Consider the following 143,322-nt stretch of genomic DNA (forward strand, 5'->3'; position numbering starts at 1 on the left):
ACTCACTAGCTTGAGTGCATGATCACTGGTTTGAGCCCAAGGTTGCTGGCTTGAGCCCAAGGAAACTGTCTCAGCTGGAAACCCCCCAGTCAAGGCACATATGAGAAAGCAGTCAATGAACAACTAAGGAGCTGCAATGAATTGATGCTTCTCATCTCTCTCCCTTCCTGTCTGTCTGTCCCTATCTGTCCCTCTCTCTGTCTTTCTTGCTAAAAAAAAAAATGTCCGTGCTTACAAGTGTGTATTGCTATAGTCATCTAAATGACTAGGATTGTTGCTAAACTTGGGAAAATCTCTATCAGTTTCTTTGTATGTAGGCGAGAGGAATTAAGGGCATTTCATGGTTTCTTATTCAAATCAGCCAGAAATTTAAACACAAAATTCTGATAAATTCTATTTCAGGGGATTGCTACTTTTGAAAAAAAGTATGATGTGTGTATATTACATTAAAAATGTTTATTCATGCTGCATTGTTGTACAGATGGTTACAAAGACTTTATTCAAGGGGGTTGCTAGGGCTTTTAGTAGGGTAGAGAGATAAAGCTTAACACAAGGGAAAGTGGGAATTTGTCAGAGCAGGGCTGGGGCTGGTGGGTGGAAAATTGCTAAGAGGAGACATCAGGAGGAAGGGGGGTTCTGGTTCAGCTGACCTACAGGCTTCTAACCAGAGGCAGACCAAGGTGATCAGACATCAGCCGAGGGGAGCGGCAGGTGAAGGATGAGAGTGGTCAGATATGGAGGGTGGGGGATTCTGGCTAAACTGACTTAGTAGGTTTCTTGCTAAAACTGTACAATGAAGAGCCACAGAAGCCCAAAAGTGAGGGCCTGGTTGAGAACAGAACTCAGAGGAGTCTGGCTAGAGTTTGGTCAAGGAGAGAATCTTTGTCAACTGCAGGATTGCATTTTCTTTTTGCATAGAGATTGATGAGAACCAGAATTTCTGGTTTTATGCATTTGATGGTCAGACTAACGCTCTCCAGACTAGCTTCTGGCTCCATCATTTCAACTTCATTTTTCCCACAACACCCACGGGCCCCATAGTCCCGCCTCCGAGGACACACAACATGCTGGTTTCTCTTAGCAACCACCGAACACATTTCTTTCTGCCTCCTTGACTTTACCTCTGGATACACAAATTTAGAGTTAAAAGGAACCAGAGCAGAGCAAGAAATCTTCAGTAACATTCCAAGAAGAACGTGACAAAGAGCCAGCTTCTGCTTGAATGCTCCCGATGAGTGGGAAGCCCTCCCTCCCGGGCAGCCGGTCCCAGGAGTGAGCGGAACTACTTCCTGGAAGGCTCTGTAATTCTCAGGGAGCTGCGACCGGCCTCTGGAAGTCTCTGTGGTCTAGCCGTGCCCTCTTGAACAGTACAGATTAGCCTATGACACTTCTCCACCGTTTGTCATGTCTTCAAAGACTGACCCAGCATGAACTGTTTTCTAGGTTCAACAAGCCTGAACCACCATCTGAAATATCACCCGAATTCCCATCTGACCATCATTCTCCTTGGCCAGGCTATTCAACCATGCCATTCAAGGGACACACAGGAGGCTTTTAGTTACTTCTTTATGAGCTTCTATATTTTCCATATTTCTACCATAAGCTTATATTACTCCATTAGAAAAAAAATAATTACACGTATAATATTCCTACTCTGCTATTCTGCTATTAATTACAGAGAGGTGCAAAAGTGGTTATACAGTTGTGAGTATGCAAACGTTTATACTAGTTTAATTATTTATTAATTATTGTGTTATTTTCCATATTAACTGTCAACTGACTTTTGCCCCAGCCTTTATTTTTTGCTCTCAATTGGCTAAGTCTGTAAGTGCCAATGACATACTCTATTGTGCCATCTCTCCCCACCGTGAGTTTTCTCCGGCTCTTCACTGACGGACTGGGCCCCGTGGCCTGCCACCAGGGACAGCTGTTCCCGGTTAATAGGGGTTCACTCATCCAGTTCTTGGGGGGAGACTGTTCATACTGTTGCAGACCTCCCCAGCCTGCACGTCGCCTGCTCATGCGGCTCTCCCCTGTCCGCGCAGAGAGCGTGGGCAGCTTCATTCAGCGCATTACCAAGATGCCCTTTGCTTTCCAACCATGCTGATAATAAATATGTTAAATGGGAAAAAAAATCCTCTGCTAATGAAAGTCACCGTTTGGTTTGACATGATTTAATGAATTCATTCTGGGACAAGCATGGCTCTCTGTAACGTGCTCCCGACCATCTGTTTAATAATTCTAGAATGCTGCTGAGTGACATTCAGCTTACATCCCAGGAACCATATTCTCTTTTTGAAAATCAGGACATTTTGCTCCCTCTGGCTGGTTAGTCCTTCCTTTCGTCTCTAACCCATCCTACAGGTCCTGTCTCCTCGGGCCATTCGGGATCGGTGGGTGGCTTTGCCCTTTCTTGAACTCCTGTAATCATTCACAGCCAGAATGAAACAGCAGCCATGGAATAGCTACCACTTGTTAGCTTGCTCTGCACCAGATACTTCACTAAAGGCCTCTGCATCCTTTACCACACGTGTCACCTAATTATCACTGCATCACACTGTGGAATACATAGAATTAAAGTTTTAATCACCTGAATAACAGGTGCTGTTATCATCCCCATTTAGCAGACTAGGAAATTGAGATTCAGAGAGGTTCAGGTTCTTGCATTGCTCCCTATCCCTCAGCTGGTGAACATCCCTGGTTTGTTTGGGTCCAAAGCCCAAGCTTTACCCCCAGGTATTAGCATCTGGGTGTCACAATTCAGCCCTTCACTTTGTGCCATTCTCCTGACGTTTCTGGGGCTTTCGTCGTAATATCTCTGGCACTTCCGGGGAGCATCTAACACAGACATAGGTACACAGTGAGCGGGTCCTTCGCGGCTAACTGGCTTTTCTTGAGCACTGCACGGTCCCAGTCTTCACCGGGTGCTGGCAGCAAACATCAGCGCCCCCAGCAGGTGCTGGGAGAAGCTGTCATGGAGGGGGCTGGGCAGGGTGCACAGAGGGCCCGGCCCAGGTATCTCCACTCCTCACTGCAGGATGAAGGACAGACCACATCCCTGAGACACAGGGAGGATGACACTGTGAGAATGTTCTGCCCCACTGAACCCCCAGGGGCTGAGGCCCCAGCTGATAATTCTGATAATCTAATTCTCAACTGAGGCCTTCCTGGCTGCTAATTAAATTCTGTGTTTTCTTCCCAGCCCAGCCAGGAGGATTTACCCCCCCCCCCCACACACACACACACACTTGTTTTGCAAATTACTGGGCCCCCTCGAAGCTTGGGAGAGGCTGAGGGGCTGGGGGGTTGAGGCTGGACGCCCTCCCCAGCCTGCAGGTACTTACATTTCTTCTGCCACAGCGACAGGGCTTATCCTAGAACCGAGTGGCACAGCCATAAGGGCATTCCTTTCCAGGACAATCACTGTGATCAGGAGGGCTTCAAGGAGGTGAGCCCTGGAGTGTTTGTGGGGGAGGGGGATGGACTGAGAGCAGGATTCTGAGAGATGAGGGGGGAAAGCGGAGGCATGGACAAGCCTGGAGACAGGAAGATGCATCCCACATTCAAGTGACAAGACTTGAGCCTGAGTAATGGGCCTTCACTGCTTTCAGCTGAAGGAAATGTTTAACTCATGTTCTTTTCTTCAACTAATTCCCAACTCCCTTCATTTGGGTTCCTCCGACCAGGGAGTAGAGTGAGAAGTAACTAACTTGCTTACCAATCCGCCAGCCCCTTTGTCTGGTCATCTGGTTGTTTCGACCATTCCCCAACCCCCTTACTGAGTTAATGATATCCCCATCTCTCCCTTCCACCTTGGTGCAGCCATTTAAACTAGCCCATAGAGAAAAAATAAGATTGTACGGCCGACACTCAGCCAATGGAGCAAAACCCAGCATCGTAGGGCCTGCATTAGGGATAAGAAACAGAATTTGCCCTCTGTCCACATGCGTGCTGGACTGGCTTTCAATAGCAGCAGTATGTCCTTCTGCAGAAGTTGCCTTGCCGAGGTGTTTTGTCTCTATGAGTCTTGTTTAATTCCATTCATCTCTGACACAACCAAGGAATGACTCCAAAATACTCAAACAGTTCCTGGGAAGTAGGTTTGCAGGGGAGGGGGGTCCACTCTCGCCAGGCCTGTCGCGGGCCTCTGTCTACAGAACGAAGAGGAACCGGGGCCTGGATGTAGAGGGGTGCGTGCGCCCCAACTCAGGACACAGACTGCCTGGTCTGTGCGGCTCAGAAACGGGGCATTTCCTCAGGACACAGACTGCCTGGTCTGGGCAGCTCAGAAACGGGGCATTTCCTCAGGACACAGACTGCCTGGTCTGTGCGGCTCAGAAACGGGGCATTTCTTCAGGACACAGACTGCCTGGTTTGTGCAGCTCAGAAACGGGGCATTTCCTCATCTCCAAGTCCTGCCCATTTCGCCCTTCTATCACCCCTCTGCCATCACATCTGACCTATCCTGTGGCAAGGAGCCTCTCCCTGACCACTCTTCTCCAGCCCTGTTGCTTTCTTTTCTTTTCTTTTTTTTTGTATTTTTCTGAAGCTGGAAACGGGGAGGGACAGTCAGACAGACTCCCGCATGTGCCCGACTGGGATCCACCCAGCACGCCCACCAGGGGCAACGCTCTGCCCACCAGGGGGCGATGCTCTGCCTCTCCGGGGCGTCGCTCTGCTGCGACCAGAGCCACTCTAGCGCCTGGGGCAGAGGCCAAGGAGCCATCCCCAGTGCCCAGGCCATCCTTGCTCCAATGGAGCCTTGGCTGCGGGAGGGGAAGAGAGAGACAGAGAGGAAGGAGAGGGGGAGGGGTGGAGAAGCAGATGGGCGCTTCTCCTGTGTGCCCTGGCTGGGAATCAAACCTGGGACTCCCGCATGCCAGGCCGACGCTCTACCACTGAGCCAACCGGCCAGGGCCCCTGTTGCTTTCTAGTACATTCTCCACACACATCTGCACATGGCTGCCCCACACCTGGCTCTCCAGCGGTTTCCCAGAGCCTTTACATCCAGAGCGTGGTGAGAAAGCCCTCTGTGACCCTGTTGCCCATCTCTCCAGTGTCATCCTCTTGACACATTCAGCTCAGGTCAGCTCAGCTGTCACAGTTTCCTGGCTCATCTCTGGGCCTTTAGCTCAATTTCTAATTACAACCCCACCCCAACAGTAATAAACAGTATTTCTTATATGTACTTAATCTTCATGGGAACCTGGCGTCTAAGAGGAACGAAGAGGTTAAGGGACTTGCCTCTGGTTACACCATGTGCAAGGGCGCAGCAGAATTCGCACCCGGCAGGACCAGCAGGATTCGCACCTGGCAGGACCGGCTCCAGAGCCCAGCCTCTTCAACACTAGATCGCAGTCCCCTTCAACTTCCTAGGGCGCCAGCAGCCCCCGCACTCCTCCCCTTTCCCCCGCACCCTCTGTTCACCGCAAGCCCCCAGCGCATTTAACGTTTCTGCCTCCATGACAACCTCTCCAGGAAGCTTTCTCAGTGCCCCACATCCTGGGTTTGGGTTGGGGCAGGGGGTCCCCTACTTTGCTGCACGTTGAAATCACCTTTGAACCTCTTTTAAAAAAATACTGATGCTTGTGTCCCGCTCCCAGACACTGTGATTAAATTGATACTGGGTGCCCCAGATGATGTAAAGCTCAGCAGTCTGGTAACCACTGGCAACCATTCTCAAATTGGAGTGGGCTTCAACATCACTGGGAGGGCTTGCTAAAGCAGAGAGCTGGGTCCCTCCTGGAGTTTCTGATCCTGTACATTAGAGTTAAAGCCACTGAGCTAAGGAGTCTTCCAGGTGCCCATGTGTTCCCAGAACAGCCAGTGATCGTCACCTTCACCAGACCACATCCGCTGTCGCCATCTGTGAGCTCCTCGGCCACCTCAGCCCCCTGGGTCAGGCCCAGGTCAGTTATCTTTGGTAACAGGTGTCAACACATACTGATCACTGAATCCACGAGACCCCAGGCAGGCTTTCACTGTGACTAGTACTCTGCAGCAATCCTTGTTTCTGAACGGAAAGGAGTTGTTATAACCAGTGCTGTCCTTTACTGAGCAAAGGGGTGGAGTGAGTCGCCCAGGCCACAGATGGAGAAAAAGGCAGAGCCTGGATTCCATGCCACAGACTGGATCCCAAGCCCACACTTCTAACCTCTGTACCGAGAAGCCCTTTCCTAGCTGACCCCAAATTCCATGCCCCACTTCACCAGCTTAGACTCCAAAGGGTTTCTGAGTACAGGTCTCCATCTATTGGTGAGTGTGAGCAGCATTTTTAAAATCATCAAAAGTTGGACAGAACTGAACAGACTAGAAAAAGATCAGACTGCATCCATGTAGTAAGGGTGCATACTGCTTAACTAAACACACATGTGCATAAACCTACACTGATGTACAATGCAGGTCTAACTGTGGGTCATGGTCAAAAGAGCCTGCCAAACCCTAGGGTAGAGAAAGCCTCCACCAAATCTGCGCAGCTCTGAGACGCAGACGGAGAAGAGCGAGGCCGCCCCCTTCTGGGCACCACCAGTACTGCACCAGGAACCCTCCGCAGTCCTGATTGGGTGTATGGGTCTGGGGAAGCTGGTACCAACTTTCCCATGGGACTAGATGAAAATACGAATAATAAAAATAAACAAATGTTAGATTTTTTTTCTTTTCTGAACAAAGTGTTAATTATAATCTCCAAAATAATCACTGCCCTGGCGATCAGTCCCACACTGTCTTCACTTTGTCAAATCATGTCATCTCCCCAGGGAGAGTTGAAACTCTTGAGGGCAAATCGGGTTCTTCTCTCTCCAGCTGAGACCACTATGTGAGGAACAGTGTGGGTGTTCGGCCCTCACTTGCCGCCTGATTGACCAACAGTGAAGAAGGAAATTACCTAGAGTCACCAAATGATTCTGAGCACCCAGGCAAGAAACTTTGAGTCTCAGGTCTTTTTCTTATTTCATAAGCAGAGGGGACTGTGCCATCTGGCACGTATTAAGTAGCTACTATGAGGCAGGTATTCACAGACCCTGATACATTAAATCTTTTTTCCTCCCTTGACATCCCGACTGCCTTCAATTCAAGTGTCATCCTTGAGCTTGGGGCAGGGCGGGGGCTGAGTATTTTATAAGCGATTCCATCATTCTATTAGATCCATTGCTTCCAGCGATTTGGTACCCACCAGAGCAGTGCATCCCGTGGTCACACACCCATTGTTGTGCCTCCTTTGCCATAAAATGAATCTTAGTCTGAGGCATCATATGTAGATCAATCAGGCACCCTGTAAACCAGGGGTCGGGAACCTTTTTGGCTAAGAGAGCCATGAACACCACATATTTTAAAATGTAATTACATGAAAGCCCAACGACCCGTGTACGTTACGCATTATCCAATAAAAATTTGGTGTTGTCCCGGAGGACAGCTGTGATTGGCTCCAGCCACCCGCAGCCATGAACATGAGCGGTAGGAAATGAATGGATTGTAATACATGAGAATGTTTTATATTTTTAACGTTATTATTTTTTTTATTAAAGATTTGTCTGCGAGCCAGATGGAGCCATCAAAAGCCATTAAAAGAGCCACATCTGGCTCACAAGCCATAGGTTCCCGACCCCTGCTGTGAACCGTTGGGGTAACACTAGAGTAGGACTCAGTCCCAGGAAGAGGATTCGCTGCTCTTTCCAAGATGGAAGGGAGCCTGAGATGCTGGGCCCATGCCCAGCCTCCATCCCTCACCTGCCTACCCTATTCGTCGGTTCATCATGCAGATCTTGGGATGGCTATGGACAAGGCTGACCTCCACAGGGTGCCACGTCACCCACCTGGTTGTTTAAAACCTCCCCTGTGGTGGGTGCTGACAAGCTCTAGCGTGAACACGAAGACCCACACACGCTGTGCCCACTCCCACAGGGTCATCCACAGGCCCCTCCCCCAGACCTCTTTATTTTCCTTCTCATCTTTTCTTTTCAGGCCCGATGTCACTCCCAAGGTATGTACCCTTATAGAACACATAGCATTTCTCCCCACAGACCACGCTGATGGACAGGTACACTGCTTGAAGCTCTGCCACTGGGAGGGGTTCCATTTCCCACTGTCTTTCAAGGCTACGCTGACTGCGCCTTTCGTGAAACTGTCAGTCCGCTTTGGCTAACACCAACACATTGAACCAGGCCTAAGGTCTTCTTTCCCTCCATCAGGTTGGTGTCAGCTGAGGGGGTCACTGATGCACTAGGAGGTGTGCCTTGGAGGTCTGGGGAAGAGGCATGCGCAGCTAGTCCTTTTGTGCCCTCTGGCCCTCCTCACTCCAAGCCTAGATGTACCACCTCCATCTTAGGACAAAGTGCTGTTGGGCCTGCCTGAACTTATAAGGTGAATGGTACAAAACCCAGTTCTGATGCCTCAGTCAACTGATGTCCCATGCTTAGGGCCCAAGAGCATGATGAGAGCTGCTTTTCAAATGGTAAACAGTTCTCTGCTGCACAAGCCGTGGCCTTGCTCCAAAACCCACAGGGTTCGTGACATAGTTCTCCTACTGAGACTTGTCAGACTCCACACTGCATCCTTATCCACCGTGAATACCTCCAGCAGCACTGGACTGCTGGGTCACATGGTCCAAGCCGCAGGGCAGCTGGCCTTGTAGCCTGGGCTTGCTGCAGAGCCCTCTCTGGCTCCAAGTCACTCGATGAATGGGCGGGAGCAGTATTTCCAAATAGGACATGTACTGTGTCCCAATGCCAACGAGGCCCAGCAAGCGCTCTGTCTCCTTATTAACGGCAGAGGGTACAAAAGGCAATCACCTGTCCTCATCTTAGAGGGGGGTGACATGGGACACCAAAAGCCTCTACTTTCTCCAAACATGATCCACTTTCTGCATTTCGTACTCAGTGGATGCAATACTGGGAGCCTCTCTTCCAGACTCCTCCTTCCTCACTCACATGCTTTGCACCCTCCAGCCCCCCAACACTTTGCCACCAAGTCCTGAAGATTCTGTTTCTTCATTCTGACCCCCCTGCTCTCTTTCCCACCCCCCGGATTCAGCCTTCTTCATTTATCTGTTCAATTCCTGCAGAAGCTTCATCAAACTCCCCACTTCCAACCTCAGTTCTCCTCTAAACCATGCCCCATTTGACTGCCGGGAAGAGCTGCTCTTGTCCTGCCCCTCCATACAGTCCCTCCCTGCTCTCATTATTTTGGAGGTACACCTTTATTGCATTTAGGTACTTAGATTTCATTTTCTGCCTCTAAACGCAGGCTTTTTGAGGGTAAACGTGTTCTCTGGGTGCAGAGTGCCTGGGGATGTTGGTGAGGCATTCAAGGCCCTCAATATAACACCATCTACACACCACATGGCTCCCAACTGTATCCCCAACTTACTCCCCGCCACTAACCCTTTCCCCCAAAGAGCAGTACGTCTATGAGCCATGCTCTTTCTCACCCTACATGCTTCGCCTGAATTTTGTCCCTGGAATGACACCCTCCCGCACCCCCCACTACATCTTTGACCTCCTAGTTTCTTCCCATCCCACATTCAGACTAACTAACCATCACCATTTGCTCACTCCACTCCAACACTGGCTTATGGAGCCTTCTCTCCCCCCTCCCTGCACTGAGCTGTCTTAATGCTTGTCAGGCTTTGACAATGGTTTGTTACACCAGACAGAGCAAGTCACTTGAGGGTGAGGACACAGCAAGTGTTTACTAAGTGCTTGCTGAACCGGTGAAATTTGCATGGTACAGAGATAGCCAACAGGCAGTCTTCAGGCTAAATCAGGACTGCAGAGTTCTGTTTGGCCCACACACTTCCTGGCTGAGCTAGGCAAATAGGATTGGTCGGGTTTCAGGCCTGGCAAGATGGATGACACAGAACTGGCCTTCATTCAGTTTGGTTAACTGTCTAACCAACCAGAGAGATGTACTCAGGCATTTCACCAGGCCGAGGATTCAAGTGACCGCAGCTCCCTGGGGTGCACTCTGACCCTTAGAGCAAGGCTGGCCAGCAGCTCTAGTCTGCAGCCCACACAGAGCAGGGTGGGAGCACCCGAATGCCCAGGCCCTCTGCCTTCTCCCCCATGCCGGAAGGACCCGGAGGTGGGGTGGGGTAGGGAGAAAGCGGATACTACAGGTGCACCTAATTTTTTGTTTTAATTTATTGTGCTGACATGGTTTCAAGTGTCCCACTCAATATAACACCATCTCATACCACATCGTGCCCCCATGCCCCATGCAGTCTCTTTCCACACATTTCCCCCTTTGCCCCTCCCCCTCCATTTCCCTCTAGCTATTGCTACCCTGTTGTCTGTATATATGTGTTATGAGTATATGTTTATTGACTAATCCCTTTAGGTACACACTATTTTTAGTTCCTCCTGTACCAAAATGTCTATTCAAACTGCACATTTAGCAGATCTGACCCTGGCCACATAAAAATGTCTACAAATCAGAGATTTCACACTTATGTTTTAAAAATCCAAATCTCCATTTTCTGTTGGAAAATCCATAGATCTGGCAGCCTCATGGCAAAGGAATTAGCTTTCCCATGGACAAAACATAAGCTCTCTCTAGCTTGCTCTCCTACCCTCTTGTCTGGCCCAAGGCATGATTGTTGTAAAGTACCAAAAAGCTGAAAAATTAATATTGATATTCTAGAAGGAAAGGTTAGGCTTTCCTGTCCCATCCTTCCTGTGGGGAGTGGAGGGAGAAGAATGTAGAAGTTTCTAGCTTGCAAGAACAATGAATGGATCATTTAGTTTTAAATCTAAACTAAAGGTTAACCGAGAAACTTCTTCTTTTTCAATGGGAGACAGAATTTACATACCACCTTACATTGATTGTAGTTCCTCCCCCTTCCTGGAATCTTGAGAGTAAAATACCTCTAGGCTAGTGAGGGAAGATGAACCCTAAAAGATTTGTAAACATCTTTGATTGTATTACCTTGAAAGTCTTAATGTTTCTGTGTATCCCCTAAACAAATGTCAGCTTGTGCCATGATGTCATGCTCTCCCCGCTCGTGTGTGATCAAGGGTAAACAGCCCCTGAAATATTTTTGGCTCGCACACATTTTGGGCCTGATGCCCCGTGTCAGCCATATGCGGCCGTCATATTCAATAAATCTCCTCCTTCAATAAAACTCTTTAAAATTCATCTGGACTGGGTGTCTCTATGTGAACCTGATGGAGTGAGGTACGGTGCCTTTCAGCATCTGAGATGCAGTACTTTACATGACTTCCACTACCGGCCTTGCTCCTGTAGTCACTTGAGTCCCTAACTTCTACAGGGCTTTGAATCATCCTATGCTACTCCTTATGTGAGCCCTGTGCTCCCACGCTGGTGGTAGGCCTGAAAATATGGCCCCTTCATAGATGAAAAGGTGAGATCCAGATCTGGCTAGCAGTGACACAGAACTCGAATCCAGATCTTGGGACTTTTGCTACCCCAGGCCAGTTATCACATATCCAAACGGTTGCCTGCTTGCTTTAAAGCCCTCACGTGTTTCCAGAATGCTGCTGTGAAACTGTCAGCAGCCTACAGACAAATTTTATTTGGTCTTCACGCTGCCTGGTTGAGCTAGCCAAACAAGGGTTGGTGCAGGGCTGGCGAAATGGACAACATGGGCTTGGCCTCATTCATTTCCCCTTACAGTAATCCCATAGGGCAGGTCCTGCCATCCCCGCTTTATGGGTGTGGAACCCCAGGCACCAGAAAGGCCAGGTGAATGCAAGACTGATGTTCTGCTGGCGCACACGAGTTTGGTGCTACTAGTTGTTCAAATGACATACAGCACTTTTACTGCAGTTGTCACAGGCTCTGCCCTGCACCTTCCCCACCTACTCTGGTGGCACTCTAGGACCCACAGTCCAGCAATGACTGCCAGCCACAGTCTCAGTGCTCGTGCTGACTGGTTGGTGTCTGTGCTGAAAGGGTATTAAATATTTCACCCGAGTAGTCAAGTTCATTTTTTTTTTTTCCTGTATTTTTCTGAAGCCAGAAACGGGGAGAGACAGTCAGACAGACTCCCGCATGTGCCCGACCGGGATCCACCCGGCACGCCCACCAGGGGGCAACGCTCTGCCCACCAGGGGGTGATGCTCTGCTCCTCCGGGGCGTCACTCTGTTGCGACCAGAGCCACTCTAGCACCTGGGGCAGAGGCCGAGGAGCCATCCCCAGCGCCCGGGCCATCTTTGCTCCAATGGAGCCTCGGCTGCGGGAGGGGAAGAGAGAGACAGAGAGGAAGGAGAGGGGGAAGGGTGGAGAAGCAGATGGGTGCTTCTCCTGTGTGCCCTGGCCGGGAATCGAACCCAGGACTTCCGCACGCCAGGCCGACACTCTACCACTGAGCCAACCGGCCAGGGCGTTAAGTTCACTTTTAACGGTACACGTTTTTAATGTCACAGCAAATGAATGTACTCTGCCAAAAGCCCCAACAGCCTATCAGAATGTGGCCCTCAGTACTGCCTAAAGCCAAGGTCCCAACACATTCTCTGCCTCAGCATGTCTGAGCGAACTCTCGGCTGAAACAGTGACAGTGACTTTTGGCAACTTGCAGCACCATCTCAGGGGAAAGGGGCCTGTATAGTAAGAGATTCCCCCACCCCCATCCAGTGTGACTCACTGCCTGAAGGATGCAGTTAGAGCCCCTTGGCAGGATGCCAGGGGTCAGAACCGTTCCCTCAGGGAAAGTGCAAACTTCCCTGGGCAAAAGCCAAGGGCAGGCCCCAGGAGCTCACAGGCTAGGGACCTACCCTGCCCTGAGGGCAAGTGCTCACATGTCAGGCTGGCAATGGGTTGGTTTTTTTCTGAATAATCTTCCCCCTTTGGTGGCAGGTTTGAACAGCACGGAAACCTCAGCAAGTCACATCTCTCTGTGTAGGGGGTAGGTCCCCTCCTAAAGTTGCATCTCAGGGTCAGGGCAGTCTGTGCTCAGTGAGGAAGCTGGTCATTCTTACCTTCAATCACCAGGTCTCCTGGGTCCCTTTTCATAGCTGGGTCACAACTTCCTACTCTTTACACCCCATTTCCTGCAGATTAACAGCTTAAAGCATGGGTACCCTCAATTCCAAAGGTAACTGGCATTTTTTTTAAACAGCTTTATTGATATAAAATTCACATACCATAAAACTCACCCTTTTAAAGTGCACAAATCCAGTGGGTTTTAGTATGTTCAGAATGGTGTACCATCACCCTATGAAATTCTAGAATATTTTCGTCACCCCCAAAAAGCCTCTTACCCATTAGCAATCACTCCCTATTTTCCACCTCCCCCCAGCCCGTGGCATCCATGAATCTACTTTATTTCTATAGATTTGTCTATTCTGGACATTTCTTATAAATGAAAAAAATAAGTTGTTTTTTGTAATTGACTTCTTTAACATGTTTCGAGGTTCATCCATGCTGTAGTGTCAGTACTTTATTCTTATTTATGGACAAATAACACTCAATTGTAGGGTTATAAGACATGCAAGTGGTTGCCACCTTTTGACTGTTATGAGTAGTGCTGTGTAAACATCTGTGGACATACGTTTTCATGTCTTTTGGGTGTATACCTTGGAGTGGAATGGCTGAGACACATGGTAATGATGTTTAACCATTTGAGAAAGTCAAAACTGTTTCCCAAACTGGCTGCACCATTTTACATTCCCACCAGTGATGCATGAGGGTCCTGATTTCTCTACTTCATCACAATCTGTGGTTTGACTTTTTTATTCTCTCTACATCTCATTGTAGTTTTGATCTGCATCTCCCAGATGACTAATGATGTTGAGCATAGTGTATTATTGACCAACTGTATATTTTCCTTGGAGACGTTTATTCAGATCCTTTGTCCATTTTTTTTATTGTTTAATTGTAAGAGTTCTTTGTATATTTTAATACAAGGACCTTATCAGATATAAGATTTCCAAATATTTTTTTCCACTCTGTGGGTTATCTTTTCACTTTCTGGATGGACAGTATTCTCTGAAGAACAAAGTTAATTTTGACACAGTACAATTTATCAAATTTGTTTTGTGTTGTTGCCTGTGCTTTGGGTGATACACAGTAAGTGCTGAGGCACCTAAAAGGCATCAGCTTCAGATCTTACTCATTCCCACTAACGCCACCTGAAAAGTCATAAAGAGCTTTTAGTCTTTCTGAGAGAAAAAAAAATTTTATTATGAAATATTTAAAATATATGTAAAGATACAAAGAATAACATGCATCTGTGTCCCCACTACCTAACTTGAGAAATTTTACCAATAAAGTCCCTGTGTCCCCTCCCTACCTCCACTCTGGAGGTTAACTATCATCCTAGATTTGGTGCTGACTGTTCTCATGTATTTCTTTATACTCTTATTGCATGCATCCTTTACAGTAAGTAGAACCGTCTTTTTAAACTTCATATAAACAACAGCATGTAGTCCATATTCTGCAACTTGCTCTCCTCCATACTAAGATTTAGCCATGTTGATATAACTGGTGTTAAATATAGCCCTAGTTCATTAACTTCCAGAGTGACTGAACACTGTATAATTGTATTGTTTACCCACCTCTAGGTGGATATCCATGTTGAAATAGCCAAAAACTGAGGAAAATGACACTAAACATTTTGAGTATATAAACTATAATTTCCCTAGAACCATGGCTTTCCAGAGCCCACAGCCCACAGTTAAAAAATACATTTTAGGCCTGACCTGTGGTGGCGCAGTAGATAAAGTATCGACCTGGAAATGATGAGGTCGCCGGTTCGAAACCCTGGGCTTGCCTGGTCAAGGCACATATGGGAGTTGATGCTTCCAGCTCCTCCCCCCCTTCTCTCTCTCTGTCTCTCCTCTCTCTCTCTCTCTGTCTCCCTCTCTTCTCTAAAAAATAATGAATAAATAAATTAAAAAAAAATACATTTTATATCTCAACTCTATGTACACATACATGTATTTGTGTACAGATGTCTATCAGTAACACAAGTTTTTTTGTTTGTTTGTGTTTTTTTTGTATTTTTCTGAAGTTGGAAATGGGGAGGCAGGCAGACAGACTCGCGCATAGGCCCGACCGGATCCACCCAGCATGCCCACCAGGGGGCGATGCTCTGTCCATCTGGGGTGCTGCTCTGTTGCATCCAGAGCCATTCTAGCGCCTGAGGCAGAGGCCACAGAGCCATCCTCAGCGCCCGGGCCTTTTGCTCAGAGAGGAAGGAGAGGGGGAGGGGTGGAGAAGCAGATGGGCGCTTCTCCTGTGTGCCCTGGCCGGGAATCAAACCCGGGACTCCTGCATACCAGGCTGACGCTCTACCACTGAGCCAACCGGCCAGGGCCTCAGTAACACAAGTTTTACGTAACATTGTCTCCTATTATGTTTTTATTTGCTGTATTTCCTTAAATATATAAACAAAAGGATGGTTTATAGACACTCAATTGATTTCATGAGTTCCCTATACAGGCTATCATCAGTTTAAAAGCTGTTGAAGGGTGTTATTCCCAGGAGTGGAAATGCTGGGTTATGGGGTGTCTTAGCTCGGGACACCATGAGATTTTCCTCTCAGTTCTAGAGGCTAGCAGCCTGAGCTCGGGTGGCACGTCTGGGTTCAGAGGAGAGCCCTCTTCCTGTCTCACACGCCTTCTTCCTGTGTCCTCCCATGTGAGCACTCATCTCATCATGGGGCTCGCCCTCATGATCCCCATAAATGTGATTACCAATGAGGGCCCCACCTCTCACTACACCCCACTGGGAAGAAGGGCTTTTGAACATATGAATTTGGGGGGGACACATTTAGTCTATAGGTTGAGGTATAGTTAGCTTTACTAGACAATTCCACTCTTTTCCAAAATAGTTGAAAAAAATTATGCTCACATGAGAAGACAAGCAAGTTGTAACTGTTCTGCCTCCTTGAGGGGTTTACACATACTGAGTCTGCCTCTGTGAAGTGGCGTCCTATAGTGTCACTACGCAGTTCCGTAATTAGTAGTGAGCCTGAGTATCATTCCTACGCTTATTGGACTTTTTTTAAAATTTTTTTATTTATTCATTCATTTTTAGAGAGGGAGAGAGAGGAGAGAGAGACAGAGAGAGAAGGGGGGAGGAGCTGGAAGCATCAACTCTCATATGTGCCTTGACCAGGCAAGCCCAGGGTTTCAAACTGGCAACCTCAGCATTTCCAGGTCGACGCTTTATCCACTGCGCCACCACAGGTCAGGCCCCTACGTTTATTGGACTTTTTATTTTCTTGTTCCATAAACTATGAGACAGGGAAACAGAAAAAGTTTCCATGGCTATTCCAGAGCTTGAGCTGGAACGCACTCAGGTGTGCGGCTCTGGTGTTTACATCTGTGACTGTTTGCCAAAGAGAAAAGGGACCCAAACATTACCTTCTCAAGAAGACTCTCTTCTCAGGCTAGAGCAAGAAGAACAAGCAGGAAAAAAAAAAAAGAATAAAAGAAGGAGGAGGAGGAGGAGGAGGAGGAGGAGGAGGAGAAGGAGGAGGAGGAGGAGGAGGAGGAAAGAGGAAGGAGGGAGGAGGAGAAAAACCAGGTGAAGAAAAGAGGTTTTGTTTTTCTTAGAGCCCTACTTTGGAACACAGTGAAAAAGGCTTTTGCCAAGTCAGCTCTATAAATCTGGGTAAGCTGTTATTCTTCTGTTCTCAGGCTTCCAATCTGCAAAATTAGGCTAACAATCTGTACCACTTCTCAGCCCCATGTGGAAATTTTGAAATAAACATTCTTTTAAATTTTTTAAAATAAAAGTTTATAAAAAGTCAAGGTTCAGTGAGCGTTCATCAGCCAATGCCTTCCAAAGGCTTAAGTGAGATCCAGTATTGTAGTCCTCTGAACAGCTTTCTGGGGTAAGCAGTTCTGCTGACTTCCTGCCCCCAAATCCCAGTGGCTCTGGAGAACAAATGATCTCCTAGACAATTATATCTTCTCCACAGCCCTACCCTTCGTTCTCAGAATCCATTTTACCTGACAGGTGGCCTTTCTAGAGTCTCCTGTTCTGGTTCAGGCTTTTATTACATTAGCAACCCCACCCCACCCTCTGGGTCTGACCCCCCTCATGCTGCAGGTGCCAAGATCCATCCTAAAGTCAGACTCACTTGCTTTAGAGTCAGTCACAAGAGTGAGGGCTCAACAGTCCACAACTTCACCTTCCCACGCTTAGGAAGAAGCAATCATGGAAAGGAAACAGAAAGGACTGCTCTGAGTTATCAATTACCAAATCTCAAAGGAAAAAGCTGGTACCAAATAGCTTCCTTTACCAAAGAATAAAATTTACAACCAAGGGGTGTTCCCAACCAGCAGGCCAGGATCTGGAGCAGATGACCAGACACTGACGCCGCCACACCTCCTCTCTGGGGCTTGCCTTCTCCGTCAGCGGGTGCTCTCACACCCACCCCACCAAGGAGGATCTCGGGGCTTGGCAGAGATTCCTGCTGCCTGACACCATTTCCAGCTAGAAGGCTTGCCACCTGCACAACAGCAGCTGAACTGAACCAATACTAGCACAACTTCTGTGTGGCCAATGGGTGCTCTTCCTACATCTCTATGAGGTCTGTGATCATCACTTGTCACTTGTCTTTTTTACTGAGCTCATTGCTCCTTCCATGTTTACTACTGCCTTTTTCTCGTTCAGGCAGAACTCCCAGCTAAAGCTCTACTGTAGCCCAAGACCTTCTCTAATTCTGTTCATCAGTGCTCTCAAACATGGAGTCAAGCAAGTGCAGAAAGTCATACCTACCTGTGACCTAAGAGCATCACTCCATTGATCAGTAACATGGCTAAAATAAAACCTAGAAGAAATACACTTTGGTTGCAAACTGGAACTGAAGAGGGATTTATATATTTTGTAAAGATTTATCTATAATTTTTCTCTGGGCTGAAGTTATAAATACCTGTCATCTACTGTGAAAAGCATACAAATGAGGGAAGGCAAAGCCAAAGCCAGCAGAGACAGAAGGAGGAAGCCAGAATGAGATTAAGAGTACTTTACTTACTACCTTGTCTGGTCTTCAAAAGCATAGCATCCAAGGGCAAAAGGGTTTAAAAGTAAAGCCTTAGGTAAACAATTTTCTTTTCAAGCCCATGAAAAGTAGTGTCTCATAGCACTAATATGTCTATGTCTCTGATACAAGATAGAAGACATAATAAAACATTTCCTAATTGTTAACAGATCTCTTTCTAGTGCAAGTAGAACTAAAAATTCTTGAGGAACATTAAGAGTGTATGTTTTAATAAATATAGGTTTCACTCTCCCTGACTCTTCATTCTCCCTATGTGAAGTTACAAAAGTCACACAATGTTAATATGGCAGTCCCTATCATTTTGATAATCAAATTTAAAAATGTGACAATGGAGCCAAATTAGTGCAGAGAGTTGGGTTAGGTTATTTTTGAAACACGCTTTGTTGGCTTCAATGTTCAACCACATGCAAAATGTGTGCAGTCACTGCATCTTACCCTGATGCGCTAACCTCTGGGAAGTAAGTGCCTGTCAGCTGAATGCTACTCCCGGGAACAAAGGTGTCTAGCACTATGAAGACAAGGCCCTGGCCGGAAAGGGAGAGGTGTGTGTGTTTGTGTGGGTACAGGAAAGCTAAGGCAGTTATTTTTATCTAGTTCTAACACCAAAGGCCACTTGCAAAATATTTTGGAAGTAGAATACAGCTATTGCTTGGAAAAATCAGGCATCCTGTAATAAGCTGTTAAAATAGAATCACTTTCACATCCAAAAGCTACGCTGGGAGCTGCTCCAGCTACCACCTAATTAACTGAGGCAGACAGAAAGAAAAATCTTCAGAAATTATCATTGTTTAAATACACTCTATTTTATTTTTATCTTAAAATAGTTTAACCTTTATGCTACAGACTTATTTCAAAAAACAGAAAATCTTATCTTGCACCAAAAAATATATATATAACACTCTGTTTTATTATTTTTTTTCTCCAAAGACCATTAAATACTAAATGGAAACAAAAACTAAACAATGAATGTAAAGAAGAACCAAATTTTGTTTTAGAAACTAAGTTGCACATTTTAAAACGTAAGCAATGATTTGTCGTCACTGCATCAAGTCCACGCTCACTCCAGCACAGCAGATTGGAAACCACCAAGTGCATCGACCCCTAGCCATACAATGGCTGACATTTCACCTGCACGGTAAGAGGAGCAAAAGGCTTCAAGGACCTTTGTACTCTTAAAAAAATAAAATAAAATAAAATAAAAAACAAAAATATTTCCTAGTTATCCAGTGATTTTTTTAAGATCACTACCCTTTAAAGTCTGTTAAAAGAACAGGTACATAGTGTTTTAAATAAAATGAAAAAAATACAACAGCATTGGACTAAAATACGTGATTATTTTAAACAGTGCACAATCTGAGGAAGGTTGGTTAGGGCGCAATCATTTTTATATACATGGAAGTCACACCATACACATACTGGAAAACAAGGGTTAGGGGCTCTTTGCCTTTAAAAAAAAAGAAAAAGTTAAAACTAAAAGACAAAACTGTGTCCCCAGCTTTTTCAAAAATCTGTGACAGTACAAAAGAGCCAGCAACAAATTCATTATTAAATTACCTATGGTGCTGCTGATCTGCTAAAAGTAACAATGAACAACTGACTAAATTAGCAAATCAGAAGGTTCATAGTCACACTCAATGATAATAAAAACAGAGCTTATGGGATGCTCAGTTGTAAAGAATAATGGGAGTCCATTCAGTCTGGCCCCTTCCACCAAAATGAAAAGAAAACTACTGGTGAGCACAGTTACATGTTACAGGGCAGTCATGATGATTTAAGAGCTGGTTACTGCTCTGTGGTTTCAAATTGGGTGGAGGGGAGACTTAACCCAATGAATGCCATAAACCAGTCTGTGACCTACGTGCATCACTTAGCAGAGACTTTGAATGGACAATGTCTTATGAAGCATAAAGAAGTATTTATACTACCAAATGCAAAATTTTAGTTTAAAAAAATCCCCTAACGAGAAATTTCAAATGTCACAGGAGTTGTTTACCACAAAATTGTATCATTAATACCTCACCAGAAACCACATTCCCACTCCACTGGATCTGGCAATGAAAGAAGAGCTGGAGCATAGTCTCTCTGCAGTTAGCAGGTGGGAAGTCCCAATCTATTAGGGGGGAAGGCTGACCATCCTTTCCCCTCCCCTTTTACATTTTAATTTCTAAATCTCTGTTCTGGTGCATCAACTCAGGTAGGCAGGGTACTGGAAGAGGGACAGGTTGAGGGCAAAGTGCAACCTGCTATAAAAGCAAAAGGCCAGAACAGACCCTGGTTACAACTTCACTCTGTTCCCAATCTGCAGGGCACACAGTACACCAAAAGAATTCTCTTTAGAGGATAACTATTAAGGGCAAAAGAAAATGTTATGGGAAATCACCTGCTGTATGGAACTGGACAAACACACTGTTAACGTAAGAGTACATAATGCAAAAAACATCCTTTAAAACGGGGCTCTGCCCTAACACTGGGGACAAAATAAGCTGCAAAAACTTCAAGTCATATAATCCATTCTATTCTTTTCCCAATGATTTCCTGGAACACACAGATCAGAAATTGTACATTTCTGCTTTGTCTAGCATTTTAATTCAAGTCAAAAACAAAATGTAACAGTAAAATTTAATAAATTAATTCTAAAGTAAAATGTGACGGTCCAATGATACACCAGTAGTGAATCTGCAGAAGGTCCTACTTCGCACTGGCTTCTGGGTCTTTGGTTTTCGCCTAGAATTGTGGCCATGTAAGAGACTTGAGATATGAGGTGCTAAAACTGGAGGTTAATGATCTTTTGAAGGCCTGATCTATTAAAAGTAGATGGACAGAAAAATACAAAGTTGATGAGGAATAGAGGGCAAATCAAATGAGATTATCATCGGAGAAGCTCAAAGACCACATGCTTACATACCCTCCCAGGGAAGAGGTATATAGAAGAAGAAAAGCAGCAGGAAGCAGGGTAAAGAACAACTGAGTCTTTCCAAAACACAGAAGAAAAGGCCAGGCAGGTGGAGCCAGGAGGACTGTGATACATGCGCTTGTTAGGGGTGTCTCAGTCATTTCAGTGGCCACACAGCACCCACCCCGCACAGTGCTTTATGCGGAACAGGCACTTAGTAAATGAGTGTCCACTGAATGAAGCTAAGAAATGGTAGTTCTCATGCTCTTATGATAAGGAAGAGCCAACAAGGTATTTGGGGAGAGAGGCAAAGGGCTTTAGTAACATTCCACGGTAAAAATAGAACCAAAAAGAACAAACAAAAGAACAACAACAAAAACTGTAGAAAACAAAAGGTGAGGTCTTCTAAGACAGTATTACTTCACTCCTCCTTGTGCACAGTACATAGTGTTTTAACTCTAGGTATTGCTTGTAAAAATAAGTCACTAGTAACTACAACATGTCATAGGAAAAAAAGGTAGTAACTAATGCCACAAACGCCAACACTGGCATTTCCTGAATTCCCTAAGTCCCTACTACCCTTTGCTATACCTTTTAGGTACTATAAAACCTACAGTGCCATTAGTGAATGTGCTTTGCAGCTGGTTTCTTATGGTGTATTTTGGTTTTTCGAATTTTAGAAGGGAGAGGAGAAAAAACTCCACATACAGAACCAGGTCAATTTAAGCTCCAGTGTGAACAGTTGCTGTGCATCCTTTATGGAGAGACCAGCTATGAAAGAAGGCACTTTCCTTTCAGACTGCAAGTGCCCATAGCTTTAGAAGCCACACAGCTCTTTATATTCTACCTAAGTAACAGGTTTCTATGTTCTCCCATTATTTGAATAAACCAAAAAAAAAAAAAAAAAGTTGAGGGAGAGAAATTTTCCTACTGATTTCTCAATACTCCCTTCAGAAAAATCTCGTGGTATCTATCCGAAATGCCTCAGTCACAAAGGAGACATTTTCCAAAGAGTTAATGAATTATTGCAACAAAGAGACCAATTAAGTCATCTTAGCAATATTTATGAACACAAAGGGGCATGTCAATTAACTGTGTTGTGTGAGTCAGTCAGGAGCAAAGTCAGGAAAGAAGTCAGAAGACTTAAGCTAAAAGAAAAGTAATACTTCTGTCTTCTATTTTTAAGGACAAGTTTCCAAATGCACATGCCCTACTAGGTGCCGTAAGGACCTGACTAATACGGGTGCAAATGCCCTAAGCTGGGAGTGCCAATGGGGGGGAGGGGGGCTGACAGTGGTCAAGTCTAGATATTAATTTTATTACACAGAAAAATAAATACAAGATTCAAACACTGAAACGCATTTCACCTGGTAATTAAAATATTATTCTAAAAGGAAGGCAGAGTTCCCTAAGAAAAAAGTCACCAAGTAAAATGAAGTTGTCTAATAGTCATCATTCTCATATTCCTACTGATGGAAATAAGAAATTCTTTTCTCTGCATTAAGTTATTTTTCTAAGTGACCTCTTTTAATTTACAAAAAGAAAAAGGAAAATAAAGGGGGTCAATTTTTCATAATTTTTGATTATACAAATGCCACAAACAGCTTCTGAGGCTGAAGCTATGACAATGAACTTCCATGTCACAAAGAGGAGGAGGAGGTGGAAGGGAACAGTGCAGAGGAAACACAGTGACATTGTATTACAGAAGGTATTTACGTCTGCTATCCTCATCCAAGGTGAGGTCGACAACTTCTGCGGGTGAAGCCCACGTCTGCTGGGGAGTCACAGCAGTCCACGACTGTGTTTGCCGGCTGCTCACGTATGGCGTGCCCGAGCCATGCTTCCATGAAGAAACACTCTGAATCACACCTCCTCGAGGATGGACACACCTGTAATTGAGACAAAGAGCAAAAGCATGGCTAACAGTGCCACGGGACAGATAGAAGGCAGTCTAGCAATAGTACTGATTAATACTTTCACCAAGATCAACCTAAACGTAAATCCATGAGCCCACAACCAATATCCTTTCCTTTTTCCTCCCTCCCTTCCCTCTCAGTTTAGCCTAAAAAAGGTCAAGAGTTCTGTCTCAGTCAGAAACACCTGAGCTATATCTAAGTATGTTACTGACAACAGCAAAGATGTTTCTTTGAACTCATTTAAACCTCTGGATCATAAGGACAGGGAACCATATAAATCTAGAGCAAAATGAATATGCCCAATCTTAGTCTGCACAACTGGAACAGTAACAAATATAGTGAAACTGTTCTTAAGTAAGTTCTCTGCCATATTTGGTAGTAGCACCTTCATCCCTTTACAGATTAGGTTTCTAAAAGTCTCTAAGTACTACATCATGCATAAAGGACCAATTTCTCTCATTCTGAAGGTCACAAAAGAAACATGGCTCCCTTCATCAGGACATCTTTTGCTTTAGTTCAGTGTAAGTAATAAGGCTCCATTGAGATTCTCTAAAAGTTACAAGTACTCAGTTTAGATTCTCTAAAAGTACTCTATCAGAGGGACAAAACTGCCTCACCAAGAGTTCACTGGAAGAAAATTGTTTCAGAAGCACCAATATATTGAATTTCACATTCTGGTCAAATGACAGGACTGTGACCCTCCAGTTTAAACCACTGAGTAAGTTTTGATTCAAAGGAGAAGAAGGCAGGCAGCTCAAGTTATCATTGCTATTACATCCTCACATTTAAGTCACTGACAAGTCCCTATGTAGCATGTAAGAGGTAACGAGTAGCATGACTCTAGTCATAACCTACCACAGTGGATCTTGAACAGCTGTTTCTCACAACCAATATTCAGTGAGTGATGCTAGATCACTTAAGAATTCCAGCTTTGATTTAATGCTACCTGTATAACCAAGTTCAGGACAACATTAGGGTAACCATAGATACTGTTCAGTTGCAGAACTGTCCAAGAACCTTAAGCTTCTCCAAAGAGGCCCTATCCTACAAAGGCTAGGCTAAAAACAACTTCCTTACCAAGAAAGGGGCTGAAAAACAGATCCAATGGGTCAATGTATATCTATTACAGTACCAGAAACCTGTCATATGTTCAGAAATGAGCTAAGGGGCTACTAACCCAGAGATTACTCACTACAATTTTAAAGATTCACTAGGAAAAAGCATTAAATTAAGGTACAAAAGTCCAAAGTCTAATCCAAATTTGTCCAACCCAGTAAATATAATCAGATTAAGTGATTGCGTAGTCACAGAAGACTATCAGCCAAAGGAATCCATTTAACATTTATAGAAATGGTTTTGATGACTAATGGCAATGGAATACTAACTTTATTGAGCATTTTCACCTCATTTGATACACCAAACAGACTTATGAGGTAGATGTGGAAGTTACTATCCATATTCTACAGACAGGGAAACTGAGGACCGAAGAGGCTACATGATTTACCCCGGGTCACATTGCTTGAAAGTGGTAGGCCAAAGAACTTCAAGTCAGGTCTGATTTTGCATCCAATGCTTTTCACAATGTCATATTAAATTATGTAAGGCAAACAGTGACAATCAGCAGAGTGCAAAATAGGCCCAGACTAACAATTTAAAAATATAAAGTTCTTCAACAGTTCAAAACATCATCTGTACAAGTACTAACTGAAGTAAAGCTGGCTACAAACAGGAGGAATTCAGGGAATGAGTGGCAACAAAAAGGGCCAATGTAATCTTTGGCAGAATTCCTGGAAATATCTCTGAAATAAAAGAGGTATTTATTCCCAATAAAGTAATCACACAATGTAACATTAGGTCGTTGATCCAACTGCTTATTTTATAGACGAGAAAAGACAACTAACTCCCCAGGGTCTTAGGCAAGTTAAGCATAAGGATAAAGTCAGGTCTCCACTGTAGAGTTTATTTTCCACTAAATAACTATGCTTTCCTCAGACTACACCTGAAATACTTACTGTACTGTGTTTGACTGTAAGCACTACCTCTTCCTTGCGGGTCATGTGATAAATAGCAATGCAGATTCCACAAAGGGTCCAGAATAGGAGACTGAGAGGTTTAGAAATGGTATTTACTACTGAGGAATGGCTAAAGTACAGAGAATAAGGAAATGAGACACTTCTCTAAGTTGGATCACTTTTGTGTAGTTTTACGTTACATATAGTTCCAGTTACCAGAAACCAACTTCGGCTACTTTAAGCAAAAAGAAGAATTTGTTGGAAAGGTACTGGTTAACCTCAAAGAACATGAGGGTGATGGAACAATTACGCTTCATTCATTTGACTAAAGCCCCAACCCTCTCAGTCTGTTTCCTTTGGTTCAAATTTTTAGATTCTCTGGAGAAGATGATCCCATCTTTGGTCAAAAGCTTTCCAGGCCCCTATTAACTACAACTGAAAGGGCAGTCCCAAAGAAAGGAAAATCAACATAGAAGGTGGCTACTCCACCTCGTACAGAGATCTACAGAGCAGAATAAGAACCATGAATCAGTTTCTGGAAGACAAATTTTAGATGATCATTTCTACACAACAATTACAACCACTACCAAATAAAGTAAACTGTCTTTTAAATGGTCTAGCAATTGCTGGGCCACCTGTCAGGACTGTTAAAGGGGATTCCAAGATGACTTCTAAGGTCATCAGTGACTTTAAGATTTTGAACAATACAGGCAAAACTTCCCCATTAGATGTTAGAATAGTATTTATGGTACTTACGGGGAAGGGACGGTTATGACCGAAAGGTGGTAAAAGGGAGACTTCTGTTCTATTTCTTTTATTTATTTGTATGTGTGTGTGCGTTCAGTGAGAGGCGGGAAGGCAGGGAGGTAGAGAAACAGACTCCCACATGTGCCCTGATCAGGATCCACCCAGCAAGCCCCCTACAGGGCAATGCTCTGCCCATCTGGAACTGCTGCTCTGTTGCTCAGCAACTGAGCTATTTCAGCACCTGAGGCAAGGCCATGGAGCCTCAGCACCTGGGGCCAATTTGCTTGAACCATTCAACCCATGGCTGTGGGAGGGAAAGAGGAAAAGAGAAAGAGAAAGGGGAGGAGGAGGAGTGGAAAACCAGATGGTTGCTTCTCCTGTGTGCCCTGACTGGGAATCAAACCCAGGAAATCCACATGCCGGGCCGACACTCCACTGCTGAGCCAACCAGCCAGGACCTGTTCTATTTCTTGATCTGAGTGCTAAGTTACCTGGGTCTGAGCAACTGGCAAAAACTAAAACGTACACCTATGATCTTGCTGTGTGTGTTATAAGCCAATAAAACACTAAAAAAATTTATAATTTAATAACTTCAAACATCTTAAATAAATGGTAGCTAGGAACTAGATCAGCGGTTCTCAACCTGTGGGTCGTGACCCCAGCGGGGGTTGAACGACCAAAACACAAGGATCGCCTAAAGCCATCGGAAATACATATAAAATATATATAAAACATATATAACACATATATCTGGATCATCTTCTCCAAGGAATCTAAAAATTTGAACCAAAGGAAACAGACTGAGTGAGAGGGTTGGGGCTTTAGTCAAATGAGTGAAGCATAATTGTTCCGTCACCCTCATGTTCTTTGAGGTTAACCAGTACCTTTCCAACAAATTCTTCTTTTTGCTTAAAGTAGCAACTAGTCTAAGATGCAAATACATATAAAATATATATATATATAAAATATGTATTTCCGATGGCTTTAGGCGACCCCTGTGTTTTGGTCGTTCGACCCCCACCGGGGTTGCGACCCACAGGTTGAGAACCGCTGAACTAGATGAAGACAGCAAGACATTTTTAAGTATAAGAAAAAAAGGTCAAGCCAGCAAACAAAAGCGTGTCGGAGTGGACATTTCAATCATTTTATAATATGGTGTACATTACAGAATAACTTATACCAGATAAAGAAGAAAACCATTTCAGGAGAAAACAGAACCACAATTGTTATAAGCCCTATAGAGAAGAAAATGTGAGAGGCTCAAAATATCATAAGGCAGCCAAGTTAAAGCCCAGGTTTTCATGTATTATCCCATATTCTTTTTTCCTCCTACATTACAAAAGACACGGGGTGGGAGCACACTCAGCTATTTTTTGGTTGGTCCAATCCAATTCTAGTGCAGATACAGGCTTTGTTCTCATATCTGCATATGACTGGCAATGGTATAAAACACTTATCCAGTCATATTTTGAGTCTTATAACCAAAGAAATGCTTAGGTCTTACTTAAAAAAAAAGCACTTAATAAACAATAATAACTTTTGATAGACTAATTTCCTGTTCTTTATACACTGAAACAAATAAAGAAGAGACTTAAGAGTAGAAAAGAAGAGAAAAACACAGAAAGAGGGCAAGCTCTGATGCTCAGCTTTTGATAGTTAATTTACTATTCTAAGAAAACAACATTAAAAATTAATCATTTTTGCTCTCATTTACAGAGCCTGAAGGTGACCTCTTAGATAACACTCCTACTTATTTTTCCTAATTGAGGATGAAATGAATCCTGTGGCTTTAGGAAAATACTCATCTGCCTGCCTCACTTGCTTTTTGAGAATTAATGTTAGCAACTGGTTCTAAGAAAGCAACTAGTCTAAAATGCAAAACTTTCCCACATCACTTCTTTTGCTGAGGGATGACCCAACATTAACACCTGGGACCACAGTATCAAAGACCAAAGACTATAGTGCAACGAGGCAAGGGTCTGGTAATCACAAAAGCTTCAGAGAATACATTCTGACAGAACTGTTCCAACACAGTTCCATGACAGAAAGATCTGCACTACATGGATCCAATTTCCTAGGGCAATTACTAAGGAGGCTGGTAGAAGGAAAAAGGACCAAGAATCAAGAAAAATATTGGCATGGGGGTCATGAATTAAAACAGCTGGAAAAATGTCTCTTGCTGGCAAAGGACATCTTGTGAAACTGGACTGTCTAATAATTAACACCTGGAAATGACAACATTTAGGTCAGGAGTTCATCACAGCAATATGAAGCATCCATAAAAGACGCAGTCATTAGTTCAGAAAGCATGCTTTCCAGTCTATGACTAGAAGAAACACAGAAGTTAAGGAAACACATCAAAAATTAAAGTAAAAGATCAGGAAAAATCTTAACATGCAAGAAAACAAAAACGTGTGTGTGTGTGTGTGTGTGTGTGTGTGTGTGTGTGTGTGAAGGAAAGCACATCACAACTAGAATTACTAAGTACAAAAGGTCAAACAAAATGCACCCAAAGCAAGTCAGAGCAACCACAATCCCAAAGAGAACTCAAGGACCAAGTATGAGTTTTTTAAAAAGCTCTCTGGAAGCCCACAAGGTAGAATATTGTAAGAAAAAATAAGAACAGGACAACTAAATCCAAACAAAACATCTATGCATGCAAATCAAATTAGAACAAAAAGATGTTGATCAAAACCTAAAACCTTTTTCCAAGCGATAACCCTGCCAGAAGCCCATCAATACTTCATAACTGCAACCCTAGACCTGTAAAAGAAATAAATTCCAGATGAGATACAGGCAACCAAAGGGGCAATTCTAAAGCAACCAAGAAAGCTTCTCCCCACCTGCTTCTCAGCTATTTAATCTCAATGCTTGAAAGCTTATCAGGCTTCTTCTAAAGAAACTGCTGAAAAAATGTTCAGAAGGGCAGAAGAGTCAGAGACTCTACTCAGTCTAGACACAAAGACCAACATAAAAGCCCCAAAATGATACAAGAGTCAGTTCAAAGTACTCCCAACAGGATCTGTCAACTCTACCTTCCATTGTATGGACAATATAACCACTAAGATTTCAGAATGGATTTGTCACCTGCAAGATATGATTACCCAGGATTCAAACCAAAGAGTCAGAATAAAACACATCTTTAATATTTCAGATCTGTAAGAAAATGTCCTTGAAAGCAATGTTATAGCACATCATTTAAAATGTTAGTCAAAGCACTTGACTTAGTACAAGTGTAGAACAAACATGTCTATAGAATAAATGACAACTTGGTTAAAAGACCTAACAAGTTCAGAGAAGGGTGTACTAAAGATGATTTGTGTGTATGTTGGAGCTGAAGAGGAACTTAGAATTTAAATTCCCAAGTTTTAATAGAAATATAATAATTTTAACTCCAGATACCAATAATATTGGTAGAAAAAACTGCAAATTTCATAATGAAAGAAACTGGACAAAGAAGCTGAAAAGAAAGAAGACCTGGCAGGAGTTACTAGAGAAGAGAACCAAGTGATGTCTTAGCAGAGTAAGAGATTAGATAAACACAGATTATTACCTACTCTTTCCTACTTAACTAGGAACACATGAGTAACAATGAATTAAAATTTGAAATGTAACTCAAGAGGAAGTTGGTGAACAGCTAACATGATCCTATCATAACTGAAGATAATTTACCTACATCAATCTATCAACAGGCAGGGAAGTTTTATAGTAGGGAGTCTGAAATAAAAAAAAAAAATACTATAATACTCTATAAAGAGCCTGACATGAGGCTTAAAAGGAAAAGTCTTCTATATTATTAAAAATAATGGTGAAATGAATTAATGGCAGACATAAGCTAAAGTAGAGGAATAAGTCAGTTCTACTTCCTCATCTAATAGGTAAGTCAGCTTGAAGGAAATAGATACAAAAATGGAAGCTAATAAAAACTTTTTTGAATAGGCAGCAAAAGAGGAAAATATAAGATAAAGAAAAGATTAAAGGCCTGACCTGTGGTGGCGCAGTGGATAAAGCGTCGACCTGGAAATGCTGAGGTCGCCGGTTCGAAACCCTGGGCTTGCCTGGTCAAGGCACATATGGGAGTTGATGCTTCTAGCTCCTCCCCACCTTCTCTGTCTCTTTCTCCTCTCTCTCTCCCTCTCTCTCTCCCTCTCTCTCTCCCTCTCTGTCTCTCTCCCTTTCTCGCTCCACTCTAAAATGAATTTTTAAAAAAAAATTAAAAAAAAAAAGAAAAGATTAAAGAATGAAAATCCTTTCCCATCAGAATAGGAGAAATAACCATTAAAGAATGGAAAGAAAAAAGTAAGCAGCTCTGCAGGAATATTAATGACAAATTAGAATAGAGAAAGTGCTAGGATAACATTAGTTCTTTTTTTTTTTTTTTAATACTAGTTCTGATAAAGAGAACTGGCCCCTTTTGAGGAGATGGCACATTAAACTATGACTTAACTCTATATCCTTAAAGTTCCAATTGTTTAACTGAAAAATGCTCTCCGAGTTTAATTAGTTTTCATTAGGAAAAAAGGCACCTTCAATTTATGTGCATGTGTATTTTGCCCCCACTTTCCACTCCTAAATTCACTTTTATAACAAGACAAGAAATGCTGTTGAGTGTTTTATTGCTAACCAAAGTAAAATCAGATCTAAGGACAAGGTAAGTAGATAATGGGGAAATCAGGGAACCACAACTTAACTCTTGTGGCACAGGAGAAGAGCTGTTTGCTCTATAGAATACAGACTTTCCAAAGTCTACACTTTTGTCTTATATCTATGTATGTGTGTTAAATGCTCCTCAAGAATACCTCTGAGAGGGGTGCAACCAATCTTTATTTTAAAGCAAGAGTCAGTAAATTTTTTCTGAAAGAGCTACAGAAGTAAGTATCTTAGGCTTTTGAGGGCTATAAGGTACCTGCTGAAACTTCTCAACATTGCCACTGGAGTGCAAAAACACCCACAGATGATATGTAAATGAACAAGCATGGCTATGTCCCAATAAAACTTAATCCATAAATACATTTTACTTAAATTTCATATAATTTTCACATGTCACAAAACATTTTTCTTTTGATTCCTCCCTTCCAACCATTTAAAAATATAAAAGCCGTTCTTAGTTCGAGACCCATACAAAACCAGGCAGCAGACCAGATTTGGCCAGTGGGCTATAGTTTGATGATCTCTACCTTAAAATGCCAAACTTCATAAGTTACTTTCATTAACATGACAAATTAATGGGATGTCTTGTAGGTTTTTTGTTTTTATTTTTAATCTTAAAGAAAAGGACTCCGGGTCACATAAACATCACTAGACATACTCTGTTACATACAAACCAAAGTCACTTGTAAGTTTTAATGAAAGACAAGAAAAGGTACTCTAAGAAAGCAGCAAAAGAGATATGACATCAATTGTTTGCTCCCAATATATTTCAAGATAAAGTGAAAGGCAAGAAAACATGAATAAGAGGGGAGACAGTTATAGTTCACATACACATATAGTCATGATGTTCTTGATATGACACAATTATGTAACACATTCTGAAGCTCATATCATGTCTAATCAAAAAGTGTTTCTTAACAAGTTCAAAGGTAGCTCCCACCATTCATTCATACCAGCCATACCGTGATGCTTACCATTTTCTCCTCATTGTTTTCTAGTTAAAATAAAATTCACAATTTAAAATATCAGAATACTCCAATTAATATCCTACCTTGCATGTTCCTGAACTCCCACAATCTCTACTTCACTATCTGAAGAGGCAATATTAATTTCTTCATTGAGTGGTGCATTGCCAGCAGAGGTCTTGTCACTTGCTAGGAATCCTGGATCCAAATGACCTGAGAGAGAAGGGGGAAAAAGTAAGTACTACATTTTGACTTCTTACACCAGCAGAAAAAATCATTGACAGACTTCTCATCCAGGTTCAATCATAGAAACAGAATGGTCATATGAGATCTTGCCACAGCAAAAGTTGCCTATGTCAAATAAGCCAGGGCAGGTCTATTTAAATTAAAAATAAGTAAGTAAGTAAATAAATAAATAAAGACCCCACATTCATGGCTAAAAGAATGTTCAAACAAGATGCAAATACATAAAAGAACTTGTATTCCTTAGAAGAAAAAATTTGGAGTACTTTGGTAAGTAAGTATGGATTATCTACATACAGGTAAATATAAACTGTAATAACCCTCCATGTATTATTCCTTAATGCTTTTTGCATTCAACTTCAGTCTGTCTTTAAATGACCCACATAACAATTTTGTCATGATGTAGGAGGCAACGGAGTGCTCTACTGCTTATCATTTTAACAGAAAATCATTCTACCAGAAAAGCTCAAAGGCATAAATGGAATACATAGAAGTGATAATTAATATCATGTTTATATTATAATGCTTTATGAAAGATTTAATAATTTTCTCTAAATTTTAAACAAATTTAACAATTTTCTCTGGGAAAAAAAATCAGACTTCACAAAGTCTGAGCCAAAACCACATATAAAAGGGAAGATCACAATTTTTAATCTGAGCAACTAAAACATAACCTGTATGATGTTGTTGACAGTTCTTATTAAACAGACACAAACCACGTAACTCTGGAAAAGCACAACAGTTTGTGGCACTGGGGCATGAAAGGACTTTGTCACAAGGGTCTTCTTACAGCATCCACTACACAGTGCGATGAAGCACACTCTCCAACATCACAGAAAGCAGGAGCTTCCACAGAATTCTCTCAAGAAAGGCTAAGGACATACTATCAAAGTACACAACTCTATAAACAATTCTAGCAAGAAGTTAAAATTCAGCCTATGTTCCCAATTTTTTAATGTTCTGACTTAAAAGGATTAATTTTAGAATATCTAAGAACTAGCATGGAATAAACAGTTACAAGAAGTACAAATTTGCATTTACTCTTTAAAGGGTATTTTTATTTAAATATATTGTCATCTGATACTAAATTATTTCTACATATTTTTTAAAAATCTTTTAACACCTTATATAAACTAAACCACCAGTAATATTTTCACACATACAACTTTCCCTTCCGGTCCTCTCACTCATTCCAATGCTTCAAAGGTCACTGAGAAACTCTGTACTTTTATATCCCTGCCAACTTTTAGTGTAATGTAACTCTTCTGAAAGTTGTAAGTAGTCCTAAGGCAAAAACTTTACAATTTTTATACCCTTTGACCCTGTAATCGCACCCGTGACAATTCAGCCTAAGGGAAAAAAAAACTTTAAACGCAATGTTATACTGTCCAAAGATAATCACTGCAGTGCCTTGTAGAAACCTGGGAAATGTATAAACATGTAAGTATCACACATAACACTATAAAAATATGCAGGTGCTGGGTAAAAGCTGTGAAAAGTAAACAAGTTTAAACATGATTGTGGGTCTTTTTTACAATTCTTTAATATTATTTTTATTTTTTTCAATTTGAATGATGTATATATGAGCAAACAATACAAAAAATGCTGGTGATTGAGATATATACATGGGCTTGTTAACCTTCTGTATTAAAATAATCTAGATAGAATTCTATGTGGTGTTGGCAATGTACAGTGATCTTTGAACCCTACCAAGCATACAAAAGGTGGCATTTAAAAAAAAAGTGGCATTCACCAGACAAAACCCAGTTTTGTTAAAGCTAGGGTAGCTGCTTAAATGGTGTTTAGTTCAGTCTAGATTTGGTAAACCTAGATTCCTGCTCTGACTCCAAAACCTTGCTTGTGGCCAATCTTTTATCCATTTTCTACCTCAGTGTTATAGTTATCATTATTGTCATGTACATTATTCCCATTGCGACTCTAGGGTGGAATACAAATTGACAAGTCCCTCTTTTTCCAAACCTTCATTTTGTCCATATTCAATTCTTTTGAGCAACCTTGCTTTGTACAGCTGTAACAGTTGACTTCATCTACTTGTTCTTACAATAAATACTTATTCATAACATGCTATGCATTGTGCTAAAATGCTAGGAATACTATGGGGAACAAGGCAACTCTCTACCCTCAACAAGCTTACAATATATTCAGGAATAATAAAAAGGAGTCGGCCCTGGCCGGTTGGCTCAGCGGTAGAGCGTCGGCCTGGCGTGCGGAGGACCCGGGTTCAATTCCTGGCCAGGGCACATAGGAGAAGCGCCCTTCTGCTTCTCCACCCCTCCCCCTCTCCTTCCTCTCTGTCTCTCTTCCCCTCCCACAGCCAAGGCTCCATTGGAGCAAAGATGGCCTGGGCACTGGGGATGGCTCCTTGGCCTCTGCCCCAGGCGCTAGAGTGGCTCTGGTCTCGGCAGAGCGATGCCCCGGAGGGGCAGAGCATCGCCCCCTGGTGGGCAGAGCATTACCCCTGGTGGGCGTGCCAGGTGGATCCCGGTCAGGCGCATACGGGAGTCTGTCTGTCTCTCCCCATTTCCAGCTTCAGGAAAAAAAGAAAAGAAAAAAAAAAGGAGTCCATTATACGATGGAGTCCTTGAAAACTGCTCTGACAGGGAGGTGGAGAGTGCCCTGGAAGCACACAGAAAAGAAACATTTCCCAGACTTGAGGACTATCAAGGAAGCTGAGCTCTTGGGGAAAACTAAACACAGGTGAGGGAGGGGAAGCAGCTTAAGAAACATTATACTGCCTTGGCCCGTAGCTCAGTTGGTTTGAGCACCATCCTGATACACCAAGGGTGTGGGTTTGATCCCTGGTCAAGCCACATACAAGAATCAACCAAGGAATGCATAAATAAGTGGAACAACAAATCAATGTTTCTCTCTCTCCTTTGAAGTAACAGTAGTAAAATGAGAAACGAGGCTGGCAAAGTCGGCAGAAGTCAGATCATTTTAAGTAGATCAGATCATTAAAAAGTAGAAAGCCATGGAAGGATTTAAGAAGAGAAGTGGCATAGCCTGGTTTTCCACTTTAAAAAATTCCTTTTGGAGTGTAAAATGGAGGTGACAGGAGGGCAAGGAATACTACAGGCTAGGAACAGACTACTGTAGTTTTCTGGGTGAGAAATGATTATGGCTGAACTAGGGAAGAAACAAAATGGCGAATATTCTATGAGCACATATGTACAGGTGAGTAATGTTGGAAATCAGACAAAGGAAAGAACACAATAAAAATGATGTCTAGGTTTCTAATGAAAGTAACTGGATAGTTACAATGCCATTCAGTGCACTAGTGAATAGCCTGGGACATGATGATGTTCCTCTAAGATGTTCAGCAGGCAACTGAAGGTACTGTTGTTCTAAGTCTCAGATCAGAGGTTTAGAGAGAAACTACAGGTTTGTTTAATCCTCAGCAATAGCTGGGAAGTTAAAGGTCATCTGGGGGGGGGGGGGGGCTAGAGAAGAACAGTGACAAACGCCAATAATTAAGGGATGGAGAGAGGAAGGGGAGCTCACCAAGGGATGTGAAGTAACAAGAAATTCAAAAGATATAAAACCAGGACACCAGAGAAAGAACATTTCTAGGAAGAAGTGCTTACCAATGCCCAAAAGAACAGGCTGGTAAGAGGAGGAACTAAGTAGAGCCCACTAGAATCAGTGATAAAATGACCATGACCTTGTCAAGAGGAGCTTCCAAGGGACTAATGGAACTGAAGCCAACGCAAATCCAGACCAAGAAAGGGCACAGCAGACACATTTTTAAGAAGTCTGGCTATGGAGAAAAAGGTGCTAGGATGGGACTGAAAGGGGAAGATGGGTTTGAGAGAGGGAATGTGTACATACATAGTTTTTAAAAACGGGAGAGATCTGGCCATATTTAGAAAAAAGGCAGAGAACAAACAGGTTTGTTGGCAGAAAGCTGAAGTAATTTTGACCTGTGAAGAATGTGGCAAGGCCATCTGCAAGCACAGGTGTGGGTAGGGTAGTCACTATGAAGAATGCTGCCTTCGGAAAAGCAGGAGCTGCTTTTCAGTGGACAGCACTGAGCCAGGATGAGGTTGCAGATTAGGAAGTTAATGCAACCCTGAACTCTGCAACTATGTGATTTTCTCCAGCTGTGCTTGGCAGTATGGATATGGACTCCAAATGTTAAGTCCAGGGATCATGCTTTGCCAGCGGGGCACAATAAGCAAGCCACAAATATAAGGAACTGAGGGTATTGGCAAAGGAGAAATAGGCTTACATATGACAACCAGTAAAAGAAGTGAGGCTAGGAAGGGACTAGGAAAGAACTGGCTGATGGGTTCAATAAGGTAAGAGAATAGTGTAGTAGTGACAACAGTAAGAACGGACAGAAAAGCCCCAGTGGGCACAGAGAAAGTATTAATACGAGGAAGGAGGAAAACCCATGTGTATGAGAAGTAAAACACTATGTACTACTCTCTTGGCCACTCACAAAATACAAGGCCTTGGAACTATCCGTTTTTATGCCACCTTATTATCCTCCACTCTGGCGTCATTCTCCTTTGCCCCGGCCACCCACTACTCACCTTCCTTCAACTTTTCCTCTGCCCTCTGGAATGCCAGCTCCATGGAAAACTGCACTGAACCTTTTCTTTACCTCCCCATGGAAACCTGACTCTCCTAAAAATGTCACCTCCCCTGCAGTCCTCTGAAGCTGCTTTTATACCTCAGGATCACTGACAAATTACTGTCCCCATCCTCATGCAGCCCGTATCTTCCAGGATATTTCCCTTTCACAGACATATATTGATTCCAGGACAGTTTCACTCATTCATTAAATAATATCGGCCCATCATTTTGTCTCTCTCTCTCTCTCCCTCCCCACACTTTAAGTCCTGCCATCATTATTATATGAATACTCATTGTTTATGTGTACAAGCTCCCAAAAATTTTCCATGCCTCCTAAGAAGCAAGGAGCTGAGCCCCAAGAGACACTTAAAGCCCCCTGTGGTAGACTCACAGCAAAGGGCTCAACCCTTACCATATTAAAAATAAACAAGCTAACTAAATTAAACAAAACTACAAAGACAGACTGTAGGAGTCATGGTTGCTATAACCAAATTCTTCCTCCTTAATTACCGTATTTTATTAAATGTTTTAATACACCATTTGGTTCAGAATATATTTTTCTTATTTTTCTCCTTAAAACCCTAGGTGTGTCTTATGGTCAGGCATGTCTTATGGAGCAAAAAATATGGTATTCAATGTTTTTAGACAGTAATTAAGAAAACACAACAGAATAAGTTAATTCTCAGTATCTCTGTGCCCAGTTCCATCTCCATAGTTCTAATTTATAATTCCGACTTGGGGGAACATTCTGTAAAATGTCTTAGTCATTAATATTTCTGAATAACCAGTCATCACTAACCAGGCCCCTCATCCTGACTCTACCACCTATACAGCCTCATTTCAGGTCTGAAAATACCATTACTCTGCCTTTTTTTTTTTTTTAAGAAGGGGCAGAAATGAAAAATTACTAGGCTACTTTTGCTCATAATTTAAAAATTCCTTAAGAAGAGCAAGGTAACCATCAGCAATATTTAAGATTCTTCTATCTTTATTCGTCCAATATGGATCCCCAAAACTAATAATTTACATATTGCTTTCACATTATTAGGTCAATCCAAACCATTCTGGCAGTGCTATTTTGGTAAAAAAAAAAATCCTAATCCAGCCCTGCTGGCGATTAGTATTTTTACAGAGCTTGTATAACTCGGTAAAATTGCTCTGTAGCCAATATTCTTCATTAGTTTATGTAAAAATCAGTACAAGATAAAATAAGGCACATGAGGTTAAGTGGTAAGGACTAAATACCAATTTCCTGGTAAATGTTAACTCTAGACTAATAGTGTGAGAGTTTTGCCACAATTCCTGACAGAGCCATTAGATGAAACATGCCACTCAGAAAACAAGTCAACTGAGACCCCCATCAAGACTGTGAGATGCCATGTCCTTAAGAGATACCAATAAACAGGAATGTATCCCCGCTTCAGTCTATTTCAGAGTCAGGACAATTAGTCCTTTTCTCTTAATGTAACCCTCCTTAGCATGTCACACGTTCCTTTGGGAGCTCCTGTGCAGAGTGGACACTCTCTGGCCTTTCGGCCTTTCCCCACTGCCGCCCCACCCCGTGACCTCCCAGGTATCCAATGGCAGAACCCTGACTAAAAAGCGAGACAAAAATGCTGAGATTCTTCAAATACTGTCAGTGGTTGTAATCTATTCCCGTTCTAGGTCAAGAATGAGCCCTGTAGAAAAAGAGTAAATACCACAATTACCATATATTAAACTGAAAATAAATTGGAGGACTTATATTTAGCTATGTGGTAGCTGGCTATCTCTGCATCGGTCTTTGCCTGTAGAGCTCTTGGGGAAGATAAGTTCTTTCACTCTATGAAAAAATTCTAAATTTTGTCCTCCCACTATAGACTTTTCAACACATAAACCAGAAAGAAGCTCAGAAAACGTAGTAACCAAATTATCATGGCAAAAAAAATCTTTTTGTCTTCAAAAGAAATAATGTAGCTACTTTTTAAATCATAAATCTACTGGGTAAGAATGAACGAACCCTGGGCCTCTTTGCAGCCCATTAAAGGAAATTATTACACACTGGAAGGCAGCAGCATGTTAGCTATAAAACACGTTAATATCTTAAGTCACTACTTATTTAACTTTAAAACAAACAAATTATTACCTTGTGTTTAGTTTGTTCAACAAGAATGTTAAAAACAACTTTGAGAAGTAGAAGAGGTCAGAAATCCAAAATCTTATGGTCCATATTAAGCCAGTAAACAAGAAGAACCTGACCAAATCTGATCTCCTTCACAAGACTAATATATTGACGTTAAAGTGCTAATAACAGAAACATGGCCATTTTGGTCTGATTATAAAAAGCCTAACACTAAGAACAAGAAACCCAAGATTTGTTTCTTTGCACTATAATCTTGTGTAATGAACAAATCAAGATTACCATCCCTATTTTAAGAATGGGAAAATGCTCATAGCCTACCTACCTTCTTGATGGAAAAAAATGAGATCACTTGTTTAAAAATTTTAATTTCCCGGGGGGGAAAAACACTAAATAAATTGAGTTTGCCACAATTATAAGGATTCCACACCAAGAAAACTTCAGACTTCTTAGCCTCATCTACATTTGTTTACAGTGAGCTATTACTAGCAATAAAAATTAAGCCATTTTCAGATATACTGATAGTTTCCTAAACATGTCCAATGAAAGAGTTATGTGGGGATGTTTACTAAAAACAGTTTCCCAGACTCCATTTCGTATCTACTTACAACACCTTCAGGAAGAAACCTAGGAGTCTGAACTTTTATAAGCACCCAGATAATCTCTATGATCAAAGTTTAGGAAATACTGCAGCAAGAACAACTCATTCCAGGGCAGGGAAAGGCAAAAAATTAGAAATCTGGCCATGGCCAGTGGTTCAGTGGATAGAGAGTTGGCTGAGCATATGGACATCCCGGGTTCGATTCCCAGTCAGGGCAAACAGCAGAAGCGACCATCTGCTTCCCCCCTCCCACCTTCTTCCCCTGTTCCCTTCCTGTAGCCAGTGGCCCAATTGGTTCAAGCATGGCCCCAGACACTGAGGATAGCTCAGTTTGTTTAAGCATCAGCCTCAGGCACTAAAAAGAGCTCAGTACTTGAGCATCGGCCCCAGACGGGGTTGCTGGGTGGATCTCAGTCAGGGCGCATGTGGGGGGAGTCTGCTTCACTATCTCCTCTCCTCTCGCCTAAAAAATAAATAAATACATAAATAAAATAAATAAATTAGAAATCCATTGATTGACTCCATTAATTATTTCCTTATTAGGTCTTTTCAGCATAAATATATTAACATAATGCTAGTTAGCATTCCTTAGGGCCTATTGGGTGCTATATCCTAAACTAAGCACATTATACATATTAATTACTTCACTTAATGGTAACTAACCTTTTGGGGTGGACACTAGTTTCAGAAATAGGGAAAACTCAGGCTTCACATAAGTTACCTGAGGACACACAGTTTCTAAGTGGCTGCTGGTTCAAAATCAGGCTGTTTATTGCCACCTACTATATTGTTCAATTCTAGCATCAAGCAAGAAAAAAGAAAACAGTTGAAATGGAAAGTGTGAGTCTTTTACTGAACAGAGACTTTCCTAATTTCAACTCTTTTGGCTTGGTTAAAGTTAAAACTAAACAGTAAAAACTATTTTGCATACAAGAATATGATCTAACTGCTTGGGGAGAGAGACAAACTACACTTCACTGATTACCTTATGTAATCCTAAACAGAGTAGGTAGGGCTGCAGACCTTGGTCTGAGATGCTGCTATTAATTCCTGAACAGTCTGTTCAATGATTGGATTTTTACTTGGTTGGAAGGGAGAGATTAACCTTCAGAACATTTATCTTAAACTCAAACCACAAGAATGATCATCCAATTGATACTAATAGTTAAAGTCTCAAAACTATAAACTGGCCACTGAGGATAAATTTTTTTAACATTTTGTTTTAAGTACATTTAAATTCACAAAATGAGTCTCTATAATGACAATTACATTAAAACCCTAGTGTGTTAAATTTTATTACTCACATACCTGCACTGCCATATTTAGGAGGAAAAAAGACTGTGCGCCAATAAATGGCTTCATAGAAAATGTCATAGGGATCTGCTTATGACTATGTCCTATGATATACAAAAGTCTACATAAAATTTATGGAATGACACAAACATACGTTCTCCCTATATATTACAGCCCAGAAGAATGATCACACACATGTACCAAGGGACACATATAAGAAATGTTAATGGCAGTATCATTTGGAATAGCACCTTAAATGTCCAACAAGTGAGTAAGTCAACTGTGATATATTCATACAGTGGAATACTAAATAGCAGTAAAAAATAAATAAACTAAGCCACATTTATTAACAAGAATACTCACAAAATGTTGAACTAAAAAAAGCAAGTTGCAAGTGATTACTTTTAATGTAATACCAATTAGTATTAAAACATGTTTGTTTAGAGATATGAAACAAATGCAACAAAAATATAAAGAAATACAGAGTAATACCAAACATCAAAAACCAAATTCAGGATAGCTTTAGAGCAGAAAGGGGAAACAGAGGCGAATCAAGTTGAAGCCATGATCTTTCCCTCCTCGCATTTTTTGCATTGTTTTATTTCTTAAGAATGGTGGTAGATACCTGAGTGACATTGTCTTTATAACTTTGTGTGACTGACAGTCATAAGAACAATCAAAATAGAATTAAGTACACAAAGGCTAGTGACGTTTTGAATAATCATGCTAACAATTACTTGAATTTGAAAACGCGATGAAGGCCCTGGCCAGTGGCTCAGAGGTAGAGCATCGACCTTGCGTATGGATGTCCTGGGTTTAATTCCTGGTCAGGGCACACAGGAGAAGTACCCATCTGTTTCTCCACCCCTACCCCTCCCACTTCTCTCTCTCTCTCTCTCTCTCTCTCTCCCCTTCTCTCTCTCTCTTTTCCCCTCCTGAAGCCATGGCTCAACTGGAGCAAGTTGGCCCCAGGCGCTGAGGATGGCTCCACAGCCTTTGCCTCAGGCACTAAAAAAAGCTCTGTTGCTGAGCAATGGAGCAATGCCCCAGATGGACAGAGTATCACCCCCTAGTGGGCTTGCTGAGTGGATCCCAGTCAGGGAACATGCAGGAGTCTATTCCTCTGCCTCCCCTCCTCTCACTGAATAAAAAAGTAAAAAAAGTAAAAAAGAAAAGCAAATGCAATGCTATCCCCAATGCTGGTACCTTTAATGATACAAGATCCCAAGCCTTGTATATTAGGCTCAATCATATGAAAATGCTGTGTTTGTTGGTCAAAAGTTAAACATTAACAATTCCATATGGCTCATACTAACATTAAAATTCTCCATTTGAAAAGCAAAAACAGAAAAATTGTTCACATTTTTCTCAAGAATTTACAACAAAATGGTAAGACTAAAAACAAAAGGGAAATAAAACTAAAGGAGAATGGACTACTGAATTCTCAATGGATTAAAAATGAATATAAACTACCCAATATACAAAACAAATTATAAATCTTAGAAACATATATTGCACAAAATGTGGTTAAACTATTCTCCTTTGGCATAAAATATTATTAATTATTTTAAAAGGACTTATACATATTAATAAACCCATAAAAGTCCCTTTTTGGGCAAAGCAAGTATTTACAAATATAAAAAATTAAAGCCCAGAGGAGAAACAGCTTATCCAAGGTCAAATGGGCAGTTAGCAGTTAAAATGAAATCTAGGTCCTGCTCCAAAATTAGTCAAAATAAAATTAATTAGAAGCTCAACAGTAAGAGATTTTTATTTGCTTCCATCATAAAGTATGAAAGGAAGAATTAAGGACAAAGATCTGTAGAATTGTCTTTTTTATTTCCTAACAATTTCAACATAAACTGTTCTACACTAAAACCATTGTTATTTGTGTAATACAAAACTCATTTCCCGTGAACATATTAGGTAGTGATTAAGTTACTAGATTTGCTCATAAAAGCCAATGCAATTTATAAGTTAACTAGAAAACTATAATCTTCCATAACACAAAAGAAAATATGTACTACAAAAACATAAATGATCTGTTAAAAGCTTCCCCCTCCTTTCTGAAATTTAAGTACTAATACTTTTAGAAAATGTTTAAATTAGAATGTTGAGTGAGTTTTAAGAAACACGTTGAAAGAAAGTTGGAGACACCTGTGAGAGGCTTCAAAGGTAACAGCAATATCACTCTTAAGAATAATCACAGAACCAAGATAGGTAATGAAAGACAGGGAGAGAGATTTTCTTGAGATATTAGGCAGAACTGAAAGGGTTGGAAAAGAAAATATGAGAACTACAGCAGAAATTAACAGGAACACACCGAGAGGCGGAAGAAACAGTACAGCACTGTATAGGAACAGCCCCTCCCCAAGCTGCAAGGCTGCTCTGCAGCTAAGTGAGGGAAACCATTGAGAAGTGTGGATGGAATGAGGGAAGAGGGTTGGAGGAGAGTATTAGGGCATCTAGGTAGTTTTTACAAGTCAGGCATTTTTAACCCAAGAAATATGTATACTAAAATCTACCTATTAATGTCTTATGTATTGGTGTTTTTGCTTCTTCCTCATTAGGAAAGATAAGTGACATGTTACCCAAATCTCCTTTTCAGTTAGTTACAAATGGCACCCTGGATGATCACAATCACCTGTCAGATGCCTCTGGTTCGCCTGCTCACCTCAGCAGGGCCCACGATAAGGAACACAGCTACGAGGACACATGCACATTACATTATCAGAGAAGGGGGAGGGGAGGGAGACCAACCTGCCTCCGCATTCAGCTCCTCTAGAAGCCCGCTGGTCCTCCAGGTAGCTCCTGTATCCTGGCCTCCTACAGAATTACTGTGCTCTTGAACTACTGCAGCCACCAATAAAGTGTCCACATTTACCACTTCTGGGTCAGAGCTGGTGTCAGACATATCATAATGAGCTACAACTGGAGGTCCATCTAGGGAGGAAAGAAAATGTATACTTGTATCTAACTTGTGGGGTGAAAAATACTGAAATTAAGAGCCCTCTAAATGCCGATTGCCTTTATCTTACTACTCTAGTCTAGCTGACCAGAAAAGCTGTACTTTATATACCTAGTATTTTGTACATGACGTGAAAGTGGAAAAGATAACCCAAGCTTACGATGATGAGGGACACATTTGGGAAGGAGAAAAAGGAGTGTTATGAAGAACAGAAGACAAGACTATACTGAACAATGTTACAATGAATTGGCATCATACTCTTAAAGAGCAAAAGATTAAGGGAAGACTCCACAGAGAAAGTAAAACTGATTTTTAAAGGAAAAAACAGATGCAAACTATTAAAACTCAATTTATATTTTTTAAGAGAATGAATCTAGTTCTTTCTCTTAGTAGTTAATACTAAAACTCCCCAGTAAATTCAGAGAAGAAAATCAAATACACATTTTTCTACTTTCTAAAGAAATAAGGTTAACCAACACTAAGAGCTCTTCCCGACTGACTTATCTATTTCCAGGGAAGCCCTTTTATAACATCAGGAATGTTACGCATTTTACAACATTCTAAAAGACAATGCAAAATCGATCTTCGTGATTTTGCTTTGGCTGTCTTGTGAGGGATATTTATATTTTCTTTTCCATTGAAAAACACAACCAGCTCACACCCCAAGGAACTGATATGCAATCTTATGGGTTATTTTAGAGGAAGATATTAAAGTTACTGGAAAAATTAAGAGATCCCTTCTACCTCCAAATCATCCTAAGTAGCTAAAAATTAAGGCAGCTGGGTTCCAAAGTAATTACACTTCAACAATTCATGCTAAAATAACTCAATATTCATGCTTGTAGAATAGATACATGCTTTAAAATGGAAATGTTACCCTTTTTCTAATATAACAGCAAAAAGCAAAAGTTTTCATTCAAATATGAAACATATCCCTTACTACTACCTCCAATTTAGAAGAAAGCAGAAATAACAGAATGCTATTTCTTCCCCCAACAACTATTTATGAAGTGCAGGCAAATCATTTATTTCCATAGATGTTTTAATATCATCCAACAAATTAACATTAAACACGCCTATTTATGAGACTCTTGAATGTAAAGGAATACATATGCCAGTGAGTCATTAAACTAAAACACAATGAAAGATTACTGTTCTAATGCAAACATCCATTGTGCAAATTGTCACTGAACAAAACATGGAACACACTTGGGGTATTTATCCCTTAAAACTAAGTTCCCAAACCATAGGTTATATATAGCAACATTAAAAAAAATGACCAAACATAAAGGCAAATGAGTTGTTAAGTGCCAAAATAACAGACATGTCACAATATGAAATTCTGACGATTGTAACAACTTGTTGACTACTTAAAAATAATTTCTAATTCCCCCAAAAGGGTGATTCAAGGTCATAAAAATCAAGTGTGGCCTCAGTATCAGTTGGCACTGGATTTTAGTTCAAATAGCAAAAATATTGACTCATGTTTTAGGTTTTTCTTTTCTAAAAAAGAAAGCTGTATTAAATAATGGAGTTCTTGTCAGAGTTCAAAATGATTATTATGGAATAAAGATACTACGTGATGTCCAAATACTTATTAAGTGCAGAAGATATGAAGGTCAAGTACAATATTGACTATTTGACCAAACGTCTATTTTTAATGAGAATTTTATTTTTTAAGAGTTTGTTTACAAAAAATTAATGATTTAATTTAAAATTTATATCACTAATATTATACACAGTCACTTGCCCAACATTCCCTGCCACAATCACCAAATTGAAGAAACAGGTCAACAGTCAAGTCAAAATTGTACCACTCCTACAGGTATAATCATGCATAAAGTATTAAGTGTGTATGTACATGCAGAGTGATATCACCTACCCATGGAAATAACTGGTCTGAAAGTCTTCTTCAGTAGGAAATACAAGCATAAACTTGTTATCTGGCTCCATTCTTGCATCTTCCATATTTCCAAACAGCACACCTTATAGCTTAGCTTAAATTTAGTATTCATCATAAACAAAGACAGTAATATTTTATATTTTAATTACACTTAACAGTCAAAACAAATGATTATCACTGTCATTTTTTCATTTCCAGGATACTCAAATGATGGCAAGTCAGCACTACACAAACTTTAATAAAGTAAAGGAGTAGTTGCCTTTCCAACTTTGTCCTTCAACGAAAAAACACAATTAAGGATTTTGTATTCGAAGGTCATCTTACACTTATCATTAGCAAACCAAGATTAACTAAGATATGTTTGATGCACTTAGCATCAGGGCTTGGACTTTGAACCACTAAATCAGGGATCAGGAACCTATGGCTCGTGAGCCAGATGTGGCTCTTTTGATGGCTGCATCTGGCTCCCAGACAAATCTTTAATTAAAAAAATAATGTTAAAAATATAAAACATTCTCATGTCATTTCCTACCGCTCGTGTTCATGGTGCGGGTGGCTGGAGCCAATCACAGCTGTCCTCCAGGACACCACCAAATTTTTATTGGATAATGCATAACGTACACGGATCATTGTATGGCTCTCACGAAATCACATTTTAAAATACCTGGCTTTTATGGCTCTCTTAGCCAAAAAGGTTCCCGACCCCTGCACTAAATGAATATTAGCTAACTGATGGTGACACTTTGTAATACTTTTTTAAAATGTGACTCTTGGCCTGACCCATGGTAGCGCAGTGGATAAAGCTCCGACCTAGAATGATGAGGTCACCAGTTCAAATCCCCGGGCTTGCCTGGTCAAGGCACACATGGGAGTTGATGCTTCCTGCTCCTCTCCCCTTCTCTTTTTCTCTCTCTCTTCTCTAAAATGAATACAGTCTTTTTAAAAAAAATAAGAAAAATATAAATGTGACTCTTGCTGCATAGTAGAATTAAGAAACGTGTAAGATCCTATAGTGGTATTACCTGCCTTTTAAAAGTATCTTTTTTTTTTTTTAATTTTTAAAATCCATTTTGGAGAGGCAGAGGGGAAGGAGGAAGGTGGGGGCAGGAAGCATCAACTTCCATATGTGCCTGGACCAGGCAAGCCCAGAGTTTTGAACCAGCGACCTCAGCCTTCCAGGTCGATGACATTTTATCCACTGCACCACCATAGGTCAAGCTAAAAGTATCTCTTGATAAAAAAAATCAAACCACCAAGGAGGAACTAGGATAACTCGGCCATTAATACAGAAGCAATGATCTATGCTTCCAATATGACTCTCATCAATTCATCAGGATGGAATAAACATGGAGATACTGTCCTTCCCCTCACTTGATTATTCCTCTATGCCAGGGGTCTCAAACACGCGGCCCACGGGCCGCATGCGGCCCGCCGAACAATTTTGTGCGGCCCGCAGACTAATCCACGAAGTTCAAAATATTTTGGATAAAATTAAGTAAGCCTAGGGGCCTACTTGTATTTTTCATTTCTCTAGCATCCTAGCTAGATATTAGCTTAGTTAACAGCAGTTGTGATGCGAACTACAGTTTCTGGTCGTTTTGTGACACTGAGTAAACTGCATGTACGATTGTGCTTGTTGTACAGATTTTTTTTTTGTTTTCAACTGCAGTGAGAAAAGTGTTGCGTAACAGTTGCCTTTTGTAGACCTAGTGCGGCCTGCCAAATGGCTGTGATCTTGCTCTGCGGCTCACATGCTGAGTTGAGTTTGAGACCCCTGCTCTATACTGTTAAAACAATAGCACTCTACTAAGATCTTGACTTTCAGAGACATCCAAATAGTCACTTCAAATAAAGTTACACATGGAAACATTTCCAATTTAAAATTGTCATTAATGTAAGTACATTCCATGTTATTCAAACTCCACATTCTTCTAACTCTGCCACAATCTTAAAACAAAAGTTTGTAATAATGAACTCAGTAGTTTTCCTATAATCATTAAAAGCACCTCTCTATAAAGGTAAAAAAAATTTTTTTTTTGTATTTTTCTGAAGCTGGCAACGGGGAGAGACAGTCAGACAGACTCCCGCATGCGCCCGACCGGGATTTACCTGGCATGGCCACCAGAGGCGAGGCTCTGCCCACCAGGGGGCGATGCTCTGCCGGGACCAGAGCCACTCTAGCGCCTGGGGCAGAGGCCAAGGAGCCATCCCCATCGCCTGGGCCATCTTTGCTCCAATGGAGCCTTGGCTGCGGGAGGGGAAGAGAGAGACAGAGAGGAAGGGGGGGGGGGTGGAGAAGCAAATGGGCGCTTCTCCTATGTGCCCTGGCCGGGAATCGAACCCGGGTCCTCCGCACGCCAGGCCGACGCTCTACCGCTGAGCCAACCAGCCAGGGCCTCTATAAAGGTAAATTTAACACAATTAGTTAAGAACTATTTGGTCTGCGGTTAATCCAAATCCTATTTTTCCTTCTGAATGGGATATTTTGAAATTTTGATGCTCATTACAATTATAAGGCCAGAAAAATAACAGGTTGAGCAATCCACCAACTACTTTTTTATTTAAGAACATCAACTCGTCCCTTTTATGCTAGAAATAGGATTGTACCCTCGCTGACCTCCTAGCCTATAAATAGGTCCTAACTTCTCAAATACCAAAATGCAGATGTATCTGTGTCATCACACATTCCTGACACAGTGAGGTTTACCCTTTTATGACTTTAAACCTTCTCTATTATTGTCATCAAATGTTTAATTTTATGAATTAGTTTTCTTTCAAATGTTCTCTTCTTAATCTCATGGGAACAATCTGAATCACAAAAACCTAAAAACAGCAAAATAAAACCTAACATCCTTTATTACATTTATCCTTGACAAATCCCTCTTTTCAAATTTGATAGTCAAAAGGCACAGAATTTTGAAACTGTACAAGGTAATTCCATAATTTACCACTATCACTTTACAGATGAGAACTCTGAATCCTAGTTAGGTGGAACCAGAATAGATTAGTTGTTTTTCTTGTTAAGGGAATAAGGAACATACCAGATGAGGCTGAGAGTAAGTAGCATAGGAAGTACACAAATTTTTGGCAGCAAAGACTTAGGATGAAGTCCTGCCCACTACTTCCTTGTCGTATGACTCAGTTTCTTCACAGGGTTATGGTGATGGTTAAAGAAGATTTAACATAGAATAGTGAGTGGTTCTCAAACTTTTTGAAGTCAGGCGCATTTAAAATCCTACAAATAACTGTAGGCGCACTATATACAAATTTCTGAGAAATGTTACAATAATTAAGTCAAATATTAAAGAAAAATATATAAAGTCCAAGCGTGCTTTTATGTAATTAAATGAAATAAATATGACAAAATTAAATCTATTGACATTAAAAAACATTTTTATGTTACATTTTTTGTTATGCTTTGTAGAATTTGTAAAAAAGAGGGGTTAAAAAATTTAAAAAATGACAAAAATGCTGTTTTTTATATATATAGATACATTCTTAGTAAAATTTACTAAATTCGGCAGGTCCCAGCATGAATGTGTTTTTTCATTCTTGTGTTTATGAGACACATGAGCCTGATGTGTCCTAACAATTTTTTCAATGTTTGGGTATATATATATATATTTTTTTTTTTTTTTGGGGGGGGGGTATATATTTGAAAGGCAATCTCTCATTTTCTCATCAATACATTGAAGAATTCCTCTCTTTTTACTCTTAATTGTGTTGAATACAGAAAACCCCCACCATACACATCATCTTAACTTTACACCAAACAAAGGATAGAAGAAACTTGCCTCCAGTCTTTCCGGAGAACATGGGGGGTAGTGTAAACAATCCAGCACCACAGCTTAACAGCCTTTTGCAACCTAATCAGGCAAGTGAGGTGGGATATTGGACAGAATGTCAGCTACAGCCAATTCCCCACACCTCTGTCCCCCAAAAATCCTGTTGGTTTTTTGGTCCCCAACAGGCACATATTTCTCTGGAATACCATAGGGCGCACCTGGAAATCTTTTAGGGTGCACCAGTGCGCCCTGGCATACACTTTGAGAACCACTGACCTAGAACATGATAGGGGCCCACCTTTCCATTACAACTTCATTATTTGTTTGCTTATCTGTGTATGTAAGCCTGCTCTGGAAAACATCACTGCCTGGGCTGGTGCCTTATATTGGTCATAAATTAACCCAACTTGTTAAGCAAATTCTTTGCTAGAATTAATGAGGCCATCACAAATGTGGCTTTTCTATTTTTATTTTTAAGTGAAATGTCAGCTTGAATGTTTAGTGTTTCAAAACCAAATGGAGATTATTTTGGATTAGTTCATATTTGGTATCATCCTTGCCTACAGAGCCTTTTCACTAACACAAGTGTTGTCAGTCTCCCAGTATGAAGTCTAATTAGATCTAGGAAATAGAAATTCCTCTAGTGTCTCCAAGGTACCTTCTCTCTCTATTGCTAAATCTTAGTACCAAGGAAGGGTGGGGTAATGAACCAATATATGATTTTCCCCTTTGACTCTCACTTCTATGGCTATAGTAACATACAATAAAGCCCAGAGAAAACTCCTTGTCTCCTCCCTACTACAGCCAACCTCCCAAACCCCTCACTAGGAGAGGAAAAAAATCTATCTTGTTGCTGCCAAAGGACCTCATTCAGGCTCAGTCAACACAGTCACTAAAGGGCCTAGATCCAGTGCCATTATCTAAAACATCAAGAGAAGGGTGGGGTGCCTGACCAGGCGGTGGCACAGTGGATAGAGAGTCGGACTGGGATGTGGAGGACCCAGGTTCGAGATCCCGAGGTCGCCAGCTTGAGTGCAGGCTCTTCTGGCGTGAGCAAAAAAAAAAGCTCACCAGCTTGAACCCAAGGTTGCTGGCTCAAGCAAGGGGTTACTTGGTGTGCTGAAGACCCATGGTCAAGGCACATATGAGCAAGCAATCAGTGAACAACTAAGGTGTCGCAACGAAAAACTGATGATTGATGCTTCTCATCTCTCTCCATTCCTGTCTGTCTGTCCCTATCTATCCCTCTGACTCTCTGTCCCTATAAAAAAAAAAAGAGAGAGAGAGAAGGGTGGGGTGAAAATCACACTCAGCTTCAATCCAGAGAGTGAGGTTCCAAAAAAACAGTTACACCTGAAAGAAGAGTTCTTAGCACTTTACCCTAGCCCAAGAGACTAACACGGAGGACTGTGTGTGTGGCCAAGTGAGGGGAAAGGAGAGGCTGAATGAGGTATGTGCATTTGGGATTGTGAAAAAAGGGCAACTTCAAGAGTTGCAGAAGAGAAGCTGCATTTTAGGAAACTCCATCCAAGAAAAAACAGCTTATGAAGCCACACCAAATATTCACCACAATGAAAACTTACATTTGCAAATGAGAATACTTACAAGAATACTTATGCTGTATTTTTACTACTATCAAAAAATAAAAAATATATACATAGAACAATTTGAAAAAATTAAAAGCTGTCATTTTCAAAGTATCTTCTAGAAAAGGTGATTCAACCAGAAAAGACAAAAATCTATATAGAAATGTGCCATCTCTATAAAAACAGCTTTAAACACAAAACCAAACTGCACTGCATATATTTTCTTCAGAATAATATCATAAAGCTATTTTAGTAAAAGAAAAATGTCAAGACAGGGCTAAATAAAAAAGAAATGTAGCAATGGGCACTGAAACTTTGGGAGTTAAGTCATTTTTAAAATAAAACGATGTCGACTTTGTACTTTTTTCTCTATACTCAACTACTAAAAATTTAGATGTTACAAAGTTTCCAAGTCAGAAAATAAAATGTTAAGGATTGTATCTGTCCTTACAACATCCTGGTAAATAACAGTTTACTTTGTCCACTCAAAAAAGTTACATATGATAATGATAAAGAGTTAATTTTGAAAGAATCAAAGAAAAAGTAAAAGCAAATATTTAAGATGACCATGGTAATCAAAAAGTTGATCACAAGAAAGAAAAACAATTTAAATTTAACCCTTTACCACTAACTATGTACTGTACTTGCAAACACTGAATCAAGAGGTTAAAAGGTCACTCAGGTAATCTATCATGATATTCAAGAGACTATAAATACAGAAAACAGAGCACTGTAAGAGGTCACCATCTTTCAAAATATCTATTTCAGGGACAGACCCATGACCAGCTGCTGCTTTGAGGATTTGGATTTATAGAGAACAAAACTAAAATATTCACACTACATACACGAAGGAAAAATATTTTTAAAAGTTTTAATGATTTTAGCCATATCCAAATATCTGATGTACCCTAACAATTCATCCATTCTAGCTTTCTGATTACTCCACAAAGAAGTCTAAATTTTATTTTCCAAATATTCTTCAGTTTTTTAATAGGATAACCTGTAGGAATATAAAGCAAAAGAATCTTGACCTTTAATGTTAACATTGGTATTGTTATTTCCTTTTTCAATACACCAGTTACCAAAAAAATGAAAAATTATCCCAAATACATGTAAAATCTATTATTAATTATACTAATAATAAACTAATACCATTCATTTCATTATGGAAAAGCAGATCTCTTGATTCAGGAATTAACTCTGAATCAAGAGTTAACTGATTCTCAATTAACTCTCAAATAACAGATTATCCTCAATTGAGTAACAAGAAACATTTCCTTTTTAAATTTTTTATTTATCTAGGTTAGCTATTACACTTCAAATGCACAGTTATATAAAAGGTATTTTAAAAATACAATAAAATAAAAATCATAGTAATCTGACAACATTCTTCCCAAAACTTAAAGTTATAATATGAATAAGACTTTGTTACCAAAGAATACACTTGCTCATGGTTTATTATTCCTTCATTCTTTAGGATATATTATAGTCTATGCTGTGCTAATATTATAAGATCAACTCAACATAGTAAATTAAAATTAATTTCAACTCCTACTTACTTTCCTAAACTTCAGGATTTAAAAACATAAATAAAAAAAATAAAAATACACATAGAAACACAGAATTCATGCTGTTTACAATTCATATACCCATATAACTGTTCCAGACATTTAAAACACAAGCCTATCTATATAATGATTGAGGCCACAAATGCTACTTTTAGAGAGGATTTTGAGAAGAATTTTTCTTTGGGAACAATTTTTATATAACAAATTTAATAATAAATTAATTTTAACAAATTTGCTAAAGTTTTCTTGATAGTGTTTTCTGCCATATAGCATTCCACAAATCTTTTTCATTGTGCCCTCACTGTACCACTTAAATAATACAAACGAGAGAGGGAAATCAATATACACTAACAAAATATAACAGGTACAATTACTTAAAAGGTCACTTACTATAATTTGTTATTCTAAACAAATGAGGACAGCACAAAGCCTGTATATACTATCTGTCCTATAACTTTAATGTAACTGTGCCTTAGGCAAATTCAGTTGACATTAACAATGAAAATTATCAGAAACATCAATTTTGGGATGCTTTGTTTGCTTAACAAAAAAATTCCTATAGCATTTCTTTCATTAACAAGCAGGTTTAAATTATTTCATTTCTAATATTCTGACTTACACACACATTTTGGTAATAAATCTTGTGTAAACTGAGATATACTTATATTCAGAGACCCTTGCTGTTAACAGGATATTTAAATCTACATACAGTACGGAATGACAAAAGCAATGGAACAAAAGAAATTCTTGTATATTCTTCTACTCAGTCTGCTAGTGAAACAAGAGGTACAAAACACTTTAATGACAATTTTTAAAGAAAAAAATGATGGTTCCTCCCTCCCACTAATTTATTCACCCTAACTAGCTTTATCTGTGAGCAATATTTGTTTCTTACATATATTTAGGAAGCCATGAATGGATATTATATTAATTACCTAAATCCATTAAAATCCAACTGATGTATAGTTAACCTGTTTCCAGCAACTTGTTAACTATAGAGCTAATAAATATACATAATTAATTATTACAGAACTCTAAAAGAGATCCACAAACACTACCTTTGAAACTAGGCTCATTCCTCTGAATTGGTAACAACAACAACAAAAAGGCTCAATTTTAATAATATACGAAAATATGCATGAATATAATTAAGAGTTATTTATTACCTAATAAGTGGCTTAAACAACCAGGTCGTTCTAACCTACTGGTAAATTCTCTTAAAACGATTAGGTATGAGCCCTGGCCGGTTAGGTCAGTGGTGTGTGGATGTCCTGGGTTCAATTCCTGGTCAGGGCACACAAGAGAAGTGACCATCTGCTTCTCCCCTCCACCCCTACCCTTCTCTCTCTTCCTCTCCTGCAGCCATGGCTTGAATGAGCAAGTTGGTCCCAGGGCTCAGATGGCTCCATAGCCTCACCTCAGACACTAAAATAGGTCAGTTGCCAAGCAGTGGCCCCAGATGGGCAGAGCACCCCTCATAGGGGTTTGCCGAATAGATCCCAGTTGGGGCACATGCAGGAGTTTGTCTCTCTGCCTCCCCTCCTCTCACTGAGTTAAAAAAAAAAAAAAAAAAAATGAATGGATTGTCCTAGAACACTCAATTAGTACAAACTAGGCAGGAAGCAGTCTGCAGACAGATTATTAAAAAACAAGGGAAAATGCCTTCTTTTAAATACCAGCAACTAAATTCCATATGCATTTATTAGAGAAAAAGAATAATCCAGATGAAATTTTATTCTTAAATAAACAGCATTTCAACCATATCTAGATTGTTATACGCTGAGAGAAGTTTCTTTCCAGCATTAGCCCTTCATATAATACACAAGAGTCCAAACAGGATATACTTCTTATCCTTCTTACAATTCTAGAAAAATTATGGGAATTCAAGAGAAATTAAGAGAAGAACACTAGGCACTTCTAAAACATCACCTTAAATAAAAATGCCACCACACAATGCAAAAGTAATTCTCACTTCTTAGTATTAGTATGTATAAGTACTTATAATTTTAGGAATAAAGACTTTGCTTTGGTGAAAGAGAATTCAATAATACCTAACAGCAAACATGTAAGAAGAGAAAGAAATAAAGAGAAAGAAAGAAAGAAAGAAAGAAAGAAAGAAAGAAAGAAAGAAAGAAAGAAAGAAAGAAAGAAAGAAAATTAAAATACTTTAGATACCTGATGCTTCTTTAACTGTCCATAATACAGAAACAAATATTTTTGAAAGAGAAATTTTTAAACTGTGCAATCTGAAAGAGGTATAATCATTTTAAAGCACAACTCAAAAAACATTGTTTTTCAAAATAATGCTCCTGAAGACAGCAACAGTTTTTCAAAGTCCTCTGAAAAACTACAAATTAAGATAAAATTTGTATATGTTTCTGCTATAACGTTAAGGTTAAATTCCCCAAACATAAAATATCAATTTGTACTTTAAAATAAATTTTAATATTTTGGCACATATTCTATTAATTAAACCAATGTATTCTAGTATTGTTTCTTTTTACAGAAACTTCTTTCAACAATATCTTTATCCAAAATTATGTAAAGGCTTCCCAAAATAATTAGTGTTTAATATCTTCTAAATATTCAAAATGTTATTCTTACCTTAAATATCAATTATTAAAACCTACGTTTGAACCTTTGTGTACTGTAGGTGGAAATGTAAATTGGTGCAGACACCAGGGAAAACAGTATGGAGGTGACTCAAAAATTAAAAATAGAACTACTATATGATCCAGCAATTCCAGTTCTGGGTATAGTTCTGAAGAAAATGAAAACATTAACTGGAAAAAGATATATGCACCCTCATGTTCATTATAGCATTATTTACAATGGATAAGACATAGAAATAGGCCTCCATCAATGGACCACTGGGTAAATAAAATGGAATGGGTTCATTCATATATGTGTGTGAATAAAATATATATAAAATTAAATATTATTCAGCCATAAAAAAGAATGAATTATCATTTGCAAAACATGGATGAATTTTGAGGGCATTATGCTAAGACAGAAAAAGACAAATGCCATATGATCTCGCTTATATGTGGAATCTAAACAAACAAAATCACAACCAAGCTCATAGATTGGTAATTTCCAGAGGCAGGAAAAAGAGGGAGAGTGATATGGGTAAAGAGAGTCAAAAGACAAACTTTAACTTATAAATAAGTCATGGGGATATAACATACAGCATGATGACTACAGTTAATATTTTATTGTACATCTGAACATTGCTAAAAGAGTAAATCTTAAAAGTTCTCATCATACAAAAAATAATTCTGTAACTGTGTTGTGACAGGTGCCTAGACTTATTGGCAATATATACAAATACTGAATCATTATGTTGTACATCTTAAAATAATGTTGTATATCAATTTTACCTCAATAAAATAAAATAAAATATAACCTTTGATAATTCCATTCCATTGTAATTTTTCATTTTTCTCTTAATGTCAAAAAAAGAACCTCAAGACCTCTTAATTACCTAACAAAAATTAGACCATATCCAGTCAATTCTAGAAATAAGTTGTCTATATAGTATTCTTTTAAAAATGAATTCATAATTCATATATTCTATTGTAAAAATAAGCACTTCAGAGCATGCTTAATATACCAATTATTAAATTACAAAACAAACAAAAACCTGTTAAGTGCTTTAAGTAGTTTATACATGCAATTGAAAAGTAATCAGGTTAACATGCTAAAATTAGTATTTTCTTTTGTCTAAAATTCCACGTCTAATAAAATCTGTGACCCCAGGAAAAAGCTGAAGACAGAGCAAACTTCCCTAAAAACATCTCAACTTCAAGTAAAGGTTATGGAATTAGTTAAAATTTGGTCAGACGTCCAAAACTAATATGCTCTTCCTGTTGATATAAAGCTTAATTTTAAAAAAAATAGCTAGGCCCTGGCCGGTTGGTTCAGTGGCAGAGCGTCCGCCTGGCGTGCAGAGGTCCTGGGTTCGATTCCCGGCCAGGGCACACAGGAGAAGCGCCCATCTGCTTCTCCACCCCTCCCCCTCTCCTTCCTCTCTGTCTCTCTCTCCTCCTCCCGCAGCTAGGCTCCATTGGAGCAAAGATGGCCCAGGCGCTGGGGATGGCTCCTTGGCCTCTGCCCCAGGCACTAGAGTGGCTCTGGTCTCGGCAGAGCGACGCCCCGGAGGAGCAGAGCGTCGCCCCCTGGTGGGCGTGCCGGGTGGATCCCGGTCGGGCGTATGCGGGAGTCTGTCTGACTGTCTCTCCCCGTTTCCAGCTTCAGAAAAAAACAAACAAACAAACAAAAAAAAATAGCTAAAGTAGTTTACAAGTATGTTTCACTAGCATTTCTGGGGAAAATCCACTGCTTCTAATAAACTATATACTTTAAGGTGAAAGTCATACTAACATTATACAAGGGCTTAGTATATTATATTAAGAAATTTATTTTAAGTTGCATTGGTGTTCAAACCTTACCCCTACTTGTCAAATTTTACATATAGGATATCTGACAATTATTACACAGTAAAGAAACTTCTAGTCTTTTTCATCAATTCATACATATATTCTTAAATGAGAACTGACACATTCACAAGCCTTCCCTAAAATTAACTCCCAATTTTCATATATCAAGTTCTAAAAAGAAAATACCAAATCATCATTTTCTAGTTTAAAACTAGAAAAAGAAAAAAAAGAGGGGGGGGCCTCAGTCTATTACAGTTAATTTACAAGTTGCAAATATTTGGATACAGAACTGAATAAAGCCTGACCCTGTGGTGGCACAGTGGATAAAGCATGGACCTGGAACACAGAGCTCATCAGTTCAAATCCCTGGGCTTGCCCATTCAAGGCACATACAGGAAGCAACTACTAGGAACAGATGTTTCCTGCTTCTCCTCCTCTTTTTCACTCTCTCTTTCTCTCTCTCTTCCTTCTCTCTAAAAATCAATAAATAAAATCTAAATAAAAAGAAAAAGTTTTTTAAAAACTGAATAAAGTGGTAACAGTTTTTCGTAGTCAAGTTGCTGACAAATTAAAATAAATTAAAGGTCTTGATTGTTTATATATGAAACTCCAAATATACTACCTATTCTTCCTCTCATTATGCACAGAACAGGATATTTTCCAAAGTTGCAAGTTCATTAAACAGTAAAATAATTAAACTTTTTTTATATTGAGAAATGAGTTATAAATCTGAAAGGAAAAGACTAGTAAAATTTTATTACAAGTAAATCCAGTAGGAAGCACAATTTTTTAAAAACGAGTTAGTGTCAGCTAAGTTACATATTCCTATTGAAATTTTTCATCCTATTTTAACTGTTTCTCACAGTACTCCTACCAATGCAGAAAAGACAAAACACCAGTATTTCCCAATCCTAGACTAGACATACAAACAGATACCATGGGGCAAGACTTCCCTGTGATATTTTTTTCCCTCTGACATATGCCCTTTAACATGCTGAATGCCATTTATTTTCAGTCCATTGATTGAAAACAAAATTAAATTGGTAGTACATTAGCTAATACACTAGCAACTTAAAAACCAATTCAATACATACCCTTAATAGAGTGACCATGTCATCTGTCTCCTCTAGAGGAACCTTTTATATCAGGGTAGCAGACAATTTCACTGGATGATGTCTGCCAGGCTATTGCCTCAGGCACTGAGCTTTAAATTAAAACTCAAGATATAATTTTACCTATGTGCAATGGAACATACTATTTTTCTTATGCATGATACCAAACAGCAGTCTAATCAGTTCTCCCTTCAGTGTTTTGCATAGTAGGTACAGGGTATACATATATTTGCTCAAGAATTAATTTATTCTTCCTGCATACAGATGCTACTTAATATAATTTTTTAAAGAATAGGAACAAACTACTAGAGTTCATTAAATGCTGTATGGAAGAATGATATATAAAAACATTCACGCAGTACATTCATTCATAATCTTTGGAGTGGAATTAATTACGTGATTCCCTGCCATTGCAATCAGAATTGAGTCAACAGTGTTTGTAGAAAACAAATGCCAAAAGAAATTAACTACTTACCTATTTGTATTCACTAAGATTCCTTATTTTATATCTTATTTATATTTTTGGCATGAAAAAGCATAAAATAAGAATCATTATTATTATTGTATAAACCATGTTTCTATGTTTCAACCATATGTAACTCAAGCTAAAATTTGTCAAACTTTGTTTTATATATTTAATTTTTTAAGAAATTCTTTACTATTATAACATTTAAAGCATCATCAAAACAAACTTATAATGGGCAAAAGCATATTCTTTCTTACACAATCCAAAAAGCAGATAGTTAATTAATTTTGTGACAGATTCAAGGGTTGTTCCGAAATATTCCCATTTTCAGCAAAGTTCACTGAAAAACTGTTACAAGTCTTTGGGAATTCTAATGTACTGTCAACATCTGGGCAAGTCACATAAGAATCAAAAGGCTGCTGTGGCAGTTCTTGGGAACCAGGCATTTGCATAAAAGCACCTGATGGGGTAACAGGGGAAATGCTTTGGCCAACTAGCTGCATTTTTAGTTCCCTGGGTTCCAATGGCAGCTTGTTCTCTTCACCAGTGTCAAGGTGAGTTAATTTTTCCATCCACACACGGAACTTTTCCTCTGTCTGCCTCTGCATTTCGGAAAAACAGCTCACGGCTTCTTCTAGGACATTGCCTATGCAGTTCCTATCACACACAGCACCCCTGTCAAATAATCCTGGAAATTCCCTGGAAGTTCCTTCAGATCCTCTAGCACGACAGAAGTCAGCTTTGAAGACATTGAGTCCATTTGATAAAATATCATTAACTTAGAAAATTGTATTTTTATTAAGACATGCTCATTCAGGAAAATAGCATAAGCATTCCTAAGAACAGCCATATAAATAAAGCACTGATAAGCAGCACTTATGGTAACCATGCAAAAGTAATTCCACAAAACATAAAATAATACTGTTTTTCATAGCTTCAATACATCTGCCTCGGAACACATACTCTATAACTATACAAATAATTACTAAATCTGTAACAAGGTTTTCAACCTTGGCTAAACACATAAAAACTAGAAGGGTTTAACAAATATCAAAACTAGGTGGACTCCAAGGCATTGTAGGTTTGTTTTGCTTTTGTTTTAAGCGCCCAAGTCATTTGAATGTATAGCCTTGGCCCTGGCTGGTTGGCTCAGCGGTAGAGCATCAGCCTGGCGTGCAGGAGTCCCGAGTTCGATTCCCGGCCAGGGCACACAGGAGAAGCGCCCATCTGCTTCTCCACCCCTCCCCCTCTCCTTCCTCTCTGTCTCTCTCTTCCCCTCCCGCAGCCGAGGCTCCATTGGAGCAAAGATGGCCTGGGCGCTGAGGATGGCTCTGTGGCCTCTGCCTCAGGCGCTGGAATGGCTCTGGATGCAGCAGAGCAACGCCCCAGAGGGGCAGAACATTGCCCCCTGGTGGGCATGCCGGGTGGATCCCGGTCGGGCGCATGCAGGAGTCTGTCTGACTGCCTCCTCGTTTCCAGCTTCGGAAAAATGAAACAAACAAACAAACAAAACAAAACAAAACAAAAAAAGAATGTACAGCCTTGATTGAGAAAGAACCACTGGATCCTTGAATATTTTATTGCTTTGACTTTAAAATTCTAAGTCCCTTTGGCAGTTGACCCATAATAAATCACTATACAATAATTCTTAGCTGATAGTCTTATCAAATGCTCTTGCTTTAAGTTTAAAAAATTCCTTATGGCCTGACCAGGCAGTGGCGCAGTGGATAGAGAGTCGGACTGGGACGCAGAGGACCCAGGTTCGAGACCCCGAGGTCGCCAGCTTGAGCGCAGGCTCATCTGGTTTGAGCAAAAGCCCACCAGCTTGAACCCAAGGTCACTGGCTCCAGCAAGGGGCTACTTGGTCTGCTGAAGGCCCGCGGTCAAGGCACATATGAGAGAGCAATCAATGAACAACTAAGGTGTTGCAATGAGCAATGAAAAACTGATTATTGATGCTTCTCATCTCTCTCCGTTCCTGTCTGTCTATCCCTCTCTCTGACTCTCTCTGTCTCTGTAAAAAAAAAAAAATAATAAAATAAATAAAAATTCCTTATGGAAAACCACATAAAGAATATACACAATCCATGTATATCTCTGAGTCAGCTTTTAACAAACCTGGTCTGTGCAAGGTATGCTCCCCCCCCCAAAACAAAACCAAACAAAATTTTGTTCGGGATGTACTACAAATCATACCTTCCCCTCTGGAGAGCACATTACACAAACCTGTTTCCATACGATCTAGCACTTCTCAAATGAGTGCACCATGTACAACTATTAATACCCAGTAGAATTGTGGTTTCATAGGGCTTCTGTTTAGGACAGGGGTCCCCAAACTTTTTACACAGGGGGCCAGTTCACTGTCCCTCAGACCGCTGGAGGGCCAGACTATAAAAAAAAAACTATGAACAAATCCCTATGCACACTGCACATATCTTTTTTTTTTTTTTTTTTTTTTTTTTTTTCCATTTTTCTGAAGCTGGAAACAGGGAGAGACAGTCAGACAGACTCCCGCATGCGCCCGACCGGGATCCACCCGGCACGCCCACCATGGGGCGACGCTCTGCCCACCAGGGGGCGATGCTCTGCCCATCCTGGGCGTCGCCATATTGCGACCAGAGCCACTCTAGCACCTGAGGCAGAGGCCACAGAGCCATCCCCAGCGCCCGGGCCATCTTTGCTCTAATGGAGCCTTGGCTGCAGGAGGGGAAGAGAGAGACAGAGAGGAAAGCGCGGCGGAGGGGTGGAGAAGCAAATGGGCGCTTCTCCTGTGTGCCCTGGCCGGGAATCGAACCCGGGTCCTCCGCACGCTAGGCCGACGCTCTACCGCTGAGCCAACCGGCCAGGGCTGCACATATCTTATTTTAAAGTAAAAAACCAAAACAGGAACAAATACAATATTTAAAATAAAGAACAAGTAAATTTAAATCAACAAACTGACCAGTATTTCAATGAGAACTATGGGCCTGCTTTTGGCTAATGAGATGGTCAATGTGCTCCTCTCACTGACCACCAGTGAAAGAGGTGCCCCTTCGGAAGTGCGGCGGGGGCCGGATAAGTGGCCTCAGGAGGCCGCACGCGGCACGCGGGCCTTAGTTTGGGGACCCCTGGTTTAGGATATGCTCCTCTACATATACTGTTTATCATTGAACTAGGCCAGATCATTTCTGGTTTGGGTCTCTCTTAAAAATTAACTCTTCATTTCTTCAGGGAGCTATTAAAAATGTTACCTCCTCAGACCACTTGACTACACTAAAATGGCTTTTCCACCCCATTCCTAGTTAATATTTATCTCTTATATTCTGCTTTATTATTCATAGTGTATATTCCTACCTGAAAGAATATGCTAAATGCATTTATGGTCTTGTCTCCTCAAAAAAATTAAGTTCCATGAAGGCAGGGACTTGACATTCACTGTTGCATTCCCAATGCTGCATAGGAGTTGCTCAGATATTTGCTGAATAAATGACTGATGGATTCACTCAATCTTGGCCTTATATCATCTACTTGTATCATGAACTCTTATAAGGAACAGCCTTATGAAAGGCTCTATTGCAATTAATCCCAGATATTTCTGAAAATATAGTTCACTTTATTTCATAGTGGCTTTTCATAAAAATGCAAAAGAAAACTTTACCAGCTCTCAGTACTGTTTCTCTTAAAACAATGAGAACTGTTTAATCCGTTATTTTCTGACCACTGGTCCACAAAAGAGTTAACCTGATATTGTGTGAAGACCACAGAGTCTAATCATTGGGTCTATAATCTTCATACATCAGAGTGGTTAACTCTTTTTGGGGAACAGCACAAAATTTCTGGTGGACCAGTGGTTGGAAAACACTGACTGAATCTATCATGCCACTTCATTTCAATGCCTAAAGAGCCATAGGACAAATATTTCGCCCCATTCTACCTAGCAAATAAAAACCTCACGAAGATTGTTACCAACCATAAAACCTCATGAAGATTGTTACCAACCATTCCAATAACTTCATCTTATTCATTTTCCTCTGATTATTCCATCCCCTTTCCTCATGTTTTTAAAAAAATACATCTTGTTTATACATAAACTTCCTCAAGAAGGATGTACACTTTCCCTAGAGAGTTATATACTTAGCTTATAGAAAGAGTAAGTGGAATTTAAAGAAAAATATTAAGCTTTCTTTAAACAGGTTATTTCCATTTTAAATGCTGGATAAATCTAATTAAATGGACAGAAAATCAGATCGCTACTTCAATCTATTATAGATTCTGGCATTTCTTATTTTTTAACAAACAATGAAAAATGGTATTTAAAAGCTGAATTCAGAAGATGTGAAAATACTCATGCTGGATAAGATGCAGCCTCATAAAAATGACTACCAGCAATAAACACTGATAAGCAAGATATGTCCAGATCTTAAAAACAGGGATCATTTGCCAAAACACACATAATGTACACCAGGAGTGAACCCTAATATAAACTAGGACTGGGAGTGACAATGATGTATCAATGTAGGTCCACTGAGCGCAACAAATGTACCACTCTGACAGGAATGTTGATAGTGGGGGAGGCTGTGCATGTGTGGGGGCAGGAAGTATATGTGAAATCTTTGCACCATCTGCTCAGTTTTGCTGTGAACCTAAAATTATTCTGAAAAATAGTCTATTAAAAAACAAACAAACCAGGGACCAGATTTTCACCTTAAACACATATATATTTTTTTATTAATACTAAGATATATCCTACTTTGAGAAAAAAATATTGAAAGCAAATTTTATCCTTTTGCATATACAAAGTCAACACAGGCACTCTAGAAAATAAGTTAGGAAAAGCAGGCCAAAAATAATACTTTGGTGCTTTAACATTGAGATTGCCAAAGGATAGCCACCAGAAATATACCAAAGCTTCTAAATTTAAAGTAACATCATCCAGACATTGTAGCATAGAGAAAACCATATTTAAATAACCCATGCTTTTAAAATTATCACCTAAATCGAGTAAAAGTAAAATGGCTTATCATTGTTAACTAATATAGAACTGTTCTGTGGTTTTTATAAGTTTTTTAAAAACTAAGCTCCACTGTTCAGAATCTGATACCCATTAGCAGTAACAGAACTTAACTGAACCAGACTATCAGTTTCACAATTGATGGTTAGCTATGACTAAAATACCATTGCTCAACTGAGTTCTCAGCTCTGTCTGCTGTCATCACTGGGGAACTTTAAAAATGTTGATGCCTTATGAAGTGCTAAGTGAAATCAGTCAAACAGAAAAAAGACAAATACTGTATAATTTCATTTATATTGGAATTTTAAAAAACTGAACTCAAAGAAATAGAGAAGATTGATGGTTGGGGGAGGGGAAATGAAGGTGAGCAAAGAATATAAAATTACAGTTTATAAGATAATAAGTTCTAGGGATGTAATGTACAGCATAGTGACTCTAACAAAACTCACTGTACGGTATATTTGAAAGTTGCTATGAAAGCAGATCTTAAAGTTCTCGATACACACACATAAATTATGACTATGAGAAGTGATAGATGTGTTAACTGACCTTGCTATGGTAATCATTTTACAATATAAGCATTTATTAAATATTCATGTTGTGCACCTTAAACTTACACAATGTTTGTGTATGTGTGTGTGTGTCAATTATAATGCCAAAAAGCTGGGGTGGGGGTGGTTGTACTGATACCTGGGTCAGACCTAGAAATTCTCATTTAATTGGTCTGGAGTGCACCTAGACATACTAAATTTTAAGTGCTCTCCAAGTAATTCTAATTTATAGCCAGAGTGAAAACTGCATGGATTGTACCTCATTTGCATTTACTAAACAGATTAGGCAGTTATCATCTGATTACTCAGTGTTTTGTTATCAATGTATTTAGTGAGTCTCTTAAAACACAACCAGACCATAAAAGGCTTCATGTGGAGATGTGGGGCTTTTATCCACTTCATACTCAATCTAGGAAAAAGGTCATGGTACTCCCAGTGTGAGTTTGTGGTCTAATCTTCTACCACGAGCCCCCACTGCTTAAATTAATATGAATTTTTTCCCAAGTAATACAATTCCCAAAAGGTTAAGAACCCTCACAGATCATAAGAAAAACAAATGATGTGGCAGGAGGAAAATGTGCAAAGAATGTAAATAGACTGTTTATCAAAAGAATACAAATGGCCAAACATGATTTTTCAATTTCACTAGTGATCAAAGAAATGCAAATTAATACTAAGATACAATTCCTCCATCAAATCAGTTTTTTAAAAACACTCAATAGCAAGAATGTAATGTAACAAATATTTAAGCTCCTAGCTGTTTGAATAAACTTCATATATTCTCAAAAAGCAGTATGGCAGTACGTGTTGAGAGCCTTAAAGTGTTCATACCCCTTTTAATATGAGCAAAAACTAAAAACGGCCCAAAGAATCAATGTTAGGGAAATTTTTTTAGCTAAAAAAACTTCTAATACATTTTAGAGCAAATATTGTGTTTTGGTTAAATGCTCAAAATGCAATTAAGAGGAAAAGGAAAATAGAAGTATGTATTCATAATATAAATTTTGTTAAATGTTATGTAAGACAACATACTCAATCTTAACAAGAGCAGGATTACAAGTGATTTTAATCTTCTACTTTACATTTTTCTATTTTCAAAATTTTCTACAAAGGATTTACTACTTCAAATATTTTATTTTTAAATTTCTAAGCAACAGGGATTAAGCCTAAGTCTCTACCTCAGAAAACTATGAGGTAAATGATAGCTTATCATGATGCATTTCAAAGCAAATATGTGCATGGTGAGTAATGGATGGTGAGATCCTGGCTTCAATGGGGTAAGCTGTTCTGTCCTGGCCAAAGTTGAAGAATTCAGGTGATTTCAGAGAGCTGTCCTCAACAGTCTCCCTGATATTCTCCAAAATAGACCAATTACATTTTCCAAATGCAAACCAGCTAAGAAAACTGACCCTTATTTACCAACGTGGGTACTATTTTTAGAACCTCAATCTGAGTGGGCATGTATATGGTGATTATTAAACCACACAAAATCAGGTCATTTTAACCAACACAAGATGAAGTGACCCTAAGGTTTTATTTAACAGATACTGAAAAAACTTTTCCCTACTGCCCATGTACAATGATGCACATACATCAGTCTGTTCAGAGAATTTCTTGAGTTGAATGAACTCTGATGTTTATTATTCATATTCACTAAAATCAAATTTTCCTGTAAGAGCAGACTGAACAGATCTAGTCTCAAAGTGATTTTTACAGAGAACCCTCCACCAAGAAAAAAATGTTCTACTCATAAAAATGTCAATGATTAACAGTACAAAAAGATCTATAAAGATAAACGAGATGTGATAGAAGTCTTGAACACTCAAGGCCACCTCAAACTCTTTTTGTATTAATGCTCACCACAAAACACTCTATTTTTGCTCATCTCCAAGTCTCCAACTGAAAGAACTGCCAGAATTATCTTGGTAGGATACCTCCAGATTCTTTAAACAGTAATATACACTGCTTATAAAAATTAGGGGATATTTTATCACTTCATATTCATTTTGAAATATGCCCTAATTTTCGTAAGCAGTATATTTTCAAAAACTTCAATAAGAGAATGATCTAGAGTGCATACTAAGCTGCCTGCCAGTTAACTGTGAACTAAAAAAGTCTTCATAAACACCTGTTGCCCAGACATCAAATGCATTTATTAAGCATTATCATGCACTATATAAGCCTGCATCATTACTTATTTTCATTCTTAAAAGAAAACATATTAGTTGTTATTTGGCATAAGAGAATATTTAGCATAGTTCTTTCAACGTTTAAGCTGCTACCAAACAAAAGCTTCTAAATAAAGCATTTTCTGAATTATTAGATTACCTTGATTAAAGATTATAGCAAGAATCTCAGTTTTTACTTTTCCTCTTGGTTTCCTTTCTATGTAAACAGCTGGATTTAAATTTCAACATCCAAAAAAAAAATAAAATAAAATAAAATAAATTTCAACATCCAAGAGATTCTGTTAGGCACATCCAGTTTAATGTTCACCTGAATGTCCACATTGTTGCACTCAAATCGGTTCATATTTTATGCCATCTTTACAATTTACACAACTTTTTTTTTTTTTTTTCAATTTACACAACTTTTAACTGTCTTTAATGTTGAATGTATCCTCCTTCTCCACAGTCATGTGACTCAGGAAAACTGAAGTACAAATTATTATATCAAAAATGCACAATGTCACAACTTTTCTAGGGTAACAATATGGACAGCTGAGATGAACTTCCTCCTATTTAAACTTAGGCTGTTCTATCTTCGCTACCTTGTATCATTCTAGGAAAGACCATTCATATCTGTCATGTGAACAGCACCTCCTGCAGCTGTGCAGGGACAGCCCAGGCAGTCACATACAGCAACCCTGCCTCTTACGCACCACTTAATTCTTCATGATTACCTTAGAAAACTCAACATATTTTCTAAAGCCACAAACTTACTAAATGGCGTAAACAACAGAAACTACTTTATAGATCTAGATAATTTACTTTGACGTTTTAGTTATACAATTCAGAATAGGAAAGAAACAAACCAATGGTGTTTTAGTTTTAAACACTGGTCAAGGTAGTCAAATAGCAAAAAGGTTTAGAAAATACAAACAAAGCACACCTAACCTTGCAGGCCAGAGAGAGTGCCCATAAAGACATTTTTCATGTTACCTCTACACAGGGTCTATTTTCAAAGAAAATTTTGTTCACCCACCTTCTTCTAACTTCCCATAAAAAGGCAAAGTACTGGACTGGTTACATAAAAAATTTGTTTAGTGAGTGAAATTAAGCACTGTATCAAGCAATCGATCATGATCTTGATTAATAGATTAGAACAGAACATAAGAATGCATGAACAATTTTACAAATATAAAAAGCTTTGTTAAAAATATTAAGTGCAAAACAAATACACCTAGAACCTGCGTCAGAACAACCTCAAAGTCTGCTTCTCTCATGCATTCAACTGATGAGCTTCAATTAAATCCTCTCCCCATTAATTTTAACACAAGGAATTACCATAATAGTAATTTGATATTAAAACTGTAAGCATTTCTAGTGACTATAAAACTCTAACATACCATATAGATGAGGTTTTTATTATAAGCTAAGATCTATAAAGTGCTTTAAAACTAATTATTTTTGTTATTGAGTTTATATAAGTTTAGTTAGCTATAGGTTTAATTAACCAATATTTTTTTCTTCAAATACCTTTTGTATATCAACAATATGTTGTCTTTACGTGTAGAAACAAAAGAAAATTTTTTTCAGAAAACCAGGAGGAAAAATCACTCATAAAACTTTGAAAACCAAAACTTCCCCCTTTAATGTAGTAATAAACAATGCTACAGTGCTCTATTAAGTGCCATGTAGTTTACAAAATGTTCCTAATTACAAGAGTCTCTTCAATGAGAACTAACCAATTAAGAACCATTCAGACCTCCTCTTTCTTTATGAAATCTCAAGACCGCCTTTGTAATGCATAATACAGAGAAAGCAGTATGTCAAACATGTAATAAATTACACCCTTATGCCAGTGAGAGCTGGAACAAGCAGATCTCTATCAAACTCTTTTAAACTTCAGAAAGTAAAGGGGAAATTTTACAAAAAAAAAAAAATTACTTTCAATGAGTGACAACTTAGAAACATGTGCAATAAGGATAACTAGCTTATCATGCACTGAAGGAGGAAAACACAAAAATACCGTTTTAGGAGGAACGGTTATTAGAAAATGTTAACCAAAGATAGGACAGGTTATTTCAGACACCATAAGCTCGAGTGCAGTGGCTATATAATAAAGCAAGGTGCCTATTCCTGAGGATCATGTACTTAGTAATAATGCTGAGCAGTGAGTATTAAATCTAAACAATGATGGGAATTCAGGTAATGTATTACAGAGAAAGAGATGCGAGAAATTCCATTACTTAAAAATAATCTTGTCCCTATAGTTAACCATTTAAATTATTTTTTTTGCTAATGTGCTAAAGTGCACTAGAAACCTCAAAACAGGTTTTTTAAATTGGCCACGTCTTGTTAATACACTGCAGTCTTCAAATTTACAGAGCTGCAGGTCTCCTGCATTTTTTCAAGTGTCACTCATCTAACTGAGCCTGACAGCTGAGAAATGCCATCAGGTGCTCTACAGTCAGTTTAAAAAACATCCTCTACCTGGTATCTCTGCAGTGATTGTCTTGCTGCTCCCTGAAACCTCTTCATCATCATCTGATGAGCTCGTGCTTGAGTCACAAGTCAGGTCACTATCACTGGTACTACTGTCTTGCAACAGGTTATATTTCTTACGCGCAGCAGCCTCCCGTTTCTGCCTCAGTAGCCTAATTCTCTCCTTGTGCTTTTGGCTCCGGTGACCTTTAACCTTGGCGACTCGGCCATTCTGTTTATCACTGGATTGCCGGTTTTTCTTGGCAGCCATAGTGGATGTTTCACTTTCAGATCGGGACCGCCGAGACTTTCGCCCAACTGGGGCACCAGACACTCCAGAAGGGTCCCCTTCTACAGCTGTTTCTGCCTGGGAGGGTTCATTCTCTTCTGCAGAAGACAACGTATCTGAATCAGCCAAGTGACCACTAGAGGAAGGGGAAAGCATGCAGTGATTAGAGGAGTCACTCTCATAAACTCGGCCAGTTGTCGGCTTGTCACTCTCTGTGGATGCTAACTGAGACTCAGAAGAGTCTCTTCTCAGTTCCATCAATAAGCAGGGCATTGAAGAAAGAACTGTAGAATCCACCACACCATCTTTCTGAACTTGAGATTCCAGTTCTACAGATCCATCTTCCTCCTTAGCTGTCTCTTGTTTGGATGTTTTTGGTGGGACTTCAGACTCAATGAGTTCTTCGACTTTTCCCACTGCCTCCTCCATCTTCATTTCAGACTTCTGTGGTAATCATGGAGCAGGGTCTAGGAAACTATGTCAAAGATGCAACAGGAAAGCAACCTGGACAAAAATACACAAAATCAATAAACAGAAATGGCAAATTATTCAATTAACACAATATGCCTACCTTTCTAAGTAGGTAGCAAAAGATATCATCATACAGGCCTTTTAATAGCATATGTATCTTCATATAGTATATTCATCTACAGTTAAATTCAAAGGACTTAGTACTATCAAAATACTAGCATACTCAGCTATCAAAAATGGCACAATATTAATCCTCTACTCCTAAACAGACGACAAGGCCAGCAAGCAAAAAAACAAGGACTTTCAAGTTTAAAACTTAATTTAATGTGTTTTAGAAAGGGATCCTCAAAATTCTGACAGTTAATATGTACATTTTGACTTTGATATAAATGAAAAAGAATGCTTTAAAAACTGGTCTAGAAAACAAGCTAATTGAAATGATTACTTTTACATTAAAATATTCATGGGCACTTATGTTTAAAAAAAAGCCTTCAACCAGGTGCATTTGGCAAATGCACAACCAAAGTAATTACATGCATCAAACCTGTGTGCTACTCCTCTCAATAGGAGTTACTCTAGAGGGTTTTAAGATGAAAGCCCTGACTCTGCTGTTTCCTCAGTACTCCTAGTTTCCATGGACCTCTCATTATGCTGAAAGTGAGTCCAGCATTTAAACATGTTTTATTTCATAGACAAAAACCACCCAAGAACCCATAAAACTTAGTGCACTCTATTCCAAGAATGACTGAAGGGGTTTAAGAGAATACACCCTACACATATTTTCCACTTTATGAGTTGACTTTAGAACCTAATAGCCCTAACCCACTGTGTATTGCTACAATTCCACTTAATCATGGAGAAACAGGACATAATCTTTAACCCCAAGAGTTGTGACCTATACAATGTAACCTTCATTAACTGACAGTTTTAAAGAGGATGGTAAGGATGTACAAAGCCAATACCTCATCCTGTATATATAATGCTAAAGAAGGCAATTCACATGATGTCCCGTAAGTCACAGACACAAATATTAAACTAGATGGTATGCCATTCACGTATAATAAGACATCTCCATCATTTCACTCTGAGTCACTTGACAGTTAAATATATGGAAGGCAGCAACTAGAAAGTATCTGAAAAATCCTTTTATTAATCTAACATGCCAAGCCTAGTTTGTGCTTAGTGTAAACACAAATTTTCTATATACTTGTTGTTTTTGCATGGCCCTCTTCTCAGCTGCTGATTAAATAGGTATTTGGATGAAGTTTTCTTAACATACTCATAGCCATTAGAAACAATTATTAATTTAATACAAACCCATGTGTAGCCTATTTCATAAGGATATCTGCATTATCACTATCACTGAATTAAATTAAGCATAAATGTTATTCCTAACACATTACAAAAGGAATGTTACATCTCTGAACGCCAACAAAGGGAGTAAAAGCTAAACCAACAAACTGTCAGGGTCATAAATAAAGCATGTTGGCAACACAAACAGGAAATAAAATACTCATAGACATAAAACACCCCGTAGTATGAAGAATGAACCAAGATCTTCTAACTGAATGAGAGTTGAGTCTTCTGTAGAGAATGAAGTTATATATTCTGGAATAAAGCTTTTTCTTAAAGCTGAAATATATAAGAAATATAATGATATGAAATTAAGTCAGCCACAAGCCCAAGCATCAAAAGTCTCAAAATAACTTCAAAGCAGAAGGCTCTGGACCTTTTCAAACTATAAAATTTAACAATGGGTTGAAAGTAAATGTATTAAAATGACCATAAAACTATTGTTTCTTGTGTAAATAGTGTATGTAGCACAAATCAATTTGGACTGTTTTTCCTTGTAAGAAAACAACTATATCATTGTCTTTCAATGACACACCAATCAAATAATTACCTTTCAAGTTCCTTAAATTTAAGTTTATTAACATTTTTTAAAATATTTTATTTATTGATTTTAGAGAGGGAGAAAGGAAGTGAACTCATAGTTGCTTCACTTTTAGTTGTTCATCAATTGCTTCTCATATGTGCCTTGACCAGGCAAACTTGGTATTTCAAACTGGCGACCTCAGCATTCCAGGTCGACGCTCTAGCCACTGTGCCATCACAGGCCAGGCTTATTAAGATTTATAATAACTCCTGCTGCCTTGAAAAACAACTAGCATTGCAGTCAAAACCACTTAAAGATGTCCAAATCAACCATAAATACTGGCATCAACTATAATAGGACACAAATACAGGTTATGACAATCTCGACATACAATGTTTTAAGTTTACAATGCTCATTCCCATAAAAACTTCAAAAAAATTGAGACGTCAGTGTTTCAGCTTACGCCATTAATGTCATATTTACAGACTACATGCCGAGCTAATTTGGTTGCGCACAGTGGAAGAATACACAGTAAGGTGGCATATGAGTGAGGGAGATGGCATCCCCCAGTTTGCTTACCTATACCATTCTGGATTGTTAAAAGCATAAGTGTTCCATTTGTGTTGCTTGGTTTGGCAACTTTTTGGCCCTTATTATGGCTCCTAAACGGAAGAGTCTCCGGATGGTAGTGCTTCAAAGAAGAGGAAAGCCATCATGATGGATATCACAGAGCTACTGGCATCACATGGAGAAATGTTGTGTGCCTAGAACCTCATTCAGCTGAAGAAGTGATTGAAGAGGAAGAACTAGAAACCCCAGAACCCAAGAGAATTACTACCAAGGGTTTGACAGGTTTTTCTATGGTAGAGGATGGGTTGGCAAAATTTCAGGCTGAGGACCCCAGTGATGACAGACTCAGTAAGGTCTACAGCAGGGGTCCCCAAACTTTTTACACAGGGGGCCAGTTCACTGTCCCTCAGACTGTTGGAGGGCCGGAGTATAAAAAAAACTATGAACAAATCCCTGTGCACACTGCACATATCTTATTTTAAAGTAAAAAAAAACAAAACGGGAACAAATACAATATTTAAAATAAAGAACAAGTAAATTTAAATCAACAAACTGACCAGTATTTCAATGGGAACTATGCTCCTCTCACTGACCACCAATGAAAGAGGTGGCCCTTCCAGAAGTGCAGCGGGGGCCAGATAAATGGCCTCAGGGGGCTGCATGAGGCCCGCGGGCCGTAGTTTGGGGACCCCTGGTCTACAGAGCTGTGTTGGATGCCTTGTAGTGCTATAGGCAGATTTTGGAAGGGAAGAAGTCATCCACCTTCCAGGCTAGCCTCGAACAATTCTTTAAGAGGGCAGAGAGGCCACAAAAGATCCTGTAACTTCTACATCAGCTGCTTCTTAAGGTGAAACACCTGTAATACAGGTAGAATCATCTCCAACGTCTCCTGCATATTCCTTAGGCAATCCTGATTCACCTGACCCAGTATCTCCAGCACCTTCAGCAGGTTCTCCTACCTCTCCAGTTTCCTCCATCCAATAGGTCACTCTCTTCCACCTTGCAATGCCTTTCCAGTGTGCAAGCCAACCACAGGAATAAAGGTAAATAATTTTTTACACTCATTTTTTTGTTACTACAGTACAGTGTACAGTATGGTATACTTATGTCCTTTTCCTTTTCCTGTGGCTTAAGTTGTGTTTTTATGTTCTAGATTGTGATTTTACAACTGTGTTAGGATAGGTAAGTGACTTAGGCTGGGGTGTGTTTCAAGTTACACCAAAGCTCGGATTACGTCACTGTTATTGTAGGAATGAACTGTGTTGTAATCCGAAGACCGCTTGTAATTAGCTTATTATGGTATGTCCATACAATGTGGCCACAAGAATGAAAAGATTCTTCTTATACTAATATAGGGCAATTTTCAATATATAATGTTAAATGAATAAAAAAGGTACATTATATGACTTGTGTAAATAAGGACCGAAATTATATGTAAGTATGTCTGTAGATGCACAGACTTTCTGGGAGGATACTTAAGAAAATGCTGGCTAACACCAGCTGTCTTGGCAACAAAGGAGAATAAATGAGGAAAGAGGAGTCAAAGGCTTCTTACTGTATGTAGTTTTGTACCTCTTGAATTTTGTATCACGTCCAAGCATTATCCAAAAATACACTCTAACAAAAGTCCACTAAAAAATCTTCTGAAGAAAAAGGAGTTATGTTTCCGTTCATGACACCAACTATTCAGGTCAAATTTGTTCAGTGAATTCTACTGGAATTTCCCCCTATAGTAGAATTTTGTTATAATTCAAAAAACACAAGGAAAAAAAATCACAGTAAGTGGAAATACAAGCTCTGACATAACTCCTTGCAGTAGAATAAAAAGAAAGTACCCTAAACACAGAGGGAAAAGATGTCGTATGTACAGCTTAACCTTCCCAAACAACCATATATTGTTTTTGGTCAGGGGGAAAAGTGGTTTTTCTAGTAGAGGCAGTCAAAAGTAGACGGCAGTAAAAATGATAAAATTATTTAAAAAATGGTATAAAAGGCTCCCAACCCTCTGGTTTACTGCTCAGAGAAAATTTACAATGAAATAGGATTAGAACACCATTTCCCCCATGCTGTTCTTCTGTCCAATCTAAAGGCAATCCTCTTCTATATGGGTATTATATATTACATTATATTTATTATATCACACCATACTTATCACGTTATATTCCCCCTCTCATCTACCTAGAACCTTACATTAATGATTATTCCTTGGCACTCATCAACATCTTACAACTCAACTGGCCACCCATCCATTCATTTGTCCATTTTACTCATTTTTTAAAATCCCCCTTCTGCCTACTATCTATCTCCTTCTGCCATCTTCCCTTTCTAGGTACAACTCTTCTTTGAAAGACAGCCTTATTAAGAGATTCTAAACACTCCCTCTCCAATCAAGTCCACTCTGATATCTGCTTCTATAAAACCAGTGGAACAGTTCTTACCAGGGTCATTGAAGACCCTCATATCTCTAAATTCAACAGGCAGTTTGGACCACAACTTACTTAACCCTTTGAGTAGTACAGACATTCATGTATGTCCTCACTCAAAGGGTTAACAAAAAACTTACTACTCAAAGGGTTAATGTCTAAGCAGCATCCTATGCTTAACTGCTCCCACTCCTCAAGCTAACGTCTTTCTTTGGCTCCCAGGTCTATTCTTCTTGCTGCTCCTTCTCATCCTACTTGTAGGCTTAACTCCTACTACCAAACCTCAGTAGTTAGTTCTAGGGCTAGGTCCTTTACTCACCCACCCAAGTGACCTCTGCCACACCTACAGTTTCCAACAACATCCCTATATTAGTAATTTTGTTACTCCATCTCAGCTGTGTTAGTAAGTACAAGGGCAAAGGAGGTAGAAATTGGATTTAACCAGAACTTGGATTTTGCCAAGCTAGTAGAACAAAGCAAGGAAATTGTGTGTGTGTGTGTGTGTGTGATTTTAATGATCACATAGGAAGGTAAAAGGCAGTGAAAAATGTGGTAGGAACAATGAAATAGACAATCCAGTGGAGTAGGGTACAATAGAGAGTAAACTGGAAAGATAGAAAGTGGTAATCCAAGAATGTTTGAGTGATACTGAGATGAAGAAAGGTTGCATTTATTTATAACTGACAGTATCTAAAATAGTGTTACTCAGAGTGTTCTCCTCAATGACTGTGTAATGAAAGAAGTATAAAAATTAGAGTAACTGATTAGAAATTTATAGCAACTTGGTATTGACATGACAACCAAACAGCATTTCAATTTCCTAGTAATTGGTTTTTGACTGTATTTTAACAAAAAAGCCTACCAATGACAAATTAGAAATAAATATATACCAGTCCTTCGCAACAAACAGTCCAAGAAGTACTGATTAAATTATGACTATGGAATTATGTTGGCTGATGTAGGGTAGAGAATAAAATCATTATGGGAAAATTTACAAAATGAATGGGCAGTGTCAGAAGGATCATCTATGTATATATTAAAGTCACCAAGAATTAACATAAAAGTAATATGGACAAAATGATCCAATGAACAATGTGAACTGAGGAACAGAAGAGAGGCAGAGAAGGGGTCAAAGGGTCCAGAGGGAAAGCGGGCAGAGGGAATGGGGATGAGAGGAGGGGACCAAAGAAAGGAAAGCCATATACACATAACACAGAGAGATAGAGGGCAGGATAGTAAATCATAGAGGGATGGGGGGAAAGTGGTGGGGGGAGGGGGCAAAAGGGGTATCAAGGAGAACATGGAGGGGAGGGAGATATATTCTGGGGAACACCTGTAACTGTGTAAACACAACAAATTAAAATCAATTAAAAAAAGTAATATGGACAAAATGATATTAACTAAAGAACATAAACTGTCACAATACAAGGGGTTCAGTGGTAAAAAGCAATACAGCAATATGGGGACAAACTGAAGGAAAAAATCTGAAAAGTGGCTATGAGGAACAAGGAAATCATTTGCCCTTCTTCAATTCAGAGGGACAAGGGGAGAGTATCAACTAAGAATTCTATATCCAACAATACTCTCAAAATAAAGGGGGAAAAGTACAAAGAGAATCTCCAGCTAAACAAAGACTAACAGATTTCATTGGTAGCAGACCTGCTTTACAACGAATAAAAAAAAATTTCTTTAGGCTGAAAAGAAATGACCCCATACTGTGACTCAAATTCATAAAACAAATGAAGACAACAAAATGTGGTAAATGTGTATGTTAACACAAAAGACCCTACAGATAATTTTTTCTTGTCTTACCTTTTTTATTTTTTATTTATTTATTTTTGTATTTTTCTGAAGTGAGAAGTGGGGAGGCAGAGAGACAGATTCCCCGCATGTGCCCAACTGGGATCCACTCGGCATGCCTACTAGGGGGCAATGCTCTGCCCATCTGGGGCATTGCTCCGTTGCAACCGGAGCCATTCTAGCGCTTGAGGTGGAGGCCATGGAGCCATCCTCAGCACCTGGGCCAACTCTGCTGCAATGAAGTCTTGGCTGCGGGAGGGGAAGAGAAAGAGAGAGAGAGAGAGAGAGAGAAAGAAGGGGAAGAATGGAGAAGCAGATGGGCGCTTCTCCTGTGTTCTCTGGCCAGGAATCGAACCCAGGATTTCCACATGCCAGGCCGATGCTCTACCACTGAGCCAATAGGCCAGGGCCCTCTTACCTTTTTAAAAAAATATGTAAGATTGCACAAAGCAATACTTAGAACAATATATTGCTAGGTTTGTAACATACACAGATGCTATCTATATTAAAATAATAGCATAAAAGAAAGGAGATCAAGCTCTCTCATACTTGAGCAAGGTTTCTAATTTTATTGGAATTAAAAGTCAGTATTAATTTAAAGAAGACTGTGATAACTAAGGATACAGATGCAATCGCTCAAGCAACCTCTAAGAAAATAACTGGCCTGTGGTGGTGCAGTGGCTAGAGATTGTTGACCTGGAATGCTGAGGTCACCAGTTTGAAACACAGGGCTTGCTTGGTCAAAGTAAGTTAAGACAAACAACCAATGAACAACTAAGGTGAGGCAACTACTATATGAGTTGATACTTCTCACTGCTTCCACCCTCTCCTTCCTCTTTGAAATCAGTAAATCTTAAAAAAAAAAAAAAGAAACCTACCCTTCAAAAGGCAGTAAAGGAGATACAGAGGAATAACAACAAAAAAGAGACAAAAGGAGAAAGAGAGAGAGAGAGAGAGAGATTAAAAAATAAGAAACAATGCCTAACATGTGGTGGCACAGTGGATAAAGCATCGGCCTGGAATGCTGAGGTCACCTGTTCAAAAGCTCAGGCTTGCCAGATCAAGGTACCATACAAGAAGTAACTACCTCAAGTTGATGCTTCCTGCACCCCCCTTCTCTCTCTCTCTCTCTCCCCTCCTCCCAAAAATCAACAATTAAAATCTTTTTAAAAACTAAAAAAACAAAATGACAATTGTAAATCCAACCATGTTAATAATTACATTAAATGTAGGTGGCCAAAACACTACAATCAAAAGGAAGAGACTATCAGGATGTATAAACAAAATCCAACTGTAGGCACTCCACAACAGACATATCTTAAATTCAAAGATATACTAGGTTGAAAGAAAAGTCATGGAAAAAGATACACTATGCAAAGAGCTGCTAAAGGAGAGCTGAAATGTCTGTATCAACATCAGATAATACTGATATAAAGAGGAACACTTCATAATGATATACAAGGGTTAGTAAATAGATCAGGGAAATATAAAAATTAAACATGTATACAAACATTGAGATATATGCACTTAGTAGGCTCAGAATACATGAAACAAAAACAGAAAAGACAGGTAATTTAACACTAATAGATTTCAATTCCTCATTTGACGTGCAAACAACTAAATAGATAATCAGCAATAATATAGAAGACTTGAACATTATCAACCAATTCAACCCATACAAATTATATATAGAACACTCCATTCCTTGGATGGTTACTGGCATATGCAACTGGACACAGGCTAACCTCAATTAAGATGTGGACTACAAAAAGGGGGAAAAAAATAATCAACTTGGTTTGAATTATATGATGCTCACAGGAAAACAGGTCTTAAAGAAGGAAATACAGAAATACAGATTCAGACATCTCTATACAATATAGAGATGGTAGCTGAATATAACAGTTCATCCTGGAAGAAAGCACAGAATGAACAGAAAAGACTAACAGACTTTAAAGTAAAACAAAAACAAAAACAAAAAATAATAAAAAGAAAAAAAACCCAAATGCTTTATTGTATAAACTGGTTGATAAGAAGTTATCTTGGAGTCTGATCAGTGGTGGCAGAGAGAGAGTTCTGACCTGGGATGCTGAGGTTCCAGGTTCGAAACCCCAAGGTTGCCAGCTTGAACGCAGCTTACAGCTTGAATGATCATAGACATGATGCCATATTAAATGGCTTTTCTCCTTTCCTGTCTCTCTCTTGCTTAAAGAAAAGAAAAAAAAGCCTGACCAGGCGGTGGCGCAGTGGATAGACCGTCAGGCTGGGATGCAGAGGACCCAGGTTCGCGACCCTGAGGTCGCCAGCTTGAGCACAGGCTCATCTGGTTTGAGGAAAAGCCCACCAGCTTGAACCAAAGGTCGCTGGCTCCAGCAAGGGGTTACTCAGTCTGCTGAAGGCCTGTGGTCAAGGCATGTATGAGAGAGCAATCAATGAACAACTAAGGTGTTGCAATGCGCAATGAAAAACTAATGACTGATGCTTCTCATCTCCCTCCGTTCCTGTCTGTCTGTCCCTGTCTATCCCTCTCTCTGACTCTCTCTCTGTCTCTGTAAAAAAAAATAATAATAAATAAATAGAAATTAAAATTTAAAAAAATTTTAAAAAAAGAAAAAAATTATCTTGGAGGAAAAAAGATATAAAGATATCTATAAATCCCACACACAGAACTAAGTCTTCCTTCTTGCAATATATTGTCAGATGTTTAACAACTTCCTATAGACTCAGAGCTGTGAAAAGGACCATGATTAATGGGGGGTCTTATCTAAGACCAACCATACAGGAAACCCTCCTGAGGGTTTTGACATAGCAATATATAAAATCACTACGCATTCAACATAAGAAAGGCTAGACTTATATATCTCTCAATTTTATCCCTTTCAGTTTTACTCCTTCTGAGCAACAACTCTCACTAACCATCCTTTAACACAGGGGTCCCCAAACTACAGCCCGCGGGCCTCATGCAGCCCCCTGAGGCCATTTATCCGGCCCCCGCCGCACTTCCTGAAGGGGCACCTCTTTCATTGGTGGTCAGTGAGAGGAGCATAGTTCCCATTGAAATACGGGTCAGTTTGTTGATTTAAATTTACTTGTTCTTTATTTTAAATATTGTATTTGTTCCCGTTTTGTTTTTTTACTTTAAAATAAGATATGTGCATTGTGCACAGGGATTTGTTCATAGTTTTTTTTATACTCCGGCCCTCCAACGGTCTGAGGGACAGTGAACTGGCCCCCTATGTAAAAAGTTTGGGAACCCCTGCTTTAACACCACTATACTGACTCAAAAATGAATGAATAAACTGAAACTATATTGTCCTTCCTGATGTGACAAATGCAAACTGAAGTCATTTGCTGTTACAAGTTTACTGTTGCTACAGGCACTTTCCGTTGAAACCACAAGCTGACACAAGCACAGCACACTAATTTAAACTGCTTCTAGGCAAGAATTTGCTGTACAGTCATGTAAAATGGGGCATTCTAAATGCTAGCATTATTTCATCTGTTTATTTTATATCATCACCCTAGAACTGTAAGAAATACAACCAGCTAATGCCTCAAACATGATCTATATGAACCAGTTAATGACACCGATTCTTCACATGTACAATCCATAGTCATAGATAATTCATGAATTCCAACTTTGCTCTGCTGCACAGACTACTCTGAACTAATATTTAGACAAAAAAGTAACTTTGATGAGGTAGGTTCAGTGTTTTACTGACAAAATAAGAATGCTTTTCCCACTAGAGTAGAGGCTATAACATTTCCCCATAACAAGAGTAAAAGGGGCTACTATAGAATCAATACTCCATAACAAGAGATGTGAGAAAAATCAAAAGAAACAAGAAAGGTCATAAGTACTAAACTCAAAATCCAAGAAGGGATTTCAAAGTTTTGTTTGAGTTCACTTAAAGATGATTAGATTTAGATGAGTGGTCTAGTTTGACAAAGACAACTAGCCTGCAAAGACAAAACTGATGTCACTCTCAACACTCACACAATGTAGTAATAGCCCTAATACAATACAGCAGTGGCCATAAAATACAGTGACCCAACATCTTTTAAAAATGAAAATAAAAGTTCATAAAAACCAGTCCTAAAGCTAGAAGAAAATTTAAAGAGTTGCTATGGGCCCGCTGACAAATTGTTGATGTTCTCTACGCCTTGACTTCCTTGTTTGTAAAACTTCAATCCTTGGTAGAATGAAATGAGTGACACATTGAAAGCACCTAGTGCATAACAAGCACAAAGTCAAATATCAAAAAAATATTTTTAACTCTTTATAAGCCACTTCCCTATAATCAAAGTCATTCTATATATTCAACACATATTTAGTAGGGTCAGCACTGGGAAATATATACTACCTTTCCAACAGAACTTAACAGTTTTTCAAGTTTTATTTTTTAAGTAATTTTTAGAAAGGGAGAGGAAAGGAGAGAAAAACATCAATTCATTGTTCCACTTATTCATTCATTGGTTGATTTTTCTGTATGCCCTGACCAGGGATCAAACCCGAAAACTTGGAACATCAGGATGATGCTCTAACGGTAACCAACTGAGCTACCTGGACATGAGACCATCAATTAACCACACAGTTTAGACACCAAATCACAAGACCAGTCTTTTCTTTGGCTATCAATTTTGGCTCAATAAAACCTTACTTATGGAGAAGACAAGATGGTGAAGGAGTAGGCAGACGTACCAACTTCCACCTCCCAAAAACCAAAGTGGATTACAAACTAATTTTAAGAACCATCATCTGGAAAAACCAACTTTGGACTAAACTAAGAGGACTCTTCAACCAAGGAACACTGAAGAAACCACACCGAGACTGGTAGGAAAAGCGGAAACGCGGAGAGGGCTGTACAGCTCCCCAGAGCAAACAACAGCTCGGAGAGGCTCGCGTGGCGGGAAGTGAGTTTAGCAGAGAGGGAAGGGTCCTGAGTCCCAGGAACAAAGCCCCAGCCTACATAAGAGGTGTATGGACAGTATTTAGCTGGAAACAAGACAGGATACTGTTTGTGAGAAAGAGACTGATTTCTCAGACCCAGGATTCTTAAAGAGACCGCACAGAAAACCTCTCTCACAACCACTCACCCGGGGCTCCAGGGAACGGGGAAAGAGGAGAGGACCGGAGTAGCAGGAAAAGAGTGTAATCTAGGAGGCACAGGGAGAAACATTTAGAGACAGCCACCCTAACCCCAGAGACGAGTCACTCCCCAAATCTGAAGTGAATATTTCCCCTGGAAACAGCAATACCAGCAAAGGGAAGCAGGACACCAGCCAAACAAGCTCACCCGCGGCACTAGGGCAGAGTCGCTTAGAAGGAGGGAGCTTCCAGGACTACAGTAGTGAGTCTTAGGGTCTGAGCTGCAGCACCCCCACCCACACGGCTGAGGGCTTGCCCACGGCCGGAGGGCAGCGGCAGTGGGACACGGAAGAGCGGTTCTGTCAGCAAGGGCAGAAGCCGGCTGGCCACCATGGAGGCCCAGGTGTGAGCTCAGTCTTGCCTGGCTGGGGAGGAGGGGACGTGCAAAATGGGTCAAGCCCAGCTCCAGGCCTCCTGCAATCCAGCCTGCAGGGGAAGGGCAGGAGCCTTGAAAGGGGTGCAGACACCCCCCTTGAGCAAAGGTGCAGGAGCACAAGCCTTGCCCCGCTCGCAGAACCAAGGGGGTGGTCAGATTTGGGATCCAGCTCCTCCCACAGGGGTGAAGCCAAAAGCCCAGAACAGGCAGAGTCCCACTACTGAGAGTAGGCATGCAGTCCCCCCACTTGTGGAGCCAAGGCTTGCAGCTGGCCCACGAACAGGCTCCTCCTGCAGGGGTGGGATGAAAGCCTGGAATCAGGATTGTGACCCGCAGCTGAGCAAAGGTGCTCACCTCTGCCCTCAGGGCCGAGCATAACACCACCTGCCAGGACAGGGCAAAGGCCAAGGCGACGCAGGCTTATACACCCGAGCATGTGATCACAGCCACTCCCGTGAAGGAGAGACGGAAACCACAGCCACAGCCCCAGTGGGCAGGCACCTGCAAGCCCATACCCGAATGCCCTAGGCAGCAACAACAGAGGGGGTGGCGGGCCTGCAGACAGACTACATTTAGGGAACACAGAGGCCACACCCAGTGGACTCTAGTAGCCAAAACCTTCTTTTACACAGACAAAATGAGACGGCAGAGAATGCAACACAAATGAATTAAATCCCCAGAAAAGGACCTGAATGAGTCAGATATAACCAAATTACCAGATGCAGTTTAAAATAATGATTGTTAGGATGCTCAAAGATATTAGAACAATAGATGGTCATTATGAACACCTAAATAAAGAGATAGCAAATAAAAAAAAGGACATTGAAATAATAAAAAAGAATCAGTCAGAAAAGACAAATACAATATCAGAAATGAAGAACACAATGGAAGGAATTAAAAGCAGGATAGATGAAGCTGAGAATCGAATCAGCGAGTTAAGAGGACAAGATAAATGAAGGCACAGAAGCAGAGCAGAAAAAAGAGACTCAAAAAGTCTGAGGAAACTCTAAGAGAGCTCTGTGACAACATGAAGAGAAATAATATCCACATCATAGGGGTTCCTGAAGAAGAGAACATGGGATAGAGACTTTGTTCAAACATATCATAGCTGAAAACTTCATGCAATTAAGGCAGGGAAACGTCTCACAAGTTCAAGAAGCACAGAGAACTCCATTAAAGAGAAATCTACACCAAGACACATCATAATTAAAATACCAAAGCTAAGTGATAAACAAAAAATATTAAAAGCTGCTAGAGAAAAAAAGACTATCACCTACAAAGGAGTCCCCATAAGGATGACTTCCAACTTCTCAACAGAAACACTTGAGGCCAGAAGGGAATGGCAAGAAATATTCAAAGTAATGCAGAACAAGAGCCTACAACCAAGACTACTTTAGCCAGCAAGGCTATCGTTTAAAATTGAAGGAGAAATAAAAGCTTTCCAGGCAAAAAAAAAACAAAAAACTCAAGGAATTCACTACAACCAAACCAAGGCTGCAAGAAATGCTAAGGGGCCTGTTGTGAACAGATCAAAGGAGAAAAAGAATATAGCAAAAGAGGAATACAGTTTTAAAGAATAAAATGGCAATAAACAACTACATATCAATAATAACCATAAATGTAAATGGATTAAATGATCCAATCAAAAGACAATGAATAGCTGCATGGATAAGAAAATAGGACCCATACATATGCTGTCTACAAGAGACACACCTTAAAACAAAAGATGCACATAGACTGAAGATAAAAGGATGGAAAGAAATATTTAATGCAAATGGAAATTAAAAAAAAAGCTGGGCCTGACCTGTGGTGGTGCAGTGAATAATGTGTCGACCTGGAAATGCTGAGGTCGCCGGTTCGAAACCCTGGGCTTGTCTGGTCAAGGCACATATGGGAGTTGATTCTTCCAGCTCCTCCCCCCTTCTCTCTCTCTCTCTCTCTCCCTCCCCCTCTCTCCTCTCTAAAAATGAATAAAGAAAAAGAGAAAAGAAAAATTAAAAAAAAAAAAAAAAAAAGCTGGGGTAGCAATACTTATATCAGACAAAATGGACTTTAAAACAAAAGCTATAGTAAGAGATAAAGAAGGTCACTACATAATGATAAAGGGAGCATCCAACAGGAAGATATAATAACTATTATAAATATCTATGCACCTAATATAGGAGCACCTAAATATATAAAGCAGACTTTGATGGATTTAAAGGGCGAGATCAACAACAATACTATAATAGTAGGGGATTTCAATACCCCATTAACTTCACTAGATAGATCCTCAAGAGAGAAAATTAACAAAGAAACAGCAGACTTAAAGGACATACTAGATCAACTCGATTTAATAGATATCTTTAGAACCTTTCACCCTAAAGCAGCAGAATATACATTCTTTTCAAGTGCTCATGGTACATTCTCTAGGACAGACCACATGTTAGGGCACAAAAGCGGTCTCAACAAATTTAAGAAGATTGAAATCATATCGAGCACTTTCTCTGATCACAATGGCAAGAAACTAAAAACCACTGAAAAATACTCAAATACTTGGAAACTAAATAGCATGTTATTAAATAACGAATGGGTTAACAATGAGATCAAAGAAGAAATTAAAATATTCCTAGAAACAAACGATAACGAGTATACATCAACTCAAAATTTATGGGACACAGCAAAAGCAATCCTGAGAAGGAAGTTCATAGTATTACAGGCATAACTCAAGAAGCTAGAAAAAGCTCAAATAAACAACTTGACCCTGCATCTAAAAGAACTAGAAAAAGAACAGCAAGTAAAGCCCAGAGCTAGTAGAAGGAAGGAAATAATAAAGATCAGAGCAGAAATAAATGTCATAGAGGCTAAAGAAACAATACAGAGGATCAATAAAACCAGGAGCTGGTTCTTTGAAAAGGTAAACAAGATCGATGAACCTTTAACCAGACTCACAAAGAAAAAAGAGAGGACTCAAATAAATAAAATTAGATGTGAGAGAGTGGAGAAATAACAACAGACACAACAGAAATACAAAATATTGTAAGAAAATACTATGAAGAACTGTACACCAAAAAACTAGACAATCTATAATAAATGAAATGGACAAATTCCTTGAAACGTATAATCTTCCAAAAATTAATCTGGAAGAATCAGAAAACCTAAACAGACCAATTACAACAAATGAGATTGAAACAGTTATCAAAAAACTCCCCAAAACGAAAAGTCCTGGGCCTGATGGCTTCACAAGTGAATTCTACCAAATATTCAAAGAAGAACTAACTCCTATCCTTCTCAAGCTATTTCAAAAAATTCAAGAGGAAGGAAGACTTCCAAGCTCCTTTTACGAGGCGAATATAATTCTGATTCCAAAACCAGGCAAAGACAACACAAAGAAAGAAAATTATAGGCCAATATGCCTGATGAATTTAGATGCTAAAATCCTCAACAAAATATTAGCAAACCGGATCCAACAATATATAAAAAAAATCATACACCATGATCAAGTGGGATTTAGTCTATGGAGGCAAGGCTGGTACAATATCGCAAATCAATCAATGTGATTCATCACATAAACAAAAGGAAGGAGAAAAACCACATGATAATTTCAATAGATGCAGAAAAAGCATTTCATAAAATCCAGCACCCATTCATGATCAAAACTCTCAGCAAAGTGGGAATACAGGGAACATACCTCAACATGATAAAGGCCATCTATGACAAACCCACAGCCAACATCATACGCAATGGGCAAAAATTAAAAGCAATGCCCTTAAGATCAGGAACAAGGCAGGGGTGCCCCCTTTCACCACTCTTATTCAACATAGTTCTGGAAGTCCTAGCCACAGCAATCAGACAAGAAAAAGAAATAAAAGGCATCCAAATTGGAAAAGAAGAAGTAAAACTATCATTATTTGCAGATGGTATGATATTGTATATAGAAAACCCTAAAGTTTCAGTCAAAAAACTACTGGATCTGATAAATGAATTCAGCAAGGTGGAAGAATATAAAATTAATAATCAGAAATCAGAGGCATTTTTATACACTAACAATAAACTGTCAGAAAGAGAAATTAAGGAAGCAATCCCTTTCACCACTGCAACCAAATATAAAGTACCTAGGAATAAATTTAACCAAGGAGATTAAAGACTTGTACTCGGAAAATTATAAAACATTGATAAAAGAAATCAGGGAAGATACAAACAAGTGGAAGCATATACTGTGCTCATGGTTAGGAAGAATAAACATCATTAAAATGTCTATATTACCCAAAGCAATTTATAAATTCAATGCAATACTGATTAAAATACCAATGACTCACTTCAAAGATATATAACATATTCCAAAAATTTATATGGAACCAAAAAAAAAAAAAAAACACAAATGGCCTCAGCAATCTTTAATAGGAAGAATAAAGTGGGAGGTATCACACTTCCGGATATCAAGTTATACTACAAGGCCATTGTACTCAAAACAGCCTGGTACTGGCATAAGAATAGGCATATAAATCAATGGAACAGAACTGAGAACCCAGAAATAAACCTATACTTTTATGGACAACTGATATTTGACAAAGGAGGTAAGAGCATACACTGGAGTAAAGACAGCCCCTTCAACCAATGGTGTTGGGAAAATTGGACAGCTACCTGCAAAAAAATGAAACTAGACCACCAACTTACACCAATCACAAAAATAAACTCAAAATGGATAAAAGACTTAGATGTAAGCCGTAAAACCATAAGCATCTTAGAAGAAAACATAGGCAGTAAGCTCTCTGACATCTCTTGCAGCAATATATTTGCCGATTTATCTCCACGGGCAAGTGAAATAAAAGACAGGATAAACAAATGGGACTATATCAAACTAAAAAGCTTTTGCACAGCTAATGACAATAAGAACAGAATAAAAAGACAAACTACACAACAGAAGAATATATTTAACAATAGTCTGATAAGGGGTTAATAACCAAAATTTATAAAGAACTTGTAAAACTCAATACCAGGAAGACAAACAATCCAATCAAAACATGAGCAAAAGGCCCTGGCCGGTTGGCTCAGTGGTTGAGCGTTGGCCTGGCGTGCAGGAGTCCCGGGTTCGATTCCCGGCCAGGGCACACAGGAGAGGCGCCCATCTGCTTCTCCACCCCTCCCCCTCTCCTTCCTCTCTGTCTCTGTCTTACCTTCCCACAGCCAAGGCTCCACTGGAGCAAAGTTTGCAGGGGCGTTGAGGATGGCTCTGTGGCCTCTGCCTCAGGCATTGGAATGGCTCTGGTTCCAACAGAGCAACGCCCCAGATGGGCAGAGCATCACCCCCTGGTGGGCATGCCAGGTGAATCCCGGTTGGGCGCATGCGGGAGTCTGTCTGACTGCCTCCCCGTTTCCAACTTCAGAAAAAAAAAAAAAAAAATGGGCAAAAGAAATGAATAGACACTTCTCCAAAGAGGACATACAGGTGGCCAAAAGGCATATGAAAAAATGCTCAACATCACTAATCATTAGAGAAATGCAAATTAAAACCACAATGAGATATCACCTCACACCAGCCAGAATGGCGCTCATCAACAAAACAACACAGAATAAGTGCTGGTGAGGATGTGGAGAAAAGGGAACCCTCCTGCACTGCTGGTGGGAATGAAGATTGGTGCAGCCACTGTGGAAAACAGTATGGAGATTCCTCAAAAAAATAAAATAAAATAAAAATCGAACTGCCTTTTGACCCAGCTATACCACTTTTAGGAATATACCCCAAGAACACCATAGCACTGTTTGAAAAGAAGAAATGCTCCCCTATGTTTATGGCAGCATTGCTCACAATAGCGAAGATCTGGAAACAGCCCAAGTGTCCATTAGTAGATGAGTGGATTAAAAAGCTTTGGTACATATATACTATGCCGGAATACTACTCAGCCATAAGAGATGATGACATCGGATCATTTACAACAACATGGCTGGAACTTGTTAACATTATACTAGCGAAATAAGTAAATCAGAAAAACTAAGAACTATATGATTCCATACAAAGGTGGGACATAAAAATGAGACTCAGAGACATGGACAAGAGTGTGGGAGTTACGAGGGGGGGGACAGGGAAGGGGTAGGGGAGGCGAGAGGCACAAAGAAAACCAATTAGAAGGTGACGGAAGACAATTGGACTTTGGGTGATGGGAATGCAGCATAAGCAAATGTCAAAATAACCTAGAGATGTTTTCTCTGAACATATGTACCCTGATTTATCAATGTCACCCCATTAAAATTAATTTTTAAAAAATGAAAGAAATCCTTACTTATACAAAGATAATCATCATTATCATCATCAAATAAATAGAAAACATACTACTGTGTTAAGTCTGGTAGAGAGAAAGTATGGTGGCACCATGAAAGGAGAAAAAGAAGAGGAATGTATGTAACAAAGCCTAGGAGATCTAGGAAGTCTTCCTGAGGAGTCAACAGAAACGTATAGTTTTAAATAAAGGAGGGAACATAGATTTAAGCTGTTATGTACTTCAAAACAACCACTCTGGCTGCACAGCGGAGACTGGATAAGAAAAAAAGACAAGAGTAAATGTCAGAAGAACAAGACAAAAATGACAGTAGCTCTGGATTAATGGTAATGGCAACAAAGAGATGCTGATAAATATGAAAGATCATAGAATAAATATGGGGCATGAGAAAGGATGGTGACAAGTAGGGCAGTGAAACTATTCTGTTCTATACTGTAATGATGGATAGGCATTAAAGATTTGTCAAAACCCACACTATCTGTTTTGCAAAACAAAAAGTGATCCCTCATGTAAACTTGGACTTTAATAATATAGTAATATTAGCTCATCAATTGTTAACAAATGTAAACTAATGCAAGGTGTTAATAATAAGGAAAACTGAGAAGAGGTGTATAAAGAAACTTTCTGTACTTTCTGCTCAATTATTCTGCAAACCTGAAACTTCTCTAAAAATAAATTATAAAATTACAATATTTTAAGGCTGAGGAAACTTGTTAGCTTAGAACTCCTGGGGGCCAACTTTGCCCTCGTGAAAGGAAAGACTAGCTGAAAATGAAGCCCCCAAAGAAAAGCAGTAGAGAGCCAGCACACAAAGAAAGAAAAATAGTACCCAGCTATCAAATGAGTTCCTATATCCAACTAGGCCAGAGGCTAGTTGCACACTGGACTTAGTTAAATGAACCTATTAAATCTCATTTTTGCTTTTGTATAAATTGATGTGAAGTTCTTGTGTGTGTGTGTTACAAGTCATCTTCTGCATAAACACTTTCATAGGAGAGGGTCATAACATACAGAAAAACCACTGCAATTAACAACTCTACTCATAGACTTCATGGGAAAGGCAACATAAGAACAATCTTCATTACCTTGGCCTTTGCTTCTCAGCATTGGAAAATAAGTGCCTTCAAGTGGCACTACTGGTACTATTGGTAAATTTTAGAGACAGCATAAAAACCCAACCAGGAATTATCTAAGATCTCAAAGTTTTCAAAAGTTTCAAAGACTATTTTAAAAAGCAAAAAGATATAGGCAATTTCAATCAAAAATAAAACCCACGAAAAGAATGTTTTGGCCTGGCCTATGGTGGCAGAGTGGACAGGGACTCTTATCTGGAATGCCAAGGTGGCAGGTTCAGAGCCCTGGGCTTGCCTGGTCGAGGCACACAGAAGCAACTAGTACAAACTGATGCATCCCGCTCCTCCACTCCTCCCCTCCTTCCTTCCTCTCTCTTTTTCTATCTCTCTTTCTCCTCTCTCTAAAGTCAATAAATAAAATCTTTTTAAAAATATTTCAGTCACTAGTGGTTTTTAAACAATATAATTTAAAAAGATACACAGAAGTGGTCTAACCACACTGAAAACTACCTAAACAAGTCTATTTAGGTTTTCGGAACACTTTAATTATTTTTATTAATTATTGTTCATAGTTAACCTGAAATGTATAATCCTTATTTCTAAGAAAAGAATATGTAGGTCAATGGCCAAGACATAGTTAGATAAATTTAGAAGGATATATTTAGAACAGTTTTTGAATTTCCAACCTGCTTCTTAACCTAAGACTAGATCATGCTACCCAAGTAGCTTCCTCTAACCAAAATAAAAGTTCCGAACATCTGGATCTTTACAGAAATTAAATTAAATTATACACTTTAAAAGGTTAAGGCTTGCCTAACTGGTGGTGGCACAGTGGATAGAACATCAACCTGGGACACTGAGATCCCAGGTTCAAAATCCTGAGGTCACCTGGTTGAGCGCAGGCTCACCAGCTTGGGAAAGGGGTCGCCGGTTTGAGCAAGGGGTCACTGGCTCAGTTGAAGCCCACCAGTCAAGGCACGTATGAGAAGCAATTAATGAACAACCAAAATGCCACAACTATGAGTTAGTTGATGCTTTTCATCTGTCTCCCTCTCGCTTAAAAAAAAAAGGTAAGGTTTTAATAGACTCCTTTAAACAATTTTTCCTTTAAACTAATTTTTCCAAATAAATTTGAAGTTTGACATTTAAAATTTAGTTTTTCCCACAAATATACAATATGTCTTTTGTATAAATTAAGGCATACCTACATATTACACTTAAGACAGTAACTGCGACTACTCCTCTGATAATTTCCCTAAAAAAAAAACATCCATTGTTTTAATTCATTTTATAGAAACCACACCACCATTTCTTTGTTACCTTTATATTGGGAGAAAACTACAGATTTCCATGAACTTATTTTAAATTATGCCTGAGGCACACCAAATGGTTAATCAATAAAAGTAAAAACTATGCCACATAAAGAGGGAAGGAGTTATTAAGCAAGAGAGTTGCAGTTTAAATAGCTATCAACAGTCTAGTATTAAACACATTTCTAAAGTTATTGAATAGGCTTAGTTTCAAAATTATTAGCTGGCTTACAATTTAAATATTCAACTATGCATGTTTATTACTGAATCAGAGTAAAAAATGATGCACTCCTAACACTAAAAATCAAAGCAGTTGGGCTATTTTTAAACTGCTGTAAAAACACTTGCTTCTTGGCCCTGGCCGGGTGGCTCAGTGGTAGAGCGTCAGCCTGGCGTGCAGGAGTCCTGGGTTCGATTCCCAGCCAGGGCACACAGGAGAAGCGCCCATCTGCTTCTCCACCCCTTCCCCTCTTCTTCCTCTCTGTCTCTCTCTTCCCCTCCCACAGCCAAGGCTCCATTGGAGCAAAGTTGGCCCGGGCGCTGAAGATGGCTCCATGGCCTCTGCCTCAGGCGCTAGAATGGCTCTGGTTGCAACAGAGCAACACCCCAGATGGGCAGAGCATCGCCCACTGGTGGGCATGCCGGGTGGATCCCGGTCAGGTGCATGCGGGAGTCTGTCTGCCTCCCTGTTTCCAACTTCAGAAAAATACAAAAAAAAAAAAAAAAAAATAGTTCAAGTAAAAATAAATTAGTAAAAAAAAAGCATTTAATAAACAGTTGACTACATACATGCACTCAAGATTTAAATAATATTATTTTCACGCCCTCAAGGAATATTTATAAAAATAGACCATGTAGCAGACCATAAAGCAAATATTATCAGCAAAAATCGAGTACAAACAAAACAACAAAACAAAACAACCCACCTGCTTCTTATATGGATGAAATTTTTAAAACAAAAGAAAGTCATGAAACTACCAAAAGGAATGTAGCTACCTTAGAAGTTTCTGCCTCCACATTAATTTGTGAAAATGTGTTCACTCATTCCCTCTCAGCCCCATTATATTACAATCTCTTTAGAAAACAGGGATTATGTTAATCATCTTTAGCTCACCCACAGTTCCTAATACATAGTATACTGCTCACAAAAATTAAGGGATATTTCAAAATGAACATGAGCTATAAAACATCCCCTAAATTTTGTGAGCAGTGTATTTAATAAATATTTATTGAATTGATGAACTGAATCTTTTTTGTGTGTGTGTGACAGAGACAGAGAGAGAGACAGATAGGGACAGACAGACAGGAAGGGAGAGAGATGAGAAGCATCAACTCTTTGTTGTGGCACCTTAGATGTTCATTGATTGCTTTCTCATATGTGCCTTGACTGGAAGGCTACAGCAGAGTGAGTGACCCCTTGCTCAAACCAATGACGCCTTGCTCAAGCCAGTGACCTTGGGCTCAAGCCAGAGACCTTGGGTTTCACACCAGCAACCTCTGGGCTCAAGCCAGCAACCTTGGGGTCATGTCTATGATCTCACGCTCAAGCCAGCAACCCCGCACTTAAGCTGGTGAGCCCACTCTCAAGCCAGATGAGCCAGCACACAAACCAACGACCTCAGGGTTTCGAACTTCCCAGTCCAACACTCTATCCACTGCGGCACCACCTGGTTAGGCCTGAATCATTTTTAAAAATCACCAAGACCGTTCAGGAAATACCCTGTTTGCTTAAAACTTAGTACTACTGACTTGTATATAAAAACATATTCCAACCTGACCAGGTGGTGGTGCAATGGATATATGATTGGCCTGGGACGCTGAGAACCCAGGTTCAAAACCCTGAGGTTGCTAGCTTGAGCCTCCCCCCATCAAGGAACATATAAGAAAGCAATCAATGAACAACTAAGGCACCACAACTATGAGTTGATGCTTCTCATCTCTTTCCCTTCCTGTTTGTCTATGCCTGTCTGTCCTCCTCTCTTTCACTTAAAAAAAATATGTGTGTGTATGTATTCCATTATAAATGTGATTTCTGATAGAGTAACTCTCCTTTTATCTTTCCACATATAAACAAGACAAAACTGACACAACTGTTGCCTGGCCTGTGGTGGTGCAGTGGATAGTGTCAACCTGGAACACTGAGGTCACCAGTTTCAAACCCTGGACTTGCCTGGTCAAGGCACATACGCTAAGCAAGCAAAGAACAACTGAAGATAAGCAACTATCCGTTGATATGTCTCTCTGCTTCCCCCACCAATAAATAAAATCTTAAAAAAACTGACACAACTGTTAATCGTCTGGTAAAGCTGTTTCCTTACATTTAGAATACTGTATTATAAAATGATTGTGTGTATTTACGCATAAAGATACAAAAACCAGACACTACAAAACTAGAGGTAGAGAGCAGTATCTTACTAAAAAACCAAAATGATGCCTCTTGCCCCCATACATTTAGGACTAGGAAGAGATCCCAGTGCATCTATATTGTAATGGTGATGTTCCCAAATCTTCTGAAATAGAAAAAATAATCTCTTTTCTAATTCTTATATATAAACACTAAACTGAATGACAAAAGTACTCTAATCTTAAGCACCAATATTGCAAAACAAATTTTGCTTTCAAAGGACGTCTTTCCATTACGAGTCAGGATTTGGGGTTAGTTTTTCCACTGAGAAGTTGTAGCATGGATAATGCAGACTGTGCAGGAACCAAAGATTAGGACTGAAGTAAAAACACTGGAGAATTGCAGTATAGAAGAAAATGACCCTTTTCTCCACAGCAACTCTTCCCTTCCCTTCACTTAGCTCTCAATAGGAAGAGATTGAACAGGCTAGAAACTAGATACAGTATAAGACTCAAAAGTGGGAATGATAAAAGGCATTCAGAGTGAAGAATTATCAGTGATAAATTAATGCAGCTAGGGGCAATAAGCATCAACAGCTGCTAACACCACAGAGAACTAAACATTATGTCCTTCTGATACAAATAGTCAACATCATCTATAAGCGTTTTTGCACCAAAAAGGAAAAAAAATGAGAGAATATACCTCATAGAAAGCAAATATGATCAAGCCTCTAAACCTAATACCAATTAACAAGAAACCCAGGGGACAGAATACATGTTTAAGACCAGCGCAGGAATGTAATTGGCAAATTCAAACTGGGCAAACTCCTGTTTCTTTAATAAATAATCTGCCAGAAATAAGAAACGGAGGGGACACTATGCAGAGATCTTATTTGCCTCTTGATCTGAATAAGTGTAAAAACACATTTTATGAGATAACAGAGAAATCGGAACACTGAATATTATACAACACTAAGAAATTATTGCTACCTATTTCTCAGTGTGATAATAGTTACTTGGTTTTTTATCCTTTAAGAGTAGAGTTGACTAAGAAACTGGAGTGCTAAAAGGTTGGTGTACAGAAAGGAAGCACTAAAAATTAATACAGTTCAATGATTTGGCCTACCCAGAATTGAAACATACCGCATTTCCCCATGTATAAGATGCTCCCATGTATAAGACACACCTTAACTTTGCGGCCTGAAATTTGGAAAAAAAAAAAAGTATTACATAAAGTTACTGAACTCAAGTTTTATTCATCATAAAGTTCATGCAACACCTCATCACTGTCAAAACTCCCATCCTCGGACCTTTGATAACATTATACTGAGCGAAATAAGTAAATCAGAAAAAATTAAGAACTATATGATTCCATACATAGGTGGGACATAAAAATGAGACTCAGAGACATGGACAAGAGTGTGGGGGTTATGGGGTGGGAAGAAGGAGAGGGAGAGGGTTGGGGGAGGGGAGGGGCACAAAGAAAACCAGTTAGAAGGTGACGGAAGAAGACAATTGGACTTTGGGTGATGGGAATGCAGCATAAGCAAATGTCAAAATAACCTAGAGATGTTTTCTCTGAACATATGTACCCTGATTTATCAATGTCACCCCATTAAAATTAATTTTAAAAAAATAAATTAAAAAAAAAACCTCCCATTCTCATCTGTGTCTGATGACAAATCACTGTCTTCAACAATGAGTGCAAAAACAAGAGCAAAAAAGCGGGAAATGCAAGTAAAAAAAATCTACAACCACAAGATGCACCCAGTTTTTAGACCTCAGATTTTTTCAGGAAAGGGTACATCTTGTACATGGGGAAATACGGTAAATTCTGAGATTGCAACCATGAGAAGAGTGCAGCTTTGCCTGCTTGCCAGCCAACCTTTTCTCCACTGATATAAGCTCTATAAATAGGCCAGGAGTGATAATGGCTGCTCAAATCACTTCATGCAGCAGATACTACCGCTACTGACATGTATCTGGCCCAGTACCAGGACTGTGTATAAACCAGCATCAAGTAAAAAACAACAACAACAACAAAAAAAAAACACTCCAAAACAAGGAAGTTACCAAATGCAAAGAATGCACTATGGCTAATGAGAGACCCTCTAATTGCTCAAAAGTACCAACAGGGTAAATAAAAAATAACTTAAAACACAGGTTATGGATTTCCTCCAGGATTTCTATTCTGGCCATTTTCTAACTCCCTTAAAAGAAAGTACACGTAAAGATGGGTCACCAAATGCTGGGACCTGGGATACCCAAGATAAATGTTGCCAAAAATCTGACCACTATATGTGCCCTCTGGTTCAGAGCAAATTATTTAGTTGATTATAGTGAAGAAAAATAATGGGGAACCCTTGATTTAAAATGCTGATTTAAGAATAAACTATACTTCCATATGCTGGGTTAAAACTAAGGCAGACAGGATACTGCTTAAAATCTTAACCACATGAGCTTTTTTGTTCTTAAAACAGAAAAGAAAACAGTCCTGTTTTCCTAAAGTTTTAGTCCACACCCAACTTCCCTCTCCCCAACAATACCTTTCTCTAATTATAAGGCACCTAACAAAATGCTGACTCTGGGCATCATAAAAGTTTGCTGTTGTTGTTTTTAACCAGACAACTCAATAAAAAAATAACTTCCACTGATCCCTTTGGTATCTTGTTTCCCTAATGCTAACCATGCTAATGAAAACTTTAATTTCTAGATAACCTAAACTCAATTCTAATTAATCTAGATTCATGGGAATGGCTGTATAAGTCTTTTGTTTTGGGGTTTTTTTTGTATAAGTTTTAATAAGTTTAATTTTATTCCTCTTTGAACAACAATCAGAACTAATTTACTAATACACAAACTTGAGTTTCAGGCAGAGGAAAAACTATTTTGTAAATGAACTGGCAGGACAAAAAGGACATTCAAGACTCCATTCACCTGCTTTTAAGCTTCAAGGTCCACTTAAGAAAAGAGTTATCTTCTAACACCTTGTTTTAAATGATTTTATAAAGGAAAAGACTAACTTCATAATACAGTTGTTTTGCTATACAGCCAACTTTTCTTCTCCACATTTTTGAGCAGGAAGGAAAAGTCATCTGGTTCACTACATTTAAGTTCCTTAGCAGAAATGATTTCTTTTATCTTTGTACCCATCCCCACCTGGCACCTAAGTGCTCAGTAAATGGGTATTTTACTTAACCAGGTATAAATTCCCCACATACAAACAAAAATAAAGTTCTGTGGAGAGAGTTCTATTTTTGATTAATCTCACTTACCTAGAAAATACTCATTCAGGTAAGTGTTAAAATTAAATAAAGTCAAATGAATAACAGGATTTATACCATCAGTCCATTGGCTATTCAGTGATAGAATCTTGAATAAAAATATGAAAGAGAATAAAAACTAAACTTAAAACAAACACTGTAGCTTGACATGTGGTAGCACCATGGATAAAGCGTCAACCTGGAACACTGAGGTCACTAGTTCAAAACTCTCACTTGCCTGATCAAGGCACATATGGGCATTGATGCTTCCTGCTCCTCCCCCCTTCTTTCTCTTTCTCTCTCTCCCCCTCTCTCCTATCTAAAATAAATAATAAATAACTTTAAAATAAAAACCACTGTAAATCAAAGCCACAAATCCTAAATAAGACAAACATCAAATCTGAGTGACAGTTTATTTTACAGTGTTTTTATGTAACATTTACTATTATCAGCTGCTACTAATATGTTATGATAAATATGTATAATATATACAACACACACTTCCTCCCTAGCAGTTCAGGAATAGAAAAGAGAATAAAACAAGCAAGATACTTTTTAGTTTTCACCCTGCTTGCTCCTTTCTTTTACAAGGACCCGTAGGCTGAGTGTGAAAACTGACTGAACATCAATCCCACTTCTGCTGAGAAAAGCTCCCACACAGCAGCAGCAAACACTACTTCCCTTAAGTTCAATCATCAGTCCTTAAAGAGTAAAGTAGGTACAATTAAAGATTAAGGTTAATGATTTAGAAAAGTTCCATGACAACAAATTTAAATTTGACAACTTCAAAAATAACTATCAAAGAATCCACCCATATAAAAAAAAGTAAAACCAATAAAATTTCTACTCACTGAAATGAAGGCTAAAGAAAAATCTTTCAAAAGGAATGGTTATCTCATCTTTTATATTCCACCTGAGCCTGCTCCCCCATCCCCATACCATCCCCTCCCCCAATGAGTTTAAAGAGAAACTCATTAGCAGACTAAGGTACTGTCCTTCACAACCTGGCCCTACCTTCTTCTACCAGACTGAACCATTCAAGATCACTGATACTTATGACTTTGCTTAGGATGTCCCTAGCCTGGAATGCCCACCTAGAAATCTACCTCCAACCTCAGGTTTAAACATGTAAGTTCCTATAATAGCATCAGGACCTTGTCAATCTTATTCAGCACTATTGCAGCACTGCAGGAACACAGAAAGCAATCAATAAATTAGTGATGTGAGAAGTTTTGTCATCTGTGTTTTCTCAATAGCTCATCCCCCTTTCTAAAGTCTCATAGCTTTCTACCCAATTATTAATATGTCTATTTCATTTTCACTATATAATTACAGCTACCCAAAAAACTTTGCTTGGCTCCAAATTCTTTTCTAAAATAACAGAAAATACTAAAATCAGTGTGAATCAAAAGAAAACATGTATCACAGTTTTCATCTTTTACAGGTTTTCTCAAGTACTGTCAATTCAGTAAACATGTCCCTAGTTATGTGCAGAAAAATTAGAAAGTTCTAAAGTAATTTCCAAAGTTACAAAAATAGGATCTGGGCCTCTAGCGTATAATAATTCCAAAGGTCAAAGAGAAAAAAACAAAACTATCCTATGTGTCCATATATCAAGTCTATTCACGTACACATCAGAATAAAACCATAAGATGGACAATCCCAGCACAACAACCCCTTGCATATTGAGGGACTGCACAAGTTCCCAGAAGTTACTAGTCATAAAGTAAGGAGACGTAAGGTATCAATGTCACTTATGAAAATAGAAACCTTTGAAGAACATATATTGAGTGCTTATTGTATTTTTCGCTCCATAAGACGCACCTTTTCCCCCAAAAAAAGTGGAAGGGAAAATGCCTGTGCGTTTTATGGAACAAAAAATACGGTATTTTATTAAATATTTGAACACACCATTTGGTTCAGAATATTTCTTTCTTATATTCCTCCTTAAAAACCTAGGTGTGTCTTATGGTCAAGTGCATCTTATGGAGCAAAAAATACGGTAATTCTAACAGAACTGCATTAAATTAGAACTTACAGCTTAATTTATCTTGGATAAATCATGAAAACTACAAAACAAAGTATTATGACATTTTCATAAATTCATTTAAGAGTAATATAAACTGAATTAATGAGTAATGTAACAGCTACACTGTGAACTTAATATGAAGCTAATTAACAATGGGAACTTTCCAGTTCCAAAATCCAGTCCCTCCCATTTTTCACAAAAAGATGTCAAAAAAAAATTTTCCACAGAGAAATCATTTCTCCCTGCCTTTTATATTGTATACACCTATTGTGAAGTTAAAATTTATAATATTAACATTATGATGTGTATTGTAGTGCAAAAGAATGATACTGACAAATTATAAGGATAAATACTAAATACGTTATATTTGTCAATAAAATTAAAACTCATAAACTTTGGTGGCAAAAAAAAAAAAAAACATGAAAAAGATGCAGTTTGAAGTTTTAAGTGATTCTTAAATTATAGTGGTACTGAAAAGTAATCTGAAGGAATCCAGAAATCCCTAAAAATATTTTTTATTTCTCATTTCATGGAACTGCAAGAAATTTCACTAAGGTTCTTTTTAAAGTAGAATACAGATTATCACAGTAAATTTCATCTAGTTTATTTACTGAGCATAAAGTACTCACTAGGCATTGTACTGACCAAGTTATTCTGCCAAAATTTTACCTTTCCTACTAAAAAACGGTTAGCATTGTGACTCCTCAAGACATAGCGTAATAACTATGAATTGTAGACCTCTACAAATGCTTGTAAAACCAAAAGGCAATGCTCTTTTACTGGAGGAATCAAGGTTGCCAGGATCAGCAAAACTTCATTAGAAAGTTAATAACTTCCATCTTAAATATCCCAGGAGAAGGGAGTGATTCAAACTGTTAGCAAGTGCCCAGTGACCTGCACAATAACAGCCTAAACAAAACTGCCACATGTATTTGGAATTAAGAGGTCCAACCTTAACAAAACATCACAAGTGGGATTTTCATCCTACTGGGTGGGAGGATTTAGAAAGCAAAAGCTCAAGCAAGAAATCAAAAGCACATCCAAGGATAAACTGTTCAAGCGATTCAAGCTGGGAGAACAAGTACAGATGTTCACTCCTTCATCTGTGTGCATCCATTCTCTGACAGTGCAGAGGACGACTTAAAAGACAATTAAAACAAACAACTACATAAATAAACAGATGGCAGAATGAATGACTTGCAGTGGGTTTTGTTGGGGACTGCTGCTCCAACAATAATACACTGAGGTCGGTGTGATGAGAAGTAAAGTATAAAACACGACATGCTACTGGAGGAGAGAAGAGAACTCGCAGGGAAAAGTCAGAGACAACGATGATCTTTTACTTGGGGCTCGTCACGTTTTCTAAATCAAGTTGCCAAACTCGCCAGAAGAGATCAGTTTTGGAAATTGACGCAACCCTCCCGTGGACCAGAGGCGTCAGCCGACCGAGAAAAAAAACCGCCCCGAGGCAGACGGCACGAAGCCGGGGAAGACTCGGCTCCCTCCCCCTCGGCCCCGCAGCCGCGGCGCCGGGGCGGCTGCCGGCTCCCGGGAGCAGGGGCAGGGGTGGGCGCCGGCCCCGCCGGCGGAGCTCGCAGAGGTGACAGAGCCGCCGCAGCCGCCTCCCCCGCCCGCCGGGGCGCCGGAAAGTTGCGTGGAGGCAACTCCCGGGCCACAAAGCCGCGGCGCCGCGCGGCCCACGAGCGGTGACCGCGCCAGCCTTCTCCCGGCCCCGGGGAAAGGGACCTGCCTCGCCCTAACCTCAGCGGTCCGAGGACGGGGAGGAGGGACTCGGCCGAGCCCGGGGGACGAGAGGGTCACCAACCGGCGGGCGAGCGAGCGAGCGACCCACGCCGCTAGTTCACCTCCGCCGGGTCGCGCCTCCCGCCAAGTCCAGGAGCGCACGCCCGGCGTCCGCCAGCGAGCCCGTCACAGCCCGGCGCCCGGACGCCGCAGAGCCCTCAGCCGCGGCCCGCAGCTCTCCGCCTCAGCCCGGTCTTCCCCGGGAACGCGGCCCGGGTCCTGCAGCTCGACCCGCAGCCGGGCCGCGGCCCTGCGCCCCTTTCGCCTCACCTGTGCTCCGCGGCGGCTCCGCACCTCCTCGTCCCCTCCGCGCGCCCCGTCGGGGCACGCACCGACCCACGGGCCGGGGCTGTCCCCGCTGCGGTGACTCGGAACGCGACGGTCACCGCCGCCTTCTCCTCCTCAGCACCAGCCCCGGCGGCGAGCAGAGTCGCGGTCAGAGCCCCGCCGGGGCCAAGGAGAATCACGCCACCTCCGCAGGCTCCAACACCAAGTCTCTGCACTCGTCCGCGCCGCCCGGAGAAAATGTCACCAAAGGCCGTTCCGCTCGGCGCCTCACTTCCGCCCGGAACCACAGAGCACGCGTCTGTTGGCTAGAGCGGCCGTTGCGGCGGGAACCTCTAGGGACCAGGACGGGAGGCCGCAGGGAAGCCAGACAGCGCCATCTGGCGTAGCGGGAGGGAACCCGCGCTCCTCCCGCCCCAGAGAGCCGGACGCGCAGGTACCGGCTTCCCGAGATTCTTTCCCGCGCTCCCTCCACCTGACCTGACAACTCCGTTCCAGAAATATCTTTCTCGAAGGTTCGAAAGCCTGTCAATGAAAGCCAAGAACAATACCCTAAGAAAAGCATGGCGCTCCCTTTTCTGTGAGCTGCTCCGTACTCACCCCTCCTGACGTTTTCCTGAATGAAGCTCGTGGTGTCTGAATCCTTGAATCACCCCCAAAGGGAGTCTTCACCTTTGTCTCCCCACTTTTTCGCGGATGCCCACCACTCGGCTCGGGGAGATTGGATTGTACTCTTCTCACGCAGTGCCGTTAACATCTCATTCAAGTTTCTGGACGGGAACCTTGCTAGCCTCGCAGATTGAGCGCCACCTGCTGGCGACACAGGGTCCGCCAGGGAGACCCCGTTCTGCCCCCAGGCGCGTAGCAGACGCCCCAAATTGTATCTCTGCAGAGTCAGTCTGATTTGCCGTTCTCCCTGGGGAGGGTGACGCACCCGCGCACGAGTTTTCGAGGCCCTTCCTGGAGGTCTGAGATGGGAGAAACGTCCTGGACCTGGGACCCGGAGGGAAGGTGAAGCTGGCACAGGCCACGTGGCAGGTAGAAGGAGGTGCGGAGGACAAACCACACTACTCAAGATCTGGCCAAGAGGCTGCGCTCCCTAAAAGCAGGGTTTTAAGAAATAAATAATAAGGGCTTGAGAAGAAAATGTAAAATGTGTTTACATATTCAGGAGCCATACTGGGATCTGGTGTGACAGTCCCTGAGAGGAGATTCTGAAAACCACAGCGCTGGCCCCGCGTTCCCGTTACCATCAGTCTCCCCTTTAGATCAGGCCCATGGGCTCCTCCCAGGTCTCTCATATATGCTGACTGCCTGGGAGCCTGGGACTTCCCATCGCTAACTAAATGAATAAGTTGGTAAAATAATTTTATAGTAGCTAATTTTCACCGAATGCCTGCAGTATGCCAGGTTCTGTACTATGCATTTAAGTGGATTCATTCACTTAACCCTCACAATAACCCTATGAATTTGGTGGTATTACTAGCCCGTGGTGACAAAGGTGGAAACCAAGGCACAGAGTGGTACAGAGACCTGCCCAAGGTCACACATCAGTAAGTGGCAAGACTGGACTCTCACAGACAGCCCAACTCCAGAGTCTGTTTTCTCAACCACTACCATCAATGCCTCCTTGAAATGAACTGAATGAGACATACTGTGTGCTAGATAAACATTTTGTCTATGTAGGTTATTTCACTCATTCATTCATTCATTCATATTTCCCTGATACCTTAGTCCTCAAGGAATTTGAGAGCTTGTGGGGTGGTGACAAGAACCCAGGCTCTTTCAGGAGAAACAGAAAAGAAAATAGTAACTACTAAGATCACAGCTGTCAGTCTTGGAATGAATAAATGAATGTGGACTAATACATTCAGTTTTAAAACAACTCCTTGACAGTGTCATTTGGTCCATGCTATAGAGGACGGACTGATGTGGGGCCCTGAATACTGATGCACTATCTCGGCTCCCTCTCCTGTTTAATACCAACAAGCAAATTCCTACAGTGAATGGGCTGTGCATATTTCTGGAGGCTGGGGCATTTGATATCCTAATTACTATTATCCTTTTTACTAACATATTAGATGACTGAAATGGGGAATTGCTTTCTTCTACTCCCTCTGTAGGAACATGAAAGACTGGACAGTTTATCCTGTTGCTGCCTTGGGTTTGTCTCCGAGACTCTCTAAGCATCTACCTGGAGAGGCAAAGAAACCTGAAAGTATGACAAAACAAGGAAGTGGTGCCAGGTGCCAAGTAGGTGAGAGGCTGGGAGAAGGGCAACTGGGGAATGCCTTGGGGAGGACCCGGAGCCTGCTGACAGCTGCTTATAAGGCAGAGTCAGAGCCTCAATGGCGGAGCTCATGCCACCCTTCTGCATAGCCCCTTGGTGTCTAGCACAGTGCCTGGCAAACAGGACACATTCAGTAGATATGTGTGACTGAAAGAAGTAGGGAGGAGCTGACCTGGAGGGAAAGGAAAGGGGAAGAGGTGGGGCAGCCCCTGGACGTCTGGAGGAGGACAAGTCAAGGGCAAGGCTGCCTGTGGCTGGGCAGCAGGGGACAGAGAAGGCTGGCGGGAAGGTGGAGGAGCTGGCTGTGAGTGTGAGGAGTCTGCGCTAGCTTTGGTTTTTAAGTACTAATGGGGAAGCAAGTATGACATTCTCACCTAGACTTCTGTTGAGTGTAAGGTCAAGACTAGCAGAAAGTCGTCCCTCCTTGACCCACTGACGACTTGGAGAGAAAGGAGAGCGACTGACCAGAGGCTGAGCACACCAAGAGGCAGGTGGGCCTCTGGGAGGGGGAAGGCACTGAGAGCTGCAGAAAAAGGAGAAAGAAGAAGGAAGGGCCTGCAGGTGCAGGGATCTTCCCTGGGCGTGGCAGATAGGACCCACTCCAAAAGATACAACTCACAGTCAATGGAAGAGAAACATGGGGGGGGGGGGGCACAGAGCTGCTGTGCCCTCTCCAGGTGAGCCAGGCTCCCAGCACCTCAATGTGTTCACCAACCTGGAAACTCAACGACCAATAAGGACTTCAGAGCAACTGAAACACCAACTTTATGGAGAATGCCCCTGAACAACACCTTCCTCTCCTCAGCTCTGACAGCTGTGGTATCTAAGTAAGAACAAGATCGGGCAGTCTGTGGTATAAAAGTCATTTAAAATACAGTCTTTGGCCTTAGTTACAGGTACGGAGGACAAAACCCTTGGAATTTCCTGAGTGACAGGAGGTTATTAAGAAACCCTTTTCAAACTAAGTTGATGGTAATGAGGTGACTCTGTGGGCCCGTTGGTAACTTCAGGATGGGGGCTGGTTACCAGAGGAACCAACCTCAAGATGAGGAGGTTGGAACTTTCATTCCCACCCACCTCTGGGAAGGGAAGAGGGGCTGGAGATTGAGTCCAATCACCTACAGCCAGTGATCTCATTAACATGCCTACGTCATGAAACCTCAATCAAAACCCCCTAAATGATGGGGTTCAAAGAGTTTCCAGGTTAGTGAACACATTGAGGTGCTGGGAGGCTGGTTCACCTGGAGAGGGCACGGAAGCTCTGTGCCAACCTCCCCCCCACCACCACGTTTCTCTTCCATTTGTGAGTTGTATCCTTCACAATAAGCCAACAATAGTAAGTAAAGTGCCTTTCTGGGTTCTGTGTCATTCTAGAGAACTATAGAATTTGAGGAAGAGTCATGGGACTCCCCAAATGTATAGCCTGCAGAGCATGAGTGTGGGCAGCCTGAAGGTCCACGTGTGACTGGCGTCTGAAGTGGGACAGTCTGGTGGGACTGAGCCCTAACCCTGTAGGATCGGCGCGAACTCTGCTGTCTGAACTGAATTGTTGGATACCCAGTCATTTGCCAGAGAATTGGTATCGGAAAGTAATTACACAGGATCCTAAAGCTTTGGCTTTCAATAACTATGTTATATTTAGTTTTATTTTTTTATTTTTTTTTATATAATTTTATTTTTTTAATGGGGTGACATCAATAAATCAGGATACATATATTCAAAGATAACAAGTCCAGGTTATCTTGTCGTTCAATTATGTTGCATACCCACCACCCAAAGTCAGATTGTCCTCTGTCACCTTCTATCTTGTTTTCTTTGTGCCCCTCCCCACCCCCTATCCCTCTCCCTTTCCCCCCTCCCCCCCGTAACCACCACACTCTTATAAATGTCTCTTAGTTTCACTATTATGTCCCACCTACGTATGGAATAATACAGTTCCTGTTTTTTTCTGATTTACTTATTTCGCTTCGTATCATGTTATCAAGATCCCACCATTTTGCTGTAAATGTTCCGATGTCATCATTTCTTATGGCTGAGTAGTATTCCATAGTGTATATGTGCCACATCTTCTTTATCCAGTCATCTATTGATGGGCTTTTTGGTTGTTTCCATGTCCTGGCCACTGTGAACAATGCTGCAATAAACATGGGGCTGCATGTGTCTTTACGTATCAATGTTTCTGAGTTTTTGGGATATATTATTTTTTATTTTTTAAAAGCGAGTGTTGTTTTTTTTAAATTTTTTATTTTATTTTATTTATTCAGTTTTAGAGAGGAGAGAGAGACAGAGAGAGAGAAGGGGGGAGGAGCTGGAAGTATCAACTCCCATATGTGCCTTGACCAGGCAAGCCCAGGGTTTCGAACCGGCGACCTCAGCATTTCCAGGTCGACGCTTTATCCACTGCGCCACCACAGGTCAGGCTATATTTAGTTTTAAATAAACATGTTGCATTAAGCAGGATCAGTCCTAGGCAAGAATCTCTCTCAGACTCCTCCTTCCCTATGACCGTGTCCACCTCTTCATTGGCGGCCAATGCTGCCATCACCCGAAACTCAGAAGGTGGGTTGGTCTAGTGCTTTGCCTCTCCCATTAGTGCTGAAACATAAAACAGTGCTTCTGAGGAGGAATTAGTTTTTCTCGGTAACATTTCAGGTACCAAATCCTGGCGGGGAAAATATTACTGGGTGGGGATCATACCAACATCCTCATTTACACATACTAAGTGGTCACCTCCTTTAATTGCATGTTAAGAGGGCCCAAAGAAGGATGCATGCCATTCAATTTCATTCAAAAGACATCTATTGGACTCCTGTTCACTGAACACAAGGTGCAATGTGTTAAGTCCTAGACGTGGTATTTCATAGATCATCACAACAGTCAGCACGGGTAGAAAGGTTTTACAGAGGAGGAAACCGAGGTGTGGAGAACACAGGACGCCGGACCAAGGTCGCGTGAGCAGAGGCAGGAGTCCTGGGAGAGAGCACAGCTGCCTCCCTCAAGAACTATTGTCTGTCTTGCAACGGGGCTCAATCTGGAAACAAGTTGCAATAGTTCACAGTTCTCCAAAGCAGAGAAGGGACGTGTGGGAGGGAGAAGTTAATGTCCAAGAGCAAGAAGTATTTATACTTTGTGGAAGAGGAGGCTTTTGACCAGGGCTCTGGATAAAGAGCAAGATGCCCAAGGTCAGAGATGAAGAGAAAGGTATCTGGGCCAAGTCCAGCTGTAGTGCCGGGCGCAGCCCGGGGGCACAGAGCAGGTGTCTTTCTCTTTGAAGTGATTTATCATGTGCTATGGCTTGGGCCTTCACTCCCCACCCGTCCAACTTTGTTTTTATCTTTTTGCTGATTAATACCAGCAACATACATTTGTTTCGAGCTTACCTTAAATACTTCAAAGTATGGTTTCATTAGCTTCTCAAAACAGTCCTGAAAGGTAGTGAGGGTGGATATTGTTAACACTTTGCAAAGATTATACGAATGACTGACACGAGGAGATTCTAATAAAGGCGGAATGAATGAACGAACGACTTGCCCAAGGTCACCAGCACTAAATGGGAGAGTCAGGACCAAGTGTTGCCCCGCTGTCTCCACTCCCAGATTCTTTCCACTATTGCACGAATATATCTTGGGGACTCAGCCATGTCATTGTGTATGTGTGCTGGGGTGAGGGAAGTTAGACTGGTTACTGTGTTTCATAATGTGCCGACCATTTGAATAAAGCTCTGGGCGTGAGAACAATACAAACATTCATCCAAGGACTTCAGTGGAGTGACAGCAGCAACAATAACCTCAAACTACAGGAAGCAGAGTATTTCTTGTGGCTCCTCTTTTGAGGAGTCAGTGCAAAGGCACCAGGCATTGGAGAAGCAGGACAGGGCCCCCTAAAGGAAAGAAAGCAGGGATTTAGAGAATGGGTGTGGAGCCAGCAGGCTGGAAAAGCCCCCACCAGCCAGCTGAGCAAGCCCCCAGCACTAGTGACCAGGACCTCAACCAACTTCCAAAGGTCTCCCCTTCTCTTGAGTAATCGTCATGTACTGTAACCATGAGTAACCATCAGAAGGGGGTGGGAAGGCCTTAGGCCTAACCAGGCGGTGGCACTGTAGATAGAGCATTGGACTGGGATGCAGAGGACCCAAGGTTTGAAACCCCGAGGTCACCAGCTTGAGTGTGGGCTCATCTGGTTTGAGCAAGGCTCACCAGCTTGAGCCCAAGGTCACTGGCTTGAGCAAGGGGTCACTCGGTCTGCTGTAGCCCTCCAGTCAAAACACATATTAGAAAGCAATCAATGAACAACTAAAGTGCCACAACGAAGAATTAATGCTTCTCATCTCTTTTCCTTCCTGTCTGTTTGTCCCTATTTGTCCTTCTCTCTGTCTCTGTCACACACTCACACACACACACACACACACACACACACACACACACACAAAGAAAGGGGCCTTGGAAACCACCCTCTCATTTTGTAGAAAAATGTCATCATCTTATTAATTTTACTTTTTGGAGAAATGTGTCACTTAAAGTCCTTAGTAGATCTGCTCTGCCTTTTAATTCTGCTCGTGGTTTCTGCCAGGAGTCCTTCAAGTAACCAGAAGGGCAAAAGGCCCTTTTTCTTTTTACCAAGATTTTCACTAAAACCTCAGAAGCTTCAAAGCCTATGCCCTCAAATCCACCCAACATCAAGGATTAGCGGGGGGACAACCATAACCCAAATGGAATTTCCCATTGCCACAAGGACTTCAGGACTGACAGCTCATGATCCTTTTGTATAATCACGCGGCCAGAAACCCCAAGTCAATGTTGTTGAATAAAAGAGCCAGGAACACAAAAGAGATCACCCCTGGCTACAATGGGGCGCGGTTGTACAGTCACTGCCAAGGCTACCCTGTCCCTACACGTAGGCCTGCCAGAGGCTAGTGGCAGGAGAGATGGCTGCTGAGGGCTTACCCCAGACTGTTCCAAGAGCTTCGCAGAGGTGCTTCAGCTGCAGAAGGGCTGCCTCTGCCCTGCTTGTATCTTTCCATTAAACAGGGACTGCTCACATTTGTCTTGGCCTCCCCTCCCCATCACCACCCCGTCTTTTCCTTCCTGTCTCCATTCCTTTGTAATATCTTCTCCACACCCCTCTCTTGTGTTGTGCTCCAGTTCATAGTGTCACTTCAGCTGTGTGCTGATGTCCCCTGCCCTGGGACTTTTCTCCTGGGGCACTGGGACTGACCATGGACAAACCTGGAAGAGAGAAGGGCCACAGGGTGACCCTTGACCAGCAGGGGAGAAAACTGGTAGATAAATGTCTCGTTTTCATTCCCTTGGGTGGACCATTCTGCAGCCCGACCTGCAGGGCTCCTCAGCTGCAATCAGCAGGACCACAACCCAGTGCCACCATGGAAACCAAGTTGGTAATGCAGGCACCCTGGGAAGGGCTCTCCCTCCTTTCTCGTGCAGCTCTTCCCTGTGTCTCCCTCCTGTTCCTGGGCTACTTCCCCAAATCGACGGCCAGTGTGCAAGCTCTTGTCTCCGACTCTGCTTTTGGGAGAACCCAAAGCCACAGCTCTCCTTCCTTTCTCCTTTCCTCCCAGTCGCTGCTGGGACTCCCTCCGCTCTTTGCTGCTCTGTTCTCCCCTCACTGCATGTTTTCCTCCTTAGTCTACCTTGAAGACAAGTATCGCAGGCCAACTGAGCGTAGGGAACTCAGATTCCATCAGAACATTGTTTCTTGGGAGTCTGGTCTCTGTCTCATTACATCATCCAGGTAGAGGAGGGTGGCAGGGACAAGAGAGGGACTGAGGAGTTCAGAGAGATGCTTGAGGTTATTGTTACTAGGCTAAAAGGTAACACCTCTGCGCATCAAAGCTCAATCATATGCTAACAGGAATGTACAGCAAAGAGAATAGAGCGCTATTATTTGAGAAAATGGCTCCGAGTGGTAGTCACAGGTGAGCAGTGCTAAGAATCTGGCTTCCCTAATGGCTTCCAGGGGTTGGATTATAGAGAGAAAAAACCATTCATCATGGTGACTAAGGGAATTGGGGTCATGGGCTCCACTGATTGGTTGGGGCCAGGGTAGGAAGTAGCTGATCATTGTATCAGGTCCTGATGTCAGCCATGACATTGTTGTGCCTGGTTTCTTGAGATTGTGGTCTGTAACATCCTTCTGCTTTCCTGGGCCTGGGGCTGAAACACAACTCAAATTAAGATGTTATCTTGACTGAAACTCTGTTTCTGTGGTCAACAGACCTGAGGCTTTGTTCTTAAGACAGTTTGATGCTAAATACAACCTAATGTCCTAAGGCTTAATTATTATAAGGAAGAGAGTAGACAAACAGAATGGAGAAAGGGTCATGGTAAAGAAATGGAGTCTCTGTGTATTTCCATTTCTAAGAAGTCTTAGTTGGGATAGAGGTGACTAGTGTCAGGGATGAGGAAACTTTCTCCATTCCCTCTTAGTTATTCTGGCTGGTCAAAGAGCTCAAATTATAGACAGCAGATTAATAGAAAAAAATTATTTTAAAACATTTTTAAAATTCTCCCACTGGGCCTGACCTGTGGTGGCGCAGTGGATAAGCGTCGACCTGGAAATGCTGAGGTCGCCGGTTCGAAACCCTGGGCTTGCCTGGTCAAGGCACATATGGGAGTTGATGCTTCCAGCTCTTCCCCCCTGTCTCTCTCTTCTCTCTCTCTCTCTCTCTCTCTCTCTCTCTCTCTCTCTCTCTCCCTCCCTCCCTCTCTCTCTCCTCTCTAAAATGAATAAATAAAATAAAATATTTTAAAAATTTCTCCCACTGATTTGAGAGAGAAGAGGGGGAAAGGAAGAAAGACGGAAAGAGAAGCATCAACTCTTTGTACCACTTAGTTGTTCCATTTAGTTGTGCATTCATTGGTTGTTTCCTGTATGTGCCCTGACTGGGGGTTGAACACTTGACCTCTGTGCACCAGAATGACACTCTATCCACTGAGCAACCCCACCAGGGAAAAAATTAAGTTTTAATATCTACACAAAGGGAATTCATATAAGCATGAAGATTTCAGAGACAGTAAGGCAAAATGAGCTCTATGTCATTCAGAACTATGCAGGGGAAGTAAGGCAATTCAAAGGGAGATGAGATGAGTTATTGTTTAATAAACAAATGGATAAACCCAGCCAAGCAGCTCAGTTGGTTAGACTGTTGTCTAGACACGGCAATGTTGCAGGTGAGGTTTCCATCATTGGTCAAGGCTCATGCAAGAATCCACCAATGAATGCATAAATAAGGGGAACAACAAACTGATGTTTCTCTCTCTCTCTCTCCCTCCCTCACTCTGTCTCTCCCTTCCACTCTCTAAAATAAAAATTTTTTTAATTAAAAAAATATATATTGAGCCATCTTGAAACAATGGGACACAGAAAGGACTTTGGCCAAGTCGGTCTCGCGAGGTTCCTCCCTGTTGATCACACCGAATTCACATTAAAATACAGTCATCCATGATGTATGACTTGGGTGAGCTCTTTTAGGCAGTAAAGGGGAAGTTAAAAGCTCCCTCCTGAGCCTTCTGTGCCTCTATTGTTTTCAGTTTGAATAATCTGCATGCCAGAGTGGCACATCTTAGGGTGACTCATTCTGAACCTCCACACTAGTCAGGTCTGAGGGATGATCGCCTGTTCTTCAGAGCACCTTATCCCCCGAAGGTAGGCCTGGTGCAGGCTGGAGGGATCCTTCCCATCTCGCACAACCTCCCTCCCAGCGCCCGACCCCACCTCACCTGGGCTCACTTTCCTGGAAGCCTTCTCCAGCCTCTCCACATACCTCTCCCTCCAGAGGTGGCAGCTTGACCTTGAGCAGTCCTTCCACTCTCCACCCTCATTGAGACAACAATAGAAACCTCCTTACCAGGGCCTCGTCTCTGGCAGGAGACACCAATCAGCCAAAGGACTCCCCATCAGTGGCTCTCCCAGGCTGCTGTGAGGATGCATTATCATAAGTCGAGAAAATGATAGAACACTTCCCAAACTGCCACATTCTGGGCACTAGGTGGGGACAAGATGGAGTGAATTCTGGGTCAGTTCAGACCTTGGCAAAGTTTCTGGGGTGAGAGAGAGGGAGGGGGAGCAACACTTCAGGGTGTAAAAAGGATTCAGGATTTATTTGTACTGAATAATAATCTGGCCCTCCTAATGCAGGCATTCTGGAGGTCTGGGCACCCAATGGTCCTTGACCCACGGCGGGTTCTTGAGTTCACGCAGGAAAGAATTCAAATGGGAGCCAGCATAGAGTTAGAGTGAGAGAGAGTCTATTAGTGAAGCCGCGGGACAGAGAGGAGGCCTCCACAGGCGGAACAGCCCCTCCCTAGCGGGGTTTCCTTCTTCTACTGAGGCGCATTTCATCAAGGGGCAGAGCACTCGATACAGGGGAAGAATTCAGAATTTTTCTGTGGAAGGGGTAGAGACTTCTCGAAAGAGCTCCATCATCATTTTGTGGCCCTTTTTGGGCTTTCCATTTCCTAACATGGCAGCATGAGGTGTCATTTAATATGCTAATATATTACAATGAGCGTATAATGAAGCTAGGGGTTACCGCGAGGTGAAATTAGTCACCATGCTGGAGCAAGCTGCTCTTCTGTTGATTCTAAGCCATAAATGCATTGGGGTTGGTCTTATTATCTCAATAGCCCCTGTAGTCCCTATCAGTGACAGCCATTTCGTTTAGCGACATACCCTTTCACTCCAACTCAAGTAGGCAACAAATATCACTTTTTTTATGTACAGTAAATCAATTTAATTTCTACTTTAAGGGCCCGACCTGGCAGAAAAGTCCACATCGGTCATCGCTGAAGTCTCATTTCCTGTCCCCACTCAGGACCCTGAGAACCCAAGTGCCTGAACAGTTAGGGTAGCATCTAGTCTTCTATCCATGCAAATGTGTCATTTTCCAAAGCCTAGGTGAAGAATTGGTAGCTGGGCTCTGTTTTCATGACAAACACGAGGAGCAGAAATCTTCGCAGAGGCTGGGACCCCCAGAGACTTACCCCGCATGGAGGTTGACTGGCCACCTCTATCACGGTTGAGTGTGCAGGGGTCAGGGCGCCCACGCCTCTCTTCCCTTCCAGGCCCTCGTTTTTCTCTCTCAAAGGTCATCTCCCTTCCTGAGCCTTTCTCTTTCCCCACAACACAAAACCCAGTGAGTTTTGATTTTTTCAAAAGACAAGAGGAGTCGTTGAACTCAGCCTCCTTCTGCTTTGCACCAAGCCCAAATCTCTGAGGTAAGGAATTACCAGCCTGGCAGTCTACTTGAAATAGGAAAGTGAAAAAAATACTTTGAAAAATACACAAATTAATATGTTAAACTGCCATCCTCCCACTCATTCATTCTCCAGCACTTTATGGACACTTACTTTGGGGCCCAGCACTGTGCTGGCACTGGGAACACAGATGTGACCAGAGCAAGTTCTTCCAGGTTCAGTGCTCAAACTAGTCTGTCCTAGTGAGGAAGACAGACACAAGGTCATCTAGTATTAGGACTATGTGACAACATAATAGAAATATGTACCCAGGGTCATAGGAGCCAAGACAAGGAAGCTGCACACTTGGCCTGCACCGCAGGGAGTACCCGCCTGGGAGGAGACCTGTGAGCCACGGCCTGGAGAATGAAGAGAATTCGGCAACAGAGAGATGAGGAAAGGCATTCTAAGCAGATGTCACCATGGAATCAAAGCCATTCTCCAGGAAACCGGTGAGCCTAGAGGCAGAGTGGCCATTTGGGAGTGGTGAGGGCAACAGTAAAAGAAGAGTTTATTAAAAAGAACAAACTCCCCAAGGAAGGCTGTGGTGGTTTTTCCTTTTTTTCTTGCTGGGGTGGGGGGTGGGGGTGGAAATGCAATAAATAGCCCTCTCTCTTCCTCTCCTCAAGTTTAGAACCAATTGAGAAATAAGTAAACATTTACATGTAAATTTTAAAGTGGAAACAAGCTACATTGGAGAACATGATGTAACCTTGCGGACCCCATGGACTTCCTAATGTCATGGCCGCAATAGGTAGATATTCACCCAGCTGCACATAGACCAGGACAGCCTCAGCCCATGCTCCAAAAGCAGGTCTGCTGTATAATAACAGCCCAGAATAGATCCCACAAGTCCTAAAGAGAGTATTGTATTAGTTTGTTTAGGGGCTTCCATAGCAAAGTACCACCAACTGGGGGCCTTAAACAACAAACATTCATTCCCTCGCAGTACTGGAGGCTGGAAGTTGAAGATCAATGTATCAGCAGGTTTGATTTCTTTTATGGCCTCTCTCCTTGGCTTACGGATGGCTTCCTTCCCTCTGTGTCTTCATGTGGTCACTCCTCAGTCCATGTTGTCTGTGTCCTAACCTGCTTTTATAAAGGAGACCAGTCATAGTGAATTAGGGCCCACCCTAACAACCCCATTTTAACTTAATTACCCCTTACAGGCTCTATCTCCAAATAAAGTCACATTCTCAGGCTCTGAGGGGTTAGGGGTTCAATGTATTCATTTGGGGCATACCACAATTCAGCCCATAGCAAGTACCCAGCAGGTCTCAGCAGATCATGCTCAGTTCCTTCCCTTAGAGCTTCTAATCAGACAAGTCTTTCTTCCTAGGAGAGAGGTCGGGGACTTCAGGAGTGTGGCTCAAATGGAGCCTCTCCATGTGGAAACGCAGTGGTACAAATGGAGGTTGCACGGCACACTCCACATCCAGTGTGTACTCACAGCAGTTATTGTTTTCTGAAATAAAGGACTATCGCACACTTGTGGACAAATCAAAACACGTTCACATCCATGAAACAAAACACAGAAAGAAAGATACAAAAGTTTTCAAAAATCACCTAATCTTCCTCTCTTCTCTTACAGATGAAAGAATTCAGGCCTAGATGTTTAAGAGGCCAAGGGGCCACCCAATTAATTAGTGGTCATCTGTCTTCCTGCACTACTAAATGTCACAAGCTCTCTTAACTTAATTTCCCCAACACAAAGTTTTCTTCCATCTTTATATCTTCTCTGTAGAACCTGTCCTAAAGATGAGCACAACTGTTTGAAAGGTAATTTAAGAAAAATAGATTCTTTTTTTTTTTTTTTAAGTGAGAAGAGAGGAGATACAAAGACAGGCTCCTGCATGCATCCCGACGGATCCACCCGGCAACCGCTGTCTGGGGCCGATACTCTGCCCATCTGGGGCCATGCTCGCAACTCAGCTATTTCTAGTGCCTGAGCCAACTGGCCAGGGCATAAAAAAGATTCTGAGAGCGGCTAGCTGCTCTGATGGACTCAGGTCACTTGGCCTAGGAAGTGGATTTGTTTGTATTTACATTTCCCAGTGTTCAGCATAGGGCCTAATCCGCAGTAAGTACTCAGTTCACAGTAGTTGCATATATGCATACATGCATGAATGAATGAACGACTAAAGAGCCAGAAGACTAGAGACGGGAAATGTTGTGTTTTCAGAAGTGGATGAAGAGGGATTCTTCAAACAACGGAGCCGTGAACTTGGCCTTGATCCCAGACCACTGCTGGGCTTGTGCTCTGGCACCTCTCCCCTTTCTCCAGGGATCTTTTAAGGTCATCTTGGGATCTTTCCTCTCCTCCATCTCTGTATCAAATTTGTTTCCAAGTTCTTTCCTATCTCCTTCTTTTCCATCTCTGTTGCCACATCCTGACCTAGGCCCTTATCACTTCACGCTGCTCTGGACTCATGTGTCTGGGCAGAGCTGAGCAGAGGCCTGGGAGGCAGCGAGGAGCCTATCTCAGCGGATCAGCCTGCAGTGGACACTTATTCTATGTCCCCTCCCCTCCATGGCCTGTGTCTTCCTTCTTATCAACTCCCCTCACATGGACCCTCTGCCTCCTCCTTTGAACTAGCTCCCAGCTATTTATTGAGCCAGTCACACTCCCCACCTTTCAGGCTTCCCTGACCACCCCACCCAAGCCTCCCCTCCCCCCAACTCCTACTTCAGGTTTCAATTAACTAGCTGCCCATAGAAGGATCCTTGCAAATTTATTCTCCCTGAAATAGAAGTGACCCATAACAAGACTTAATGAGGTCATCCCCCAAGGACTTTAATAAAGGACAATTGCTCCAGCCAGTAGACTAAGAATGGCAGCTATGTCTGAGCGAGCATTTGGGGGAGAAAGGCAACCTCAGGCACACGGTAGAGGTCTGGGCCCCCAGCGACAGGCAGAGGGGCGTGGGAAGCAGGGAGACGTGGCAGGTCGGCCTGGTGGGAGAACACAGCACAACCTCACCCTCTGCACAAGTTTACCCAGAGCTCACAGGAAACCCCATGCCCTCCCTGACTCAGCTTCCTGTGAATTCCCCAGGTCAGTTGCTCTGGTCACCAACTTTAGGTGTCTCAGGATGGAGACTGCTGAGAATGGGCCCTTTGCCTGCTCCTAAACAGGCAGACATGGGGACAGGTGCACCGTGTGGTGGAGCTTTCCCTTACAGAGCAGGGAAAAGAAGGTGCTTGTTTTTCCTGCTTTTGGAAGCTGATCGTTTCTGCAGCCAGGAGCGGTGCCAGCTGTGGTCAGCATCCAGCCTGGCAGATGGGTCACTGGGAGCTAATGGTGAGTCCGCGGCCATCTGCACTTTTCTCTTCCTGGGCACCATCTGCCTTGACAGCACACCTTCTTGGCACCTGCAGCCCCCAGCCCGGCAACTGCTCACTCCCTACAGGACCACTCTCCCTTCTCTCAGCACCGAAACACCCAGCATCTGCCTCACCACGCTCTCCTAAAGTTAGAGCTGGAAAGACGTTGTGGTGAGACCTAGTCCATCCTTCTCCCCAATTTACAGATGAACAGCTGGAGCCCAGGGAGGGTAAGGGTGTCTGTAATGTACTGGTTCTCTATATTGCACAACCAATGGCCTTGTCTAGTGGATTAAAACAACACGCACCTATTAGCTCAGTTTCCATGGTCAGGAGTCTGAGCCTGGCTTAGCTGGGTCCCCTTCTCCAGAGTTTCACCAGGCTGAAATCAAGATATTAGCTAGGGCTGCCATCTCATCAGAGGTTCAAGCAGAGAAAGAGCTTCCAATCCTCCTCATCTATTCGCAGAAATCACTTTCTCACGGTTGCCAAACTGAGGTCCTCATTTTCTTGCTGGTGGTCAGCTAGATGCCCTCAGTGAGTAAAGGTGACCCACAGTCCCTTGCCAAATAGCTCTCTCCACAGGCCCTGTCAAGCATGGCAACTTATTCAAAGCCAACAACTGGTATATATGCTGCCAAAGTGAGCGCCCAGAGCCAACAACTGGGAGTCTCTGATCTCAGAAGTCTCTGATTAAGTCAGGCCCACCCAGGATAATCTCCCCCCCCTTTTTTTTTTCAGACACAGAGTCAGAGAGAGGGTTAGACAGGGACAGACAGACAGGAACGGAGAGATGAGAAGCATCAATTATTAGTTTTTTGTTGCGCGTTGCAACACCTTAGTTGTTCACTGACTGCTTTCTCATATGTGCCTTGACCGTGGGCCTTCAGCAGACCAAGTAACCCCTTGCTTGAGCCAGCGGCCTCGGGCTCAAGCTGGTGAGCTTTTGCTCAAACCAGATGAGGCCGCGCTCAAGCTGGCGACCTCAGGGTCTCGAACCTGGGTCTTCCGCATCCCAGTCCGAAGCTCTATCCACTGCGCCACCGCCTGGTCAGGCGATAATCTCCCCTTTGAGTGAATTTTTAAAAAATCAATTAATTTGAGATCTTATATCTTCAAAATCTCTTCCTCTTTGTCATATTATATTGTTAGTAGCAAATCACAGGCCCTACCCACACTTTAAGGGAGGGGTTTAAACTGGGCACGAATCCTCAGGCTACCCAGGGTCTGTTGACCACATCTAATGTCGTGCAGCCAGAGAGTAGCAGAGATCAGATGTGGAACCTAGATTTCAGGTAGAAATAGGTCCCAAGGGCCGGTCATGTTTCAGAATTCAATGTTCCAGATTTTAGAAGACAATTGGGTGCTTATCCCACAGACTTACAAGACCTGCAGTGGCGTCTGGATAGCACACTGTGATCAGTGAACTATATGAGTACTTAAGCCAAGTGGTTAGCTGCATAGTGGTCTAGGGAAGGTTTTGCCACCAAGTGAATTCGGGTCAGATTAGGTGTTGCTAAGTAAATTATGGAAGACCTTTGGCTTTTTAGAGCTCTGGAAGCTTTGGGAATTCCAGGAAGGGACTGTGGACATAAAATTAGCTTTTGTTGAGTCTGTGCCCTATGCCAGACTTGGGCTGAGTCTTGTGAATTCGCACAACCCAGCGCAAGGGGAACATCCCTGAGATGTGAACTATTTTCTGCCCCTTTCTTCACATTCAAGTGGGCTCTGGATTCATTGATGAGGGAGGGAAGATGCTGGGGAATGAGAGAGCCTGAAAGTCTTGTTTCTATGTTCCCAAAACTGCTCAAACCCGGCCAGATAAGGGAGGGGATGTAGAGCTTTTACACTCTGAATAAGCAATAATAATAATAATAATAATAAAGGAAATAGATCTGTCACCCTAGTCTAGGGAAAGGAACGAGGTTAGCTGGGGCTCCAGGAAGCACACTGACCAGCAAGACCCCCCAGGCAAGGGCTGTGTGCTGAAACCGGAGTCCTGGGAGGCCTCTCAGTGGGAAGGGGCAGCCTGACTGGACACTTGAGGCTGTCCTTACTGCTTTCTCTGAATGTTGTGCAAGCGAAGCCTCTCTTTGTAGCCAGAACAAGCTCAATACACAGCTGGTTGTTGAGAGGAGGTAGGACACAACACGTGCTCGTCGACTGACTCTCGTGAGTGAGGACTTGAAAGGTGGTAGGAATACCTCCCTCTGCAGACTCCTGGTCAGCTAACTCCCTCTGAAGTGCTTGGTTTGGGGGACCTTCTGATCTATTTCATTACAGCTCGATCAAATTTCATTACATAACCCTCCACTCCAGGGACCAGAGCCTCGTGATGGATTGGTGAGATTGCCAAGTCTGAAGTGAGAGAGCGTTTGGCTGAAGTGAATCCCACCTCCACCCCCACCCTCCGGTTGGAGTGAACCCCACCATATGATTTGACTTTGGCTCCAGAACCCCAGGTGTAGCCTTTCACCAAATGGATTTGTCCTTTCTCTTCCCCTTCGAAAGTATTTTTAAAATATGACTGCCCTCTGGTGGCTAAAATTATGCATGTAAATACCCCATGCCCTTCAAAAAGATCCAGACAAGGGTTTGCTGTCACAGGAATGAGTTGCTGGAGCAGATGGCTGAGTTTGTTTGGGATTAGGGAAGAAGACGGGGATATAATACCTCTTTCCTGTGTTGATTGGCACAAAAACTTGCAGTGTCCGGAAGTTCAGTATTGACAGAATCTGGATCATTCTGTTGGTCCAGTGTTTGTTATCTTTGTGTCTAGCAGAGTGTCTGGTCCACAGTAAGTGACCAGAAATATTTATGGAGTGAATGGATGAATTGCAGGCACACCTCAAAGGAAACAGCCACAACCTCATTCATTTTTATCTAATTTTGCTGCATCGTCACAGGTGCTTTCTAGAGATGCTCAAAAGGCATTTGAAAAATTCACCATCTATTCATTTTCAAAACTCAATAAAATCAGCCTGACCTGTGGTGGCGCAGTGGATAAAGCATCGACCTGGAATGCTGAGGTCGCCGGTTCAAAACCCTGGCCTTGCCCAGTCAAGGCACATATGGGAGTTGAAGCTTCCTGCTCCTCCCCCCCTTCTCTCTCTCTCTCTCTCTCTCTCTCCTCTAAAATGAATAAATAAATAAAATTAATTTTAAAAAAAAGAAAAAAACGAAAAAAACAAAACTCTGGCCTGACCTGCGGTGGCACAGTGGATAAAGCGTCGACCTGGAAATGCTGAGGTCGCCGGTTCGAAACCCTGGGCTTGCCTGGTCAAGGCACATATGGGAGTGGATGCTTCCAGCTCCTCCCCCCTTCTCTCTCTCTCTGTCCTCTCTCTCTCTCTTTCTCTGTCTCTCCCTCTCCTCTCTAAAATGAAAAAAAAAAAAAAAGAAAAAAAAACTCAATAAAACCAGAATTGAGTGACTTACTTGACATGATAAATACATAATTCTGAAGCCAGGCTTAAGGGTAAAGCCCCTTTAGTAGAAGAATTTCCACTCAGCTCAGGAACACACAGGCTGTTGTTTGGGGCAGACTGCATTTTTACAGTGCAGTTCTGACAATTCACGCACTGGGTGGGGAGTCTCCATCCTATTCCTCCACTCTGTGGGCGGACTTTCGTGACAACTGATATAATATGACAGAAGTGATGCTTTGCGACTTTTAAGGTTAGATCATAATAATGCTGTATATGTCTACCTTGCTCTGTTGAGATGTTCACTCTTAAAAGCCAGCCACCATGTTGAGAAAAGCACAAGTTAGCCAACATGGAAAGACCACTCAGAAGGGTCACATGCAAGTGTTTTAGCCAGAAGCCCATAGGCTAACTGAGACTCTAGCCAACAGGCAACAAAAAACTGTCTGGCATGTGAGTGAAGACATCACCTGATGATTCTATCCCATCAGCTATTGAATCAGCTCCAGCCTTTAAATGTTCCCAACTTGAAGCACCAGATATAAAGAAGCAAAGAGAAGCCATGTCCCCTGTGCCCTGTCCAGATGCCTCACCTACAGAATCTGTGATTGTTTTATGCCAGTTTGGGGATAGTTTGTTGTACAACAATAATGACTGTAACATTTATTGTCATTCCACACCAGCGTTACCATAACATGATAGTACCTCCTGAGAAAAAAATTGATAAGGAGGAAGTAAATCTATCATTATTAGTATATCTGGAAAAGCCAAGAGAATCAACTGAACAGTAAAGGAAGTCAATAAACAGCTGAGCTCAAAACCTATTTCTTTCCACTTTTCAGCTGCATTAATGACCAAAATTGTGACCTTGTTGTCAAGATTTCCATAGCATTGGCTGCTCATAATTGGAATTCTAACTTAAAGAAAACATTCATGTTGAGAATACACACTGGTTGCCAGTTTAGCAAATGAAAATACAAGATGCCCAGTTAAATTTGAATTTCAAATAAACAACAAAGAAAGGTTTAGTATACCTATGTCCTTTGAGTTCTATTTGTAACAAAGAAATCAATAAGCTCAGCCCATACTCAAGGTGAGGGGTTTAGACAAAGAAGACAATACCAGAAGGCAGGGGTCATTGGAGGCCCTCTAGAGGCCTCTAGTCATACCCCCACTTCATAACTTTTCCTGAGAAATCCATTTTATTCCAAGTAGATACTGTTGATCAGAGAGTGAGACTGGATACCTCCCTTTCAGAATTTCTTCCTTGTGCAATGATTCTATTAGATGAACCAAAAGTGTGGAGGTTTTCCTAGGTAAGTCTCCATCTACCTAGTATTGACCTGAATGAATGTGTTATTACCTGCTTCCCATGCAAACAATAAAACATGAATTACAGTATTTGCACTTTATATATCCAGTGTTGCTGAGGTCTGTAAGTCAGTTATAACTACCTATCTGATTGGTAACATGGTTGTGCAATGGCACTTGTTGGGCAAATGAGTTTGTAAAATTTGTATTTTTTTCGTTTGCTCACTTTTATTGTTAAAAATGGTGCTGGACAGCGCCAGGTATGTGATCTGTGAAATTGGAAATTACCTTCCTACTTGGGAAGGTCCATTGTTATGCTAATGTTTGCTGGAGGAGAGGTTTTTGAGCCAGAAAAGTTTTAAAAAGAAAGGAGAGGAAAGAGAAGAAGGAGAAAGAAGCCAAGATGGCAGGGAAGGAGAGAGAAGCCAGTTTTGCAGAGTAAGAGGCCATGTTGGCAGATGGGGAACCAGAGGCAAGGGGCTTTGGGACTGGTGAGGCTTTTGATTCTAGGAGGAACCAGAGAAGAATCTCCTGGGTGTGGAACCGGAGAATGTGTTAGTACCTTTGTGAACTCTGAATGAAGAGGGAAGTGTTTTCCCTGTGTGTTTCTTATCGGCCAGTGTGAGACTTGAATGAAGGAATGGACCACCATTTTTTTGGCTTCGTCTGCTCGAACTCAATGAGAACCTGAATGTGAATGGCCACAATGGTGGCGACTATTGGCCGTACAGCACTCACTTCCTAGTGAACAAAAGTGGTAAACTTCAAACATGGTAAGATGGTACAGAGAAATCTAAGTATAAATACAGGCCTATGTGGTGCATTAATCCTTTTGCTGATAACAGCTAAAAAGGCTAGAAAAAGAAAAAGAGAAAATTCTGTTTGAAGGCACCAGAGACCTTCCCAGGCTGCCAGAATCCAAGGAGCCAAGATTCCAGAGAGAAAGGAAACTCTAGCAGCTGAGGAGGGTCTTCCCCTCTGAGGAATGTGCTGAGTCATAAATGGCATGGAACACAGAAGCTGAAAACTGGTTGCCAAGAAGTAAGCATCTGGCAAAGCTTTCCGTGGTCTCAGTGCACTGGAAAGAAAAATCTGGAGTTTTAAAAAACTAGAAAAGCAGTCAGAGATTGAAATGCCAAGATCCCAGAAAGCAAGCAAGCACAGAGAAGTGAAGTCAACAGTCTGAATTGTTTCTTCTCCTTAAGGTCAAGAGGTCAAGAAGTAGAGAGGACTGAGCCCCGGAATCACCAGTCTCAGAGTGCCGGGGAGATAAACCTGGGAATTCAGGGGTCACCACAGAGAAGGCAGCTTGAAGGACTAGACTGAGAAGTAAGCTCAGTCCATGCTTCTATTCAAAGTGCCTGCCCAAAGTTAAAGAAATATCCTCTCTGAAAGAAGATGACATCATAGAGTGCAGTGGTCTTTAAACTTGAACATGCGGCCTGACCTGTGGTGGCACAGTGGATAAAAGCGTCGACCTGGAAATGCTGAGGTCGCCGGTTCGAAACCCAGGGCTTGCCTGGTCAAGGCACATATGGGAGTTGATGCTTCCATCTCCTCCCCCCCTTCTCTCTCTCTAGCTCTCCTCTCTCTCTCCCTCTCCTCTCTAAAATGAATAAATAAATAAATAAAATTAAAAAAAAATTTAGTGTGGAGTAAACTACTTTATTAAAAAAAAAAAAATTAAAAATTAAACTTGAACATGCCTCTAAATGACCTGGAGGGCTTGTTAAAACACAGATTGCTGGGACCTGTTCAGCAGGTCTGGGATAGGACCAAGAAGTCTCATTTGTAACAAGTTCCCAGGGGATCCTGATGCATTGTGTTCAGAGCCACTGATCTAGAAGCTCTCCAGTATTTCATATTCAGTGTCTGGTGTCCAGTCAAAAAAATTACCATGCCAGGAGACAGAACCAAGCAAAAGCAAAAAAAAAAAAAAAAAAAAAAGGGAAATAGCAGCAGACCCACAGGAAATAAAGGTATCTGAGTTGTCAGACATGGGCTTTACAATAAGTAATTAATGTGTTCAAGAAGATAAAATATGGAGAATTCCACCAGATACTTGGAAGCAATGTATGTATAAAAGAACAAAGTGGGAAAAAAAACCAAAATGGAAACTATAAACTGAAAAATACAATAACTGAACTTAAGAATGCAGATGTTCTGCCTTGGTTAGAGTGTTGTCTATTGCACTCGCCAGGTAAAACAAACACTGGAGACGTTTGGAGAGTTTCAGACAAAGTTTTATGGCCAAGAGAAAAAGAAAAAACAAACAAACAAACAAACCTGCGCAGGGGTGAGCTCAGGTGGCAGTCACACCGAGCGCCTACAGTCTAGGGGTTTTTATAGCGTAGCAAGCAAGCGGTTCATACAGAAGCTGATGTGGCTGTTAGTCATTGGCTAGGGAGGTCGTGCGCAGTTACAGGGGGGGTATTACTCAGTGGAGAATTTCAAACATAAACTTCTGATAAGGGTCTCTGACTCAATGCAGGATGTTGCTGAACTCTTTGTTCTCAGCGTCACAGGGACCTTGTACACTCTTGGCAGCCCCAGCATGTCAGTACTCCCTGAATCTAACATCGTCCTGAAACATGAAGGTTACAGGTTTGATCCCCACTCAGGGCACATACAGGAACAGATCAATGTTTTTATCTGTTTAAAAAAAAATAAATGGCCTGACCTGTGGTGGCGCAGTGGGATAAAGCGTTGACCTGGAACACTGAGGTTGCCGGTTCAAAACCTTGGGCTTGCCCGGTCAAGGCACATATGGGAGTTGATGCTTCCTGCTCCTCCCCTTTCTCTCTCTCTCTCTCTCTCTCTTTCTCTCTCTCTCTCTCTCTCTCTCTCTCTCTCTCTCTCTCTCCCCCTCTAAAAATCAATAAATAAAAAAATAAATAAATGCAGGTGTTCTAACAGCATCTGAACCATAATATGATTGGTGATTTGGAAGATAAATCAGTAAAAATGTCCAGACTGAAGAAGAGAAAAAGAGATGAGAAAAAAATGAAGGAGAAAGAGTATAGAAAATACAGAAAAGAGAATAAGAGATCTATAGGGTACAGCAAGAAAGTTAAACATCTAGGTAACTGGGAAGTACCAGAAAGGGAGGGGAGAATGAACCAGAAGCAACACTTGAAGACACAATGGCTGGACTTTCCCAAATAGATTGTGAATACCAACCCTTTAATACAAGAAATTTTATTAGGAGAAAGCTCAAAGAAAAACACACCTAGAACCTCCTTGCATTACTGAAAACCAAAAATTAAAGAGAAAAATCTCAATAACAGCCACAGAAAAAAATACACTTTCAAATGAACAGTGTTAAGCTGGAGAGGTGACTTCTCATAAAAAGTAATGTGTGAAGGACAGATTCTTATGGTGGTCCCCCATCATACTTGTTTCTCAGTGTTCATGCCCTTGTATGATCCACCCTTGGGGGTTAGGCAGGGTCTCTGCCTTGCTTCTAACAAATAGAATAAGGCCAAAGTGCCTGACCTGTGGTGGCACAGTGGATAAAGCATTGACTTGGAACACTGAGGTTGCCAGTTCAAAACCCTGGGTTTGCCCAGGCAAGCAAGGCACATATGGGAGTTGATTCTTCCTGCTCCTCCACTCTATTCTCTCTCTCTCTCTCTCTCTCTCTCTCTTGTTCTCTCTCTCTTCCCACTCTCTAAAATGAATAAAGTCTTAGAAAAAAAGAATAAGGTCAAAGTGACAATATGTGCATGATTATAGGTGTGTGAGTATATGTGAACTGTAAGATTACACGATTATGTTACATAAGATGGTGCCTGTCTTATTGAAGTCTGGCTTTGAGAAGTGGCTTTAGGGAATCTCATCATGTAAGGGGGGTGTGGGTGGCTACTAGCAGCTGAGGGCAGTCTCAGCTAATAGCTTGCAATGGGGGTCCCCAAACTATGGCCCGTGGGCTGCATGTGGCCCCTGAAGCCATTTATCTGGCCCCCGCCACACTTGCGGAAGGGGCACCTCTTTCATTGGTGGTCAGTGAGGGGAGCATAGTTCCCATTGAAATACCGGTCAGTTTGTTGATTTAAATTTACTTCTTTATTTTAAATATTGTATTTGTTCCCATTTTGTTTTTTTACTTTAAAATAAGGTATGTGCAGTGTGCATAGGGATTTGTTAATAGTTTTTTTATAGTCCGGCCCTCCAATGGTCTGAGGGACAGTGAACTGGCCCCCTGTGTAAAAAGTTTGGGGACCCCTGGCTTGCAAGAAACTGAAGCCCTTAGCTCTACAATGCTTCTTCTTTCTCTCTTGCTCCTTTCCCCCCTCCGTACTCTCTCTCTCTCTCTCTCACTCTCTGCCTCAAAAAAAGGTATTTTGAATTGGAGACCATCTAAAGTCATGAAGTATAAAAAATATACATGTTGAAATACTACACAGTGTTATAAAGAATATAAATATGTGTCCATGCTGGGTGTGCATTTATTACAGTCTGGAAAGATTCACTCTAGGAATTATACTTGGGAGGTAGAATTAAGGCTGGGGTAGAAGAACATTTAGATTTTAAAATTTTATATACTTTTGAATAATCACAACTATTTACAATAAGCAGTTATTACTTTTCTGGTTAAAAGTAATTTGCAGTTTGGGGGGGTGTTTTTTTAAGGTGCTTTTTTTTTCTGAGGAGCTTGAACATCCCGTCTAGATTTTTACAGTCAGTCACTTAAAGGTTAACTAAGGAGAGTGAGACTTTATTACAGGTTAGCCAAAAGCAGATGTTGTAATGAAAAAATGTTTACGTTAGGTATCTGGGTTCCAATCCTGACAAGATCAGTGCCAGGGTATAACATCTGGGCAGTCTTACTCCTTTGGGTCTCAGTTTTCTTGTTTATAAGGCTCAAATTTGGACTGGACAATCCCTTTCAGTCTGATATTCTGTGAATTTATAAATCGCCTCTCTGAGGTTGAGGGGAAATTCTTATTATCTTTAAAGTGGTCACACTATGCCTGACCTGTGGTGGCGTAGTGGATAAAGTGTCGATGTGGAACGTTGAGGTTGCCAGTTCGAAACCCTGTGTGATCAGGGCACATATAGGAGTTGATGCTTTCTGTTCTTCTCTCTCTCTCTCTCTCTCTCTCACACACACACTCTCTCTCTCTCTATTTCTCCCTCTCTCCCCCCTCTGTAAAATTAGTAAATAATAAATATTAAAAATAAATAAATAAAGTGGTCACACTACTTAACACATAGTCTTTAATAAATAAGTGTATGAATGAATGAATGATAAAGGAGGTAGGGCAACTATTATATCCACTCGACAGCTGAGAGGTTAAACGATGTCTTTAAGGTCACATTGCTAGGGAGCATAAGAGCTAGGTTTCATGCTCAGTGTCTGAACAAGCTTTCGAAAATCTGGATCCTGAAGAGGTGCAGAGAAAGTCTCTCCATTTAGAAAGGCAGGCTGTCAGCCCACAGATGCTGCTACAGAATTTAAAGAAAACTGTAGGTATGAGAGCTGGGCACTGAAAGAGAAACCTAAAAATATATAGCTGCTCCATGTGTGAGGAAGCTGTGCTGAGATCAGAAGTGGTCCTTGCCTCATCAGAGTACTAAATAAAGCTGGCAGTGGCCTCTTTGGGTGATGTCTCATCAAAGCCAGGACATTAGCAGTTCAGGCACAGGGCCATTGCCAGACTATGATGAGCCATCTCTCATGTGCTCTGGTGATAACTCACAAGAAAAATTTCCCCTGGCAACCAAACAGGCTTCAAGGACAGCCACACACAATCCTGCATACTCTGAAAATAGCTTCAGACACATTTTGGTGAGGAATATCTTTTCATTCATGCTGCACTTCTTCCCAATATCCAGCTTCACATCCTTCCCAAGGAGCATAAGCTGTAATAGCTAATTCCATTCTGCTGGTAACATAAGTCCCTGCCTAGGTCATGAGTTCTTAATTTAGTATAGACAAGGCAAGTCTGTGGACAGTACTGCCCCTCCCACATGGCAGAATTTTGGGTAAAGGACAGTGACCTTTTAGTCTCTCCCTTTTAGTGTTTAAACTATCTACATTTAATGTGATTTTTTAAAATGTGATCATTGATACGATTTTGTGCAAATCTACCATCTTATTTGTTTTACATTTGTCTCGTCTCCTCTTAGTTCCTTTCCCTCTCTCATTTCTTGCCTTTTCTTGGACTGAGCACTTCTCGCCCTTTCATTTTATCTTCACTATCGGCTTATTAGCTACCCTACTTTTAGTTTTGTGGCTATTATTGTGGGACAGGAGTTGGCAAACTGCTGCCTGGGAGCCAAATCTGACTTGCCATTTTGTTTGTGTAATGAATTTTATTGGAACACAACAGTCACGCCCACTGGCACTGCTACTGAGGCGAATATCCTTCTGAAAACCCTAGTCAGTGTTCTGTCATAGAAAGTGGGTCACTGTGGCTCCTGGGAACGTGAAATAGTCCCAGCCCTTTGCCTGCCTGTTTTCCAGTGGTTTTTTCACTGGCTTCAGGTGGTCTCATGTGTATACGCAAATCGTTAGTTCAGCCAGACTCGAGAAAACACCTCTGCAAATCTCCAGAGCACTTCAGGTTTTGTCTCTCAAATTTTACTTTGCTTTCCTCAAATTCTCATTTCTTTCTCCTCAACTAGGTAAGACTGCCAGGCTGCTTGACTTCTTCCTCCCTGAGCTATGGGCTAGAAACCCTATCAGGGAGCAAGATTGGCAATCATAGGCCTCAAATAATCACAGCGAAATGATCAAATTCAGGAAATCTAACATCGATAAAATATTATCTAAAAGTATAGGTCATACTCATTGTTTCTGTTCTCTTATGAATTAATTTCCTGTGCTTCTTTGTTATTCAATGTCTGAAGCCTGTAGTTACCTATTTTTTGTTTTTGTTTAAAGCAAGACAGTCAATCTGATCACTGACTCCATCATGGCTGAAAGCAAAAATCTACAAGTTCAATACATAGAATTTTCATTATTGTTCAGTTCTAAATATTTTTAAATTCATACTATAATTTGACTCATAGGTTATTTATAATGTATTTCTTAAATTCTGAACACACACATTTTCAATTATTTATTTTTATCTAATTGCACTGTGGTGAGAGAACCTGCTATGCACGATTTCAGTCCTTTCGTAGTGGCTGAGATTTCCTTTACTGCCCCCTATGGGACAAGTTTTGTAAATGTCCTGAATGCATTTGAAAAGAACAGGCATCCTGTGGCACTTTGGTATAGGATTCTTTACACACCGTTAGATCAAGTGTGTTGTGTTGTTTATTCTGTATCCTTGCTGATTATTTTCCACCTGTTCTATCAGTTACTGAGAGAAGTATAAGATCTATCCACTATGACTGCAGATCTACCTTTCCTTGCTTTTAAGATATTTCTCTCACATACAGCCTATACCTGGAAGTTTTCTAAAAACATAGTTCTTACAATCTTTGTCTTTTAACTAAATCACCTTCTCACTTATATTTAATATAACCAGTTTTATAAAATTATGCTGATCCCAGGTTTATAATTCTTTTTTTGTACATTTTTTACTTCTTTATTTGAACATTATTAAAAAATTTTTTAAGTTTATTGATTTGAGAGAAACATTGATTTGTTGTCCCATTTATTTTTACATTCATTGGTTGATTCTTACATGTGCCCTGACTGGGGACTGAACCCACAACCTTGGCATATTGGGATGATGCTCTAACCAACTGAGCTGCCTGGCCAGAGCTGAACATTAATTTCAAAAACCACTTTATTTTTGACCCTGGCCGGTTGGCTCAGTCGTAGAGCATCGGCCTGGCATGCAGGAGTCCCGGGTTCGATTCCTGGCTAGTGCACACAGGAGAAGCACCCATCTGCTTCTCCACTCCTCCCCCTCTCCTTCCTCTCTGTCTCTCTCTTCCCCTCCTGCAGCCAAGGTTCCATTGGAGCAAAGTTGGCCCAGGCGCTGAGGATGGCTCTGTGGCCTCTGCCTCAGGCGCTAGAATGGCTCTGGTTGCAACAGAGCGATGCCCCAGATGGGCAGAGCATCGCCCCCTGGTGGGCGTGCAGGGTGGATCCCGGTCGGGCGATGCGGGAGTCTGTCTGACTGCCTCCCATTTCCAATTTCAGAAAAATACAAAAAAAACCCCAAAACATTAAAAACCACTTTATTTTTTTTTTAAAGATTTTATTTATTCATTTTAGAGAGGAGAGAGAGAGAAGGGGAGGAGGAGCAGAAAGCATCAACTCCCATATGTGCCCTGACCAGGAAAACCAGGGTTTCGAACTGAAGACCTCAAGAGTTCCAGGTTGACGCTCCATCCACTGCACCACCACAGGTCAGGCGAATTTCAAAAACCACTTTAATCAATTAGCTACTGCAGATAACAGCCAGCCCAAAAGTTGAAATAAGCTTCAAAGAACAATTGCTTTTTTTTTTTTTTTTTTTTTAATTCCACGGTTTGACTCTGTGGGCTTTTGGCCTATGCTCGATTTATCCCTGAAGTCTGCTGATGACTCATCTGGGGATGGACAGTCTAAGAAGGCCTCCTTTGCACATCTGGGGATGGACAGTCTAAGAAGGCCTCCTTTGCACATCTGGGGATGGACAGTCTAAGAAGGCCTCCTTTGCACATCTGGGGATGGACAGTCTAAGAAGGCCTCCTCTGCACATCTGGCAGTAGGCAGCCTGTTTGGTCTTAGGATGGGGGCAGGTTCAGCTGGGATTACTCATCTGTGCTCCACACATTTTTCATCTTCTAATAGATTTCCCTACGGTTTTTCACATGATAGCCTCAACATTCCAAAGCAGTAAGAGAGGCAATTTCCAACGCACAAGCAGGTTTTAATTCTGGGCTTTTGTCCCATTTGCTATTGTATCATGGACCAAAACAAACTATAGCGCCACGCCAGGTGTAAGAGCTGGAGACAAGAGACTCCATGGTCAAGGGGTGTAGTCAGTATAAAAAGGGTGGGTGCGAAGGGGTGGGGGAGTTATTGTGGCCATTTCCACAATCAATCTACCAGGCTGCCTTATCTAAAGCCCTACAATTAAGTCAAAAGACTTTAAGTGACAAACTTGGAAAAAGATTTACAAGTCAAATCACAAAAGATTAATTTAGCTAATATACAAGGAGCTCCTGTCAATTAAGAAAAGCCAAACCACAATACCGAAATGGCTCAAGAATGTGGACAGTTTCAAAAATTAAAATACACATTTTACTTTTTTGTAATTTGTATATTTGTGGAGAGGAAGAGAAATTTTAAGTTCATTTAGGTAATTTTAAAAAAACTGATTGCTTCTTAATCACAATATAATTTTTTTTTTTTTTTTTTTTTTTTTGTGGCAGAGATAGAGAAAGTCAGAGAGAGGGACAGATAGGGACAGACAGACCAGAATGCAGGTAAGAACCATCAATTCAATTCTTCATTGCAGCTCCTTAGTTGTTCATTGATTGATTTCTCATATGTGCCTTGACTGGGGTGGGGGGGGCTACAGCAGACCTAGTGATCCCTTGCTTGAGCCAGCGGCCTTGGGCTTAAGCTGGTGAGCCTTGCTCAAATCAGATGAGCCCGTGCTCAAGCTGGCAACCTTGGGGTCTCGAACCTGGGTCCTCTGCATCCTAGTCCAATGCTCTATCCACCACGCCACTGCCTGGTCAGGCATGATATAAAAAAAATTTTTTTTTTGTATTTTTCTGAAGTTGGAAATGGGAAGGCAGTCAGACAGACTCCTACATGCACCCGACCAGGATCCACCCAGCATGCCCACCAGGGGGTGATGCTCTGCCCATCTGTGGCATTGCTCTGCTGCAACCAGAGCCATTCTAGCGCCCTAGGCAGAGGCCATGGAGCCATCCTCAGCGCCCGGGCCAACCTTGCTCCAATGGAGCCTTGGCTGTGGGAGGGGAAGAGACAGACAGGAAGGAGAGGGGGAGGGGTGGAGAAGCAGATGGGTGCTTCTCTTGTGTGCCCTGGCCGGGAATCGAACCCAGGACTCCTGCATGCCAGGCCGACGCTCTACCACTGAGCCAACCGGCCAGGGCCTAAAATTTTTTTTTTTTTTTTCATTTTTCTGAAGCTGGAAACAGGGAGAGACAGTCAGACAGACTCTCGCATGCGCCAGACCGGGATCCACCCAGCACGCCCACCAGGGGCGACGCTCTGCCCACCAGGGGGCGATGCTCTGCCCATCCTGGGCGTCGCCATGTTGCGACCAGAGCCACTCTAGTGCCTGAGGCAGAGGCCACAGAGCCATCCCCAGTGCCCGGGCCATCTTTGCTCCAATGGAGCCTTGGCTGCGGGAGGGGAAGAGAGAGACAGAGAGGAAAGCGCGGCGGAGGGGTGGAGAAGCAAATGGGCGCTTCTCCTGTGTGCCCTGGCCGGGAATCGAACCCGGGTCCTCCGCTCGCTAGGCCGACGCTCTACCGCTGAGCCAACCGGCCAGGGCTAGGGCCTAAAATTTTTTTAAATACAAAAAGGTACAGTGAAAAAGTTCTCTTCCTTCTTCCCTGTACCACATTCATCATATCCATGAAAGATCCTGCCATGCAGGAATTTTTAATATTTCAAAATTTTCAACATTTCAATCATTTCATTTATGGTTCCTGGATTTTTGTTGTATATTTCTGACTCTGTGATTATTTAAAAATCAATCATTAAAACTCCTCCATGACTTACCTGGCAGGGGAGATACCATGATCACAAAGGTGCTTTTCCCAGGGCGAGGCTTATCCATTGCACTCCGGATGTGCTGACCCCTGTGATTTCCCCAAATGTGGGAAACTTGACTGCACAATTTGTGGTAGTGGGGGACTGCGTTCGCGCAAATTTTTCTTAGAAAATAAAAATAAATAAAATATAACTCCTCCATGATTTTTTTGTACTTATTTTTTACAGAGACGGAGATAGGGACAACCAGGGACAACCAGACAGAGATAAGAAGCATCAATTCTTCATTGTGACACCTTAGTTTTCATTGTTTGCTTTCTCATATGTGCCTCGACCAGGGGGCTACAGCAGATCGAGTGACCCCTTGCTTAAGCCAGTGACTTTGGGCTCAAGCCAGCGACCTTGGACTTCAAGCCAGTCACCTTTGGGCTCAAGCAAGTGACTATGGGGTCATGTCTATGATCCCACGCTCAAGACAGCGACCCTGCACTCAAGCTGGTGAGCCCATGCTCAAGCTGGATGAGCCTGCGCTCAAGCCGGCGACCTGTTTCAAACCTGGGTTCTACGCATCCCAGTCCAATGCTCTATCCACTGTGCCTGGTCAGGCTCTACTACTGATTTTAAAAGCCATCCTTTTCTGTGGGATTATGACTGAATGCCTCTATGTCAGAATCCCGCCCAGGCGGAACGACAGGGCAGCGCCTCGGATAGCCCTCCCGCTGTAGGCAGGCCGCGTGCTCACCCCCACGTGGTGCGGCGTGCTCTGCCACGTGGGGACATCAGTGCGGAGAGCCCCCCCCCCTTCCTGGAAAATGGGGCGTGGCCGGAAAGGGGGCCGCCCCCTTACCCGTCACGCAGTGCACGTTCATGGGGAACCTGGTGCTAAACCATTCCTAGACGACCTGCTTCTGGGTCGGGGTTTTGTACATAGCAGAGCAGCTCCCTCGCTGCGATCTGTTGAAAGTCAGCCCTCGACACAAGGGTTTGTAAAAAAATTAAAAAAAAAAATTAAAAAAAAAAAAGCCATCTTTTTCATAAACTAAATTGCTGCATGTGTTAACATTTGGAGGTGAGCTGATTAGAAAACAAACCCCTGGAGAAGGAAGAGTGGGAGGAACACAACTGGAGCTACAGAATCTTTCACTTACCTGATCCAGTGAGTGCCTACAGAGCAGCTGCCGTAACATTCACCTAACAGAACTACTGAAGGACACCAAAACACCAACACAGAAAACCAACATTTATTATTTATTTTCCGAAGTGAGGGGGGGGGGGCGACGGGCGATGGGGCAACGACACAGAGAGACAGACTCCCGCATGCGCCTGACTGGGATCCGCCCGGCAAGCCCACCAGGGGGCGATACTCTCGGCCCATCTGGGATTTTGCTCTGCTGCAACTGGAGACATTCTAGCGCCTGAGGTGGAGGTCATGGAGCCATCCTCCGCACCCAGGTCAACTTTGCTCCAATGGAGCCTTGGCTGCGGACGGGAAGAGAGAGATAGAGAGAAAGGAGAGGGGGAGGAGTGGAGAAGCAGATGGACGCTTCTCCTGTGTGCCCTGGCCGGAAACTGAACCCATTCCACATGCCAGTTCTACTGCTGAGCCAACCAGCCAGGGCCGAAAACCAATACTTTGCCTGACCTGTGGTGGGACAGTGGATAAAGCGTCCACCTGGAAATGCTGAGGTCGCCGGTTTGAAACCCTGGGCTTGCCTAGTCAAGGCACATATGGGAGTTGATGCTTCCAGCTCCTCTCCCCCTTCTCTCTCTCCTCTCTAAAATGAATAAATAAAAAACAAACAAACAAAAAAAACCAATACTTTAAATGAAAAACTATGTATTGGGGTACAAAAATGCAATACACAGCATAAACCCCTATCCTATCAATAGTGACTGACATTATCTCATCTAAAAACAGAGAAATTAAACTATCATGGGATGTCAAGAGGAAAGAAGTCTTCAAAGTCTGATTTAGTTTGTTCAGGTAGACAGTTTACTTGGCTCTGGTCACAGTTCCATCATGTCTACTTTCTTTGTGAGTTCAGCTTCAAGGGTATCCTAAAGGAAAAAAGGAACAGTTGAAATTCTATGAAGAAGGACATAAAACGGATGTTCTAGCTTCTAATGTTATTTAAAATAAAAAAAACAAAAAAGAAAACATTAAAACAGAAATTTTTAAAAATATAAATATTAAATGTTTTCAGACATTCCCTTGCTTTTACATCTCCCCCCTTGCCCAATCCCAAAAGTTTTCAGAATTTTGATTCTAATAAACAGCTAAAGAGGGGGAAACCCCTTTAGGGAGATAAATTAGTATAATGATACATGAGTAGATTTTTCTGACCTTCACTTAAACAATATACTTCCCTAATATCTCTCACATCACCTCTTCTCTATTCTCACAGCCACTGTTCTCGTTACTTCTCATCAGGCCTAAATAGGCCAAGTGGTTCCTGCAGTTTTCTTTCCCCCTCCTTCAATCCACCCTATAGTTAATTCCAGAGTCATCTTCCTAAATAACTGGTCTGAGCAAAAAACATAGTTTTGATCACATTTCCCTTTGGCTTAAAGAACAAGGAAACACACAGCAACTTTCAGTGGTCCCCTACAAACTCTACCCTCTCTATATTCAAGGCCCTTTACATCATAAACCAACTGCCCTTCTTTAGTCCTGTCTTCCATTGACTACTCCTAGGCAGCTGGACCCCATTTGCCAAAGCTTGGAAAAGTCCCCCATTTTTGGCACTTGTGCATTGGCCAATTCCTTTTGCTTAGAATATTCTATGTCTCACACTCACACCCTTTCCACCCAAGAAAATCTAAGCAAAAATTTAAAAGACCACTCTGCATTTATTAATGATATATATATATATATATATATATATGCACCAAAAGTATTAAAAGATGCATGAGAATGATACAGTGACTTCAAGACTGGGGTTTAGCTTTGAGGGGGAAGAAAGAAGGATGAAGGGAGCTTTAGCTATATCAGCACTTATTTTATTTCTTTTTTAAAAGCTGAAGGAAAAAATGGAACTTACTAATTCTCGCTTTGCTTCTTCAATTTTCACCAGAGCAAGAGATGGATTCTTTTAAAGAAAAACAAAACAAGGAATGGTTACATTATCTCAATTAGGACTCAAGGGAAAAAAAGCAATGATCCTTTTCAAAAGTCAAAAATCTCATAGAGATTATACCCATTGAAATTCAGCTTGAACTTTAAATCCTTAAACATGGGCTCACTATTTTCATAATCATTTAGTGCCTTTAGGGAAGGCATTAAAAAAGATAACTTGTTTTTAATTCATGGAAATAATTACCGGCATTAAATCTAAATAGGACTCCAGCTTTTTCTTCAAAGGTACAGTCTGTTGTTTCAGTTCCGCCAGTTTCTGGGGATGAAAAGAACACAGTCACAGAGTAACAGGGCTACTCACAATGCAACTAAATACTGCCCGTTTCTGGGATAAAACACAGGAAAGCGTTAATTAGGATATTTTAAGTAACGGATCAAATAAAGAGCTTCAAAGATAAACAGACAAATTTGCTTTCAGTGGAAACAGTCCTTATAAGATGCTTAAAATAGGAAAGTTATATTCCCATTTACCAAAATAGAATTTAAGTATGCTGTCCAGGAACCCAAAATAATTGAGGAAGAGGAATTGAAAGATAAGGGAACAATTAGAATCTCAAATACATCTTTTTGATTTTTGAAACCTCAAGTTGACAATTCAAAGTACAAAAAAAAGTCTTAAGAGTATTAAAATAAAACAAAGCCCCTATTACTCCCTCTTCCCAACAAAATAGATTAAATCCTTACACTATCTAAAAACCCAGAATTGCTTTCTACAGGAGTTTTGGGACCTGCATGTTTACTGTACTCTAAAAGAGGAGGAGGAAGACCTAGATGCACATAGTCCCCCAAGAAGTTTGTTTAATAAATAAATCAATAATGTATAACTGACTCCAGCAAAGAGCTTCTACGTAGAACAACAGATAAAGAAAACCAAACAAATGTGAGGATGTATAGAGCTAAACAACGAATAAAAATATAAATACTTATATGAAAAGATGCTCATCTTCTTTAGCTATTAGAGAAATGCAAATCAAAACGGCAATGAGATACCACCTCACACCTGTTCGATTAGCTATTATTAGCAAGACAGGTAATAGCAAATGTTGGAGAGGCTGTGGAGAAAAAGGAACCCTCATACACTGTTGGTGGGAATGTAAAGTAGTACAACCATTATGGAAGAAAGTATGGTGGTTCCTCAAAAAACTGAAAATAGAACTACCTTATGACCCAGCAATCCCTCTACTGGGTATATACCCCAAAAACTCAGAAACATTGATAGGTAAAGACACATGCAGCCCCATGTTTATTGCAGCATTGTTCACAGTGGCCAGGACATGGAAACAACCAAAAAGCCCGTCAATAGATGACTGGATAAAGAAGATGTGGCACATATACACTATGGAATACTACTCAGCCATAAGAAATGATGACATCGGAACATTTACAGCAAAATGGTGGGATCTTGATAACATGATACGAAGCGAAATAAGTAAATCAGAAAAAACCAGGAACTCCATTATTCCATACGTAGGTGGGACATAAAAGTGAAACTAAGAGACATTGATAAGAGTGTGGTGGTTATGGGGGGGAGGGGGGAATGGGAGAGGGAAAGGGGGAGGGGGAAGGGCACAAAGAAAACAAGATAGAAGGTGACAGAGGACAATCTGACTTTGGGTGATGGGTATGCAACATAATTGAACGACAAAATAACCTGGACTTGTTATCTTTGAATATATGTATCCTGATTTATTGATGTCACCCCATTAAAAAAATAAAATTTAAAAAAAAAAACAACAACAATAAAATCTATTTTTAAACCATTAAAAAAAATATATAAATACTAGTGAACATGAAGTACAGAGGTAGAGAAAACAGGTCAATGGTGATAAGAGCTCTATAAAAAGAAAAAAATGAAAAAGCAGATTGTACACTAAGATTTTAAAGAAAGTTAAACTGAGTTACAATAAGCTCACCTCTGAAAGAGCTACTAGTGACTGATGAGACAGAGAAGCGTCCATGCCTCTGGCTGAAAGCTTCTCCTACAATTACAAATAAAGGGAAATTCAGTTAAGAAAATTATTTTCAGCCTAACCAGGCAGTGGTGCAGTGGATCAAGAGTCGAACTGGGTTGCAGAGGACCCAGGTTCGAAACTCCGAGGTCACCAGCTTGAGCGCGGGGTCGCTGGCTTGTAGACCAAGGTCGCTGGCTTGAGAAAGGGGTCACTCATTCTGCTGTAGCCCCCCAGTCAAAGCACATATGAGAAAGCAATCAATGAACAGCTAAGGTGCCACAATGAAGAATTGATGCTTCTCATCTCTCTCCCTTCCTGCCTGTCTGTCCCTATCTGTTACACACACACACACAAAATTTACTTCTAAAGTGATCATCACTAAATATCTTTAGTCTATAACCCTGTAAAGAGAAGCTATAAATGACAGTAGAAAAACTATCCATGCATCTGAACACTTTAATGTTGCACGTCTATCATTTCCACAGCCACAGATGTGTGGTAAGATGGGTGCAGAGCTTCTTAAGATTCTGAGCTTCGGACCTGATCAGGTGGTGGCAAGTGGATACAGCAACGACCCGGAACGCTGAGGATCCAGGTTTGAAACCCCGAGGTTGCCAGCTTGAGAGTAGGTCACCAGCTTGAGCATGGGATCATAGACATGACTCCATAGTTATTGGCTTGAGTCCAAAGGTAGCTGGCTTAAATCCCAAGGTTGCTGGCTTGAGCAAGGGGTCACTGGCTCATTTAGAGCCTCCCTGTTCCCATCAAGGCACATATGAGAAGCAATCAATGAACAACTAAGGTGTTACAACAACTACCAGTTGATGCTTTCCATCTCTCTCCCTTGTCTGTGTTTGTCTCTCTCTCTTGCTTAAAAAAAAAAAAAAGATACCGAATTTCGGGGCCTGGCTGTCTGCATTTGAATCTGGATCCACTGCTAAGTAGCTATGTCACCTCGGGCAAGTTACCTATCTTCTCTGCAGTGCCCGTCTGTAAAAAGGGAATATTGACATTGCCTAGCTATGAGGATGAGGGCCAAGAAGACGTATGAAGAGATCTAACATTATTCAGTCCTTCATAAATACCTCGGCAGCTCTGATTCCAAGTCTGAACTCCTCTGACTTCGCTTTTAGGAAGTCCATGTTCTGAAGACGATGGTCAGCTTTGGCTCTTTCTGTAGACAAATGCAACTCGGCTTTCTTGAGATCCCTTTAAAAAGTAAAATTGAAAACATTTTCTTTTCCTCAGTGAAATCACTATTAAAAAAGAAAAACTCTATTACTTTTTGGATTCAACTCTGGATTAGACAAGAGTAGATAACATACCTGCTGGATTTTCTACCATAAATTTTATACCCTAGACTAGTTAATGGGCATTCTTCCACATCCTCCTCCCCTCCATGTTGCCATTTGGGACTTTTCTCAAAACATATGAAATAATTTTAAGATTAATTATGCCAATTATCTTTGGATAAAGTAAATCTGCTCAAAAAAGTGACTTAATATACTGTGCCCTAAAGCCAATTTGAATTATGGATGTCCCAAAAGGCGTCTCTCCTAAATGTGATGTGACACAATGCTTCGTATATGCCCAGTCAATATTCATAGAAAGGTCCAGAAAATCAAGAGAGATAGTAAACAAACAAAAGAGATAGCAGAGCACTAGTAAAAAAAAAAAAGCAACAAAATATAATGTACTTTGTTGCACTATAGTTTGTAAGTAAAAAATTCACATACATTTTGAAAATTATAAAACCCAAGTTATTTGTAAAAGAAAAAGACAAAAGGTAAGAAAATGACCCGTCATTTCTACTTGAACATTTTATGGACCCCCCTCACTTCTTAGTGTATTGTTTTAAATCATATCTATTGATTTAAAAACTAAATATAATAAAGTCCAATTACTGCCTTTTAATAAAAATTGTCACCACTTCCAACTCAATTACTCACTCTTGTAGACATTTTTCTAATACTAAACTTGCAGTTAAATTTTCCTCAAGTTTTGCCAGTTCAAGCTTGATTTCTTCATTTTTGCATTTGGTACGAAAAAGATCAGAGGTCAAATCATTCACTGCAGGGAGAAAACTAAAAAAAAAAAGAAAAAAAGATCTGGTCACATAAATGGAAATCAAGGACAATAATATTCCAATATTTGTAAAAATAATAATTTTTACAATGATTTTATCTCTATGTAGATTTGTCCATAACCATGCTGTTTCACACCTCTCTGTATTTTGTACATGCTGTTCCCAGGGCATGGAAAGCCCTTTTTTGGCTGGCAAATTCCCATTTGTCCTTCAAAACGCAAATAGAATTTACTTCCATCCTGGAATTCACTCCCCCTTTCTCTGTGCCCTAGCTATAGCTCGTACATTCCTGTTAAGGTACAGTGTCACACACTGACACACTGTGTTTTGGTTTTACGTGTCCACCTCCCTTATTTGACCATGAGCAGAGACTGTCCTTCATTGCCATCACTATCCTAGTCATCTCTGCTTTCCCACTGCTCTCTCTCTCTCTCTCTCTCTATGTCATACAACAAGTAGTTACTTTCTGCCGGATTGACTTAAGTCTAGATGTCTGCTGCCACACAATGTTCATGTTCTTATTCTCGAAATACTACTCTTGAGCAGGTATATAAATTCCAATTTCTTATATTGGCAATGAAGTAGAATAGCTGTACAGTTTTCTGTAAGTTATAGTAGTTATCCTAGCTAGGATGTGATCAACAGTGAAAGTCACATGGACTTTGGAGTCAGACAGGGTTCGAATGTCAACTTTGCCATTTACTAGCTCAGTGAAGTTATTTAACACCTCTCCTGAACTTCAGTGTCCTCTTCGGATTGTTGCAAGGATAATGTTATATTATCCAGGTGAAATTCCTATAACAAAGAATAAAAGTTCTTAACCCACTCTACCCAATAGGGTAGGAATATAAACAGAATTCACTATGCTCAACCAGATAATTTAGCCTATTGCTTTTCTTATTGTATATTTATAAGAAACAGTGTAAGTGATACCTAATACCCTTCCAAATATACATAAGAATCAAGCTTCACAAACTTAATCCTAGAAGAAGAAAACACTAAAATTTAACCAAGTTTATCTGAATTGTACATACTCACTAGCAATAATGAGGGTTAATTAAATTCAGTGTTTTTGGCATTCATTGTTAATTTCCTACATAGAATTAAACCGAGGAACAAAAAGTCTTTTTTATTTTTTTATTTTTACAGAGACAGAGAGAGAGTCAGAGGGATAGACAGGAACAGACAGACAGGAATGGAGACAGATGAGAAGCATCAATCATTAGTTTTTCGATGAGTGTTGCGACTTCTTAGTTGTTCATTGATTGCTTTCTCATATGTGCCTTGACTGCGGGCCTTCAGCAGACTGGGTAACCCCTTGCTGAAGCCAGCGACACTGGGTCCAAGCTGGTGAGTTTTTGCTCAAGCCAGATGAGCCCATGCTCAAGCTGGCGACCTCGGGGTCTCGAACCTGGGTCCTTCAACATCCCAGTCCAATGCTCTATCCACTGCGCCACCGCCTGGTCAGGCCAAAAAGTCTTTGCGGCAAGACCTTATAGCATATATGATTGCAGAAATTAAAACTGTAACAGGCTCTGGCCAGGTAGCTCAGTTGGTTCGAGCATCATCTCTATACACCAAGGTTGCAGGTATGATCCCTGGTTGGGGCAAATACAAAACAAACCACTGAATGCATAAATAAGTGGAACAACCAATCAATATTTCTTCCTCTCTCTCTCTTCCCATTCCTCTTCCTCTTAAATAAATAAATAAATGAACACATTAAAAAAAAACTCACAAAAATTACCTCGCTAGTGAGGTATCCTTTGTTTCAAGGGCCAGTGCACTGTCAACCAAAGCATTCAGATATTTAGAACCAGTGCTAGAGAGATTGGCAGGGGAAAAATTCACACTCTCCATGAGAAGGTCTTGAAGATGCTTGGCTGAAAAGATATGAGTTCCATGGTGACTAAGATGTTTGTTTAATTTTTTTTAACAGTTTAGCTGAAATCTTTTACTTGTCATACAATTCACTCACCTGAAGTATATATAATTCAACAGCTTTTAGTACATTCAGAGTGGTGCATCCATCAATACAATCAATTTCAGAACTTTTTCATCACCCCCAAAAAACCCCCCAAATTCCTTAGTAATCATTTTCTAATTCCCCAACCCATGAAGCCTTAGCAACCAACAATATATATTTTGTCTCTATTCATTTGTCTATTATGGACATTTCATATAAATGGAATATCGTATAATATGTGATCCTTTGTAACTGGCTTCTCTTACTTAGCATTATGAGTTCAGGGTTCATCCATGCTGTATCATGTATCAGTCTTCACTCCTTTTTATAGCTAAATAATATTCCATTGGATGGATTTACTATGTTTTATTTATCCAATCAACCACCTATAGACTTCCTGTTTTGCTATCAGAGCACAAATAAAATATATGCTATAATGAAATTTATGCTGTAAGTTACTACAACAGAATGAAACACAAATCTGGGTAAAATGAAGAACCAAACCTAAAAAGTAGTCTACTCTAAAGTAATCTTGTACACTTCAGTGTTATAAAATTTGGTTACCTCTAGTAATGATCTCATTCCCAACCCTGGGATTAATCTCACCTTCTGATTCATATTCACTTGCTTTCTGTTTCAAGTCCTCGACTACCAAGTGGACATCCCTGTCCCGGACCCTGTTGCGTTCTGAAAGCTGATATAAGATCTCTGTGGTCCGTGGATTCACCTCATATTGTGGAATGGGATGATCTCCAAATATCTTTTTCAACCATACAGCAACCTAACCATTAAAAGGATGACAAATGTTATATCTTATTTATTGTGATGACACAAAATAAATAATACGAAGAAGTGATCAACTCTGGCCAGGTAGTTCAGTTGGTTGGAGCGTCCTCCTTATATGCCAAGGTTGCAGGTTCCATCCCTGGGTCAGGGCACAATGAATGCATGGATGGATGAGCAACAAATCAATGTTTTTTCTCTCTCTCAAATCAATCAATCAGTCAATCAAACAATACAATTTTCTTAAAAAGTGATCAAAGCAAATAAAATGCTTTGTACGAATACTCTGAATCCTACTTACTTCACATTTTAACTTGTCTTTATATTTCTTTCTTTCTTTTTTTTTTAACAGAGACAGAGAGAGTCAGAGAAAAGGATAGATAGGGACAGACAGGAACAGAGAGAGATGAGAAGCATCAATTATTAGTTTTTCATTGCACGTTGCGACACCTTAGTTGTTCATTGATTGCTTTCTCATAAGTGCCTTGACCATGGGCCTTCAGCAGACTGAGTAACCCCTTGTTAGAGCCAGGGTCCAAGCAGGTGAGCTTTGCTCAAACCAGATGAGCCCGCGCCCAAGCTGGGGACCTGGGGGTCTCTAACCTGCATCCTCCACATCCCAGTTCGACGCTCTATCCACTGCACCACCGCCTGGTCAGGCTCTAACTTGTCTTTAAGTAGATACCAGATGTCAGGAAATAAAAAGTGAGAAAGCACAAGCAACAAAATTACCAGAAAACAAACCATCCTTTCCCAAAGCTACAAAAGCAGCCAATAGGCTAATAACTTGCATCACTCGAATAACTTTAAAGGTTAATATACAAGTGCTAAAGCATTATTACATGTGTAAACTGTGAAAAAAGAGTTGTCCCCAACACATATGCCCCACAGAGGCTCCTAAAGTTGGGATACGGGACGGGAAAGCAGGTCAGGAGTGAAAAGTCTAGTAGGAAGCAGCAGCCAACGGCGACGCTTGGCTGGCAGATGGGTTTGAGTTAAGTCCTACTCAGTCTGCTGGGAGGGATTTTGTAACAGGGGGCTCCTCATCCTCTTCAAGCCCAAGACTAAGCTGGGAAAGTTGGGGGAAGGGAGAGGCCCTTTCCAGGGCGGTACCAGCAGAGGGGGGCTCGCAAAACATGAAGGCGGGACAAAAGATGGGCCAGCAGGGTGGGTAAGTCAAGTGCCGCTCTAGGAGATCCGCCCGCGGGGCGGGTGTATCAAAGTCTTCGGTTCTAGGGGACCGCAAACGCCCGCTCGTGTCCGTTACCTGCACCTCTTTCTTCTCCAGCGCTTCCATAGCTGAGGCTTCCAAAGCTGGGGCTTCCATAGCTGGGGTTTCCATAGCTGGGGCTTCCATAGCTGAGGCTTCCAAAGCTGGGGCTTCCATAGCTGGGGCTTCCATAGCTGGGGCTCCCGCCACTTCTCGAAAAGTTCCTCGCTCCAGAATTGCCCAGCTTGCTCTGAAGGTCCCGCCCACGCACCGTTGTTCCAGCCCCCTGTGAGGCCGGGATTTCTGGGAGTTGTAGTTTTTCCTGGGACTCCAGGTTGCTCCAGGGCTCTAGCATTTCAAGCCCCTCCTTGCAGTCATCTACGGCAGTGGTCCCCAACCTTTTTTGGGCCATGGACCGGTTTAATGTCAGAAAATATTTTCACGGACCGGCCTTTAGGGTGAGACAGATAAATGCACAAAATAAAATTATGCGACCAACGTAAAAACTGTGGTATTTTTAAATATACTTGTCAAGAGTGAGTGAGTCGTAGACGGATGTAACAGAGGGAATCTGGTCATTTAAAAAAAAATAAAACATCATTCAGACTTAAATATAAATAAAACGTAAATAATGTAAGTTACTTATTCTTTCTCTGCGGACTGGTACCAAATGGCCCACGGACCAGTACCGGTCCACGGCCTGGGGGTTGGGGACCACTGATCTACGGGAGGAGAAGCAGAGTCGCTGAGAACCAGGCTGTATTTTCTCTCTTATATTTTAATTCTCACCTAAGTTGTTTGTCTTAAAATAAATAGCTGAAACGTGTTTTTTGGATAGATGTTTGTGTTTATTCTACACTGAGTATATTAATTTAAAATTTTTATTTTACCCTGGCAATATAAACTGCCAGCAACCTTAGTCTCTCTCTCTCTCTCTCTTTACTGACTTTAGAGACAGAGAGAGGAAGGAAAGGGAAAGAGAAACATTCATTTTGTTGGTCCACTTGCCCGTGCATTTATTGGTGCTTCCCGTATGTGCCCTGACCCGGTGTAGAACATGCGACCTTGGTGTTTGGGGACCACGCTCTAATCGATTAAGCCAACTGGCCAGGGCCACAGCAACCTTGGTCATATCCATCAGTTCACCACCAAAGAGCTAAATGTGCTGGAAACTTTTAAAATGTTTGACAGGATCCAACTGCGAGCACTGTCACTGTCACTCAGTGCAATCTTACTGAGCAGGTATATAAGTTATTTTTATCCGTTTTACTGCAAATGAAAAAACAGAGTTCCTACCCTCATGAAACTAGTTGCTGGTTGAGGCAAACTTGAGCCCTAGTCATTTAGAGTGAGGCCACAGATTCCGAACCATTCTTCTCAGTGGGCTCGGCGACCACTCTATTCGAAGTCCTTGTGCCTGTTATAATGTTAAAGCAATTTCCTTTAATTCGCAGACAGGACTCAAAAGATCTGCGATTCTCCAACTTGAGTGCCTATTGGAGTGGATGCTTGTCAAAGTTCAGACAGCCCCAAATTTTAGACTCTTAGGGTCTGTATTCCGGCCCCACTGATCTGAGGATCACCCCTGTCCGCAGAAGACTCACAGCGGTCGACACAACCCGGGGGATAACTGTTTAACAGCTTAGCCTCGGACCAGACACTCTCAACTTGCCTCACGGTCAAACCTGCAGCGCCCTGAGACGGGGTGTCATCACCTCGCACCGGGACGGGGTGACACCAACCTCACCTCGTAGCAGGAATACGGCCAGGGAACTGCTCCGTAGCTGGTCCCGCTACCCACGTGGTCGCCCCGGGCAGCCACAAGGTCAACTCGAAACACCAAAGTAAATATGTAACTAGTACCTGGGCTGACGCTGGCAAAGGTCTAATCACTCATTTTGAAGTTTACAACTAAAAATAATACTTAAAAGAAGTAACCACCTCCCACCTCCTCCAAAAGGCAGATTTACGTCCGGAGGTGAAAGCGAGGGGCGGTACTTCCGGGTCAGATGGGCCGGCTGCCTTGACCTTCTTTGTCGCTCAGCCATTTTGTCCCAGTCGGTCCGAGGCTGCGGCTGCAGAGGAACCACCTGGGAGCTGCAAAAATGCTGTCCGTGCGCGTCGCCGCGGCCGTGGCCCGTACCCTCCCTCGGCGGGCTGGGCTGGTGAGCGCGGGGCACCGGCGGGAGGAAGGTGGCCTGGTGGGGGCGGCAGCGGGTTGGTGGTGGTGCGCTGGCTCGGGAGCTCTTGCTGCAAGGAGGGTGAGGGGCTGTGGCTGGCGCCATCTTGCACTAGTGGCTGCTCCGGTTTGGCCGGGCCAGCCGGCAGGCAGGCGGGCGGTGGCGGCAGCAGAGCTCTTGCGGAGTGCATGCCTTCCGTGCATGAAGGATGATGCAGAGTGGTGCAGGGAGGACAGTGATGTTGCTGCTGTCCTGGGATGGGGCCTCGAGGATTCCCGTCATCAGTTGAGAGCGGCCTGCTGGGGGCCTTGGGTAAAGGTCAGGGCTTGGGCACTAGCTGTCCGGAGTCTGCTGCTAACGGCGGGGCCCGGCCCCACCGATTCTCCGGGGCTCCCTCACTGAAGGTCAGAGCGAGCTGGGGAAGCCTG

At 41.3% G+C, this 143,322-nt stretch overlaps 3 protein-coding genes and 1 non-coding gene across 14 annotated transcripts in view; 2 read left to right on the forward strand and 2 right to left on the reverse strand.

Annotated features, from left to right (window-relative positions):
• Positions 1-18,761: 18,761 nt before the first annotated feature.
• ARK2N (arkadia (RNF111) N-terminal like PKA signaling regulator 2N) lies at positions 18,762-100,197 on the reverse strand. Of its 3 annotated transcripts, none has more exons than XM_066352329.1 (5): positions 99,936-100,197; positions 68,031-68,814; positions 42,768-42,950; positions 31,239-31,365; positions 18,762-22,751 (listed from the first exon to the last, which is right to left on the reverse strand). In XM_066352329.1, exons 2-5 carry the CDS (start codon positions 68,743-68,745, stop codon positions 22,562-22,564), a joined length of 1,215 nt encoding a protein of 404 aa, XP_066208426.1. In that variant the 5' UTR covers positions 68,746-68,814; positions 99,936-100,197; the 3' UTR covers positions 18,762-22,561. The 3 variants fall into 3 exon arrangements, with proteins under 3 accessions (XP_066208426.1, XP_066208425.1, XP_066208427.1); XM_066352328.1 differs by lacking the exon at positions 99,936-100,197 and adding an exon at positions 99,321-99,620; XM_066352330.1 differs by lacking the exons at positions 42,768-42,950; positions 99,936-100,197 and adding an exon at positions 99,321-99,618.
• A 29,385-nt stretch (positions 100,198-129,582) lies between these two features.
• LOC136383679 (U1 spliceosomal RNA) lies at positions 129,583-129,746 on the forward strand. Its single transcript, XR_010747487.1, has one exon. It is a non-coding gene; the product is annotated as a U1 spliceosomal RNA (small nuclear RNA).
• A 1,230-nt stretch (positions 129,747-130,976) lies between these two features.
• On the reverse strand, positions 130,977-142,685 carry HAUS1 (HAUS augmin like complex subunit 1). Of its 9 annotated transcripts, none has more exons than XM_066352195.1 (10): positions 142,663-142,685; positions 142,011-142,131; positions 140,772-141,165; positions 138,503-138,638; positions 136,619-136,753; positions 135,755-135,878; positions 134,631-134,696; positions 132,902-132,973; positions 132,623-132,670; positions 130,977-131,639 (listed from the first exon to the last, which is right to left on the reverse strand). In XM_066352195.1, the coding sequence occupies exons 3-10, from the start codon at positions 141,124-141,126 to the stop codon at positions 131,589-131,591; spliced, it is 987 nt and encodes a 328-aa protein (XP_066208292.1). In that variant the 5' UTR covers positions 141,127-141,165; positions 142,011-142,131; positions 142,663-142,685; the 3' UTR covers positions 130,977-131,588. The 9 variants fall into 9 exon arrangements, with proteins under 9 accessions (XP_066208292.1, XP_066208286.1, XP_066208290.1 ...); XM_066352189.1 differs by having other exon boundaries at positions 142,462-142,674; XM_066352193.1 differs by having other exon boundaries at positions 142,578-142,667.
• A 39-nt stretch (positions 142,686-142,724) lies between these two features.
• ATP5F1A (ATP synthase F1 subunit alpha) overlaps positions 142,725-143,322 on the forward strand; it is a 7,452-nt gene continuing 6,854 nt past the window's right edge. The window contains exon 1 of the mRNA XM_066352188.1: positions 142,725-142,879. Within this exon, the coding sequence (XP_066208285.1) occupies positions 142,820-142,879 (60 nt within the window). The 5' untranslated portion in view covers positions 142,725-142,819. The remainder of the gene's footprint in view (positions 142,880-143,322) is intronic.

The sequence above is a fragment of the Saccopteryx leptura genome, chromosome 11 (assembly GCF_036850995.1).
Source record: "Saccopteryx leptura isolate mSacLep1 chromosome 11, mSacLep1_pri_phased_curated, whole genome shotgun sequence".
In the NCBI taxonomy this organism is placed as follows: Eukaryota; Metazoa; Chordata; class Mammalia; order Chiroptera; family Emballonuridae; genus Saccopteryx; species Saccopteryx leptura.

Bases quoted from the DNA above. Each gene is read 5' to 3' on its own strand.
- ARK2N (XM_066352329.1), bottom strand. From the start codon at position 68,745: ATGAAGATGGAGGAGGCAGTGGGAAAAGTCGAAGAACTCATTGAGTCT. The intron at 31,366-42,767 runs GTTGGTCTCCCT...CTTCTCTCTCAG, and splicing joins GGAGCTGAATGCGGAGGCAG to GTCATTTGGATCCAGGATTC. The intron at 22,752-31,238 runs GTAGGATATTAA...TCTCAATTACAG, and splicing joins GGAGTTCAGGAACATGCAAG to GTGTGTCCATCCTCGAGGAG.
- HAUS1 (XM_066352195.1), bottom strand. From the start codon at position 141,126: ATGGCCCAAAAAAGGTTGGGGACCACTGCCGTAGATGACTGCAAGGAG. The intron at 138,639-140,771 runs GTAACGGACACG...ATATCTTTTCAG, and splicing joins TGGAGAAGAAAGAGGTGCAG to CCAAGCATCTTCAAGACCTT. The intron at 135,879-136,618 runs GTGAGTAATTGA...TACTTTTTAAAG, and splicing joins TTAGAAAAATGTCTACAAGA to GGATCTCAAGAAAGCCGAGT.